Source organism: Oncorhynchus masou, chromosome 2 (assembly GCF_036934945.1).
Source record: "Oncorhynchus masou masou isolate Uvic2021 chromosome 2, UVic_Omas_1.1, whole genome shotgun sequence".
Taxonomy (NCBI): Eukaryota; Metazoa; Chordata; class Actinopteri; order Salmoniformes; family Salmonidae; genus Oncorhynchus; species Oncorhynchus masou.
Genome location: NC_088213.1, coordinates 24,433,735 through 24,577,913, shown reverse-complemented (window position 1 = coordinate 24,577,913; position 144,179 = coordinate 24,433,735).

Genomic DNA, 144,179 nt, shown 5'->3' with positions numbered 1-144,179 from the left:
TCTCAAGGCCATCAGACTGTTAAATAGCCATCACTAGCACATTAGAGGGTGCTGCCTACAGTGGGGCAAAAAAGTATTTAGTCAGCCACCAATTGTGCAAGTTCTCCCACATAATTTGCAAATAACTTCATAAAAAATCCTACAATGTGATTTTCTGGATTTTTTTTCTCATTTTGTCTGTCATAGTTGAAGTGTACCTGCGATGAAAATTACAAGCCTCTCTCATCTTTTTAAGTGGGAGAATTTGCTGACTAAATACTTTTTTGCCCCACTGTATATACATAGACTTGAAATCACTGGCCACTTTAATAAATGGAACACTAGTCACTTTAATAATGTTTACATATATTTTGCATTACTCATCTCATACGTATATACTGGATTCTATTCTATTCTACTGTATGTTAGTCTATGCAGCTCTGACATTGCTCGTTCATATATTTATATAGTTCAGTTCTCAGGTTAGACCCAGCGTTCTTTATTGTGGTACATTCTGATTGTTGAAAAATAAAATAACAAATAAAAGTGGGAGAATGAACGCAATGATTTGTCAACTCCAACACCTACCGTCTTACATGGAGTCCAAAAACAAAAGTTTCCAACTGTGGCGGGACTACATGAAATTAGTGGACCTAGTGCGGGAGATGCCCCCTACAGCAGCGTCCAGACCATCTCAGATCACTTGAGCGCAAGTTCTGCAGCTTCTGCAAAAACAACGGTGAGTCTGAGTCTGTGTTTGTGTCCCACAGCCTCAAGGACCAGGATGGGGACGTGATGTGCCCGTACCTGCAGCTGTATGCCTGCCCTCTCTGCAGGGCCACCGGGGCCCAAGCCCACACCAAGTGCCATTGTTCCTGGGTCGAAACCTCGACGGCCCTGAAAGAACTTCATTGGATTTATTGTAGCTGTGGATTTTAACAAGGCTAATCTGAAAACAAGCCTCCATAAATTTTATCAGCATATCGAATGAGCGACCCGGGCTGGCAAAATGCTGGATCATTGTTACTCTAATTTACGCGACGCATACAAAGCCCTCCCTCGCCCTCCTTTCGGCAAATCTGACCACGACTAAATTTTGTTGCTCCCAGCCTATAGACAGAAACTACAACAGGAAACGCCCGTGCTGAGGTCTGTTCAACGCTGGTCCGACCAATCTGATTCCACGCTTTAAGATTGCTTCGATCACGTGGACTGGGATATGTTCCAGATAGCGTTGAACAACAACATTGATGTATATGCTGATTCGATGAGCAAGTTTATTAGCAAGTGCATCGGTGATGTTGTACCCACTGCGAATATTAACACCTTCTCTAACCAGAAACCATGGATTGATTGCAGCATTCGCGCCAAACTGAAAGCATGAACCACTGGTTTTATTCAGGGCAAGGCGACCGGAAACATAACTGAATACAAACAGCTTAGCTAGTCCCTCTGCAAGGCAATCAAACAAGCTAAGCATCAGTATAGAGACAAAGTAGAGTCGCAATTCAACGGCTCAGACATGAGAGGTATGTGGCAGGGTCTACAGTCAATCACGGACTACAAAAAGAAAACCAGCCCCATCATGGACCCCGACGTCTTGCTCCCAGGCAAACTAAACAACTTCTTTGCTCGCTTTGAGGACAATAAAGTGCCACCGACACAGCCCGCTACCAAAACCTGCAGGCTCTCCTTCACCGCAGCCAACGTGAGTAAAACAGCTGGCTGGTGTGTTTACAGACATATTCAATCAATCCCTATCCCAGTCTGCTGTTCCCACATGCTACAAGAGGGCCACCATTGTTCCTGTTCCCAAGAAAGCTAAGGTAACTGAGCTAAATGACTATCGGCCCGTAGCACTTACTTCTGTCATCATGAAGTGCTTTGAGAGACTAGTCAAGGATCATATAACCTCCCTAGACCCTCTCCAATTTGCTTACCACTCCAATAGGTCCACAGACGACACAATTGCAATCACACTGCACACTGCCCCTACCCATCTGGACAAGAGGAATACCTATGTAAGAATGCTGTTCATCGACTACAGCTCAGCATTTAACACTATAGTACCCTCCAAACTCGTTATTAAGCTCGGGAGCCTGGGTCTCAACCCCACCCTGTGCAACTGGGTCCTGGACTTTCTGACGGGACACCCCCAGGTGGTCATGGTAGGAAACAACATCTCCACCCCGCTGATTCTCAACACTGGGGCCCCACATGGGTGCATTCTCAGCCCTCTCCTGTACCCCCTGTTCACCCATGACTACGTGGCCATGCACGCTTCCAACTCAATCATCAAGTTTGCAGACGACACTACAGTCGTAGGCTTGATTACCAACAACGATGAGACGGCCTACAGGGAGGAGGTGAGGGCCCTCGGAGTGTGGTGTCAGGAAAATAACCTCAACAAAATAAAGGAGACGATCATGGACTTCAGGAAACAGCAGAGGGAGCACCCTCCTATCCACATAGACGGGACAGTAATGGAGAAGGTGGATAGTTTTAAGTTCCTCAGGCAAACTACCTGCCCTCCAGGACACCTCCACCAAACCGATGTCACAGGAAGGCCAAAAGATCATCAAGGACAACAACCACTGCCTGTTCACCCCGCTATCATCCAGAAGGCGAGGTCAGTACAGGTGCATCAAAGCTGGGACAGAGAGACTGAAAAACAGCTTCTATCACAAGGCCATCAGACTGTTAAACAGCCATCACTAACATTGAGTGGCAGCTGCCAACATACTGACTCAAATCTCTAGCCACTTAATAATAAAAATGTGGATGTAATAAATGTATCACTAGTCACTTTAAACAATGCCACATTATATAATGTTTACATACCCTACATTGCTCATCTCATATGTATATACTGTTCTCTATACCATCTGCGTTCGGCCACCGCTCATCCATAAATGTATTTGTACATATTCTTATTCATTCCTTTGTTGTTGTGAAATTGTTAGATTACTAGTTAGATATTACTACATGGTCGGAACTAGAAGCACAAGCATTTCGCTACACTCACATTAACATCTGCTAACCATGTGTATGTGACCAATCAAATTTGATTTTATTTTATTTGACCTACAGCTTTGTCTATATCTTGTCCAGTGGTGTAAAGTACTTCAGTAAAATACTTGAAAGTAGTAAAGTACTACTTAAGTAGTTTTTGGGAGTATCTGTACATTACTTGGGCTCCCAAGTGGCACAGCGGTTTAAGGCACTGCATCTCAGTGCTTGTGGCGTCACTACAGACACCTTGGTTGGAATCCAGGCTGTATCACACAACTGGCCGTGATTGGGAGTCCCATAGGGCAGAATTGGCCCAGCGTCGTCCGGGTTTGGCCGGTGTAGGCCGTCATTGTAAATAAGAATTTGTTCTCATACAGGTTTTTACTTTTACTTTTTTACTTTATATATTTTTAATTCTATTCCTTTACTTAGATGTGTGTGTATTTTGTATATTTTGTGATATTGTTAGATATAACTGCACTATCAGAGCTAGAAACAAGCATTTTGCTACACTCGTAATAACATCTGCTAAACATGTGTATGTGACCAATACAATTTGATTTGATTTGTAGAACAACTATGAAAAAACTGTAATACAAGACTTTGTTTCTGTTGATAATAGGGTGTTGTTCTGGTTGCGTTTCGACCACCAGGCAGTGGATGATTTATCCTGCTGTGAAGCAGCAGCACAGCCACCTTTGAGAATAACGCTGGATTGTTTTTAATGGCCTGCAGTAATGTGTCGACACATTTTCTCCAGGTCAGCGAGTGACAGCCGTCTCACTAACCTGCTGACGGCCACCAGAACCCACACTCACTTTATGATTAATTTAATCTCCTCTGTGTGCGTGTGTGTGTGCGTGCGTGCGTGCGTGCGTGTGTGCATGCGTGTGCGTGTGTGCATGTGTGTGTGTGTGCGTGCGTGTGTGTGTGCGTGCGTGCATGCGTGCGTGTGTGTGTGTGCGTGTGTGTGTGTGTGTGTGTCCATGTCAGCCACTGTGTGTATGTGTTCTTGTTTGTGTCTGTGTTTCTGGCCGAGCGACAAATGCAGGTTATTTACAGGTGGCTGCTGCTGTTGTTGTTACTAATCCATTAGAACAACTCACAGGACCAGGTTCACCAGTAGCTGTTACTTAAACAAGCAGAAAGACAGAGCACACTACTGTTGCCAAAAGTCTTTGAACAAAATGACTTCCTCTCCTCTAGCACACCACAGGTTTAATTATGTGTTGCAGAACATATAACAGAACAGACAATTTGTAGTGGGAAATCATATTTTCATTGGAAGGGGATTAGGACCTAACCAGTGATTTATAAAGAGGAATGTCATAATTGTATTTTTCACAGAGCTTCGAGGATTGTGTTTCAGCTAATGGGTGTCGGGCTGAAAGCACTAATTAGTTTTTGTAGTCGACTGTCACCGGCAGAGAAAGAAAAGGTGCCACAATAAATATGTTCCCACCGTGGGCTCTAAAGCCTGTAATTTGAATCAATGCTTCTGTATTAGGTTGTGGGAATTCTAAACGTCTCAACCACATGCAGAGATGTAATTGCGTGGTTGTCTCACCCACACCTTGGCTTGAGTAGCATTGAGTGGCTGCTGCCAACACACTGACACAACTCCAGCCACTGTAATAATGGGAATGGATGGGAATTGATGGGAAATGATGTAAAATATATGTAAAATATATCACTAGCAAAATATATCACTAGCACTTTAAACAATGCTACCTAATATAATGTTTACATACCCTAGATTATTCATCTCATATGTATACGTATATACTGTACTCTATATCATCTACTGCATCTTTATGTAATACATGTATCACTAGCCACTTTAACTATGCCACTTTGTTTACATACTCATCTCATATGTATATACTGTACTCGATACCATCTACTGTATCTTGCCTATGCCGCTCTGTACCATCACTCATTCATATATCTTTATGTACATATTCTTTATCCCCTTACACTTGTGTATAAGACAGTAGTTTTGGAATTGTAAGTTAGATTACTTGTTGGTTATTACTGCATTGTCGGAACTAGAAGCACAAGCATTTCGCTACACTCGCATTAACATCTGCTAACCATGTGTGTGACAAATGCAATTTGATTTGATTTGTAGAGGGACTCTGTCAACAACGATTACTAGGATACCCCCCTCTATTACAAATCACATTGAAGAGGCTTTATGAAATTATAAACACCCATGACCTGAGAATACTATTGTTATTGTTGGAAAAAACTGCCACGAGGCAGGGGCAAAAGCAACTGAATCAACGTCATCATTTTTAAATGTGTATTTGTTTTGTGACAGAAGCCATATTATATCTGAAGAGGGAACTACATATGATATGCTAAAGCAGCACATTAAATCTTTGGTTGAGGCACATACTCCCCTCAGAGCAATAATACTGACATTTTCAAAGAGATTAAAAACGCTTGAGAAGCAAGATCTAACATACTTGTCCAAACACAAAATAAATCACTGACACACACACACACACACACACACACACACACACACACACACACACACACACACACACACACACACACACACACACACACACACACACACACACACACACACACACACACACACACACACACACACACACACACACACATACACACACACACACACACTTTTTTACTATCCTTGTGGGGACCAAACAGTTGATTCCCATTCAAAATCCTATTCCTACCCCTTCACCATAATCTTTACCCTAACCTTAACACCAACCTTAACCCCAAACCCTAAACAAAATCCTAACCCTAAACCTAACCCCGAAGCTTAAAATTGTATTTTTCCTTGTAAGGATAGTAAAACCAAACACACACACAACCAAGTGTTGTTTTTCCTTTTTGCTCTTGCCCCACATAAAAAAAGGAGAAAGAAATATGTTGTATTTGTTTACATAAAATTATGTAAACATATCCTGTTACCTTTTTCAGTTTTGCCTTGAGCAGATAAAGGGGTCTGGTGGCCTGAGCTGAAAAACCTTCTGTTTGAAGGGGCTTAAACATGACAATTAGGGAGGGTCACATGGTCCCTTTATTCATGGATTATTCAGCGGTGGTTGAAAACATAAAGATACAGAGGCTCTACCTTCTCTGAGAGAGCTGAGGTAGCTAGTCTGGCGGAGTGGGGCAGCGCCAGGTGTTCTTCTCTTCTAGTCTACACCCCACTCACATGTCGTCATGTGAGTCACACTCCACTGGCCCCTGGCCCTTAGCAACAGACACCTTCCTGTCAACAAACAACAGACAGCAGTAGAAGCCTCTCCACTCCTTGACACTGATAGCTCCTCCTCCTCTACTCTCCTCTCCCTGTCTCTGACCCAACTGGACCACACTGACTACTGCTGCCTGGAACACCTCCACTAACCCCCCAACTGGACCACACTGACTCCTGCTGCGTGGAACACCCCCACTAAATCCCCACTGGACCACTCTCTGACCATTGAGACCACCAGAGATCATCTCTGTGATAGACAAAAAACTGTGTTTGAGGGCTGACTTGTGATGTCTAATATGAATAAACCCGTTTTGGAAAAGCTACTGTGAATACAGAAATTACACTAAAAATAGGAAATGAATGAATCATAAAGAAACATTATTTACCCGCCTCACCATCTAAATCATTGGAATTTCATTACCGGTGTGTAAACAGGTTTTGATATTTACAAAAATGTTCTTCACATCACAAGCAATTGAATGTTCTGAACGAAAACACAGCATTATGTATAAATAAATACAACTCACAGACAACGAAGCATACCATAATAAAACCGACTAGAGGATGACCAATTATACAGTCACCATATTACCCTGCATTACAACACTCTACTCTCCATCCAGTTGTACATACACACTTCCACACTGTCAGTAATACACACACACACACACACACACACACACACACACACACACACACACACACACACACACACACACACACACACACACACACACACACACACACACACACACACACACACACACACACACACACACACACACACAGTCAGTCACACACACAGACACAGGCACACCCACAGGGGCCTGCCTCCGTCTGGTCAGATAGCAGCAGAGGCCCTGGTCCCTATCACTCACTAGTTTACAAAAGCCATCTGTGGCAGACATGAGGTCACTGCGGCTGTACAGTGTGGCTTTGAAGGCAGGAAACACAAGCAGTGTATTAGAAGGTAAAGCACATCTGACTGGGACCAAGACAGAATACTTATTAACCCAATGGGAGAGTTCTGCTATAGTGTCTGTCTCCACACCCCTCTGGTTAGGTGTTAGGACGAGACACAGATCAAGACGCTGGGTGTGTGTAACTAATGTTCAGGTCAGACAGTCTCCCACATACTGTTCCACTATGCCACCTCATCTCTCATCTGATTCTAGGGTCAGGGCAGATTATTTATTAATTCATTCTGGTATTGGGCTAATATGACCAGTGTTCTCAACCATTCTAGGAAAGCCTTTCAGAAATAACTAGAATGAACATTACATGTATTTCAGAATGTGCAAGCATGCACTGTTGGAGCGAGAAAACACAAGTATTTTGATACAACCGTAAAACACCAATAAAATTGCATTCGATTTGATTTGACACAATTTTGTGCTGAGTTTGTGTGTGAGGTTGTTGGTGTATGAAACGAAGGGAGATGTTTTAATTTCCTCCTCTCCCCTGGCTGGCCGGGTCGGGGGGTTCGGGGCACGGAATGTACTCCCCCTGGCCCTCTGGCCTCGTTCAGAGTGTCACAGGCAGTGACTCACAGCCAAGAGAGCAAACAGGAAGGATGTTAACCACTACCACCACCAGCGCAGCATTTCACCACCCTCCCCTCCGACCCCCAGCTCCACTCCACACAAAAGACCCTAACTTAATGAAGCCTGGATGAGTGCACGGCACGGCGATGACATCAGAGTTACACACAGCAGGAACAATGAGCAGCTCCAGAGGAGAGGATCAAAGTGGGCTGTTGAGGACTCTGAGCTCCTGTAGTGTCCAGACAGGAACACAGGACCTAGCCTGGACAAAAATCTGTTAGTGCCAACCAGGGTACACAGCACAAACAGGCCTGGGACCAGGTTACATAGAAGGCATACCTTCTGTCAAAGTCTGGGAAAAAAAGAGGAAGAGATGGCGGGGTAGTGGTTAAATCAAATCAAATTTTATTTGTCACACACATGGTTAGCAGATGTTAATGCGAGTGTAGCGAAATGCTTGTGCTTCAAGTTCCGACAATGCAGTAATAACCAACAAGTAATCTAACTTACAATTCCAAAACTACTGTCTTATACACACAAGTGTAGGGGGATAAAGACTATGTACATAAAGATATATGAATGAGTGATGGTACAGAGCAGCATAGGCAAGATACAGTAGATGGTATTGAGTACAGTATATACATATGAGATGAGTATGAAAACAAAGTGGCATAGTTAAAGTGGCTAGTGATACATGTATTACATAAAGATGCAGTAGATGATATAGAGTACAGTATATACGTATACATATGAGATGAATAATGTAGGGTATGTAAACATTATATAAGGTAGCATTGTTTAACGTGGCTAGTGATATATTTTACATCATTTCCCATCAATTCCCATTATTAAAGTGGCTGGAGTTGAGTCAGTGTCAGTGTGTTGGCAGCAGCCACTCAATGTTAGTGGTGGCTGTTTAACAGTCTGATGGCCTTGAGATAGAAGCTGTGTTTCAGTCTCTCGGTCCCAGCTTTGATGCACCTGTACTGATCTCGCCTTCTGGATGATAGCGGGGTGAACAGGCAGTGGCTCGGGTGGTTGTTGTCCTTGATGATCTTTATGGCCTTCCTGTAACATCGGGTGGTGTAGGTGTCTTGGAGGGCAGGTAGTTTGCCCCCGGTGATGCGTTGTGCAGACCTCACTACCCTCTGGAGAGCCTTACGGTTGTGGGCAGAGCAGTTGCCGTACTAGGCAGTGATACAGCCCGCTGGGATGCTCTCGATTGTGCATCTGTAGAATTTTGTGAGTGCATTTGGTGACAAGCCGAATTTCTTCAGCCTCCTGAGGTTGTCAGTTTGTCTGTGATGTGTATGCCGAGGAACTTACTACCCTATCCACTACTGTTCCATCGATGTGGATTGGGGGGTGTTCCCTCTGCTGTTTCCTGAAGTCCACAATCATCTAATTAGTTTTGTGGACGTTGAGTGTGAGGTTATTTTCCTGACACCACACTCCGAGGGCCCTCACCTCCTCCCTGTAGGCCGACTCGTCGTTGTTGGTAATCAAGCCTACCACTGCTGTGTCGTCCGCAAACTTGATGATTGAGTTGGAGGTGTATGTGGCCACGCAGTCGTGGGTGAACAGGGAGTACAGGAGAGGGCTCAGAACGCACCCTTGTGGGGCCCCAGTGTTGAGGATCAGCGGGGTGGAGATGTTGTTGCCTACACTCACCACCTGGGGGAGGCCCGTCAGGAAGTCCAGTACCCAGTTGCACAGGGCGGGGTCGAGACCCAGGGTCTCGAGCTTGATGACGAGCTTGGAGGGTACTATGGTGTTAAATGCCGAGCTGTAGTCGATGAACAGCATTCTCACATAGGTATTCCTCTTGTCCAGAAGGGTTAGGGCAGTGTGCAGTGTGGTTGCGATTGCGTCGTCTGTGGACCTATTGGGGCGGTAAGCAAATTGGAGTGGGTCTAGGGTGTCAGGTACTGACAGTGGCACTGTATTGTCCTCAAAGCGGGCAAAAAAGTTATTTAGTCTGCCTGGGAGCAAGACATCCTGGTCCGTGACGGGGCTGGTTTTCTTTTTGTAATCCGTGATTGACTGTAGACCCTGCCACATACCTGTTGTGTCTGAGCCGTTGAATTGAGATTCTACTTTGTCTCTATACTGATGCTTAGCTTGTTTGATTGCCTTGCGGAGGGAATAGCTGCACTGTTTGTATTCGGTCATGTTCCCGGTCACCTTGCAATGATTAAAAGCAGTGGTTCGCACTTTCAGTTTCACGCGAATGCTGCCATCAATCCACGGTTTCTGGTTTGGGAATGTTTTAATCGTTGCTATGGGAACGGCATCTTCAACGCACGTTCTAATGAACTCGCACACCGAATCAGCCTATTCGTCAATGTTGTTGTCTGATGCAATACGAAACAAATCCCAATCCACATGATGGAAGCAGTCTTGGAGTGTGAAATCAGATTGGTCGGACCAGCGTTGGACAGACCTCAGCGTGGGAGCTTCTTGTTTTAGTTTCTGTCTGTAGGCAGGGATCAACAAAATTGAGTCGTGGTCAGCTTTTCCAAAAGGAGGGCGGGGCAGGGCCTTATATGCGTCGCAGAAGTTAGAATAGCAATGATCCAAGGTTTTGCCAGCCCTGGTTGCGCAATCGATATGCTGATACAATTTAGGGAGTCTTGTTTTCAGATTAGCCTTGTTAAAATCCCCAGCTACAATGAATGCAGCCTCAGGATGTATGGATTCCAGTTTGCAAAGAGTCAAATAAAGTTCGTTCAGAGCCATCGATGTGTCTGCTTGGGGGGGGAATATATACGGCTGTGATTATAATCGAAGAGAATTCCCTTGGTAGATAATGCGGTCGACATTTGATTGTGAGGAATTCTAAATCAGGTGAACAGAAGGATTTGAGTTCCTGTATGTTTTTGTGATCACACCACGTCTCGTTAGCCATAAGGCATACGCCCCCGCCCCTCTTCTTACCAGAAAGATGTTTGTTTCTGTCAGCGCGATGCGTGGACAAACCATCTGGCTGCACCGACTCCGATAGCGTCTCTCCAGTGAGCCATGTTTCCGTGAAGCAAAGAATGTTACAGTCTCTGATGTCCCTCTGGAATGCTACCCTTGCTCGGATTTCATCAACCTTGTTCTCAAGAGACTGGACATTGGCGAGAAGTATACTAGGGAGTGGTGCACGATGTGCCTGTCTCCGGAGTCTGACCAGAAGAGGGTGAGAGAAGGAGATAGAGAGAATGAGATAGAGAGAATGACAGAAAAATGACAGAAAAAGAGACAGAGATAAAGAGAGAAGGTGAGAATTGGGTGTGTTGGTCAGTTGCCATCACTCCCCTATGTCCTCACCAGAGAGTTTCTCTGTCACCCCGTGCCAGCACCTTGTCACCCTGCATCCCCGCCACCCTGTCACTCTGTCCCCCTAGCTCGTGTCTCTGTCACCCCGTTGTCATGTTATCAGGCTCACCCCTGACCGTGTGTGTCCCAGGTTTAGAAAAATAAAGAAGGTAGAGAAAGAGAGAGGGGATGGGGGGTGTGCCTGGACATGTCTGTCTCCTTAGATCACAGGCCCCGGACATAAAGTGCTAATACTATGTGTCCATAGATTTATTAGGGTGTGTTGGGGGTTAGGGTGTGTGTGCCTGTATGTTTGTATGTGTGTGTGAGGTTGTGAGTGCATGTGTTTGTTGGGGGGTATGGGCAGAGGAGCACACACTGGGGCTACCACTGAGCCACACACACACTACCCTGGGGGTAGCGCCTCTGTTCTGGTCACACACATGATCTCACTGTCGTAGACTTTATGGATGACAGAGACTACAATTATGACTACATACATATGTGTATGTATCTGTATCTGTATGCTCATCACAAAAACAAAGAGAGTCAAACTCATTCTAAGAAGATCCTATTCTTCCAGATTCCATGAAGTGCTGTTGAGCAAATGGAAACAGGCTTCAAGACATGTCACACTCTCTGGGAGTGAATCATAAAAGATGTGCTTCTAAAGTTCAGCTTTTTGAGAAAGGAGCCGGGCTGGTGGCGTCACATAGCACATTATTATGCCGTGAGCCAAGGAATACGTCCCGAAAAGCACACATCGACCAATCTGACGCCTGGGATTCCATGGAACACTACCCATAATCCACTGAACAAATACATGTATCTAATACCATAACAACCCTCCACCAACACGCCAGAGACGCCAGAGTCAGGCCAAGAGGAGTGTGACGCATCCGTAGCAACACACCATAATTAACAGTGCCAGGATAGACTCTAAGTTTAGAAGACCCAGCAAGCTACCCCCCATCCTCCCCTTCAACCCTCCTCTCCTTCTTCACATGCCCCCACACTGATATTTAACAAAACATTCATCTTCTTGCCAGCTCTTCTAAAGAATCCTGTGATGTAGCTGTGAGCTCCAGACGAGACTGGCGAATAGTAATTCCATTATTCTGGTCGTTATTTATGCCTTGGCTGTACCAGGCATGATGAGGTAAGTTTTCTTTATGTTATTATTCACAACTGTTGATACATAAAGCCAGATTACACAAATGTCTCTCTGTTTCATAGCGCCGCTACCTCACACCCTCCTCCTCCATCCCTCCCTCCATCCCTCCCTCCATCCCTCCATCCCTCCCTCCATCCCTCCCTCCATCCCTCCCTCCATCCCTCCACTGCCTTTCAATAGCACATTTCCCCTTTTCTCCCCTCTTTCTAAATCACCCACAGCATTTGCATGTGAATCGCTTGTATATCTTCTTTTATATGATGCACCCCCCCAACTCAACCCAACCCCCCATCACCAAAAAATGTAATGTTACTCTCCCATTCCCAGCCTGGCATGGCAGACGTTTTAATAAAATAAGTTGTAATGTTACTCTCCCATTCCCAACCTGGCATGGCAGACGTTTTAATAAAAGAAGTTGTAATGTTACTCTCCCATTCCCAACCTGGCATGGCAGACGTTTTAATAAAATAAGTTGTAATGTTACTCTCCCATTCCCAGCCTGGCATGGCAGACGTTTTAATAAAATAAGTTGTAATGTTACTCTCCCATTCCCAGCCTGGCATGGCAGACGTTTTAATAAAAGAAGTTGTAATGTTACTCTCCCATTCCCAACCTGGCATGGCAGACGTTTTAATAAAATAAGTTGTAATGTTACTCTCCCATTCCCAGCCTGGCATGGCAGACGTTTTAATAAAATAAGTTGTAATGTTACTCTCCCATTCCCAGCCTGGCATGGCAGACGTTTTAATAAAAGAAGACAGGGTTTATGAAATCAAGACGAAACGTTGTTTTTCTGCCCTGAAAGATATTTCTCCAGAGCACTTTTATTGACATTTCCAATTATCACTCTGCCAGGTCTTAGTGATCGGCAGTGGAGCGGGAGAAACCCCACCTCTTCAAGGAATACCTAGGATAGGATAAAGCAATCCTTCTCACCCCCCCCCTTAAATGATTTAGATGCACTATTGTAAAGTGGCTGTTCCACTGATGTCAGAAGGTGAATTCACCAATTTGTAAGTCGCTCTGGATAAGAGCGTCTGCTAAATGACTTAAATGTAATGTAAATGAGTTGGGAGGCATATCACTACAATAGTGAACCATACTTGTGAATCAAACACAGGGGCCTGTTGGACTGCTCTGTTTGCGTGTGTGTGTGTTTGTGTGTGTGTGTGTGAGCCTGGTTCACAAGGAGACCAGTATGCCCCCATAACACACACATAGACACAGACACACACACAGGTCTCTCCTCTCTGGGTCAGGGTTATTTACAACACCAGTGTAGTCCAGACCATTTCAGAGAAAGCACATGGTAGGGACCCAGAAAGCCAAACACACAGGATGACCTCTTACATGCCCAGTGCTCAGGGTCATACTTGTTTTCCCTGCACTCTGATTGGATCCATTTACACAGACTCAAAAGCACTCCAGACCACTACCCCTGGCTAAGGTTACATACTTACATCCCTGTAATAATTCAGACATGTATTGGAAAGGGGCTTTTTTTCTCTTGCTTTTTCTTTCTCTTTTGGTGAGTTCTGCTGAGTTCTGCTTTGTTTCAAAAGCAGATCAACTTCAAAGCATTGAAACGGACAGATTAATAGATGAACAGAAATGTTATTTCATAAGCTATTGAGTTTCGGTGCTATCACTCAAGGCTTTTGTCTGACTGTGTGAGGAGGTGTGTGTGTGTGAGAGAGAGTGCATGCCTGTGTGTGCTTGTGCATATGTATGTATGTGTGTGTATGCCTATGTGTGTATGATTGTGTGTGTGTGTGTGTGTGTGTGTGTGTGTGTGTGTGTGTGTGTGTGTGTGTGTGTGTGTGTGTGTGTGTGTGTGTGTGTGTGTGTGTGTGTCTGTGTGTGTGTGTGTGTGTGTGAGAGAGAGAGTGCATGCCTGTGTGTGCTTGTGCATATGTATGTATGTGTGTGTATGCCTGTGTGTTTATGATTGTATGTGTGTGTGTGTGTGTGTGTGTGTGTGTGTGTGTGTGTGTGTGTGTGTGTGTGTGTGTGTGTGTGTGTGTGTGTGTGTGTGTGTGTGTGTGTGTGTGTGTGTGTGTGTGTGTGTGTGTGTGTGTGTGTGCGTGCGTGCGTGTGTGTGCTTGCGTGCGTGTGTGTATCTGTGCGTGCGCATGTGTGCGTGTGTGTGAGGAGGTGTAGTCAGGGCACAAAGGAAACCAGTTCAACCATAACAGCTGTTTACCCATGGCATGTATGAGTGCCCTCTTCCTCCCTCGCTCACCCTGTTGACATCATCCACTACATCTCTCCTTCCTGTCTCTCTCCCTCTCTTTTCTAGTGGATGGATACTGTTATGACAAGTTTAATTGAGGGTTGTCAACCTATAGCAGTTTTGTAAATATTAGACTTGTGAAGAGCGCCGAATAGAGGATGTGGCCATGCAGTATGGTGTTCTTCACTGAAGCACAATGTCTGTCTTTGTGAAGTGGATCGTGAGAAGCCATTTTGATACTTTTGTCTCAATGACCCTTCATGCACTATAGATTCTATATCATCCTGGCCTAGGAGTTGTATATCTATGCAATATACATCTTTAATTAGGAAACAATCTCATCCAACTACAAGGACAGCTTTTCTTTGCTCTTTGTTTATTAATCATTGACCTGAGAGAACATTGAGTAACCATGGGCATCAAGCCTACTCTTTTGAATATGAGCTGCTTATTATAGCCACCATTTTCTACCTTTTAATAAATGAGTCACAGCTTTATGTTTATGGAAGTACCCTTCTCATTAGTGTGGGTATTGAGGGGGAGCTGAACCAGGACTGACACATCCCCAATGATCTCTGATCTGTCCATGAAGCAGCTTCCTCTTTGATCAGTCTCAAAACAACGCTTTAGTTCTCCTGATGACTTTTAATGTGTGAGTTTAACTGTCTCTTTCACACTGTGCCAAACAGGTCAGGTCTTGCGTTATCCATTGGATGTTATTTTTAGCTAAAGGGGGAGGAGTGGGTGGTGTTTTGATTTTAGTCCACTTTTTGATGCATTAGTCAGAGCGCTGTGTGTGTGCTTGTGTGTGTGTTGTCTCCATTGTGTTATGGTGGTGTGTGTGTAGTCTCCATTGTGTTGTTGTGTGTGTGTGTAGTCTCCATTGTGTTGTGGTGTGTGTGTGTAGTCTCCATTGTATCGTGGTGGTGTGTGTGTAGTCTCCATTGTGTCGTGGTGGTGTGTGTGTGGTCTCCATTGTGTCGTGGTGGTGTGTGTGTATTCTCCATTGTGTTGTGGTGGTGTGTGTTCCAGTAAGTGACGCTGCTGTGCGTTATTCACCTGGGGGCGGGCTGAGGCCAGTGAGTCAGTGCCGTGTAATCAGCCATCACCAGGCAGTCTGGGCCAGAGCTTTCTTTCAGTAGCACACTGGGCCATCCTCTCCTCTCAGACCCTTCCTCCCCACCAGTGAAAACATGCAGCAGTAATGTGCCCTCCATAATTGCCCCTCATCTCCCACCATGTCGGCCTGAGAGACAGAGAGAGTGAGACAGAGAGAGTGCGTGAGAGAGAGAGAAAGAGAGAGAGAGAGAGAGAGAGAGAGAGAGAGAGAAAGAGAGACCAAAAGACAGACAGAGGGAGTGGGAGAGAGGGGGAGGGGTAAGAGGAAACGAGAGACAAGATTTTAAAAAATGATAATAATTATTAAACCCTAAAACTCAATTATTACACTATTACAAATCTAAACAGAGCCTTACATCTAGGCTTGGCATAGAACAACCAAATAAACAGATGATACTGTATATCTTGAGTGATGACATGAACTGAATTTCTAGTCTCTCTTTCTCTTTGTATCTTTCTCCCCTTCTCTCTCTCTCTCGCAGGGAGGTCTTAACAAGAATCTCCCAGAGACATAACTCAGCACTCTCCACTCCAATAACCGCTGAAAAATGAAAATTGACAGCGGTGTCACGGCAACTATGCCACATGTTTACAAGAGGCTGTCTTTACTGGCCTCAGCCTCAGTGATATAAGTCATACACAGTAACAGTCTGCTCATCATAGAGCTGGATTTATAGGCCCAGTGTAGCGCCACATGACCTGCCACCCGCCAGCCCAGCCCATAGACCAGGAATCATTATCTAGATCCACTAACTATAACCTTCATAGACTGTTCCTCTATTCAAATAGGCTCAGTCTGGATCAGACTGTCAACTCAACATATGCTGACAGACACAGGTCTAGTCTAGGAAGGTGTACAGTGCCTTGCAAAAGTATTCAACCCCCTTGGCGTTTTTCCTATTTTGTTGCATTGCAACCTGTAATTTAAATGGATTTTTATTTGGATTGCATGTAATGGACATACACAAAATAGTCCAAATTGGTGAAGTGAAATGGAAAAAAATAACTTAAAATTATAAAAAATAAAAAAACGTAAAAGTGATGCGTGCATATGCATTCACCACCCTTTGTTATGAAGCCCCTAAATAAGATCTAGTTCAACCAATAACCTTCATAATTAGTTAAATAAAGTCCACCTGTGTGCAATCTAAGTGTCAAATGATCTCAGTATATATACACCTGTTCTGAAAGGCCCCAGAATCTGCAACACCACTAAGCAAGGGGCACCACCAAGCAAGCGGCACCATGAAGATCAAGGAGCTCTCCAAACAGGTCAGTGACAAAGTTGTGGAGAAGTACAGATCAGGGTTGGGTTATAAAAATATCAGAAACTTTGAGCATCCCAAGGGCAAAGAGGGTATTAATCAGAGGCAACAAAGATAACAAAGATACCCCTGAAGGAGTTGCAAAGCTCCACAGCGGAGATTGGAGTATCTGTCCATAGGACCACTAAGCCGTATACTCTATAGAGCTGGGCTTTACGGAAGAGTGGCCAGAAAAAAAGCCATTGCTTATGAAAAAAAATAAGCAAACACATTTGGTGTTCGCCAACAGGCATGTGGGAGACTCCCCAAACACATGGAAGAAGGCACTCTGGTCAGATGAGACTAAAATTGAGCTTTTTGGCCATCAAGGAAAATGCAATGTATGGCGCAAACCCAAAACCTCTCATCACCCTGAGAACGGTGATGTTTTTCATTGGACTGGAAAATTGGTCAGAATTGAAGGAATGATGGATGGCGCTAAATACAGGGAAATTCAAGAGAAACCTGTTTCAGTCTTCCAGAGATTTGATACTGGGATGGAGGTTCACCTTCCAGCAGGACAATGACCCTAAGCATACTGCTAAAGCAACACTTGTGTGGTTTAAGGGGAAACATTTAAATGTCTTGGATTGGCCTAGTCAAATCCCAGACCTCAATTCTCTTGAGAATCTGTAGTATGACGTTAAAGATTGCTGTACACCAGCAGAACCCATCCAACTTGAAGGAGCTGGAGCAGTTTTGCCTTGAAGAATGGGCATAAATCCCAGTGGATATATGTGCCAAGCTTATAGAGACATATCCCTAGAGACTTGCAGCTGTAATTGTTGCAAAAGGTGGCTCTACAAAGTATTTACTTTGGGGGGTGAATAGTTAAGCATGCTCAAATATTCCTTTAAAAAAAAGTTTTTGTTTGTTTCACAATAAAACATATTTTGCATTTTCAAAGTGGTAGGCATGCTGTGTAAATCAAATGATACAACCCCCCCCCCCCAAAAAAAAAAAAATCAATTTTAATTCCATTGTAAGGCAACAAAATAGGAAAAATGCCAAGGGGAGGAATAATTTGGCAAGCCATTGTAGAAGCAGAGGAGTTTGAGTCAAAGTAGATTGTGGGGAAAGTATATTTTTCCTTTGATTTCAGTGATGCTTTTTTATTTAACCCTTATTTTGACTGAGAACACGTTCTCATTTACAGCAACGTCCTGAGGAATAGTTACAGTGGAGAGGACACGAATGAGACAATCAGAAGTTGGGAATGATTAGGTGGCCAGGACACCAAGGTTAACACCACTACTCTTACAATTTATATATTTTTATTTTCACCTTTATTTAACCAGGTAGGCTAGTTGAGAACAAGTTCTCATTTACAACTGCAACCTGGCCAAGATAAAGCATAGCAGTGTACACAATAAGTGCCATGGGGTCTTTAGTGACCACAGCGAGTCAGGAGACCCGTTTAATGTCCCAACCCAAAAGTCGCCACCCTACACAGGGCGATGTCTCCAATCCCTGCGATGTGGCAGCATTTTTTTTTAGACCAGAATGTAAGAGTACCTCCTACCAGCCCTTCAACACTACTTCCAGCAGCATCTGGTCTCCCATCCAGGGACTGACCAGGACCAACCCTACTGAGCTTCAGAGGCAAGCCAGCAGTGGGATGCAGGGTGCTATGCTGCTGGTTGCTGTTGTTCTATAGAGGTCATGATGTGAGTTACTTTATTGATTTGTATCTGTGTGGATGGTTATGGTTAGGTGAACAACGCTGGTACACAGTCTTCTCTCTCTGCCTCTCCAGGCAGAGAGGCCTGGGTCTGAGTTTCTCACTGGAGCACACAGAGTTCTGTTCTCTGGATGTTTGCATACTTGCTCTGGGAATGTGGCATCAGAGAAGCTGGGCAAGGGAATCACTTATAGCACACTGCCAGGGAGACAAGAGCTGTTATCACAGGGAGTTCCAATGTTTTCTACTGGTCGCCCTGGCCTGCCTTGAGCCTGGCTGGTAGGGCACCGTAACCTGGGGGAGAGATTTTCACAGCCTGGCTGGTTCATTCACCTGCTGCTGAGAGAGAGAGAGAGAGAGAGAGAGAGAGAGAGAGAGAGAGAGAGAGAGAGAGAGAGAGAGAGAGAGAGAGAGAGAGAGAGAGAGAGAGAGAGAGAGAGAGAGAGAGAGAGAGAGAGAGAGAGAGAGAGAGAGAGAGAGAGAGAGAGAGAGAACCCTGGTGAATCTAGATGGTCAGGATATAACGTTTTTAGTTGAGACTTACACAAGGAGACATCAAATTATGTGATTAAATAATAGTTGCTCCAGGTCTAAAGAAGGTAGACTGACTCCTGTCAATGGTCTGGTTTTGCAACAGCCTTCTGAACAAGCTGAGCCTGGTGCTGGTCTGGGACACAGGCAGGATGCTGCTAATGAATGGTGCTTTGAACACAAGCACAGTTAGAGCCTGTACCGCTGTCGGTCACTGAGATTGACACCCATGCAAATCATAGCAGAGATGACAGGCTGTGCAACACCAGCACCCCACCATTCAGCCACCTAGCCACCCCGCACTTCCTGCCAACCCCATGCCTGTGCACACAGAGCAGAGACAAATTGGCGGGTCTCCCCCCTCTCTCCTCCGCAGCTCTGCGCTCCAGTGGCCTCTGCTCAGGGGGCTAATTCCAAGTTCAGATCACCATTTGTACTTATTATGCTGACATAATTAATCCCCTGTTGTGATCAGCGGGGGTGGGAGGGCCTCAACGCTCCACTGCTCTGCCTGGCTGGACCTGTCGCTCTGCATTGAACTGCTCCTCTCCTCTCTTCTCCTCTTCCACTCCTCTACTCTTCCCTGCCTGCCTCTCCTCTCCCCCTGCACACAGTCCTGTCTGTCTGTCATTCTGTCTGCTGGTCAGTCATTCTGTCACTCTATCTGTGTGTGGCTGTCTGTCGTAACATATGTGTCATTAGACTGTCTTGGTCTGTCCCGTCCTTCTCTTCTCTAACCCAGCGGTGGATACACACTCTGACAAGACTGAAAAACACAGTCACACTAGTTCATGTTTGTGTTCTACCACCAAAGTGGGGCAAAAGGCTGCATAAGGAACGCAATGTAAAGCAGTGAGTTTAGAGAGTTGCCAATGCCATCCCCTGCATTACACAGAGGCCTGTACACATCACAGCCTATGGAACAGCAGAATACCTGCTGCCTCCCACTGCTCTCAGGTCAGCTGAGAGTCATGAATGATAAATCCCTCTGCTTATTGCAATCATGGACAAAGAGACTAGCTTTGGGGATGGAGTTGGAGGAGTAGGAAGAGGGAGGACAAGGAGGAGTAGGAGGAGGGTGAGTAGGAGGAGGGAGGAGTAGGAGGGAGGAGTAGGAGGAGGGAGGCCTGGGAGGAGTAGGAGGAGGAGTGGGTGAGAGGAGTAGGAGGAGGCCTGGGAGGAGTAGGAGGAGGGAGGAGTAGGAGGAGGGGGAGTAGGAGAAGGGAGGACTAGGAGGAGTAGGAGGAGGGAAGAGTAGGAGGAGGGGGCCTAGGAGGAGGGAAGAGTAGGAGGAGGGAGGCCAAGGTGGAGGGAAGAGTAGGATGAGGGAGTCCTAGGAGGAGTAGGGGGAGGAGGAGGGTAGTAGTAGGAGGAGGAGGGAGGAGGAGGGAGGAGGAGGGAGGAGTAGGAGGAGAGAGGCCTAGGATGAGTAGGAGGAGGGAGGCCTAGGTGGAGGAGGAGGAGGGAGGCCTAGGTGGAGGAGGAGGAGGGAGGCCTAGGTGGAGGAGGAGGAGGGAGGCCTAGGTGGAGGAGGAGGAGGGAGGCCTAGGTGGAGGAGGAGGAGGGAGGCCTAGGTGGAGGAGGAGGAGGGAGGCCTAGGTGGAGGAGGAGGAGGGAGGACTAGGAGGGGAGGGGAACAACATCTCATCAGAAACATCGGCGAGATTAATAAAGCTGAACGGTGACTGTGTCAACATCTTAAACAGTTCAAGAGATTAAAATAAAAACTATGTCCTGAAACATATGTCAGCAAGGCTGTGCAAACAAGGCCAGAATAATGACAGTCAGAGATGAACACCGCTGTCACCAAACACACTGACACTGTACCCTGTGATACTAATCTGAGTAGAGACAGTCAGAATCAATCGTTCCCAGAAATAAAACATCCCATATTGGACCTTGATTCTTCTGAGCATAGCGTGGGCATACTGTAATTGTATAAGCAGGTGCAAATTTCCCCCCCAAAATACTTTTGGGAATTGGAACTTTGATTGGTTTATCTGTGGCTGAGTTTATTTGGGTCAATTGAGGGCATTTTCTGACATCAAAGTAAGATGATTCAATATTTGCCATTCACTGAGGTTGTAAATAATTCAATGTCCCCATTACCTAAACTATAACTGTCTGGAGTGATGTGGAATCAGGAGGACTATAATGACCTGTGTCACTGGTTACAGCAGAAGGAAATGTAGGACAAGATATATTTATCCTTACCCAGGCATAATACATGGAATCTTCCTGTACAAGGGTATATTTATTCTGAATTTATTGCAAGGACACAATCTTCTTCAGATCTATGGAAAATCCCATAGGCTCCACATACTGTAAACATGCCATAGATGGAGACAGGAAGCGTTCATGTGGAAGACGTCAACTGTCAAAGCCAATCAGTGATCAACAAGATAATCACTTAATATCCTCATTGTGATTGCTTTACTCCAGATTTAAACCTGATTAAAACTGGGGACACACCTTCAGCTCAGACATGCTCTCAAATCTCATTTGAACATAACATGTGATGAAATAGGACACCGGAAATACTTCAATTCAAACTCCATTGTTAAGAAGCATAGAGCCAATGGACACCTCCAGATGTACCTGGAACACTGGAACACCTGTGTGTTCTGAGAACCCCTACCTTCTGTTCTGTTGTTCTGCACAGAGAAGACAATGTACAGTAAACAGTTAAGTTCTGCATGCAATAAGTGGTTATGCGGCAGAAGATTTCATCACAAATAACAAAAATGTAAAAAAATGTGTCCTCTGTGAAAAAGTATTAATCTGTACAGCATTGGTAGGAATGTGGCTGCTGAAGACTCACACCTAAACCACTTGTTATATCATGAGTGTGACAATACACTTTTGCAAAGATCATACTTAGATGGCCATGCTTGGTTATTTATTAAATGTTATTTTTCAAGTCCAATCAGTAGTAAATCACATTTCAGCATGGTGCTTGACAATGTTGACTTCAACTCATGAGAATGTTTGTTTCCTTCTCTTTCTCGCTCCGTCTGTCTCTCATCTTTACATAAAAGTTCAGACAGGCTGCATATTAAAACGAGCTAAAATATTCCCACTGTGTGTCAGAGGTGGTCAAAGACTTCTGCGTTCACACAGGACCTGACAAAGAGGAGGCGGCCAGCGCTTGGCCCACAGAGCCGTGTTGAAATAAATCCAAACCAGAGACAGAGACTGGGAGATGAGCTCCAGAAACACACATGACAGCACCACCACACCATGTTAGTAGCTCCACCCGTCAATGCATACCTGGGTTCAAATAGTATTTGAAATCTTTCAAATACTGTTAGCATTTGATTTAGCTTGCCTGGAGTGCCAGGTGAGTGGGGTTTGGCGTTTTGCCACTATACTATTGGTCCATTAAGCTAGGCATGCTCAATCAAGCACAGACAAAGTATTTAAAAATTATTTCAAATAGTATCTGAACCCAGGTCTGAGCTCCGCTCGTCCCGTCCCACTCCTCCCTCTCCTCTTCACTGCTGCTGGCTGCTGCTGGGAACAAAGTCTGCGCATAGATTAATATTTATTTTGCAGCACACATAGTTCAGGACATATTATCGGGAAAAACACCATAACTTCAGTCCACCTCGCCCCCGTTGACCTACAGTATATCCCACTTTTGTCTGAATCAGACAAATAAAGAAGTGGAATGTCCACAAATGGGTCCACATGGTTCACAGGAGAGATGGGTTCACATGAGAGGCTGGCTGGGACAGTGCATCTCAGAAACTTCCACCATTACCAGGCAGAGGGCTAAAGGACCATAGAAGGGTGTGATTTGGGAGTTTACCATAAAATGACTACCGGTGGCTGACACTTACACAGCGTATAAAACCATGATATTACAATGATAATAAACTCAGCGAAAAAAAGAAACGTCCTCTCACTGTCAACAGCGTTTATTTTCAGCAAACTTAACATGTGTAAATACTTGTATGAACATAACAAGATTCAACAACTGAGACACAAACTGAGCAAGTTCCACAGACATGTGACTAACGGAAATGGAATAATGTGTCCCTGAACAAAGGGTGGGTCAAAATCAAAAGTAACAGTCAGTATCTGGTGTGGCCACCAGCTGCATTAAGTACTGCAGTGCATCTCCTCCTCATGGACTGCACCATATTTGCCAGTTCTTGCTGTGATATGTTACCCCACTCTTCCACCAAGGCATCTGCAAGTTTCCGGACATTTCTGGGGGGAATGGCCCAAGCCCTCACGCTCCGATCCATTAGGTCCCAGACATGCTCAATGGGATTGAGATCTGGGCTGTTCGCTGGCCATGGCAGAACACTGACATTCCTATCTTCCTATCACGCACAGAAAGAGCAGTATGGCTGGTGCCATTGCCATGCTGGAGGGCCATGTCATGATGAGCCTGCAGGAAGGGTACAACATGAGGGAGGAGGATGTCTTCCCTGTAATGCACAGCGTTGAGATTACCTGCAATGACAACATGCTCAGTCCGATGATGCTGTGACACACCACCCCAGACCATGACGGATCCTCCACCTCCAAATCGATCCCGCTCCAGATTACAGGCCTCAGTGTAACGCACATTTTGCCAGTCCTGTCTGGTCCAGGGAGGGTGGGTTTGTGCCCATAGGCGACGTTGTTGTCGGTGATGCCTGGTGAGGACCTGCCTACAACAGGCCTACAAGCCACCAGTCTAGCCTCTCTCAGCCTATTGCGGACAGTCTGTGCACTGATGGAGGGATTGTGCGTTCCTGGTGTAACTCAGGCAGTTGTTGTTGCCATCCTGTACCTGTCCCGCAGGTGTGATGTTCAGTTGTACCGATCCTGTGCAGGTGTTGTTACATGTGGTCTGCCATTGCGAGGATGATCAACTGTCCGTCCTGTCTCCTTGTAGTACTGTCTTAAGCGTCTCACAGTACGGACATTGCAATTTATTGCCCTGGCCACATCTGCATCCTCATGCCTCCTTGCAGCATGCCTAAGGCTCGTTCACATAGATGAGCAGGGACCCTGGACATCTTTCTTTTGGTATTTTTCAGAGTCAGTAGAAAGGCCCCTTTAGTGTCCTAAGTTTTCATAACCGTGACCTTAATTGTCTACCGTCTGTAAGCTGTTAGTGTTGTAACGACCGTTCCACATGTGCATACTCATTCATTGTTTATGGTTCATTGAACAAGCATGGGAAACAGTGTTTAAACCCTTTACAATGAAGATCTGTGAAGTAATTTGAATTTTTACAAATTATCTTTGAAAGACAGTGTCCCGAAAAAGAGACTTTTTTTGCTGAGTTTAATATAAAGACAACTAACACCTGTCCTTGAAGAGCAGATGTATAATAAAAAAACTCTCAATTACATTTTGGGTATTTTTTAATTGTACCTTTTGGCAAAAATGTAAGTTTCTTGCATAAAATAAAAAGGTTTTCTGAATGCCTCACTTTCCCAGAGAGGGGACTGAATCCCAATACTAAATGGCCTGAACGGTGGCATCAAGAAAGTGCAGTAATTGAGTAGCTCGATCCACTTGATATGATGTGGATTTGTGTCAAAATTGCTTTTACTGGTCATAAGTGAACCTGTTGGCCATGTTATAGGGCAGAGGTACAGCGGCCTGGCTAGGCTTATGTGTCCCATGAACAGTCAGAGCCTTGTTGCATGCCACGCGATAGGACACACAGTTCCCAACGCTGGGATTAAGAACCAATATTTGTAAACCACAGGTGGCTTGCAGGCATGGTGCGAAAATGGAGCAGAGAAACATTGGAATCCTTGGCAAAGCTTAAGTGTAAAAACTATCAAATTGCTGGCCATGACAGGAACAGTTACACACACTGGCTTCTAGCTGACAGTAACTATAAGCTATTCAACTATGAAACACTGGCCTTGTTTGTATTAACATTGTGTGTACGAGAATTCACATTTTACAATATAAAACATTAGATGGGGGAAATTGGGAATTATTTCTTAACGCCACACCACCACAATTCCTTTTCACCCCCTTTAATTCCTACTGCATATTGACTGATGAACAACTACAGAAAGCAAGTACAGAAGACATGTTAGCACTTCTATATAACTGAAATAAGTTCAGAAGTGAACAGTTTTGGACAAGAGGACCAAGCCCTTTAACTTTCCGCATAGTAGGATAAGGATATTCTCCCAGAATTTCACATGATCAACCCCACACCAGGTCCATAAATAAACTAAAAGATCCCAGACACACAACAAGGACCCACTGACTTTAACCTTTGTTTAAAATTTTTCCTTTAGCCCCAGGCCTCGGCAGTAAATTCATACAGCTATGAGTCCACATCCCCATCCACTCTCTCATTAATCATACTGGGAGAGGGAAGAGATGGGGTAGGAAGTCAGGTTTTTTTTTTATAATGGGCCAGATTGTGTAATTATTGTTGCACTCAATATTAACTGTGTTCCGGCTATCAACATCCGCTCTGTTGTGAAATGGAGAGGTGGGGAGGAGAGGAGAGAGGGGAGAGGAGCGGTTAACATACATCTGTGCTCACGGTGATCCACAATGCCTGAAAGTTTTAACCTTCACCACCTATAAACACACATATACAGGCTTAAACACACACTCACACACACGCGCACACACACACACACACACACACACACACACACACACACACACACACACACACACACACACACACACACACACACACACACACACACACACACACACACACACACACACACACACACACACACACACACACACACACACACACACACACAGGCAAGGCAGGTACATACACATTTTCAAAAAGCTGATCAGAAGGGAACCCCTCTTAACCTTTGTAGTCAAATGAGCGGCAAGCAGGAGGGCAGAGCAGGAAATGACAGTCGTGGTGCTAGCTAGCTCACTTCAAACACAACAGCGTGGTAAAAGTCAATAAAAGCAGGCCTCAACTCCGAGCAGCTACAGATGTAATATCATCATTTATTCACTCTTTTGTTGCTGAGAATTTTCCTGCACTGCAGGAAATGCAGTTGAGCTTCGTGATCTACATAAATTCACTGAAAACCCGCACTAACACACGGTTATGTTAACAGTTGTCACGATCACTGTCTTTGAATTCCCTGTCATAGATGAGCCAAGGCGCAGTGTGCATGTAATTCCACATTTTTTAAATAAAGTGAAACCTTCACAGGGAACCGAATGTGACTCAACCGTGGTGCACACAAAAACACACAGAAAATTAATAATTACCCACAACATAGGTGGGAAAAAGGCTGCTTAAGTATGATTCCCAATCAGAGACAACGATAGACAGCTGCCTCTTATTGGGAACCCCATTCTACCAAAAACAAATAAATAGAAAACATAGAATGTCCACCCAAATCACACCCTGACCTAACCAAATAGAGAAATAAAACGGCTCTCTAAGGTCAGGGCGTGACAACAGTATTCATACACTTTTCATGTAGCCTAATTTTGCCAGTTTATAATCTACCACCAATCAAGCAACATTATCAAATCAAATGTATTGTCACATGCTTAAAAGCCCTTAACCAACAATGCAGTTTTATGAAAATACTCCCCAAAAATAAGAAATAAAAGTAACAAATAATTAAGCAGCAGTAAAATAACAATAGCGATGCCGCAGTATATACAGAGGGTACCGGTACAGAGTCAATGTGCGGGGGCACTTGTTAGTCGACGTAATTGAGGTAATATTTACATGTAGGCAGAGTTATTAAAGTGACTATGTACAGATAATAACAGAGAGTAGCAGCAGCGAAGAAGAGTGGTGGGGGGGGGGGGCAATGCAAATAGTCTGAGAAGCCATTTGATTAGATGTTCAGGTGTCTTATTGCTTGGGGGTGGAAGCTGTTTAGAAGCCTCCTGGACCTAGACTTGCCGCTCCGGTACCGCTTGCCGTGTGGTAGCAGAGAGAACAGTCTATGACTGGGGTGGCTGGAGTCATTGACCATTTTTAGGACCTTCCTCTGACACTGCCTGGTATAGAGGTCCTGGATGGCAGGAAGCTTGGCCCCGGTGATGTACTGGGCAGTACGCACTACCCTCTGTGCGGTCGGAGGCCGAGCTGTTGCCATACCAGGCGGTGATGCAACCCGTCAGGATGCTCTCGATGGTGCAGCTGTAGAACCTTTTGAGGATCTGAGGACCCATGCCAAATATGTTCAGTCTCCTGAGGGGGAATAGGTTTTGTCGTGCACTCTTCACGACTGTCTTGGTGTGCTTGGGCCATGTTACTTTGTTGGTGATGTGGACGCCAAGAAACCTGAAGCTCTTAACCTGCTCCACTACAGCCCCGTCGAGGAGAATGGGGGCTTCCCTGGTCCTCCTTTTCCTGTAGTCCACTAAACGTTCAAATCCTGTTGGTCAAATTAAGATCCTACATCTGTAGGTCCTAATGCCGAAGGTAATGGATCAGAACCACAGAGAGACGGTCGTCACTAGTTACCATAGCCACCAAGTCACAAACTCTGTCTATTTCTACAATTTCTCTAACCGTACCCACACAGTCAACCTTATTCCCAACCCTGACCTTAAATTAAGACCAAAAAATATATGTTTTATTTTGATAAACTTCACGATATAGCCAATTTTGACTTTGTGGCTGTGGTTACGAGTGACAACCCAGAGACACCTGCAGCTATAGGCTTCCGCAGCATGGGGAAACTTCAGGAGAAGAGAGGGGATAGAGAAGAGGAGGTTAAATAAACACACACAAAACATTCCTGTGGAAAAAGCTTTTGTCTGCCATATACTACCCTATTTTTATTCATTTATTTTATTTAACCTTTATTTAACGAGGCAAGTCAGCTAAGAACAAATTCTTATTTACGATGGCTGCCTAACCCGGCCAAACCCGGACGAAACTGGGCCAAATGTGAGCTGGCCTATGTGACTCCCAATCCCGGCCAAATGTGATATAGCCTGGAATTGAACCAGGGACTGTAGTGACGCCTCTTGCACTAAGATGCAGTGCCTTAGACCGCTGCACCACTCAGGAATATACACTCCAAAAAGTGTTTGGTTAAAACACTCTACATTCATGTGAGATTCTTCTTGATCCATAGCGGACAAAGAGTTTCACTATTGGGCATACTACAGAAAAAAAGGATCAAAGTAGTACAAGACCAACCACTAGGACATTCAGGGACAACAGAGGACAGAGTTAGTCTTGCTCTACTCTGGTGTTGTTGTGATCAGCAGAAAGGATCAAAGTAGTACAAGACCAACCACTAGGACATTCAGGGACAACAGAGGACAGAGTTAGTCTTGCTCTACTCTGGTGTTGTTGTGATCAGCAGAAAGGATCAAAGTAGTACAAGACCAACCACTAGGACATTCAGGGACACCAGAGGACAGAGTTAGTCTTGCTCTACTCTGGTGTTGTTGTGATCAGCAGAAAGGATCAAAGTAGTACAAGACCAACCACTAGGACATTCAGGGACAACAGAGGACAGAGTTAGTCTTGCTCTACTCTGGTTTTGTTGTGATCAGCAGAAAGGAGCAAAGTAGTACAAGACCAACCACTAGGACATTCAGGGACACCAGAGGACAGAGTTAGTCTTGCTCTACTCTGGTGTTGTTGTGATCAGCAGAAAGGATCAAAGTAGTACAAGACCAACCACTAGGACATTCAGGGACAACAGAGGACAGAGTTAGTCTTGCTCTACTCTGGTTTTGTTGTGATCAGCAGAAAGGAGCAAAGTAGTACAAGACCAACCACTAGGACATTCAGGGACACCAGAGGACAGAGTTAGTCTTGCTCTACTCTGGTGTTGTTGTGATCAGCAGTGCGATGAGTGTGCATCCCCTTCCCCAGCCAACCATGCATGGTCTTCCCTTCAGACACTCCACACACTCCTCCCAGCAACACAGCGGTATGGGGGACATTGTCCACCCTGGAACCCAGTGAAGTCCTTTCTCCTCCAGCTCAACATAAAGCTTCTGTCCCAGTGATGTGGTCTGGAGGTCTGGGAGGAGGGGCTCCCACTCAGACATGATGCAGAGGGTGGAGGGAGGAAGGGAGACAATGGATAGCAGTTTTATAAAGGAGGGTTATTTTAGTGTTGACTGGAGGTTAGACAGCTTTAGTGTCAAACAACGGAGTCAGTGACTTCTATTCAGTGTGTTCAGTGTGTATAAAGTAAAATATGTGTATTTTAGTAGTGATTTAGATGAGTTTTGTCAGTGTGTCAGTGTGATTGCATCATCTGTATTCTGTATTTATATAACATGTTAATGAAAGAATGATATATGTTTATGACAATGTAATTATGTTTATGACAATGTTTCTATATGTTTACAACAATGTCTATATGTTTATGACAATGTCTATATATTTATGAAAATGTATATACATTTATGATAATGTTTCTTCATGTTTATGAAAATGTCTATATATTTCTGACAATGTCTCAATATGTTCACGACAATCTCTCTATATGGTAATGACAATGTCGCTGTATGTTTATGACAATGTTAATATATTTATGAGAAATGATATATGTTTATGACAATGTCTCTATATGTTTATGACAATGTCTCTATAGATACGTTGTCATATGTTTATGACAATGTCTCTGTATGTTTATGACAGTGTATCTATATGCTTATGAGAAATGATATACGTTTATGCCAATGTCTATATGTTTATGAGAAATTATATATGTTTATGACAATGTCTATATGTTTACGACAATGTCTATATGTTTATGAGAAATTATATATGTTTATGACAATGTCTATATATTTTTATGACAATGTCTATATGTTTATGAGAAATTATATATGTTTATTACAATGTCTATATGTTTACGACAATGTCTATATGTTTATGAGAAATTATATACGTTTATGACAATGTCTCAATATGTTCATGACAATGTCTCTATACGTTTATGACAATGTCTCAATATGTTCATGACAATGTCTCTATATGTTTATGACAATGTCTCAATATGTTCATGACAATGTCGCTATATGGTTATGACAATGTCTAATAATGTTTATGACAATGTCTCTACATGTTTATGACAATGTCTCAATATGTTTATGACAATGTCTCTATATGGTTATGACAATGTCTCAATATGTTTATGACAATGTCTCAATATGTTCATGACAATGTCTCTAAATGTTTATGACAACATATCTATATGTTTATGACAATGTCTTTGTCTGTTTATGACAACATATCTATATGTTTATGACAACATATCTATATGTTTATGACAAAGTCTCTGTCTGTTTATGACAACATATCTATATGTTTACGACAATGTTTCTATATGTTTATGACAATGTTTCTATATGTTTATGACAATGTCTCTGTCTGTTTATGACAACATATCTATATGTTTATGACAATGTTTCTATATGTTTATGACAATGTCTCTGTCTGTTTATGACAACATATCTATATGTTTATGACAATGTTTCTATATGTTTATGACAATGTCTCTGTCTGTTTATGACAACATATCTATATGTTTACGACAATGTCTCTATATGTTTATGACAACATATCTATATGTTTATGACAATGTCTCTATATGTTTGTGACAATGTTTCCATATGTTTATGACAACATATCTATATGTTTATGACAATGTCTAATAATGTTTATGACAATGTCTAATAATGTTTATGACAATATCTAATAATGTTTATGACAATGTTTCTGTATGTTTTTGACAATGTCTCTATATGTTTATGACAATGTCTCTGTCTGTTTATGACAATGTCTCTGTCTGTTTATGACAACATATCTATATGTTTATGACAATGTCTCTGTCTGTTTATGACGACATATCTATATGTTTATGACAATGTTTCTATATGTTTCTGAAGTATTATATCTTTAAGACGATGTCTTAATATGTTTATGACAATGTCTAATAATGCTTATGACAATGTCTAATAATGTTTATGACAACATAAATATATATGTTTATGACAATGTCTCTAAACGTTTATGACAATGTCTCAATATGTTCATGACAATGTCTCTATATGTTTATGACAATGTCTCAATATGTTCATGACAATGTCGCTATATGGTTATGACAATGTCTAATAATGTTTATGACAATGTCTCTACATATTTATGACAATGTCTCAATATGTTTATGACAATGTCTCTATATGGTTATGACAATGTCTCAATATGTTTATGACAATGTCTCAATATGTTCATGACAATGTCTCTAAATGTTTATGACAACATATCTATATGTTTATGACAATGTTTGTCTGTTTATGACAACATATCTATATGTTTATGACAACATATCTATATGTTTATGACAAATGTCTCTGTCTGTTTATGACAACATATCTATATGTTTATGACAACAATGTTTCTATATGTTTATGACAATGTTTCTATATGTTTATGACAATGTCTCTGTCTGTTTATGACAACATATCTATATGTTTATGACAATGTTTCTATATGTTTATGACAATGTCTCTGTCTGTTTATGACAACATATCTATATGTTTATGACAACATATCTATATGTTTATGACAATGTCTCTGTTTCCATATCTATATGTTTATGACAACATATCTAATATGTTTATGACAACATATCTATATGTTTATGACAATGTCTAATAATGTTTATGACAATGTCTAATAATGTTTATGACAATGTCTAATAATGTTTATGACAACATATCTATATGTTTATGACAATGTCTCTGTATGTTTATGACAATGTCTATGTCTGTTTATGACAACATATCTATATGTTTATGACAATGTCTCTGTCTGTTTATGACAACATATCTATATGTTTTATGACAATGTTTCTATATGTTTCTGAAGTATTATATCTTTAAGACAATGTCTCAATATGTTTATGACAATGTCTAATATGTTTATGACAAATGTTAATATGACAATGTCTAATAATGTTTATGACAATGTCTCTGTCTGTTTATGACAACATATCTATATGTTTATGACAATGTTTCTATATGTTTCTGAAGTATTATATCTTTAAGACGATGTCTCAATATGTTTATGACAATGTCTAATAATGTTTATGACAATGTCTAATAATGTTTATGACAATATCTAATAATGTTTATGACAATGTCTAATAATGTTTATGACAATGTCTAATAATGTTTATGACAATGTCTCTGTCTGTTTATGACAACATATCTAAATGTTTATGACAATGTTTCTATATGTTTCTGAATTATTATGACTTTAAGACGATGTCTCCATATGTTTATGACAATGTCTAATAATGTTTATGACAACATAGCTATATGTTTATGACAATGTTTCTGTCTGTTTATGACAACATATCTATATGTTTATGACAATGTCTCTGTCTGTTTATGACAACATATCTATATGTTTATGACAATGTCTAATAATGTTTATGACAATGTCTAACAATGTTTATGACAATGTCTAATAATGTTTATGACAATATCTAATAATGTTTGTGACAATGTCTAATAATGTTTATGACAATGTCTCTGTCTGTTTATGACAACATATCTATATGTTTATGACAATGTCTCTGTCTGTTTATGACAATGTTTCTATATGTTTATGACAATGTCTCTGTCTGTTTATGACAACATATCTATATGTTTACGACAATGTTTCTATATGTTTATGACAATGTTTCTATATGTTTATGACAATGTCTCTGTCTGTTTATGACAACATATCTATATGTTTATGACAATGTTTCTATATGTTTATGACAATGTCTCTGTCTGTTTATGACAACATATCTATATGTTTATGACAATGTTTCTATATGTTTATGACAATGTCTCTGTCTGTTTATGACAACATATCTATATGTTTACGACAATGTCTCTATATGTTTATGACAACATATCTATATGTTTATGACAATGTCTCTATATGTTTGTGACAATGTTTCCATATGTTTATGACAACATATCTATATGTTTATGACAATGTCTAATAATGTTTATGACAATGTCTAATAATGTTTATGACAATATCTAATAATGTTTATGACAATGTCTAATAATGTTTATGACAATGTCTAATAATGTTTATGACAATGTCTCTAATGTTTATGACAATGTCTCTGTCTGTTTATGACAATGTCTCTGTCTGTTTATGACAATGTCTCTGTCTGTTTATGACAACATATCTATATGTTTATGACAATGTCTCTGTCTGTTTATGACAACATATCTATATGTTTATGACAATGTCTCTAAATGTTTATGACAATGTCTAATAATGTTTATGACAATGTCTAATAATGTTTATGACAATATCTAATAATGTTTGTGACAATGTCTAATAATGTTTATGACAACATATCTATATGTTTATGACAATGTTTCTGTCTGTTTATGACAACATTTCTATATGTTTATGACAATATCTCTGTCTGTTTATGACAACATATCTATATGTTTATATGTTTATGACAATGTTTCTGTCTGTTTATGACAACATATCTATATGTTTATGACAATGTTTCTATATGTTTCTGACAACATATCTATATGTTTAATGTATTATTTAATGACGATGTCTCAATATGTTTATGACAATGTCTAATAATGTTTATGACAATATCTAATAATGTTTATGACAATGTCTCTGTATGTTTATGACAATGTCTCTTGTCTGTTTATGACAATGTCTCTGTCTGTTTATGACAATGTCTCTATATGTTTATGACAATATATCTATATGTTTATGACAATGTCTCTGTCTGTTTATGACAACATATCTATATGTTTATGACAATGTCTCTGTCTGTTTATGACAACATATCTATATGTTTATGACAATGTTTCTATGTTTCTGAAGTATTATATCTTTAAGACGATGTCTCCATATGTTTATGACAATGTCTCTGTCTGTATATGACAACATATCTATATGTTTATGACAATGTCTCTGTCTATATGTTTATGACAACATATCTATATGTTTATGACAATGTTTCTGTCTGTTTATGACAACATTTCTATATGTTTATGACAATGTTTCTATATGTTTCTGAAGTATTATATCTTTAAGACGATGTCTCAATATGTTTATGACAATGTCTAATAATGTTTATGACAATGTCTAATAATGTTTATGACAATGTCTAATAATGTTTATGACAATATCTAATAATGTTTATGACAATGTCTATTAATGTTTGTGACAATGTCTAATAATGTTTATGACAACATATCTATATGTTTATGACAATGTTTCTGTCTGTTTATGACAACATTTCTATATGTTTATGACAATATCTCTGTCTGTTTATGACAACATATCTATATGTTTATGACAATGTTTCTGTCTGTTTAAGACAACATATCTATATGTTTATGACAATGTTTCTATATGTTTCTGAAGTATTATATCTTTAAGACGATGTCTCAATATGTTTATGACAATGTCTAATAATGTTTATGACAATATCTAATAATGTTTATGACAATGTCTCTGTATGTTTATGACAATGTCTCTTGTCTGTTTATGACAATGTCTAATAATGTTTATGACAACATGTCTAATATGTTTATGACAATGTCTCTATATGTTTATGACAATATATCTATATGTTTATGACAATGTCTCTGTCTGTTTATGACAACATATCTATATGTTTATGACAATGTCTCTGTCTGTTTATGACAACATATCTATATGTTTATGACAATGTTTCTATGTTTCTGAAGTATTATATCTTTAAGACGATGTCTCCATATGTTTATGACAATGTCTCTGTCTGTTTATGACAACATATCTATATGTTTATGACAATGTCTCTGTCTGTTTATGACAACATATCTATATGTTTATGACAATGTCTCTGTCTGTTTATGACGACATATCTATATGTTTATGACAATGTTTCTATATGTTTCTGAAGTATTATATCTTTAAGACGATGTCTCCATATGTTTATGACAATGTCTAATAATGTTTATGACAATGTCTAATAATGTTTATGACAATGTCTAATAATGTTTATGACAATATCTAATAATGTTTATGACAATGTCTAATAATGTTTATGACAATGTCTAATGTCTTTATGACAACATATCTATATGTTTTATGACAACATATCTATATGTTTATGACAATGTCTAATGTCTGTTTATGACAACATATCTATATGTTTATGACAATGTCTCTGTCTGTTTATGGCAACATATCTATATGTTTATGACAACATATCTATATGTTTATGACAATGTTTCTATATGTTTATGAAATATTATATGTTTATGACAATGTCTCCATATGTTTATGACAATGTCTAATAATGTTTATGACAATGTCTAATAATGTTTATGACAAATATCTAATAATGTTTATGACAATGTCTATTAATGTTTATGACAATATCTAATAATGTTTATGACTATATATATGTTTAACAATATCTATATGTTTATGACAATGTTTTCAATGTCTGTTTATGACAACATATCTATATGTTTATGACAATGTCTCTGTCTGTTTATGGCAACATATCTATATGTTTATGACAACATATCTATATGTTTATGACAATGTTTCTATATGTTTCTGAAGTATTATGTCTTTAAGACGATGTCTCAATATGTTTATGACGATGTCTAATAATGTTTATGACAATGTCTAATCATGTTTATGACAATGTCTAATAATGTTTATGACAATGTCTAATAATGTTTATGACAATGTAATGTTTATGACAATGTCTAATAATGTTTATGACAATGTCTAATAATGTTTAATAATGTTTATGACAATGTCTCTGTCTGTTTACATTTACATTACATTTAAGTCATTTAGCAGACGCTCTTATCCAGAGCGACTTACAAATTGGTGAATTCACCTTCTGACATCCAGTGGAACAGCCACTTTACAATAGTGCATCTAAATCATTAAGGGGGGTGAGAAGGATTACTTATCCTATCCTAGGTATTCCTTGAAGAGGTGGGGTTTCAGGTGTCTCCGGAAGGTGGTGATTGACTCCGCTGTCCTGGCGTCGTGAGGGAGTTTGTTCCACCATTGGGGGCCAGAGCAGCGAACAGTTTTGACTGGGCTGAGCGGGAACTGTACTTCCTCAATGGTAGGGAGGCGAGCAGGCCAGAGGTGGATGAACGCAGTGCCCTTGCTTGGGTGTAGGGCCTGATCAGAGCCTGGAGGTACTGCGGTGCCGTTCCCCTCACAGCTCCGTAGGCAAGCACCATGGTCTTGTAGCGGATGCGAGCTTCAACTGGAAGCCAGTGGAGAGAGCGGAGGAGCGGGGTGACGTGAGAGAACTTGGGAAGGTTGAACACCAGACGGGCTGCGGCGTTCTGGATGAGTTGTAGGGGTTTAATGGCACAGGCAGGGAGCCCAGCCAACAGCGAGTTGCAGTAATCCAGACGGGAGATGACAAGTGCCTGGATTAGGACCTGCGCCGCTTCCTGTGTGAGGCAGGGTCGTACTCTGCGGATGTTGTAGAGCATGAACCTACAGGAACGGGCCACCGCCATGATGTTGGTTGAGAACGACAGGGTGTTGTCCAGGATCACGCCAAGGTTCTTAGCGCTCTGGGAGGAGGACACAATGGAGTTGTCAACCGTGATGGCGAGATCATGGAACGGGCAGTCCTTCCCCGGGAGGAAGAGCAGCTCCGTCTTGCCGAGGTTCAGCTTGAGGTGGTGATCCGTCATCCACACTGATATGTCTGCCAGACATGCAGAGATGCGATTCGCCACCTGGTCATCAGAAGGGGGAAAGGAGAAGATTAATTGTGTGTCGTCTGCATAGCAATGATAGGAGAGACCATGTGAGGTTATGACAGAGCCAAGTGACTTGGTGTATAGCGAGAATAGGAGAGGGCCTAGAACAGAGCCCTGGGGGACACCAGTGGTGAGAGCGCGTGGCGAGGAGACAGATTCTCGCCACGCCACCTGGTAGGAGCGACCTGTCAGGTAGGACGCAATCCAAGCGTGGGCCGCGCCGGAGATGCCCAACTCGGAGAGGGTGGAGAGGAGGATCTGATGGTTCACAGTATCGAAGGCAGCCGATAGGTCTAGAAGGATGAGAGCAGAGGAGAGAGAGTTAGCTTTAGCAGTGCGGAGCACCTCCGTGATGCAGAGAAGAGCAGTCTCAGTTGAATGACTAGTCTTGAAACCTGACTGATTTGGAGGTCCCCGGAAATGGTCTGGAGAAGAGAGGAGGGGATAGGGTCGAGCGGGCAGGTTGTTGGGCGGCAGGCCGTCACAAGAAGCGAGATTTCATCTGGAGAGAGAGGGGAGAAAGAGGTCAGAGCACAGGGTAGGGCAGTGTGAGCAGAACCAGCGGTGTCGTTTGACTTATCAAACGAGGATCGGATGTCGTCGACCTTCTTTTCAAAATGGTTGACGAAGTCATCTGCAGAGAGGGAGGAGGGGGGAGGGGGAGGAGGATTCAGGAGGGAGGAGAAGGTGGCAAAGAGCTTCCTAGGGTTAGAGGCAGATGCTTGGAATTTAGAGTGGTAGAAAGTGGCTTTAGCAGCAGAGACAGAGGAGGAAAATGTAGAGAGGAGGGAGTGAAAGGATGCCAGGTCCGCAGGGAGGCGAGTTTTCCTCCATTTCCGCTCGGCTGCCCGGAGCTCTGTTCTGTGAGCTCGCAATGAGTCATCGAGCCACGGAGCGGGAGGGGAGGACCGAGCCGGCCTGGAGGATAGGGGACATAGAGAGTCAAAGGATGCAGAAAGGGAAGAGAGGAGGGTTGAGGAGGCAGAATCAGGAGAAAGGTTGGAGAAGGTATGAGCAGAGGGAAGAGATGATAGGATGGAAGAGGAAAGAGTAGCGGGGGAGAGAGAGCGAAGGTTGGGACGGCGCGATACCATCCGAGTAGGGGCAGTGTGGGAAGTGTTGGATGAGAGCGAGAGGGAAAAGGATACAAGGTAGTGGTCGGAGACTTGGAGGGGAGTTGCAGTGAGGTTAGTGGAAGAACAGCATCTAGTAAAGATGAGGTCGAGCGTATTGCCTGCCTTGTGAGTAGGGGGGAAGGTGAGAGGGTGAGGTCAAAAGAGGAGAGGAGTGGAAAGAAGGAGGCAGAGAGGAATGAGTCAAAGGTAGACGTGGGGAGGTTAAAGTCGCCCAGGACTGTGAGAGGTGAGCCGTCCTCAGGAAAGGAGCTTATCAAGGCATCAAGCTCATTGATGAACTCTCCGAGGGAACCTGGAGGGCGATAAATGATAAGGATGTTAAGCTTGAAAGGGCTGGTAACTGTGACAGCATGGAATTCAAAGGAGGCGATAGATAGATGGGTAAGGGGAGAGAGAGAGAATGACCACTTGGGAGAGATGAGGATCCCGGTGCCACCACCCCGCTGACCAGAAGCTCTCGGGGTGTGCGAGAACACGTGGGCGGACGAAGAGAGAGCAGTAGGAGTAGCAGTGTTATCTGTGGTGATCCATGTTTCCGTCAGTGCCAGGAAGTCGAGGGACTGGAGGGAGGCATAGGCTGAGATGAACTCTGCCTTGTTGGCCGCAGATCGGCAGTTCCAGAGGCTACCGGAGACCAGGAACTCCACGTGGGTCGTGCGCGCTGGGACCACCAGATTAGGGTGGCCGCGGCCACGCGGTGTGGAGCGTTTGTATGGTCTGTGCAGAGAGGAGAGAACAGGGATAGATAGACACATAGTTGACAGGGTACAGAAGAGGCTACGCTAATGCAAAGGAGATTGGAATGACAAGTGGACTACACGTCTCGAATGTTCAGAAAGTTAAGCTTACGTAACAAGAATCTTATTGACTAAAATGATTGAAATGATACAGTACTGCTGGAGTAGGCTAGCTGGTAGTGGCTGCGATGTTGACACTACACTAATCAAGTCGTTCCGTCGAGTGTAATAGTTTCTACAGTGCTGCTATTCGGGGGCTAGCTGGCTAGCTAGCAGGTTAATTGCGTTACGTTACTTTAAAAGAACGACAATAGCTGGCTAGCTAACCTAGAAAATCGCTCTAGGCTACACAATTGTCTTAGATACAAAGACGGCTATGTAGCTAGCTAGCTACGATCAAACAAAACAAACCGTTGTACTGTAATAGTTACTACAGTGCTGCTATTCGGGGGCTAGCTGGCTAGCTACGTTAAAAGAACGACAATAGCTGGCCAGCTAACCTAGAAAATCTAGAAAATCGCTCTAGGCTACACAATTGTCTTAGATACAAAGACGGCTATGTAGCTAGCTAGCTACGATCAAACAAAACAAACCGTTGTACTGTAATAGTTACTACAGTGCTGCTATTCGGGGGCTAGCTGGCTAGCTACGTTAGAAGAACGACAATAGCTGGCCAGCTAACCTAGAAAATCGCTCTAGACTACACAATTGTCTTAGATACAAAGACGGCTATGTAGCTGGCTAGCTACGATCAAACAAATCAAACCGTTGTACTGTAATGAAGCGAAATGAAAATGTGATACTACCTGTGGAGCGACGCGGAATGTTGACCGGGTAGTTGGAGTTCAATTCGGTAGAGGTTGGCTAGCTGTTGGCTAGTTAGCTAGCAGCATTTCCTACGTTAAGGACGACAAATAGCTGGCTAGCTAACCTCGGTAAATTAAGATAATCACTCTAAGTCTACACACTCTAAACTGCACAATTATGACAACATATCTAAATGTTTATGACAATATTTCTATATGTTTCTGAAGTATTATATCTTTAAGACGATGTCTCAATATGTTTATGACAATGTCTAATAATGTTTATGACAATGTCTAATAATGTTTATGACAATATCTAATAATGTTTATGACAATGTCTATTAATGTTTATGACAATATCTAATAATGTTTATGACAATGTCTAATAATGTTTATGACAATGTCTAATAATGTTTATGACAATGTCTCTGTCTGTTTATGACAACATATCTAAATGTTTATGACAATGTTTCTATATGTTTCTGAATTATTATAACTTTAAGACGATGTCTCCATATGTTTATGACAATGTCTAATAATTTTTATGACAACATAGCTATATGTTTATGACAATGTTTCTGTCTGTTTATGACAACATATCTATATGTTTATAACAATGTCTCTGTCTGTTTATGACAACATATCTATATGTTTATGACAATGTCTAATAATGTTTATGACAATGTCTCTGTATGTTTATGACAATGTCTCTGTTTGTTTATGACAACATATCTATATGTTTATGACAATGTTTCTATATGTTTCTGAAGTATTATATCTTTAAGACGATGTCTCAATATGTTTATGACAATGTCTAATAATGTTTATGACAATGTCTCTGTCTGTTTATGACAACATATCTATATGTTTATGACAATGTCTCTATATGTTTATGACAATGTCTCTGTCTGTTTATGACAACATATCTATATGTTTATGACAATGTTTCTATATATTTCTGAAGTATTATATCTTTAAGACGATGTCTCCATATGTTTATGACAATGTCTCCATATGTTTATGACAATGTCTCTGTTTGTTTATGACAACATATCTATATGTTTATGACAATGTCTCTGTCTGTTTATGACAACATATCTATATGTTTATGACAATGTTTCTATATGTTTCTGAAGTATTATATCTTTAAGACGATGTCTCCATATGTTTATGACAATGTCTAATAATGTTTATGACAATGTCTAATAATGTTTATGACAATGTCTAATAATGACAATGTCTAATATGACAATGTCTAATAATGTTTATGACAATGTCTCTATATGTTTATGACAATGTCTCTGTCTGTTATGACAATGATGAACATATCTAATAATGTTTATGACAATGTCTCTGTCTGTTTATGTTTATGACAATGTTTCTATATGTTTATATGTTTCTGAAGTATTATATCTTTAAGACGATGTCTCCATATGTTTATGACATTGTCTCCATATGTTTATGACAATGTCTCTGTTTGTTTATGACAACATATCTATATGTTTATGACAATGTCTCTGTCTGTTTATGACAACATATCTATATGTTTATGACAATGTCTCTGTCTGTTTATGACAACATATCTATATGTTTATGACAATGTTTCTATATATTTCTGAAGTATTATATCTTTAAGACGATGTCTACATATGTTTTTGACAATGTCTCCATATGTTTATGACAATGTCTCTGTTTGTTTATGACAACATATCTATATGTTTCTGAAATATTATATCTTTAAGACGATGTCTCAATATGTTTATGACAATGTCTAATAATGTTTATGACAATGTCTAATAATGTTTATGACAATGTCTAATAATGTTCATGACAATGTCTAATAATGTTTATGACAATGTCTCTCTCTGTTTATGACAACATATCTATATGTTTATGACAATGTTTCTGTCTGTTTATGACAACATATCTATATGTTTATGACAATGTTTCTATATGTTTCTGAAGTAGTATATCTTTAAGATGTTTATGACAATGTTTATGTCAATGTCTAATAATGTTTATGACATATCTAATAATGTTTATGACAATGTCTAATAATGTTTATGACAATGTCTAATAATGTTTATGACAATGTCTCTGTCTGTTTATGACAACATATCTATATGTTTATGACAATGTTTCTACATGTTTCTGAAGTATTATAATTTAAGACATGTCTCAATATGTTTATGACAATGTCTAATAATGTTTATGACAATGTCTAATAATATGTTTATGACAATGTCTCTGTCTGTTTATGACAACATATCTATGTCTAATAATGTTTATGTTTATGACAATGTCTAAAAATGTTTATGACAATGTCTAATAATGTTTATGACAATATCTAATAATGTTTATGACAATGTCTAATAATGTTTTATGACAATGTCTGTTTATGACAATGTCATATCTATATGTTTATGACAATGTCTCTGTCTGTTTATGACAACATATCTATATGTTTATGACAATGTCTCTGTCTGTTTATGACGACATATCTATATTTTTATGACAATGTCTCTGTCTGTTTATGACGACATATCTATATGTTTATGACAATGTCTCTGTCTGTTTATGACAACATATCTATATGTTTATGACAATGTCTCTGTCTGTTTATGACGACATATCTATATGTTTATGACAATGTTTCTATATGTTTCTGAAGTATTATATCTTTAAGACGATGTCTCAATATGTTTATGACAATGTCTAATAATGTTTATGACAATGTCTAATAATGTTTATGACAATGTCTAATAATGTTCATGACAATGTCTAATAATGTTTATGACAATGTCTAATAATGTTTATGACAATATCTACTAATGTTTATGACAATGTCGCTGTCTGTTTATGACAACATATCTATATGTTTATGACAATGTTTCTGTCTGTTTATGACAACATATCTATATGTTTATGACAATGTCTCTGTCTGTTTATGACAACATATCTATATGTTTATGACAATGTCTCTGTCTGTTTATGACGACATATCTATATGTTTATGACAATGTTTCTATATGTTTCTGAAGTATTATATCTTTAAGACGATGTCTCCATATGTTTATGACAATGTCTAATAATGTTTATGACAATGTCTAATAATGTTTATGACAATGTCTAATAATGTTTATGACAATGTCTAATAATGTTTATGACAATATCTAATAATGTTTATGACAATGTCTATTAATGTTTATGACAATATCTAATAATGTTTATGACAACATATCTATATGTTTATGACAATGTTTCTGTCTGTTTATGACAACATATCTATATGTTTATGACAATGTCTCTGTCTGTTTATGGCAACATATCTATATGTTTATGACAACATATCTATATGTTTAGGACAATGTTTCTATATGTTTCTGAAGTATTATGTCTTTAAGACGATGTCTCAATATGTTTATGACGATGTCTAATAATGTTTATGACAATGTCTAATCATGTTTATGACAATGTCTAATCATGTTTATGACAATGTCTAATAATGTTTATGACAATGTCTAATAATGTTTATGACAATGTCTCTGTCTGTTTATGACAACATATCTAAATGTTTATGACAATGTTTCTATATGTTTCTGAAGTATTATATCTTTAAGACGATGTCTCAATATGTTTATGACAATGTCTAATAATGTTTATGACAATGTCTAATAATGTTTATGACAATATCTAATAATGTTTATGACAATGTCTAATAATGTTTATGACAATGTCTAATAATGTTTATGACAACATATCTAAATGTTTATGACAATGTCTCTGTCTGTTTATCTAAATGTTTATGACAATGTTTCTATATGTTTCTGAATTATTATAACTTTAAGACGATGTCTCCATATGTTTATGACAATGTCTAATAATGTTTATGACAACATAGCTATATGTTTATGACAATGTTTCTGTCTGTTTATGACAACATATCTATATGTTTATGACAATGTCTCTGTCTGTTTATGACTACATATCTATATGTTTATGACAATGTCTAATAATGTTTATGACAATGTCTCTGTATGTTTATGACAATGTCTAATAATGTTTATGACAATGTCTAACAATGTTTATGACAATGTCTAATAATGTTTATGACAATATCTAATAATGTTTGTGACAATGTCTAATAATGTTTATGACAATGTCTAATAATGTTTATGACAACATATCTATATATTTATGACAATGTCTCTGTCTGTTTATGACAACATATCTATATGTTTATGACAATGTTTCTATATGTTTATGACAATGTCTCTGTCTGTTTATGACAACATATCTATATGTTTATGACAATGTTTCTATATGATTATGACAATGTCTCTGTCTGTTTATGACAACATATCTATATGTTTATGACAATGTCTCTGTCTGTTTATGACAACATATCTATATGTTTATGACAATGTCTAATAATGTTTATGACAATGTCTCTGTATGTTTATGACAATGTCTAATAATGTTTATGACAATGTCTAACAATGTTTATGACAATGTCTAATAATGTTTATGACAATATCTAATAATGTTTGTGACAATGTCTAATAATGTTTATGACAATGTCTAATAATGTTTATGACAACATATCTATATGTTTATGACAATGTCTCTGTCTGTTTATGACAACATATCTATATGTTTATGACAATGTTTCTATATGTTTATGACAATGTCTCTGTCTGTTTATGACAACATATCTATATGTTTATGACAATGTTTCTATATGATTATGACAATGTCTCTGTCTGTTTATGACAACATATCTATATGTTTATGACAATGTCTCTGTCTGTTTATGACAACATATCTATATGTTTATGACAATGTCTAATAATGTTTATGACAATGTCTCTGTATGTTTATGACAATGTCTAATAATGTTTATGACAATGTCTAACAATGTTTATGACAATGTCTAATAATGTTTATGACAATATCTAATAATGTTTGTGACAATGTCTAATAATGTTTATGACAATGTCTAATAATGTTTATGACAACATATCTATATGTTTATGACAATGTCTCTGTCTGTTTATGACAACATATCTATATGTTTATGACAATGTTTCTATATGTTTATGACAATGTCTCTGTCTGTTTATGACAACATATCTATATGTTTATGACAATGTTTCTATATGATTATGACAATGTCTCTGTCTGTTTATGACAACATATCTGTATGTTTATGACAACATATCTATATGTTTATGACAATGTTTCTATATGTTTCTGAAGTATTATATCTTTAAGACGATGTCTCAATATGTTTATGACAATGTCTAATAATGTTTATGACAATGTCTCTGTCTGTTTATGACAATGTCTAATAATGTTTATGACAATATCTAATAATGTTTCTGACAATGTCTAATAATGTTTATGACAATGTCTATAAATGTTTATCACAATGTCACTATATGTTTATGACAATGACTAATAATGTTTATGACAATATCTAATAATGTTTATGACAATGTCAAATAATGTTTATGACAACGTCTTTATGTTTATCACAATGTCTCTAAATGTTTATGGCAATGTCAATAAGTTTATGACAATGTCTATCCGTTTTTGACAAGGTCTATATTTTCATGACAATGTCTCTAAATGTTTATGACAATGTCTCTATAAGTTTATGACAATGTCTATATGTTTATGACAAGGTCTATATTTTCATGACAATGTCTCTATATGTTTATGGTAATGTCTCTACAAGTTTATGACAATGTCTATACATGTTTATGATAATGTCTCTACATGTTTATGACAATGTCTCTACAAGTTTATGACAATGTCTCTACATGTTTATGGCAATGTCTCTACAAGTTTATGACAATGTCTCTACATGTTTATCACAATGTCTCTACAAGTTTATGACAATGTCTCTTCATGTTTATCACAATGTCTCTACAAGTTTATGACAATGTCTTTGCATGTTTATGGCAATGTATTTACAAGTTTATGACATTGTGTCTTTATGTTTATGACAATGTCTCTATATGTTTATGACAATGTCTCTACAAGTTTATGACAATGTCTCTACATGTTTATGGCAATGTATTTACAAGTTTATGACAATGTCTCTACATGTTTATGGCAATGTATTCACAAGTTTATGACATTGTGTCTATATGTTTATCACAATGTCTCTACATGTTTATGACAATGTTTCTATATGTTTATGACAATGTTTCTATGTTTATGACGATGTCTCGACATGTTTATGAAAATGTCTCTCCATGTTTATGACAAGGTCTCTACATGTTTATGACAATGTCTCTATATGTTTATGACAATGTCTCTACATGTTTATGACAATGTCTCTATATGTTTATGACAAGGTCTCTACATGTTTATGACAATGTCTCTACATGTTTATGACAATGTCTCTACATGTTTATGACAATGTCTCTACATGTTTATGACAATGTCTCTACATGTTTATGACAATGTCTCTACATGTTTATGCCAATGTCGCTATGTGTTTATGACAATGTCTCTATATGTTTATGACAATGTCTCTGTATGTTTATGACAATGTCTCTACATGTTTATGACAATGTCTCTGTCTGTTTATGACAATGTCTCTACATGTTTATGACAATGTCTCTACATGTTTATGAAAATGTATCGACATGTTTATGACAATGTCTATATGTTTATGACAATGTCTCTACATGTTTATGACAATGTCCCTATATGTTTATGACAACGTCCCTATATGTTTATGACAATGTCTTTGTATATTTATGACAACGTCTCTATATAAAGTCCCTTCTTCACCATCTTAAATAGTTATGCCCCATTCAAAAAAATTTAGAACCAGGAATAGATATAGCCCTTGGTTCACTCCAGACCTGTCTGCCCTTGACCAGCACAAAAACATCCTGTGGCGTTCTGCATTAGCATCGAATAGCCCCCGTGATGTGCAACTTTTCAGGGAAGTTAGGAACCAATATGCACAGGCAGTTAGGAAAGCTAAGGCTAGCTTTTTCAAACAGATATTTGCATCCTGCAGTACAAACTCAAAAAAGTTCTGGGACACTGTAAAGTCCATGGAGAATATGAGCACCTCTTTCCAGCTACCCACTGCTCTGAGGCTAGGAAACACTGTTACAACCGACAAATCCACTATAATTGAGAATTTCAATAAGCATTTCTCTACGGCTGGCCATGCTTTCCACCTGGCTTCTCCTACCCCGGTCAACTTCCCGGCACCCTCCACAGCAACCCGCCAAAGCCCCCACCATTTCTCCTTCACCCATATCCAGATATCTGATGTTCTGAAAGAGCTGCAACATCTGGACCCCTACAAATCAGCCGGGCTAGACAATCTGGACCCTCTCTTTCTTAAATTATCTGTCGAAATCGTTGCAACCCCAATTACTAGACTGTTCAACCTCTCTTTTGTATCGTCTGAGATTCCCAAAGATTGGAAAGCTGCAGTGGTCATCCCACTCTTCAAAGGGAGAGACACTCTAGACCCAAACTGCTACAGACCTATATCTATCCTACCCTAAGGTCTTTGAAAGCCAAGTTAACAAACAGATTACTGACCATTTTGAATCACATCGTACCTTCTCCGCTATGCAATCTGGTTTTTGAGCTGGTCATGGGTGCACCTCAGCCACGCTCAAGGTCCTAAACGATATCATAACCGCCAATACTGTACAGACATTACTGTGCAGCTGTATTCATCGACCTGGCCAAGGCTTTCGACTCTGTCAATCACCACATTCTTATTAGCCCACTCAACAGCCTTGGTTTCTCAAATAACTGCCTCGCCTGGTTCACCAACTACTTCTCTGATAGAGCTCAGTGTGTCAAATTGGAGTGCCTGTTGTCCGGACCTCTGGCAATCTCAATTCTCGGGCCGACTCTCCCCTCTGTATACATCAATGATGTCGCTCTTGCTGCTGGTGATTCTCTAATCCACCTCTCCGCAGACGACACCATTCTGTATACTTCTGGCCCTTCTTTGGACACTGTGTTAACCTCCAACACTCTACTCAACAAACTGGATGTATTATATCACAGTGCCATCCGTTTTGTTGTTGGCTGGCCCTCATTTCATACTCGTCACAAACCCACTGGCTACAGGTTATCTACAAGTCTCTGCTAGGTAAAGCCCTGCCCTATCTCAGCTCGATGGTCACCATAGCAGCACCCACTCGTAGCACATCCTCCAGCAGGTATATCTCACTGGTCATCCCCAAAGCCAATTCCTTGTTTGGTCGCCTTTCCTTCCAGTTCTCTGCTGCCACTGACTGGAACGAAATGCAAAAATCACAGAAGCTGGAGATTCCCATCTCCCTCACTAGCTTTAAGAACCATCTGTCAGAGCAGCTCACAGATCACTGCACCTGTTCATAGCCCACCTGTATACAGCCCATCTATCTACCTCATTCCCATACTGTATTTATTTATTTTACTCCTTTTGCACCACAGTATCTCTACTTGCACATCCATCTTTTGCACATCTACCATTCCAGTGTTTAATTGCCATATTGCAATTACTTCGACACCATGGGCTATTTATCCCTTATTTGACCTTATTTGCACTCACTGTATATAGACTTTGTTTTCTTCTTATTCTACTGTATTATTGACTGTATGTTTTGTTCATTCCATGTGTAACTCTGTGTTGTTGTATGTGTCGAACTGCTATGCTTTATCTTGGCCAGGTCGCAGTTGCAAAACTTGTTCTCAACTAGCTTACCTGGTTAAATAAAGGTGAAATAAAAATAAATAAATATTTGTATAACAATGTTTAAATGTTTATGACAAACATTTATAACATTTATGACAATGTCTCTAAATGTTTAATGCAATGTCTACATGTTTTTGACAATGTCTATATGTTTATGACAATGTCTCTATATGTTTATGACAATGTCTATATGTTTATGATAATGTCTCTATATGTTTATACCAATGTCTATATGTTTATGACAATGTCTATATGTTTATGACAATGTCTCTATATGTTTATGACAATGTCTATATGTTTATACCAATGTCTATATGTTTATGACAATGTCTATATGTTTATGACAATGTCTCTATATGTTTATGACAATGTCTCTAAATGTTTAATGCAATTTCTATATGCTTATGAAAATATCTATTCATGTTAACAGAATAGTATGTATGTTTATGACAATGTCTCTTTATGTTTATGACAATGGCTCTATATGTTTATGTTAATGTCTATATGTTTAAGACAATGTCTCTATATATTTATGACAATCTCCAAATGTTTATGACAATGTCTCAATTTTTATGGCAATGTCTATATGTTTATGACGATTATATATGTTAATTACAATGTCTATATATGTATGACTATGATTATGACAATGTTTCTGTGATTATGACAATGTTTCTATGATTATGACAATGTTTCTATATGTTTATGACAATGTTTCTATGTTTATGACAATGTTTCTATATGTTTGTGACATTTTTTCTATGTGTATGACCATGTTTCTATGATTATGACAATGTTTCTGTGATTATGACAATGTTTCTATGATTATGACAATGTTTCTCTGATTATGACAATGTTTCTATGTTTATGACAATGTTTCTATATGTTTATGACAATGTTTCTATATGTTTATACAATGTTTCTATGATTATGACAATGTCTTTATATGTTTATTCAATGTTTCTATATGCTTATGACAATGTTTCTATATGTTTATAACAATGTTTCTATATGTTTATGACAATGTTTCTATATGTTTATGACAATGTTTCTATATGTTTATGCAATGTTTCTATGTGTATGACAATGTTTCTATGTTTATGACAATGTTTCTATATGTTTATGACAATGTTTCTATGTGTTTATGACAATGTTTCCTTGTGTATGACAATGTTTCTATGTGTTTATGACAATGTTTCCTTGTGTATGACAATGTTTCTATATGTTTATGACAATGTTTCTATGTGTTTATGACAATGTTTCTATATGTTTATGCAATGTTTCTATGTGTATGACAATGTTTCTATATGTTTATGACAATGTTTCTATATGTTTATGACAATGTTTCTATGTTTATGACATTGTTTCTATATGTTTATGACAATGTTTCTATGTTTATGACAATGTTTCAATGTGTTTATGAGAATGTTTCTACGATTATGACAAAGTTTCTACGATTATGACAATGTTTCTACGATTATGACAATGTTTCTATGATTATAACAATGTTTCTATGATTATGACAATGTTTCAATGATTATGACAATGTTTCTATGATTATGACAATGTTTCTATATGTTTATGACAGTGTTTCTATATGTTTATGACAATGTTTCTATATGTTTATGACAATGTTTATATGTGTATGACAATGTTTCTATGATTATAACAATGTTTCTATGTTTATGACAATGTTTCTATATGTTTATGACAATGTTTCTATGATTATGACAATGTTTCTATGATTATGACAATGTTTCTGTGATTATGACAATGTTTCTATATGTTTATGACAATGTTTCTATGTGTATGACAATGTTTCTATATGTTTATGACAATGTTTCTATATGATTATGACAATGTTTCTATGTTTATGACAATGTTTCTATGATTATGACAATGTTTCTATGATTATGACAATGTTTCTGTGATTATGACAATGTTTCTATGTTTATGACAATGTTTCTATATGTTTATGACAATGTTTCTATATGTTTATACAATGTTTCTACATGTTTATGACAATGTTAACTATATGTTTATGACAATGTTTCTATATGTTTATGACAATGTTTCTATGTGTATGACAATGTTTCCATTTGTTTCTGACAATGTTTCTATATGTTTATGACAATGTTTCTATGATTATGACAATGTTTCTATATGTTTGTGCAATGTTTCTATATGTTTATGACAATGTTTCTATATGTTTATGACAATGTTTCTATGTGTATGACAATGTTTCCATATGTTTATGACAATGTTTCTATGTGTTTATGACAATGTTTCTATATGTTTATGACAATGTTTCTATATGTTTATGACAATGTTTCTATATGTTTATGACAATGTTTCTATGATTATGACAATGTTTCTATATGTTTATGACAATGTTTCCATATGTTTATGAAAATGTTTCTATGATTATGACAATGTTTCTATATGTTTATGACAATGTTTCTATATGTTTATGAAAATGTTTCTATGATTATGACAATGTTTCTATGATTATGACAATGTTTCTATGTGTATGACAATGTTTCCATATGTTTATGACAATGTTTCTATATGTTTATGACAATGTTTCTATATGTTTATGACAATGTTTCTATGTGTTTATGACAATGTTTCTACATGTTTATGACAATGTTTCTATGCGTTTATGCAATGTCTCTATATGTTTATGACAATGTTTCTATATGTTTATGACAATGTCTCTATATGTTTATGCAATGTTTCTATGTGTTTATGACAATGTTTCTATGTGTTTATGACAATGTTTCTGTATGTTTATGACAATGTTTCTATATGTTTATGACAATGTTTCTATATGTTTATGACAATGTTTCTATATGTTTATGACAATGTTTCTAAATGTTTATGACAATGTTTCTAAATGTTTATGACAATGTTTATGACAATGTTTCTATATGTTTATGACAATGTTTCTATGTTTATGACAATGTTTCTATGTTTATGACAATGTTTCTACATGTTTATGACAATGTTTTTATGTTTATGACAATGTTTCTATGTGTTTATGACAATGTCTCTATATGTTTCTGACAATGTCTCTATATGTTTCTGACCATGTCTATATATTTATGGCAATGTCTATGTGTGTATGACAATGTTTTTACGTTCATGACAATGTCTGTATGTTAATGATAATGTTTGTGTGTTTATGATATTGTCTGTGTGTCTATGATAATGTTTCTATAGGTTTACGACAATGTCAATGTCTATGTGTGTTTCTATTTACTTTTCATGTCATTTTTATTTACCTTTAGTACATACATTTGTTTTATCAAGAGACAACAGGTTTGTTTGTATTTTTATTCTGGCACAAAAAGTGTATGTAACTGCGAATGGGTGTTAACATGTGAGCCGGAGTGTGTTTGCTATGCATGTGTGTATGTGTTTGCACACACTCTACAGGCTAGGCAGGGGGTGAGATCACTGTGTTTAGTGTTGTTGGGGAGATCTGAGGAACACTTGACCAGGCGAACTGGCACATTTAGCCTGTGTCACCCCTCCCACCACACACACACACACACACACACACACACACACACACACACACACACACACACACACACACACACACACACACACACACACACACACACACACACACACACACACACACACACACACACACACACACACACACACACACCACGTCCCTGCTCCATCTCTGACTGCCTCCGCAGACACAAAGGACCTGCTGTGCAGACAACTCAACTGGAAGAGAGCTTAACCCTTCACCCCCAGGGTCAAACTATTAACACAAACACTGCTCCCAAGTATGCAACTGAACCATCTTATGACTGATATGAAACATACACTTATGGATGACCAATATAATAACAGGCAATTCAAGTGTGACTTAGTTTCAAATGCATTTAACATAAAATCTGAGGTAAAATATGAAATTAAGAGCAGAAAATGATCTACAGTGTCACGTTATAAATGTTTTAAAAACTACCAGGTGACTTTATTTAAAAGCCTTAGATCAGCTAGATGTAATTGTCCATACCGTCTCTGTGTGTGTGTGTATTCCTTGCCGTATTGTACTTGTCACGTCTTATCGAGGTGGGTGGAATCAGGCGCAGAGAGCAGATAGCGAAATGAAAGTTTTTTTCTCCGGTGAACAAGAAACACGGTCAACCCAATACACACAGGGTGAACAATCCAACACAGGATAAAGACGAACCGGAGAATATGAACACAAGATACACCGACTGACATGAATGACAAATAAACAATCCCGCACAAAACAAGGGCGGGACAACCTACTACATATACAGACACTAATTAACTAAACAACACACAGGTGAAACCAATCAGACAAAACCAACAGATACACGAAAATGGATCGGTAGTGGCTAGTAGGACGGTGACGACGACCGCCGAGCACCGCCCGAACAGGCAGGAGAGCCAACCTCGGCAGGAGTCGTGACGGTACTGCATTTGTCTCTTCATAAAAGATTAACGCAATCATGTCCTGGGTTTTTACACCTCTAACTTCCACTCCCCATTGAGACAGAGAAAAGTTCTAGAACCTTGTAATTCCTAGTCATCTGAACTTCTGTGCTCCGACTGTAAATGCAGAAAGGAAAGGAGAGAGAGCTTCATCAGACGGCATGTTTAGCTGTGTGTAATTGGGACAGTGGTGCTTGTAGGAGGCAAGTGTGGAGGCATTGTTCTCTTTGATGGGATTATTTGCACTTTTCAATGCTGTAAAATCAGGTATCATCATAGGGAGTGGAGGAGAGGCAGCCAACTAAATTGACTGGATTTGGTGTGTAATTATACCTGCTCTCTGTGTAATTAGGAGCAGGAGGCTTCACGACCTGGATGACTACTGTCTTGTCTACTTTGAAAGTAGATTCACTTCAAACTCCTCAGGAGGAGAAAGTATAATGTTCTGTTCTGCTCTTCTTTTTGCTCTTTTCATCTGTCTTTCTTATCCTTTTTTCTTGTTCTAAGGGCTTGGCGATCTTGGGTGATTAAGTTATTATTACAAATGAATAAATGTGAATACATAATACTGTATCAAGCCAGGTGAATAAACGAGTTGAAGAGAGCAGTTTGATGTAAAGTTCAGAACAGAACACCTTATATAAAGTGAACAGTGATGTCCATTGGGAAAGGTCCTACACTCTTAGAAACCCAGAAAACCCCTTCAGCTTTTCCCATAGGATAACCCTTTTGGTTCCAGGCCGAACCCTTTTAGGTTCCATGTAGAACCCTTTCCACAGAGGGTTCTACATTGAACCCAAAAGGGTTCTTTGGGACCAAAATGGGTCCAAGAGTTTCTAAGAGTGTAGGGAACTGATAAAGCTTCCCCTTGGCATTTACTGCACTCACTTGTACCCTGATCTGACTTTGACCAGTCTAGAGACTAAGAGATGGCATTATCATTAAGACTGCACACCGGGGGGTAATGTGTCGTACATGGACGTAGACAGACTGAGTACAGGATTAAGGACAAATCACTTTGTGGTATCTGGCTGAACACAGAGCACAGAGCCATGGCGTGCATGTGTACGCGCCTGTGTAACAAAAGGGACTACTAGTAGTTAGTGCATGTACTGTACGCAAATGAATTGCTGACTTAACAGAAAATGCACTCACATGCATAAGTATCTTTGTGAGTGGTGACATGAGGCCAGATCTGACAGGCTACAGTGGAGGTGTGAGGGAGTGCAGGTCAGGAGTGCAGTGTGCACGGTTTAGGTTTTAGGGTGTATGGAGCAGTTTGCACAGTGTAGGTTTTAGGGTGTAGGGAGCAGTGTTCACATGTACAGTATACTCACTACTACCCATGTCAAACCTCTCAGCTGCCAGCAACAAATGGAGAGAAAAGGAAACACATGCTTAAGTCAGCCGCATTTACTCCTGACCTTCCTTACCAGGGTACGCTGCAGTTAAGCTGAGGGGATTTACACCAGCTCAACAGTTACACCATATGGATGCTTTATTACAGAGTAATGATGGCTTGCTCTCTCTCCTCTTCCTCCCCTTCTCTCGCACTTGTTCGCTCTACCTCCCTCCCTCTCTCTCATGCTCGCACTTCTTTCTCCCAATCTCTCTCTCTCTCACAAATCTCCATCTCTCTCTCATCTTCCGGGTACTCTCAGTCTTCTCTCACACATTCTCTCTCCTTTTTCTCTCTCTCTCTCTCCCTCTCCCCTCTCCCCCCTCTCTCTCTCTCTCTCTCTCTCTCTCTCTCTCTCTCTCTCTCTCTCTCTCTCTCTCTCTCTCACTAGAGATGATTTGAAAACCAAATAGCCTTGTGTAACCAGGTGATCAGAAGAACTTAGAGGATCTTATGAAACTCAAAAGGAATGCAATGCAGGGATTTTTTAAAACTCCATGCTTTATGTGGGTCACACTTAGACTCTTTTAATTTACCAAGTAAGACCAGCAGAATTGACCATATATATATTGATATAAGTTAGTATATATATATTTACATATTACATTGAGGCAAATTAATATTATTGAATTTATACCAATGATTATCCTGTGCAGATTTAAAAAACATTTATTTCTTACATTTTTGGGTGTGAGAATAATTGGATTTGTGCTGATATGAGAAAAGAGCTTGGTATTGATTTGGTTTATTCCATATTAGCAGGTAATAATCAATATGGAGATGGTGCTTATTAAAGCGTAAAGAGCAGGGATGGGCTCTCGGCCAATAGCTGCTCATCTCATAACTGACCATGCTGAGATAATACACTTAATGCATCACATATTGCTTTTGATTATGGGGGAAATAATGGTGGTCAATTATGCTAATCATGCAGGAAAATAACCTGGTAACAATAAGATATTCTAAAGATGAGATAAACAATAACATGGAAATGGACATATTCAGTCATTTATAAGAGGCAAACCATCCATCAAAGTATGGCTTACTGCTATGAACATACTTTTTCTTGGCATTTTGAAAACTTAATTTGTCTAAGGTACGCAATGGTATGACGGTGCATGAGAAAACAAATCACTCAGCACTAATGCTTCTGCAGATTTTGGGACACTGGGTTTATTCTATTCTGGTTAGCTGCTCAGTTTTCTCAACATTGTCAGGATCCATAGAATAAAGTTGGTAAAGTGCTCTTAAATACACCGAGATGGATCTACTTGGTACACATTAGCGAATGTGGGCACTGGGCCAAAGAAATCCTAACTAAAACAACAGAAAGTTGAATTTGGGGCAGATCTTAGAACTGAAGCCAAATGTTTGTTCCTCTGCTTTCTAAATTAGTCCTAGAAGGCATTTCAGAGTCTGGGAATTAAAAGTGAGGGGGTAATTTACAAATTAATGCAGTTGCAGTTAATGCAGTTGCAGAAAATATAACTGTGGGCTTAGTTTGGGACACTGGAACAAACACCAGTTTTGAGGGGAGAGGGAGAAAAAACAGGGGAAGCCCCATGTTCCCCCATTTATTACAGATCTGCAGCATTTATCACCTAGACACCAATGCAACTACTCTGTTGTGGCTTGAAATGAAATGAGTGGTCTTCTTCTGTAGCAGAAACAATGTTCCCAGCCAGTTACAGGTCAGCAGACAGAGGCCTATGGCCCATACAGAGGCCTATAGCCCAGACAGAGTCCTATAGCCCAGAAAGAGGCCTATAGCCCATACAGAGGCCTATAGCCCAGAAAGAGGCCTATAGCCCATACAGAGGCCTATAGCCCAGACAGAGGCCTATAGCCCATACAGAGGCCTATAGCCCAGACAGAGGCCTATAGCCCAGACAGAGGCCTATAGCCCAGACAGAGCCCAGAGTCTGAGTGTCTCAGCCCAACTGCAGTGTTGTGCTGTGTGCAAATGAACTGCTCTCCCTTTCTCCCAATTCATTTCTCATGCCACAGTATTTGTACTCCCCTTTTCATGAATGTTAGGTCCTATCTTGTGGCCCTCCCTCTCAAAAGCCTGCCTGGTGACAGAGGAGACCTGCCACGCTGAAAAAGGAGGACCTGCCATGAACTGAGTGTCAGCCATTAAATATGATTTCGCCCCTGAATGGCGATGCAAACACATTCAACTCAGTGAAACTCATCAAGACCCGCATAATCTCTCTTTTCTTAAGCATAACAATGATTTCAGCTGGGAAATGCAATGCTTTTGGTGGGACTGAACCATTGATTCAAGTTGCATTCAAAGTAATAAATCAAGTCCAGCTTCACATCCTGTGCCCATTTGCCTAATTCAGTGGCGCTCACCATACTAGTCAATTAGTTGAAAGAATATATTCAATACACTGAGCAATTCACTGACAACACAGAATAATAAACCCCCCTTGCTTTAAACCCAGAACATAAGGCCAATGTCCACAAAAAAGTATTATAGCACCCTACTCTAACGGCAAAGTACTTATTCTTGTGCAATGATAATTCAAATTGTGTTACTGTAATGTTATATGTTATATATTCGTAAACATTAAAAAGCAGCAAGAAATCATTGACTAAGCCAATGCAGGCTGTCCTGGGACAGGATAGACAGATACAGACAGAATGTATAGAGGTGTTAAGCCCTAGCCTGATGAAATAAGTAAGTGAACTGTCTGTTTGATTCTTCTCAGCCGCCATCATCCTAACCTCCACCTCCACCACCTCCACCACCTCCCCAATGCCCCTCAGAGGACAACTCCCAGGTCCAGTAGGATATGGCTTTCTGAATTATTATTTAGATTTCTGAACATTTCCTTCCTATTGACTTTGCTTAAAAGCTTCCAGGGGAAAGAAGCCAGGCCGCCATCTCCTTTAATTACAGCCCACCACACACGCACAAGCACACACACGCACACGCACACACACACACGCGCACACGCACGCGCACACGCGCACACACACACACACACACACACACACACACACACACACACACACACACACACACACACACACACACACACACACACACACACACACACACACACACACACACACACACACAGAGATGAACAGAGCGAAGGGACAGCTGTTTCAGAGCTCTCAGTAGTCAGACCATTGTAATCTGCATTAACCACATTGCAGGGGAGTGCAAAGGGTCAAAGTCTTTAAGTGCCTGTAGGGATCTGTGCTGCTTGTGGATTACAAGCTATCACTCTGGGTACATTGGGGTAATTGTACAGTGCCAACAGCACTGCCTCTCTGTTGTACACATGAAATGATTTACTATACGTGTTCATGTTTTGAGAGAGTATTCATTGTCATAAGGGTTTCAAGTGGAAGATTATGTGACGGGGCTAATGCATGCTAGGCTCTAACAATGAACAATTAATTAACCTAAAGACATGGTTGTAGTTAGAGGTATGATTCAACTCATACATATCCCATATCAAGTGGCCTGTCTATGCATTCCATTCAAAACATTATAAACTCATTTAAAAGTTTAAATACTTGCATATTTTCAACAGTCATTCTGCTCAAAAAAATAAAAGGAACACTTAAACAACACTGTAACGGCAACGGTAGTTCGGGACTGAGGGGAAGCTCGGGACTGAGGGGAAGCTCGGGACTGAGGGGAAGCTCGGAACTGAGGGGAAGCTCGGGACTGAGGGGAAGCTCGGGACTGAGGGGAAGCTCAGGACTGAGGGGAAGCTCAGCACTGCGAGGAAGCCCAGCACTGAGAGGAAGCTCAGCACTGAGAGGAAGCTCAGGCAGGTAGTTAGATCCGGCAGATCCTGGCTGGCTGGCGGTTCTGGCAGATCCTGGCTGACTGGCGGATCTGGAAGAGTCTGGTTGACTGGCGGATCTGGAAGAGTCTGGTTGACTGGCAGATCTGGAAGAGTCTGGCTGACTGGCGGATCTGGAAGAGTCTGGCTGACTGGCGGATCCTGGCAGACTGACGGATCTGGCTGCTCCATGCTGACTGGCGACTCTGGCTGCTCCATGTAGACTGACAGCTCTGGCGGCTTCTTGCAGACTGGCAGCTCCTTGCAGACTGGCAGCTCCTTGCAGACTGGCAGCTCCTTGCAGACTGGCAGCTCCTTGCAGACTGGCTGCTCCATGCAGACTGGCAGCTCTGGCTGCTCCATGCAGACTGGCAGCTCTGGCTGCTCCATGCAGACTGACAGCTCTGGCTGCTCCATGCAGACAAGCAGCTCTGGCTGCTCCAAGCAGACTGACAGCTCTGGCTGCTCCATGCAGGCTGGCAGCTCTGGCTGCTACATGCAGGCTGGCAGCTCTGGCAGCGCTAAACAGGCGAGGCGCACTGTAGGCCTGATGCGTGGTGCTGGCACTGGTGGTACTGGGCCGAGAACACGCACAGGAAGCCTGGTGCGGGGAGCTGCCACCGGAGGACTGGTGTGTTGAGGTGGCACTGGATAGACTGGACCGTGCAGGCGCACTGGAGCTCTTGAGCACCGAGCCTGCCCAACCTTACCTGGCTCGATGCCCACTCTAGCCCGGCCAATACGAGGAGCTGGTATGTACCGCACCGGGCTATGCACCCGCACTGGAGACACCGTGCACTCCACAGCATAACATGGTGCCTGCCCGGTCTCTTTAGCCCCCCGGTAAGCACAGGAAGTTTGCACAGGTCTCCTACCTGGCGTAGCCATACTCCCTGTGAGCCACCCCCCAAGAAATGTTTGGTGCTGACTCTCGGGCTTCCTTGCCAACCGTGTTCCCTCGTATCGCTGGCTCCTCTCTCCGGCTGCCTCTGCTCTCCTAAGTGCCTCCACCTGTTCCCATGGGAGGCGATCTCTTCCAGCCAGTATCTCCTCCCAAGTGTAACAACCCTTGCCATCCAAAACGTCTTCCCATCTCCATTCCTCCTTTCGCTGCTCCTGCTGCCGCTGCCTGTCACCACGCCGCTTGGTCCTGTTGTGGTGGGTGATTCTGTAACGGCTTTCGTGTGGTGAAGGAGAAGCGGACCAAAATGCAGCGTGGTATTTTTGAGACATGTTTAATGCCGACAAAAAAACGAACAATACAAAAACAACAAACGAAACGTGAAAACCTATACAGCTTATCTGGTGAACACAAACACAGAGACAGGAACAATCGCCCACGAAATACTCAAAGAATATGGCTGCCTAAATATGGTTCCCAATCAGAGACAACGATAATCACCTGACTGATTGAGAACTGCCTCAGGCAGCCATAGACTATGCTAGACACCCCCAAGACAAAACACACCACAAAAAACCCATGTCACACCCTGGCCTGACCAAATAAATGCAGACAAAGACAATATACTTCGACCAGGGCGTGACAAACAAAATGTAACTCCAAGTCAATCACACTTCTGTGAAATCAACCTGTCCACTTAGGAAGCAACACTGATTGACAATAAATTTCACATGCTGTTGTTCAAATGGAATAGACAACAGGTGGACATTATAGGCAATTAGCAAGACACCCCTAATAAAGAAGTGGTTCTGCAGGTGGTGACCACAGACCACTTCTCAGTTCCTATGCTTCCTGGCTGATGTTTTGGTCACTTTTGAATGCGGGCGGTGCTTTCACTCTCGTGGTAGCATGAGACGGAGACTACAATCCACACAAGTGGCTCAGGTAGCGCAGCTCATCCAGGATGGAACATCAATGCGAGCTGTGGCAAGAAGGTTTGCTGTGTCTTTCAGCATAGTGTCCAGAGCATGGAGGCGCTACCAGGAGACAGGCCAGGACATCAGGAGACGTGGAGGAGGCCGTCGGAGGGCAACAACCCAGCAGCAGGACCGCTACCTCCGACTTTGTGCAAGGAGGAGCAGGAGGAGCACTGCCAGAGCCCTGCAAAATGACCTCCAGCAGGCCACAAATGTGCATGTGTCTGCTCAAATGGTCAGAAACAGACTCCATGAGGGTGGTATGAGGGCCCGACGTCCACAGGTGGGGGTTGTGCTTACAGCCCAACACCGTGCAGGACGTTTGGCATTTGCCAGAGAACACCAAGATTTGGCAAATGCGCCACTCGAGCCCTGTGCTCTTCACAGATGAAAGCAGGTTCACACTGAGCACATGTGACAGACGTGACAGTCTGGAGACGCCGTGCAGAACGTTCTGCTGCCGGCAACATCCTCCAGTATGACCGGTTTGGCAGTGTGTCAGTCATGGTGTGGGGTGGCATTTCTTTGGGGGGCCGCACAGCCCTCCATGTGCTCGCCAGAGGTAGCCTGACTTCCATTAGGTACCGAGATGAGATCCTCAGACCCCTTGTGAGACCATATGCTGGTGCGGTTGGCTCTGGGTTCCTCCTAATGCAAGACAATGCTAGACCTCATGTGGCTGGAGTGTGTCAGCAGTTCCTCCAAGAGGAAGGCATTGATGCTATGGACTGGCCCCAGACCTGAATCCAATTTAGCACATCTGGGACATCATGTCTCGCTCCATCCACCAACTCCACGTTGCACCACAGATTGTCCAGGAGTTGGCAGATGCTTTAGTCCAGGACTGGGAGGAGATCCCTCAGGAGACCATCCGCCACCTCATCAGGAGCATGCCCAGGCGTTGTAGGGAGGTCATACAGGCACGTGGAGGCCACACACACACACAATACTGAGCCTCATTTTGACTTGTTTTAAGGACATTACATCATCATCATCACAAGTTGGATAAGCCTGTAATGTGGTTTTCCACTAAATTTGAGTGTGACTCCAAATCCAGACCTCTATGGGTTGATAAATTTGATTTCCATTGATAATTGTTCTGTGATTTTGTTGTCAGCACATTCAACTATGTAAAGAAAAAAGTATTTAATAAGAATATTTCATTCATTCAGATCTAGGATGTGTTATTTTAGTGTTCCCTTTATTTTTTTGAGCAGTGTATAAATCATAGAAAGTGTGTCAACTCAAAGCTAACAGCATATTGTGCCAGCCAACAGACCTCCAGTATTCAGGACGGTCAGTAGCAGCAGGCATTGAAGCCCTGAGCCCTGGAGACCTGATCATCCCTGGAGACCTGATCATCCCTGGAGACCTGATCAGCCCTGGAGACCTGATCAGCCCTAGAGACCTGATCAGCCCTAGAGACCTGATCAGCCCTAGAGACCTGATCAGCCCTAGAGACCCGATCAGCCCTAGAGACCCGATCAGCCCTAGAGACCCGATCAGCCCTAGAGACCCCAGCCCTAGAGACCCGATCAGCCCTAGAGACCCGATCAGCCCTAGAGACCCGATCAGCCCTAGAGACCCGATCAGCCCTAGAGACCCGATCAGCCCTGGAGACCCGATCAGCCCTAGAGACCTGATCAGCCCTAGAGACCTGATCAGCCCTAGAGACCTGATCAGCCCTAGAGACCCGATCAGCCCTAGAGACCCGATCAGCCCTAGAGACCCGATCAGCCCTAGAGACCCGATCAGCCCTAGAGACCCGATCAGCCCTAGAGACCCGATCAGCCCTAGAGACCCGATCAGCCCTAGAGACCTGATCAGCCCTGGATCTGAGGAGCTGAGCTGAGCCTCATTGTTTGTCTGATTTCTTGAGAGAGGGTTAGACAGTGAGATGGAAGGACCTTTAAAGCTCTTTCACAGGACTGATGATGACTACATAGAGGAACTTGGTCTCAGAGCATTTCTTATCATTCTGTACATAAAGTTGAGACACTCCTTTTAGATATGTTATGTTTGTTATGAGTTACTTCAGGCAAAAATGAAAGGAGGTGGGGGTGGATGGGTGGGCGTATAAAGTTGCGAGTTCGAATGTCATCACGGATGTCATCAACTTTAGCATTTTAGCTACTAAACTTTTCAACTACTATTTTTTAGCTGTTTTGCAACAAAGTAGCATTTTCGCTAACCCTAACTCTTACCCTAAACTTAACCCTTTTAGCTAACCCTACCCCTAAACCTAATCTTAACCCTTTAACCTAACTCCTCAACTTAACTCTAACCTTAACCCTAAACCCTAGCCTAGCTAACATTATCGAGCTTGCTAACTTTAGCCAACTACCTAGAATTCGTAACATATTTTACGTTTTGCAAATTCGTAACATATAGTGCGAACTGCAATTAGTAACATATCATACGAAATGGGTGATGGACCTCCACAAATGAATACATGCCATATGAAACGTAACATATCACACTAAATGGGTGATGGACCTCCACAAATGAATACATGCCATATGAAACGTAACATATCACACTAAATGGGTGATGGACCTCCACAAATGAATACATGCCATATGAAACGTAACATATCACACTAAATGGGTGATGGACCTCCACAAATGAATACATGCCATATGAAACGTAACATATCACACTAAATGGGTGATGGACCTCCACAAATGAATACATGCCATATGAAACGTAACATATCACACTAAATGGGTGATGGACCTCCACAAATGAATACATGCCATATGAAACGTAACATATCACACTAAATGGGTGATGGACCTCCACAAATTAATACATGCCATATGAAACGTAACATATCACACTAAATGGGTGATGGACCTCCACAAATGAATACATGCCATATGAAACGTAACATATCACACTAAATGGAGTGTCTATGATTTAGGTACAAATAATATGAAATGCTCTGAGACCAGGTTGCTTAGGGACCACCTATAATGATCTGAATAATTTGAATTTATCAACTAAAAATATGGTAATTGACTAGAGTATCTTGCAGTCATTAGATACAAGTATTCCAAAAATGTTTTTGACAAAAATGATGAAATCAAAATAATCCATTATCAATTATCAACAACAACAAAAAAATCCTTTCTGTTCATGTTTCTCGCTAATAGAAATGTCTCATTAATCCCATTAACTTCTCAGAGCCTTTTAAAAAGGATAAGCACATATGTCTTGATGAATATCGTCAGGGCATAAATTTAGTGTCATTGAGAACAGCTTTCCCAGAGCCAGGCAGCAGACAGCTTGTGTGATGCCTGGCCTGCCTGCGCTGCGTCGCACGGAGCTTATATTTATCCCAGCCGTCTGTGTCTGTCTGTGGAGGAATGACAGAGAGCTCAATGGAGGCGTCCGTCTCCACGTCTCCCCTCCCGCCGCCCCGACACTCCCTTCCCCCATCCCGTCCCCTATACCTCCAGACACTGGTGATGAATGCAGGGATAGTGTGTGTGTGTATGTCTCAACCACACACAGATGACATTATTAACCCAGTATAACACGTGATGGAATGTCTGTACCACACTGGCGGGTCCCAGGCACAGCACAGAGGCACCCCAGCTGTGATTTATTCCTGTACCCATGAAAAAGTAAGCGTGCCGCTAAAAACACAGGCGTTTGGAGGCTGCCCCGCTCGCAGGGTGTGTGATCGATAATGTCACTCTTTATCAATGCTCATTTTGAGGCAGCCACACCATCATACACCATTAAATGCCCCCTGATACAGGGAGCTGGCCACACACACACACCGCACACCACTGTATTTACAGTGCAGTTATCTGCACTCACACATAAATCAGCAGAGCTAATGTGGGAGATAATGGACAATAAATGGCAAAGTCCCTGATTGATATCTCCACTTAGAGCAATTATTGGTTTTTAAAACTTGAGAAAAGACAAAAGTTTGCCAACTTACCTTTAGGTCTGGCTACTGTGTCTCAGCATCTCATTTGTTAGTGTTTGTTGAGTGGGTTCCCAAGGCAGAAAAACAGGACACCTCAGACAAATAACAACTAATGTTGTGGCTCGGAATGAATACTTAGCAGAACTTCTACTCCATGTACTGGGCTTTGTCCTACTGAAACAGAATAGGTTATGAAGAGATATTCACATTCATAGTGTTTATTGCTTAACATATTATAATTTCTTATTATGATTTCAAATTAATTTACCTACTTTACCTATTTATTTGACCTTTATTTCTGTCATATTATTTGATGTAAAAAATAAGGGCCATCTAGAGTGGATAAATCTGATACAAGCAAAACATGGTTCAATGTCCATGCTAATTCCAACCTATTCAAGTGAGTTCTGCAAAAAATGATTCAAAAAAAGGAAAGCTTTTTTCTTGGCAGTGAAGACAAACAATTCTGCTAAACTTCCTCATAGCTGAGACTGTATTCTGGATGACATTTTCGTCAAGTTACAAAAACTAAACCATTGGGAAATACACTCTCAGTCTTTATCCAAAGTGCAAAGCTATTTGCATTCGGATAATGTATAGATGCAGAGGACATTGCAAGGCATATTTATATGTGGGAAATTTAAGAAAATTAAGCTGACAAAAGGTACATTTCAGACAAACACTTTAATTTATTTGATTTTTTTTTGTCTCTCAGTGTTCTCGACTGCCATGAAAATGAACTATTAATCTGATTTCCAAAGGAATTCCTCATGCCAGAGACGGCCCTGACAGCTGCAATACAGAAGTTGTTGTGTGGTCAACAAACAATTTTCCCGGGCTTCAGTGCCTTTCAAAGGGGATTTATTTCTTTCAGCCAGATCATGTGAAAAATGTCACTGTCAAAGGATCTCTCCCTTTCTTCTCTCACAAAGATGTCAGATGGAGAGAGTTAGAATTTCCAAACATGTTAATCCGTAAGAGCGTAAACTCTAAACTCAGAGCCTTCCTCCACACACAGCACTTGAGAAAAAATGCTTTTCACTGTGAGACTAACATCCGTTCTCTGTAACTTTGAGCAATACGGATGTTTTAGGATGTGGTCAACACAGGACACTGACTTATGAAGTTTTTAAAAATTAATTCAATACTACCCAATTCAAGCAAATGATTCATACATGTATTTCTATTCCCTGTTTGTTGCATAATGTTGCTCTTTATTATTATCTTTATAAAATAATAGGACACCGTTTGGGTAAAAAAATAAAAATGAAACTTGTGTGAAATATCAAAGTTCAGGATGTGACTATACATGACCATTTTGGTTAGATGGGAAGTTATGTTTTCCTCCTTCCATTAAAACATGAAATCCAGCATCTTGAGAGTTGAGTAACTTCCTTATAAGTCATACACTGTAAGTCATATAAGTATTTACATATTTCTGGCCTTCATTAGTCTTGTGAAATAAGAAATATAAGAATCATTTGTTCCAGATTAAAGTCAATTGTGCAATGAAGTGAAGGGAGGGGAGGTGTGTGTGTGCGAGTGTGTGAGTGAGTGAATGAGCAGAGCATGAGAAGAACTGACAAGTGGGATGTTCCGCTGCTCTCCCCGCTCTCACCGTCCCCAGACACCCACCCCTAACCCCTCCCTAGAGCCCCAGCCACTTCCTCCATCCCTCCCTCCCTCTACTCCATCCCTCCATCCCACCTGCCTCCTCTGCAGCCTCTCATCACAGCTACATCCTGTCATCACACACACATACATCCCTGTCACACTGCGCCTGATTGACGAGGGCACTTTCGATAATGGCATCAGGAACAGGGGTGTCTGCCTTGTCATTAGAGCCTATCAGAGCTGCCTTATTACAGCTGAGGAACCGACCGGAAGACAGTCACAGCCCCGGTGGTGTGGGCATATGGCCAGAGATGATCAAGCTCTGGTACGTACTAATATAGCACCAGGCTTAATGCATCTATCACACGCATCAAAGTTAAATACCCTCTGAGAAGCTCAGATGAACTACCCACTGCTCGTCTGATGAATGGGAATACAAGGAATAGCTAACCAGAATTATCATTGACAGCTGTACATGTTCATACTTGATATAACACATTTTTGACAAAAAGAAAACATGTTGGTAAAACCCACAGCGCCATGACAACAGAGAAAATGTAAACACCAACCAAATATGCTTGAAGTCAGTTGAACTGAGCCCTCTGAGCACAGCACACACAGCTCCACATTAAACCTGACAAGCTACCACAAACTCTGGAGAGAGAGGTGGTGACCAGTTAGGAGTTAGAGGGAGAGGTCATGTTTATGTCTGCTGATTTGGGTTCGGGTGCCAAGATGGCCTTTCCAAACCGGATGATTTCACTTGGAATCTGACACTGTGCAGTAACATAGTTAGCACATAGGGGGCTACAGGCACATGTGGGGTAAAGCTACAGGCAGGCACCCTATGTTGTCTTTCCCCAGACTGCAACATTGATCAATTGAGGCGGCTGGTAGCCTAGTAGTTATTGTCTTGGGCCAGTAACCAAAAGGTTGCTAGATCGAATCCCTGAGCTGACAAGGTAACCATCTGTCGTTCTGCCCCTGAACAAGGCAGTTAACCCACTGTTTCCTGGTAGGCCGTCAATGTAAATAAGACATCTGAATCCTTATGTGCATGTGTAAAGTGGAAATGATTTCAAATTCAGTACTGCTGTAGGACAAACTGGTCACTGAAAAAGGAAACAAAAGACAGGAGAAATGAAAAGCGTGTGGCTGGCAGGATAATAACAGAACCATAGCATAATACACAGTGCAACTCAAAAGACCTGGGCTTTCTAACGGAAGAATAACTGGTTTGAATTATGGATAGATCTGAATAGTGTCTCTTATCTACAGATGGCTGAACACACGACAATCCTAAGGCTGGCCTGTATAATTGTATCACTAATAAGCAGTAAGGCCAATTAGGTCTATAAGTGTGCTGTAATCACTTGGACAGGAGAGATACAGCGAGAGAGAGGAGAGAAAAGGGGGGAGGATGAGGCAGGGATAGAATGAACGAATGAATGCATCCCTCTTTCAACCCACACTGACAGGTATAATTAGACATACTGTAAATGTACCATTGAAAAGTCCACAGTGAGAGTGAGGCTGGGGGGTGAGTAAACCTTCATGTATTTTCATTGTGCCCACTCATTTTCATTCATTCTTTGTGATAAAATTAGTGTATAACAAGTAACAAGGAGAAGGGGGTTAGGACATGGTGCTACGTTACAACTATCTGACTACAAGGATATTCATTAGAGTCTGAGATCACTGGTGTGAGACTAATCTCTAAATGCCAAGTTGAGCCCAACACAACATGGTAACTTTCAGAACGCATTTGTTTTTGTTTTGTTTTGCCTGTTTCAATCCACAGTTTACATTATAGCTTGACATTTTTATACTCCAGTTCCTCTCTGAATTGTTCCTCTCTTAAACATGCCCAAGACTGCCAGGCATGTGGTATGGACGGTTTGGGGGTGACAGTGTAACCATGTACCAGTCACAATGCAGACGGGCTATAAACCTCTCCAGACAAGCTGTCTGACTGTCACAACATTTGTTTGCCACAATACATTCCTCTCTGCCACTGAGGGTGGCTGTGAAACATCTGACATTCTGCACGCTGCCTCGTCATAATCCCAAATCACTTTATTTTCTTCCTTCCTGCGAACTGCAATATGTCTCAAGTTAAATATGTTGGGCACCAATGGAATATCAGCACAATGGTGTAGGAGTTCTATGCAAAGTTTTGTCCCTTCAGTGTTCTGGAACTTTTTAGAATTCAGCTAGTTGTGAGGACAAAAGCCTGGGTGGACTGTGAGGACTATCAATACATTTAAACAGGGGCATGCATTTCTCATAAAGTGGCTCCCAAAGGCAGCCAGAGCAAATGGGGAGGGGGCTGTCTGATCAACACATAAAAAGGACCTCAGTTATGAAGCAGACACAAAATGAAGAGAAAGAGAAAAGAGGAAGAAAAAAGTAACGAAAGAAATAGGGGAAACGGGGAGAGAGAAAAAACATCTGAATGAAAAGGTCACGACTGGCAGTTGATTTGAAGAGTTTCTGCGACCTCACAAAGGGCCATGACATCATCAGGTATTGAAGTAGGAGACCGGAGGAGAAGGGATTCTTTAAAAAGCAGTGCGCTTACCGAGGACGTAATTACATTTGTGCTAAACACGCCCAAGTGCTCCTGTGCTGAGGTTGGGAGAGAGGGGGAATCATGTTCAGAGCTGGGGGGTGGAGGGCTGAATTAATCAACTCTGTTCTGTTTGCTGTGTGTGGGGGGAAACTCTTTTAATAGAAAAATCTTTCTCACCGCGAGCTGTATTCTTAACAACACGATGTGTTCTTGCGTTGCCTTATGTTTTGGAAATTTACCCCTAAAGGTTTTTTCCCATTTCCCTTTTGTGCTCGCTGTTCCGGTCTGTTTTGGCTATAAAAACCAACCGAAATTGCAAACTATGTTAAAAGTCTGAAAAAGGTCCCCCCTCTCTCTAAACCCACCCCTCCTCTCCTAACTCTGAGACCTTCCATCCTTAGCACCAGGAGCATATAAAGCCTTTGCAGTGCATGGTGGGTAGGCATGGCGTGAAGTGCACAAGGAAGGAATGCTATTAAGTAAGTTATGCACATAATGAATCTGAGAAATGCTTGGGAAAACTGCAGCAACGTTTATTCCTCTTTCTGTTCAGCCTGTCTCTCAGTGAAAGGTCCAGGACCACAGTAAATCACTCTTTAGTTCTGGAAAGACAGAGAGAGGGAGAGAAAGAGAAATAGAGAGAGGGAGAGAGGGGAGAGAGGGAGAGATAGAAAGGGGGAGCGAGAGGGGAAAAAACGAGAGCGAGATCTCCATGCCCCCCCCATAGTCATATTTTTCTAAAACATTATTCCATCTTCAACAAGTTGTATAGAGCATGACAAAACCTACACAAAATGTCTCCCCAAAAATATACATAGAAAACGACAAACAGGCACATTGGCTCACAGTGATAAAAAAGATTTCTCTAAGTGCTTAGAATAAACGTCACTCACAAAATACTAACCAAGTACTCAACAAGTGCTAGCGTGGTGACTGTGATGTGAGGTGACAAATTCACCAGGCGTATGATATCTCTGAGAGAGAGCGGGTTTCTTCCCTGTTCCTGTCACGCTAGGATACAGCAGCATGACATGCCAGCACGATACTGACAGGCCCACAGCAGCAACACACACTGCACAGTTAGCATATTAAATCCAATTATACATTTGACAAGATTATGTTGAAATTACGTTGTTGATTTAATCTCTTTGGCCACAATGTGATGACACTGCCAAACAACTCCAAGCCCAGTGGCCAAGGGCCAATACCATAGACGCATACCATACCCTTACACAAAAACCACATGAATTCACATGTGGAAAATCACATTATTTCACATGCAATTTAACATGTGAAATCATGTGAAAATATGTGTTTTTGGAACACTTCACATGTGGTAACATGTTTTCACATGTGTAGTTTCATGTTATCACATTACTTTAAGTGTTGTCAGGTTATCACATAAACTTCACATAAGATCACATGTGATTACATGAAAACATGTGTTTTTGGAACACTTCATATGTGATCAGGTGAAATTAACATGTTTTTTCTGCTAACTACCAGGCCTCAAAACTGAGACCTCTACAGATACAACACCCTCCCTCCTCGCTCCACAGACACTTCTCACATTTTCCCACAACTTCAGAGGACGGACTTCAGCTTAGCATCCAGCCTGGTAAAAGATGTCTTTCCTATGGATTGAATCTGTTTTTCTATGGCCTAGAGCCTTCATCTGTTTTCTCCTTGCCATGATCTATTTTATGGATGTTGGTCCATGACGGCTTCATGTTGCCATCGATGCCTCCTTTTCTATATTTCTCTCAGGACCCAGAACACCTGTCTGCTCTAATCACTAAGTCCTTCCCAGCAGGACTGCCATCGCTGAATAGACACTGGCTCCTCTCTGACATTGATAGGAACAAGACAGTATAGATCCAGTTTGGCAATGAATAACAAAGAAGCTGCAAAGACACACACAACAAGAGGATCTGTTCAAGCTCAGTTCAGCATCTTTATGTTTCTGTGCTTGCTACTACGGAATGACTCACAAGCATCATAAAGCAGTGCTGGAATTGTGACGTGTCATTATGCAAAAAAATAGCATGATGTGAGGGGATACTGGAATCACATTTGAATTTCTGTTATGAAGAATGAGTCACCCAACAGCCCAAAATGTACACAAGATTTTCTGGAAGTGCAATAAAATCACTTATTATGGATTACTGAAGAGAGATGAAAGAACATGAGCTAATAACTTACACATGCTTCACTAACTAGTCAGAAATGACTCTTGTGGTTTCTATAGGTGCGTTTTAGAATTCCATCAACATGTATCATGGTCTGGAATCACAGCCATGATCAAGAGAATGACCACAGACATTCTGGGAATTTCCTCCCAGGTCAGTGTTCCATAATGCCCAGGCTGTGAAGTTTGCTCCTGTGAGCCATAACCTTGGTCACTGTCTGACTACTATGAAATAATCTACCAGTCAGGTTAATAAACTGCCACAGCCAATGGGACAAAGGGATCTGCTCAAAAACATTTTTTTCTTTTTTACCCCACATTAGTCAGAAGAACTGCCAAATATCCGACATGGCCCCATACAAGGACAGGGCTGTGATAGGCTGGTTTCCCCTAAAATGGAATCTTTTGTCAAGGCAAATAATGACTAAGGTTTACTTAGTGATGAAAACCTCAGTTTTTATCAGTTTTTCATGGAAAACATTTTGACCTTGAAAGCAGCACTGTTTGTTTCCCCAGGAGCTTTATGAAAGGGCTCCATTTAAGGTCCCACATGAATCTGTAACCCCCTCCACCCCCTTTTACTGAAAGAGATAAGAGACTAGGCATTAATCGATACCTAACCCTTCAAAACAAAACAGAAGTAGGACATTATTACACTGACTTGTTATAACTGCTGATTTGACAATATAACTGATGTAAAAGGATACAAGCAAGCTCAACAAAAGAAAAGTACTTCTTATACTTTATTTAGATGTATGACAATACAATCTAAATGTCACATTTACTACAACCATCAAAATTAAGACGAAGTCTCTCTGAAGGTAACTGCTGAATGTTTGTTTGAGACTATACAGTCATCACTCTAGCTAGCCAAAGGGGGCAGTGGGTGATAGGATAGGCCTATAAGGGAAAGGAGGATACCAAGTCAGTTGTACAACTGAACCCATTCAACTGAAATGTCTTCCGCATTTAACTCAACCCCTCTGAATCAGAGAGATGCGGGGGACTGCCTTAATTGACATCCACCATCCACGGCGCCCGGGTAACAGTGGGCTAACTGCCTTGCTCAGGGGCAGAATGACAGATTTTTACCTTGTCAGCTCGGGGATTCAATCCAGCAACCTTTTGGTTATTGGCCCAATGCTCCTACCCCCCAGCCTCATTCACTTCCCAGTTAGTATGTACAGTCCCACTCCTCAAGGCAGCCTGTTAATGCAGTCCGGCCGTGCCACAAACACAGACACCAGACACATGACCCTACCGTATTACTTACAAACATACTATTCATTGGGTTGGTTGAGACTATGCACATTAATACACATTGAAAAATATTATATTATATACACATACATGGGTGTTGGAATACATATCAGCATGGGGGTTTATTTCATCAGAAAGCAGCGTTACCTTTTCTTAGTGGCTATAAAAGGTGGGATTATCGCCCAGCTTGTAAAGACTGCCAGCCTATTTGAGTGAGACATAAAAAAACAACAGACAGGACTCACAGCTGATAGTTAAGTCAAGGCAGGTGTTTGGGCAAAATACAGCTCCTGCTCCCTCTCAGAATGGCTGATCGGTCAGGGATGTCTGCATTGTTACACACACACAGTCTGTCAATGCAGCCCGGCCGTGCCACAATCACAGACACAATACACATGATCCAACTGTATTACTTACAAACATACTATTCATTGGGATGGTCAAGACTATGCACATTAATACACATTGAAAAAGATTATATACGCATAAATGGGTGTTGGAATACATAGGCTAAAACACATGGATCATGTATGTTTCAGACAGATTTAGCAGAGATGTAAATGAGACCAGACATGTAGAACACTGTAAAATCCAGTCTATATGCTCCCCTCGGCTGAAAGGCCTGATCAGGCTGGTCATGTTGAACATATGAACATTTGAACATCTTGGCCATGTTCTGTTATAATCTCTACCCGGCACAGCCAGAAGAGGACTGGCCACCCCACATAGCCTGGTTCCTCTCTAGGTTTCTTCCTAGGTTTTGGCCTTTTTAGGGAGTTTTTCCTAACCACCGTGCTTCTACACCTGCATTGCTTGCTGTTTGGGGTTTTAGGCTGGGTTTCTGTACAGCACTTTGAGATATCAGCTGATGTACGAAGGGCTATATAAATACATTTGATTTGATTTGATCAGCAGGAGCAGGAGAAACAGTCCATGCTTTCAGCCAGTTGGTTGCTGAGGTGCAGGAGTCTCCGGACCCCCCAGAGTTCAAAGATAACTGGTTTCCCACAGAGCAACACCAACAGACTCCATACAACACCTCTTTTTCTGCCTCTTTGGAACTAAATCCAGCTTGTTGTGAAATAAGATTGTGCTTCATTAGGTTTTAAAAAGATTAGCATATTTACTACAGCCCTAGCTCTCTGTATTGCATGGCCCGGATATTCAAGGGAGTTAGAATGGGATTAATTCCCAGCTGTGGATCTGGTGTGACTGAGCATGTTTGTCCAGCAAACAGTCTCCTTCCTTAGCTCCTACTGACCAGCTCCAATGGTCAACCCCACTGGTCACTCCTGTCCGGCCTCCAAACCTGCTTATAGATTTCCTTTTCTGTGTGGCCTGAGACAGGTCAGGGGGTCATCCCGTTGCAGGGCACTCTGATAGTGATCGTTCTCTAAGGTCCTGGGTTGGGTGTGGAATCTATCATCATTAATGCACCAGTCCACTCTTGTTAGTCCGCTGGCCAAACACGACGAGGAGAGAATAGAGGCCCTGTGTAAGGTGGCTTTTGAAAAGAGATCAAATTCATCACTTCAGCTAATAATTGGGCCAAATAGAGCCAAGCCAGAAAGGGCAAGAGGTCACGGCCTTAACGTGGTGGTGTGGTGATGGAAAATCACCCATTATATAACAGTGATTTTTAGAATGGTCACTGTTTGATTATTATTATGACATTATGACAAACATTGTCATAAAACAGGTAATTATCAGTATAGTCACTTCAAAGTAAGAGGAAATGTATAGTATCTTTATATTAGATTTTCTTTTACGTGGCCATTTTCACTGGAGCTGGAAATTAGAAAGTAATATGACACTAGGTATTTGGTTGGATGACAAGTTGTCCTTTAAAGTTCATGTGGATCTTGTGACAAAGCTTAAATAGAAATTGGGTTTTTATTTTCGTAAAAAGGCTTGCTTCCCGCTTATGGCTAGAAAGAAGCTTGTTCAGGCCACTTTTCTCTCTGTAATTGATTATGGTGACTTGTTGTATATAAATACAACCTCCTCCGTCTTACAGAGACCGAACTCTGTTTATCATGCATCCTCCTCCGTCTTACAGAGACTGGACTCTGTTTATCATGCATCCTCCTCCGTCTTACAGAGACTGGACTCTGTTTATCATGCATCCTCCTCCGTCTTACAGAGGCTGGTCTCTGTTTATCATGCATCCTCCTCCGTCTTACAGAGACTGGACTCTGTTTATCATGCATCCTCCTCCGTCTTACAGAGACTGGACTCTGTTTATCATGCATCCTCCTTCGTCTTACAGAGACTGGACTCTGTTTATCATGCATCCTCCTCCGTCTTACAGAGACTGGACTCTGTTTATCATGCATCCTCCTCCGTCTTACAGAGACTGGACTGCATCCTCCTCCGTCTTACAGAGACTGTTTATCATGCATCCTCCTCCGTCTTACAGAGACTGGACTCTGTTTATCATGCATCCTCCTCCGTCTTACAGAGACTGGACTCTGTTTATCATGCATCCTCCTCCGTCTTACAGAGACTGGACTCTGTTTATCATGCATCCTCCTCCGTCTTACAGAGACTGGACTCTGTTTATCATGCATCCTCCTCCGTCTTACAGAGACTGGACTCTGTTTATCATGCATCCTCCTCCGTCTTACAGAGACTGGACTCTGTTTATCATGCATCCTCCTCCGTCTTACAGAGACTGGACTCTGTTTATCATGCATCCTCCTCCGTCTTACAGTTTATCATGCATCCTCCTCCGTCTTACAGAGACTGGACTCTGTTTATCATGCATCCTCCTCCGTCTTACAGAGACTGGACTCTGTTTATCATGCATCCTCCTCCGTCTTACAGAGACTGGACTCTGTTTATCATGCATCCTCCTCCGTCTTACAGAGACTGGACTCTGTTTATCATGCATCCTCCTCCGTCTTACAGAGACTGGACTCTGTTTATCATGCATCCTCCTCCGTCTTACAGAGACTGGACTCTGTTTATCATGCATCCTCCTCCGTCTTACAGAGACTGGACTCTGTTTATCATGCATCCTCCTTCGTCTTACAGAGGACTCTGTTTATCATGCATCCTCCTCCGTCTTACAGAGACTGGACTCTGTTTATCATGCATCCTCCTCCGTCTTACAGAGACTGGACTCTGTTTATCATGCATCCTCCTCCGTCTTACAGAGACTGGACTCTGTTTATCATGCATCCTCCTCCGTCTTACAGAGACTGGACTCTGTTTATCATGCATCCTCCTCCGTCTTACAGAGACTGGTTTATCACATCCTCCTGTTTATCATGCATCCTCCTCCGTCTTACAGAGACTGGACTCTGTTTATCATGCATCATGCATGCATCCTCCTCCGTCTTACAGAGACTGGACTCTGTTTATCATGCATCCTCCTCCGTCTTACAGAGACTGGACTCTGTTTATCATGCATCCTCCTCCGTCTTACAGAGACTGGACTCTGTTTATCATGCATCCTCCTCCGTCTTACAGAGACTGGACTCTGTTTATCATGCATCCTCCTCCGTCTTACAGAGACTGGACTCTGTTTATCATGCATCCTCCTTCGTCTTACAGAGACTGGACTCTGTTTATCATGCATCCTCCTCCGTCTTACAGAGACTGGACTCTGTTTATCATGCATCCTCCTCCGTCTTACAGAGACTGGACTCTGTTTATCATGCATCCTCCTCCGTCTTACAGAGACTGGACTCTGTTTATCATGCATCCTCCTCCGTCTTACAGAGACTGGACTCTGTCTTTATCATGCATCCTCCTCCGTCTTACAGAGACTGGACTCTGTTTATCATGCATCCTCCTCCGTCTTACAGAGACTGGACTCTGTTTATCATGCATCCTCCTCCGTCTTACAGAGACTGGACTCTGTTTATCATGCATCCTCCTCCGTCTTACAGAGAGACTCTGTTTATCATGCATCCTCCTCCGTCTTACAGAGATGGACTCTGTTTATCATGCATCCTCCTCCGTCTTACAGAGACCGAACTCTGTTTATCATGCATCCTCCTCATCTTACAGAGACTGGACTCTGTTTATCATGCATCCTCCTCCGTCTTACAGAGACTGGACTCTGTTTATCATGCATCCTCCTCCGTCTTACAGAGACTGGACTCTGTTTATCATGCATCCTCCTCCGTCTTACAGAGACTGGACTCTGTTTATCATGCATCCTCCTCCGTCTTACAGAGACTGGACTCTGTTTATCATGCATCCTCCTCCGTCTTACAGAGACTGGACTCTGTTTATCATGCATCCTCCTCCGTCTTACAGAGACTGGACTCTGTTTATCATGCATCCTCCTCCGTCTTACAGAGACTGGACTCTGTTTATCATGCATCCTCCTCCTTCGTCTTACAGAGACTGGACTCTGTTTATCATGCATCCTCCTCCGTCTTACAGAGACTGGACTCTGTTTATCATGCATCCTCCTTCGTCTTACAGAGACTGGACTCTGTTTATCATGCATCCTCCTCCGTCCGTCTTACAGAGACTGGACTCTGTTTATCATGCATCCTCCTCCGTCTTACAGAGACTGGACTCTGTTTATCATGCATCCTCCTCCGTCTTACAGAGACTGGACTCTGTTTATCATGCATCCTCCTCCGTCTTACAGAGAGACTCTGTTTATCATGCTTCCTCCTCCGTCTTACAGAGACTGGACTCTGTTTATCATGCATCCTCCTCCGTCTTACAGAGACTGGACTCTGTTTATCATGCATCCTCCTTCGTCTTACAGAGACTGGACTCTGTTTATCATGCATCCTCCTCCGTCTTACAGAGATTGGACTCTGTTTATCATGCATCCTCCTCCGTCTTACAGAGACCGAACCTTGTTTATCATGCATCCTCCTTCATCTTACAGAGACTGGACTCTGTTTATCATGCAGCCTCCTTCGTCTTACAGAGACTGGACTCTGTTTATCATGCATCCTCCTCCGTCTTACAGAGACTGGACTCTGTTTATCATGCATCCTCCTCCGTCTTACAGAGAGACTGGATCCTCCTCCGTCTTACAGAGACTGGACTTTATCATGCATCCTCCTCCGTCTTACAGAGACTGGACTCTGTTTATCATGCATCCTCCTCCGTCTTACAGAGACTGGACTCTGTTTATCATGCATCCTCCTCCGTCTTACAGAGACTGGACTCTGTTTATCATGCATCCTCCTCCGTCTTACAGAGATTGGACTCTGTTTATCATGCATCCTCCTCCGTCTTACAGAGACCGAACCTTGTTTATCATGCATCCTCCTCCGTCTTACAGAGACTGGACTCTGTTTATCATGCATCCTCCTTCGTCTTACAGAGACTGGACTCTGTTTATCATGCATCCTCCTTCGTCTTACAGAGACCAAACTCTGTTTATCATGCATCCTCCTCCGTCTTACAGAGACTGGACTCTGTTTATCATGCATCCTCCTCCGTCTTACAGAGACTGGACTCTGTTTATCATGCAGCCTCCTCCATCTTACAGAGACTGGACTCTGTTTATCATGCATCCTCCTCCGTCTTACAGAGACTGGACTCTGTTTATCATGCATCCTCCTCCGTCTTACAGAGACCAAACTCTGTTTATCATGCAGCCTCCTCCGTCTTACAGAGACTGGACTCTGTTTATCATGCAGCCTCCTCCGTCTTACAGAGACTGGACTCTGTTTATCATGCAGCCTCCTCCGTCTTACAGAGACTGGACTCTGTTTATCATGCAGCCTCCTCCGTCTTACAGAGACTGGACTCTGTTTATCATGCATCCTCCTCCGTCTTACAGAGACTGGACTCTGTTTATCATGCAGCCTCCTTCGTCTTACAGAGACTGGACTCTGTTTATCATGCATCCTCCTTCGTCTTACAGAGACTGGACTCTGTTTATCATGCATCCTCCTCCGTCTTACAGAGACCAAACTCTGTTTATCATGCAGCCTCCTTCGTCTTACAGAGACTGGACTCTGTTTATCATGCAGCCTCCTTCGTCTTACAGAGACTGGACTCTGTTTATCATGCATCCTCCTTCGTCTTACAGAGACTGGACTCTGTTTATCATGCATCCTCCTCCGTCTTACAGAGACTGGTCTCTGTTTATCATGCAGTCTCCACCGTCTTACAGAGACTGGACTCTGTTTATCATGCATCCTTGCGCTTTATTACAAATGCCAAGTCACTCACCCACCATTGCACATTGTATCAAATGGTAGGTTGGACCTCACTTTATATGCGCAGAAAGATACATTTGTATGTGCTCATTTACAAATCCCTTTTGGGTAAACACCCTCTTTACCTCTGTCGTCTGGTCTCCATCACCACCAGCAGTTACCATAACCAGTCTGCTAGGTGGTTGCTACTTAAAGTCCCCAGGACATTTATTATTATTAGTTTTTCTTTATTTAACCTTTATTTACCATTTACAGTATTAGGCAAGAGAGCCTTCTCTTCTTGTGCACCAGAAGCATGGAATAGTCGACAATCCATGGTTCATCTAGATATGTTAGTGCCACTGAATGAATTTAAAATATTGATGGGAGACTGTTACAGAGGAGTGTAAAAGCATTTTTTAGGCTGGATCATGTTGTTGTATGGTATTGTTGTATGTTTTAATTCTGTAATGTATTGATTGTTGCTGCCTTCTTGGCCAGGTCTCCCTTGAAAAAGAGACTCTGGGTCTCAATGGACTTTTCCTGGTTAAATAAAGAATTGTAATGTCAAAGCCCATAAAAATCTCCTGACCACATGGCAGAAGGACCACCTGCTAATCCTGACAGGGTTTGTTAAAGCCTGCCTCACACCAGCAGCTGGGAGTCCTTACACTGATCAATATAGGAAATGTATTTATGCCCGTTTCTCAATGCTTTTCTTCAAATTTCTGAACCTGGGTTACGGTACCATGACCCTGTTGTAATATCACAGTTTCTCCATCACCCAAACGTGCACTCTCACACTCGCTGCCTGTCTGCTGTAAACCTGGTGAGAGAACACAGCTGCTAACATTAATGTAGGCCTACACCTTTCTCCTCCCCTGAGCTATAGGGCTGTTCCTTTATCCCAAATCCTGCCCCAAAGCAAACGATGCATCTGTTTTATCATACCTTTGACCCCCCAGGGGAGACAGATAATAATGAATTCCATATTTCCCAGAGTTGGTGAGCAAGGTTAACCGTTAGTCACCATCAATCACACAGAGCATGACAGTCACAGCACTGACCACACGCTGACCACAGAGTCACCACACCATTCTACTCTGGACAATGGAATGGACTGTGGAGACCAGGAGGACAGTGAAAACCATAAACTCACACACACACACAGACAGACGAAGGGAAACAACAGTGCAAACATTGCTGAACTGCACTGCACTGCAGTTAAACATATGCTTGGGAGATGTAGCCATGGAAACTGTCAGGGAGACTTCAAAGCACAGTAAAGAGTGGGAACAGTAAGGTCTCTGGATTACATATGAAACCACACTGCTTTTCACTTTCAGAAAAAGTTTTTTTTTGTAACTATAGCCACAGATAAGACCCGTGTGAAAAATCGATAAGGGAGCTCAGCTGTCAGAGTGACTGTGCTGACTGACTAGCCTAACTCTTAGTGGAGGGAGCCAGTCAGAGGGAGACGGGTGGGAAGAAGGGTTTAGGGACGCCCACAGGAGATAAGAGCACAGAGACACAGCCACATGGGAACATTTCTCTTTTTTTCTCTCCCAAAGTCCCCAAATCTTTAGAGGAACAGAGTGAGTGTTTGCCTTCCTCCTTAGGTAGATGTCTGTGACAGGCCTGCCCCCGCTGGGACTGGGGAGCAGAGCTCGCTCTACGCTGGGCTGGCAGTGGGAACGGGGAACGGAACTGACTGGGTAATCTCCCATTAAACCAGGCCTATTTATCACGGAGGTAATGATAAGAATCCGATTTAAAGGTGAACCCTGAGATGGGTCAGGGCCTTGCACAGGCGGTAACGCGTCTGCAGGAGGAGTGTCTGATAACCCAGGACAATGGGAGGACCGGCCTGTCAGATAAATAAAATGAATGGGCGCTGTCCTATAAAGACAGACCACGTGGTGGTGGCCAGGCCGCTACGCAGAACAAACGCAGCACAGTGGAGGTGGAAAAGAAGAGGAGTGATGGTTAAAGAAAGAGAGAACACGTCTTTAAGGCAGGAGAAAGGCAGGGTCTGAGTGGGCAGCAGATAGAGCAGAAGCAGCTGTACAGCCAGTGACACACAACTGGTCCAAGATTCATTAATAAACAATAATAATAAAAAACGGAACCAAAGAGAGCCACAAGATGTGATGCATCATTGGTCCAGAGCTCATTGATCCAGCACTCATTGGTCCAGAGGTCATTGGTCGAGAGCTCATTGGTCCAGAGCTCATTGGTCCCCACCTTGTGGGCGTCTGAGCCTGAGTGGATTGTCCTCTGCTCGTTGTGTCGCTCTGTGAGGTTATCAATGGCCACTGATCCTCAGGCACTTCCCCTCTGAGGAACAACAGAGCACTGAAGTACTGACCTCTGGGAATCTTTCGGTTCAGGAACCTGTGAGGTCATGTTTTCCGTCCTCTCTCCAGGCACACGTTGTCCTGTCCCTGACCAGCCCAGCTAACTGAATCAACTCACACAGCTACTACTCTACTGATAATATACTAGCTGGAGACAAACAATAGAGAGTATCCACTCGGCAAATACTGGATAAATCAACATTGTTTCCACGACAATTCAACAAAGAAATTCAATGTGATGACATTGAATCAAAATGGAAAACTCATTGGATTTGCAAAAAGTCATCAACGTCACCCAACGTTTAACCTAAATCCAATGTCATGATGACATATTTTGTTGAATTCAAAATATGAATTGTTAGTTGACAACTCAACAAATGTAAATCAAAACTAGATGTTGAACTGAAGTCTGTGCTCAGTGGGTACTGGCACTAGAATAATATCATTAAATAATACATCCTGAAGCCATGAGTGACAGAAGGATATCCTGTGTTACTTCATAAACAGAAGAGGAATACAGCATCTGCAGTACTGTACAGGTGTGTCACCTGTAACTGATGTCTTAACAGCCTCTTCATAAATCACCCATTAAAGACCTTCAAGCTCAATGGATGTGGATAGAAATTCTCATCTTACAGGCTGAATTAATGGATGACCCTCATCTCCTCAGAAGACTGATGGGATCAGCAGAGAGCTCAGGAGACCAATCACCAGTGTCACCTCAGTGTCTGCAGCGAGGTACTGTCTGTCACTGGGTCACGTCAAACAGCTCCCTGACACTAGGCGTCAGTCCCTTCCTCCCTTTACTCTGCATTACTGGAGATAAACACAACACTATTGAACCTCACTGGCTGCAATTAACTGGCCCCTAATGCATCTAGAAGTACTTGGATGGATGCAAATATAATATAATGCCATTTCTTTGCTGTTTTTGAGAACATATAATTTTTTTACACCCAGACTAGAAATGTTGTGAAAATGTGAGTAAGGAAAGCATTAAAAACAAAATAAATACATTATTTATGTAGGTACTTGTCAGGTATGCGTAAATGGCTGCAAGGGAGTCATGCGCTAGAGAGCAGATAGTGGGTAGCAAACAGAGCCTTTTATTTAGGCGAACCAAAAGCACACGGCACAACGAACACAAAATACAATATGGGTTGACATAACCCAGCGCAACCAGACATACGTGCGCATACATGAAACAGATAAACAATACCACACAAAGACATCGGGGAAACAGAGGGTTAAATACACAACACATAATGAAGGAAATGAGAACCAGGTGTGTGGAAAAATGAGACAAAACAAATGGAAAATGAAAAAATGGATCGTGATGGCTAGAAGACCGGCGACGTCGACTGCCGAACACCGCCCGAACAAGGAGAGGCATCGACTTCGGCAGAAGTCATGACAGTACTAAATAGACTAAACTAAGCCTAACATAAATATAATACTGTTCTGGTTCATAATTTAGATGTTGGTCCATTTTCAGACTTGAAAACAACAACAAAAACATCAGAGAACCAGTTGAAATTTGGAGGTAGTGTTCTTTTTTTTTTTTTTTTAAAGGGGAATAGATTTGGTGTGGAAATTTCAGTACAGGGAGAAAAGACAATTTCCTGATTTTAACAATTTAACAAACAAACATATTTCTTGATTGGGCAGAGGTGGCAGTTGGTTTGCTTCTTTGGGGTGGCAGGTAGCCTAGTGGTTAGAGCATTGGGCCAGTAACTGAAACGTTCCTAGATCAAATCCCTGAGCTGACAAGGTAAAAAATATGTCGTTCTACCCCTGAACAAGGCAGTTAACCCACCGTTCCTCGGCTGTCCTTGTAAATAAGTATTGTTCTTAACTGACTTGCCTATGTCACGACTTTCGTCGAAGTCGGTTGCCTCTCCTTGTTTGAGTGGTGGTCGACGTCACCGTCCTTCGAGCCAATCGCCTTTCCATTTTTTTTGTCTTTGTTTTACACACCTGATTTCAATCCCACAATTACTTGTTCATTATTTTACCCTCTGTTCCCCCATGGTTTGTTGTGAGTGATTGTTTATTGTATTTTCGGTCTGTCATGGTGTGTGTGTATTTGTTACTTTGTATATTTTACATTTTGAGTAAAAGTATGTTGATTACTCATATCTGCGGTCTTGCGCCTGACTCTCTACACCAGCTACACATAGGACCCATTACAACCTTGTTAAATTTAAAAAAATTCGACTGCCTTCCTAATAACACCACATTAGTCCAGAAACATGCAAAAGCTTTGAATTTACAGGAAGTCAAAGGCAAACTAAACTGTGTGACTATAACAACTAATTTAGATCCCATATTTTGAGGCTCTACTATTTACATGTCCCATGAAGTGATTGTTGTTACTCCGATTATGCAGATACATACTCATCATACTGTATCAACGATGTCCAAACATGATGTCAGAATACACTGTTGCATGACACTCACTGAGTCAGATGGTACTAAAGTTGATATCCAGAAAATAGTATGCTTTTCTGAAATGACACAAGAACCAAACTGCCATAAGAACTAAAGCACTGTGTTCTGAAGATTTGTTATTGACTAGTTGTATACAGTATTTACATAGCATATCTGCTGAAATCCTCCTCTAAAGCCTATAACACAGTGTTCTGGTCTAGAGCACTGCCTGTCTGGCAGAGACATGGTGACCAAATCCCAGTCCTGTTCTACCACAACAACATAAAAGTGTGGGACAATATTCCTACAGGTAAGTGTCTAACACATTTTCCACTGCAACATAAATATTGTTTTATAAAAGTTGTTTTGTTGCTTTGTTTATCCATATGGACCTTGTGCTGCTGGTAACATTTTGACGACAACAACAACAAAAATAGATTAACACCAACCCCCTCTTCCCATTCCACAGGTTTTGGTTCCCATGTGTGTTGGGAATTCAATTACATCCTATTTGACGCAGAACACACACACACATACACATATCATTGTTTTGATTTTCATCTCACTGTGAACAAGTTTCTTTTTTCTAAGAAGTCAGAGTTCCCCCTCCCCCCTTCCCCCCTTCCCCCCTTCTTTCTCTCCTTTACGCTAGTGTCTGCAGCTGTATTTTTAATCAAGGGAAGGATCCATAGAGAAATGGCCATTTCTTCTTTTCTTTCCCAGCATTACATTCTTACCCCTCCTGTCTCTGCTCATGGATCACTGGTTAGCTTAGAAATACAGCCGGCACAAAAGCAGCAGCTGACATGTGGGGCTTAATGGCAATAATGGCCATTTTTAAGCCCAATCAATCACATTTAGTGGACATCTCCATTTTTTGTCCCTGAAAAGGTGTAAATAATAATAATGATAGAAAGAAGTCTGGAGAAGAAATGCTACAGGGAGAGAGAAAAGCACCTCCTCTGTAAATATTTTAACTGCTTATTACGATTTGGAGCCTGGTACAAAAGAAGCATCTGTGCTCCACAGAGCAGGCTGAATGGACAGACCCAGATGGTTCTTAGAACCAAACAGTGAAAACTGATCCATGAGCTGGGCAAAGTAAAGCCCATTTACTTAACTATTTATTTATAGTGTGTGTGTACTTGTGAGAGTCAGTGTGTGTGTGTGTGTGTGTGTGTGTGTGTGTGTGTGTGTGTGTGTGTGTGTGTGTGTGTGTGTGTGTGTGTGTGTGTGTGTGTGTGTGTGTGTGTGTGTGTGTGTGTGTGTGTGTGTGTGTGTGTTTATGTGGGTGTCTGTGCTGGTGTGTGTATTGAGTGTGTGTGAGTGTGTGTGCAGTTGCTTTTATGTGTGGGTGTAAGTGTGTTTTTGATTGCACAAATTGATCTGCAGTCCAAAAGCCCTGGTCCTACACCAAAAGCCCTGACAGGGGACAGAATTCTTTGGACAGCCCATAAAATGTGCAATGAATAGCTCTATTTGTTATCTTTGCAAGGTTCATATATTTCAATGTCTCTTCGCCTTTCTTTTATGATTCTCCCTGACTTGCGGTGTGATTCGTAGACACGCAACACAGAGAGCCGAGGGAAAGGGGGGCTGATGAGTCGGATTGTCTCAGTACAACAATGCACTTAATTTATTACTGTCAATAGCCTTTTTCTGGCTATTAGAAAAAAATATATTTCAAAGATCCCTCCCTGGAAAGAGGAGCCTGAATGAACAATGAGGCTGATGTGTGAAAGAGGTGAGGAAAGGAGCGTAAAGGAGACTTGCTGCTGAAAGTTCACATTGCTCCCACTCTGTCCCTCAGAATAATGAAGGTACATGTAATAAAGGAGTAAAGGAGCAGAGCTTTTCACAAGATAATATGGAAAATGTTACAGCTTTCATCCCTTCCTAATCCTCCGTGCTCTTTTATCTTGTTGGGTTTTTATTGGCCGAGCTGCTCCTGGGAACTTTACCCTAATAAAAAACAATCCTGCGGAATTTTCCAGAGAATTTATGCACTATGCAAAAAGATAGGCATGCCATGCCACTTCCTCAGTGGACACTTCTTTACGTAATGACACAAAAGGAATGTATGCTTATAATTGTTATAGTGTTTAAGCAGGATAAATAAGACTGTGTCCTAACAGTGATCGTACATAGGGAGAATCTGTATTGCTCATTAGACCACAACACAGTAGGGTTTCAGCCTCTGTCAATGTGGCTGATGAATCTGAACACCAGAGAGGCTTTACGTGTGCTGGGGGTTGAAGCAGTCAGATACACATAAACAAGATAGGTCTGTGTGTTACGGCTGTCATCGGAACGATGAGCCCAAGGTTCCTTGAGTTCCACATAATATTTATTGTTGAAGTGAAACTTTTAGACAAAACAATAACGAAAACAACGACCAAACAGCTTCGTAGAGCAAACTACCTGGTCACAAACGAAGAACAAGATCCCACACAGAAGGAGGGGAAAAAGTATGATTCCCAATCAGAGACAACGATAGACAGCTGTCCCTGATTGAGAACCATACCTGGCCAAACACAAAGAAATAGAAAACATAGAAACATGAACATAGAATGCCCACCCAAATCACACCCTGACCAAACCAAAAATAGAGACATAAAAAGCTCTCTACGGTCAGGGTGTGACACTGTGGCAGAGTAGGTAGGTACAGTATAATGGATACATTTGCAAAAATAATTTATTCTGGTCCCTGTCCATCACCAGTGTTGTGACGTTGTATTAGTTAATATGATGACGGTTGCTCATCAATTGATGAAACATTTCTGATTGCGTGATTAACTGAATCAAGCAATTATTAACTCATTAACCTGGGGCACCATGGGAAAACTAGTTTTTATTGAGTTTCTATTTCCCAAATTAACTCAAAGAATATCAGAATATGGATTTTACAACAGCCGCTAATTAACCAGTTACCTCTACAATCTCGTTCTGAATGTCCTATAGTCCGTGAATCTGCACGGACCCGGGTCTCACCAATGAGTTCGTACCACACCAATCTTAGTTGAGTATTTATTTACTAAAAAGCTAAAATGATGATAAAAGATACACATAGACAAAACACAATATAGGCTATTGATTAGAACTTAGTATAATGGGCCAACACACTATGGCGCATGTTATCCAAAATGGGGATTTCAAAGAGAGAGAGAAAAAAGAAAGTACACGAAAGAAATATACATTTGGGTGACTTTGTCAGCTATGCTATTCTAACCCTAGCCTTGCCCCAAACTGCCGCTCTTATGGGTCAGAATCTAATGATGTAATTACGTGGGGAAGGTCTCAGAGGATTCTCTGTGTGGACCGTTCAAGGGACCGTTCAGCTGCTCAATGACACACTTCTCCGGCGCACCTCTCTGATCGTCCTCCCGATGTCAGTGTCCTTTTGGCTTAGTAGTCTGTTCCCTAACCCTTTGCTCTTGAAGGGGTCTTCTGAGGACAGACAGCTCTGTAGCTCAGAGCTCACAGCATTGGAATGAAACAGTGTAGATACCACGATTCGATTGGAGATGGAGGCTAGGTGGTTCGACTTGAATTCACCCGCTTAGACACAGCTACTCATCCGTAGCTTGGGTAGAAAATATTCTTTGTCTTCAAACTTGCGTTGTGTTTTGGGTTCGTTGACTTTTTAGACCTTGGCTGCAGCTTGGATCACATAGTCTTCGCTGTAAATTCTTTACTCACAGGTTTTATACCCTTGGGTCAGAAGTGGGCGTAACTACTTTTAGTGCAATTCTCTGGGCGTACCTAGTTAAGAGCAAGTTTTTTCTCAAATCCAATTTTAGACAACTAACTTTTCATCTTTACCAAAACATTCCCTTTGATTTGGACATTTTCTACACAATGTACGATGTATAAACATCAAACATATACTAGGAAGACTCTTCACGTTACAATGTTTTCGTAATAATGTCATCCATTAACCTTTAATAACAAAACAAAAATGGCATACATTTTCATATTCCATCTATCGTCATGACCACCATTGTGGCTGACGGAAACCATTGTTCCAAAGTCCCTTTATTTCATGTTTAATGTTCTGAGGCTGGTTCTCCATAGTAACAGGACAAAGGAATCTGTCTGTGGCCTGAGATTTACCAGGGGTGTGAGGGGTCATAAAACCCCCCACACCTTCAGACCCCTAGATCTCTCCTCCTCTGTTGGGGTTGAGAGATAATCTGTAGGGTTGTGGTCTCCTGTAACCTGACCTGATCAGGACAGTCATGACACCAGTCTAAGCCCTCCCAGGTAGTAACGTACTACTGATATACATGCCTCATTCAAGTGAATCATATCAATAGGGAAATAACAATGTACTTGATACTCTGAATATTATATATATTTTTTTTAAATGAACAAACATTTAAATGTAATATTCAGCATAATATTCAGAAAGTACACTCTGTCAGTTTAAAATACCACGTGAATTACATACAAAACGGTGACAGAAAATATTGTCAAGGGCACAATGAATCATGTGATTTGTAATTTGTTTGATTCAGCTCTTTTGGAGGGCACATTTGAATCTTTGTCCAGGTAATGCATTACATTTCATTCCCAAAGAAGCTCTGTTCATTTTCAAAATCAAACTCATAAAAGCATCATATGAGCAATAACAAAACAGAGGGGCCTAGTGGAAATTTACATATTAATCCAATGTTAAAATTCCCCCTGCATTAAAACTTTTACAGGGTAAAATAAAACAGAAATGCTTCATGACAAAATGAATGTGGCCAGTGCCAAGACTTTGTTCTGGGTGCTCTGCATTTCTGAGAGCGTAGATTCACTGTCGCCACAGTAACGCAGCAGCTCTGAGCCATAAACCAGGCGCTGGTGCGATGGAAGGATTGAGGAGACGTGGAGAATACATCGTTCCATCACTCAACTCTCTGACTCTGCTCTGGTCATTCTCACCGAAGGCCTTTGCAGCTACTGAGTTTATATCATACTTATGCAGTAAGGAGAAAGCAAATCAAAGATTTATACAAATCCTTTAATATAATTCCATCAGGAAAATCAAATAAGTGATAGACAGTATGTAATAAAATATATCTGGTTTCCATGCTACATGGTCAGACACGGTACAGTTTATATACCAGGGGTCAGAGTGTGAGGCCTAGGAGCTGCAGCCCTGCGACCACCAGGGGTTAGTTAGCTGACCAGTGGACCAGGCCTCTCAATGCTTTTCTAGTGTGTTAAATAATCACATTCTAGATGTACAGCATCAGATTGATGTAAAGGTGATCCATACATCATCCATACATCATGTTAGCTGACATGCTGGACGCCTCACACACACAGGGGTAGATGGGGGGAGATCAGAGGGGAGATGAGACCAGCTGTTGCTGACAGGGCCTGTATTGGGGCCTGCTAAATAGAATGCACTAAACTATACATGTTGTTGGCATGACAAAGTTAGGTTGAGCGCAGATAATTTCTGAACAGTGCTCAAAACAGCCGACTGACTGTCGGGCAAAGTCTCGTAGCCAAAATTACCAGTGAAGAGGATTCTAGTTTGCATGTCAGTTTACAAACAAAATCTGCCAGACTTGTGTGACAGAGAAAGGATTTACATGTGAATCCCTCCCTGCAAAGCTTGTCTTCTCATAGAGACCATAAGCAGAGCCTGTCAGGAGCACTTACTTGGTGGTGATAGAAGCAGGAGAGGCTGTCTCTGAGAGGGGTCAGAGGTCGAGGGTGTGTGGTTTGTGGGTAGAGGTTAGCGGTAAAACGTGTAATCATTAGTCCAAAATGTTTTGCAACAGAAATCGTTTTGTCCAAACAGGAAATGTTTTGCAACAAAAACAGGAGTTCCTATTGGACAAATGAAGGTACAGTAGGTCCCACACTGTTTCATTCAGTTTTGCTTACATTTGGTTCTGTTTGGTTGCTAGTGAATACACCCCAGGTTTGTGGTTCTCCCCTGTGTGGATGGCCAGGGCACTCTGATTATTGGTCAAATAATTCCACCGCATGGAAAGATGAGTGTGCAACTTTCTTTTTTGTACAGTTTATCCTATGTTAGTAAGCATTTTACCTAAAGGTGAATTCTTTCTTTCTTAACTTCACTGACTGTCAGAGGAACAGATGATGGAGAGGGAGAGGAGCTAACTCCCAGAGGATGACCTGTCAGTCAGAACAACACACTCCTTAACACATTTAGCAACACAAGCTGCAACCCCAGATCTACATATTTATTCAATAAGTGACCACCTGGGCCCAAGCCAACTGAAGCTGACAACTTTCTGTTCATAAGTCCATGCTTTTTTGGGGGACTTTTGTTTGTCTCAGAAAGGAAGGAAAGACAACTAAGTCAAAGAGATGAAAGGGAATAAGCAGAGTAACTTCAACTCTTTACTCCTGGGCCTTAGTTTCAATATTTGAATTCATAATTGAATGTCAAGAGTTGCTTGATTAATAAGAGGGTTTTAATTCAACGTCACCTTCTCTTTGATTCCTCTGCAGTCAGGGAGGAAAATAAACACTGGTGCACAGATGCAAGGCCTTATCCGGACTCTCTTCCTGCCTCTCCACTGAACTACACAGAGCCGAGCTGCGCCACTAAAACAATTCGTCCTCCTCGTCATTCGTTCTCAGACCAGCTGAGTTTTTATTGGCCATCTCCAAACAGACGCCTGTAGCCTCTCAAACAGCTGTGTCCACTGTTCCACCGTATAGCACTAATCTGATTAATGCACTCAGCAACAACAGCAACAATAAGGCCTGCTGATATACATAACTGTAATCACGTTTGACAACGATATCAAATAAAAAACTTGCATAAATCAGGAGGACTTTGTGCTCCATGTGCTCTGTATCCACTGGGGTTTCTTGGACGGAGAGTGAGACAACCAGGCAGGCAGCTAGTGGAGGAGGGGGCACTACAGGATCTCTCTCCCTGGCCTCTGTGGATTCCTATGGAGCAGCAGACTGTAAAGAAAAGTTTGGGTGGTGAAGCGGTGGTGTCTGGCCTGGTCTGGCTGGGAGTCTGAGGGCCATTTGTGCTACATTTAGGCCCCTCAACTCATACATGGGCACATAACTAGATCTGTTGCTGTGAGATTTGAACGTGTAAAGAGAGCCAAAACAGCGAGGCTATTTAAGTGTGGCCCCCTAACCACAAAGGCCTCCTCAGTGTGGCGGATAATAGAGCCTGACCATGCACACTCTGTCACCACACACACACACCACACACACACACACACACACACACACACACACACACACACACACACACACACACACACACACACACACACACACACACACACACACACACACACACACACACACACACACACACACACACACACACACACACACACACACACACACGCACACACACACCTTACCCTAACATTAGTGTTATTAATGTACCAGTGTCATGCATGGCCTGTGACTACTGCCTCTCGCTTCCAAACACATATTTTAGCCTCACTCCTTCCTCCTCAACAAATAAGCTGTTTAGAGAATGATTTCCAGGGCGCTGTCCGTTTCCATAGAGATGACATTAACTGAAAAGGACACAAAAATCATAGTGGGTGATAAATGCTGTTGGTCGTGGATGACACTCCGCAGCTTCTCACCCAGGCTTGTGTTGTATTCAAAACCCTGGAGCCAGAAGCCACCTTTTTTTCCCTTCTCTCTTTGTTGTACAAAAGAGCAAATTAAAATGTATCTCTACCGCGCCATGACTGACAAGCCATTGTTCAGCTGCTGTTAGCACATTGTTCCCCTGTATTTATTGTTTGTCATGGCACTGTAAATCATGTCACTAAAAGTGCCATCAACGACATGGGAGACAGGGGCTAGTCTCAGGGAGAGGATTGGTGTAACAGGGGGAAGGAGAGTGGGAGGTGAGTGGAGAGACCTGTGGAATCTCAGAGATATCCCATCCTCATGCCTCCCGGGCCATTAACTGCCTGTCAAACCACCAACAGGCTCTCTCCATGTCTGATTGTCTATCTCTGTCTGGAACGGAGGAGAGGTATTCAGCTCTCATATTCACAATCAATGGGGAAAGATATTGTACATTTTCTTATTAGCAAATAAAATCGAAACCTAAATAAAAGTATTCCAATATCTATTTGAGCTGTAGAAAATGTGATGTATGTTGATTAGTACTGATTAGTTATCTGTCTGCAAAGCTATGTAAAACCACAACATTACTCTCTGGGCATATATTAACTTACTTCTCCTTGTCATAGTGTCTGAGATGTTGGACAATATCAACCGCATGGAGAGAGAACAGCGGTTATTTGTTCTGCATTCTTCCTATATTTGATGCACTAATTATATAGTTAGGGAGGTGGCAGAGAGGCTAGGGGGTGTGTATGGGACAAAACCTCCTAAGTGGCGGTATTTGTCATTCTCAGGGCCAACTCAAGAGACCAAAAGCAGCACCTTTGCGTAGCCTGTCAACTATGTCCCGCATTTAATATAATTACCATTTTTATTCGATTTTTATTTTGCGGCAACAAAAGGGTCATCTGCTGCGGAGCAACACTCCAGTAGACCTCTAATATCAGCTGTGAGACAGTACTGGAGACTGGATCAAAGAGCTACTTCACTCCCCAGCCAAGCCTCTCCCTCCCTGTCTCCCCCTTTTACTCTCTCTCTACTCTCTCTCCTTTATCTCTCCCCCTTTCACTCTCACTCCCACCTTTACTCCCGGTTCCAGACTCTCCCTCGATCCCCCCTAACCACCAGATCAAACAGCTTCCCACATTGTTTTCTCTCCTCTCCCCTCTACAACAAAAGCTTTACATATTTCAGAGAATCACTTCATTTGTCCATTTTATACACATGCTGGTTAAGTGCAGGGTGGAAAATTATCTCCTAGTTGTTCTGTTTTTTTTTCATTATAGAGATGAAGGGAACAATGCAATTATTTTCCCACACTCATTTTATCTCTTGATGATGCCCTTCAAACTCATCCGACAGAGGTAGAGAGAGAATATCTCTAGCCAGTGGTTAAGGAGAGGTTGATTGAAGATGTTTAGCGTTGGAGATTGCCTGGACTACAGAATCTCATAAAGGGCATGTTATTATTGTCTCTGCATAGCAGTGAGTGAGTCAGGAATGATCATAGTATTCTCATGGCACATTGTCTATTCTCTAGACTCTTGTCAATTGTTCCACTACCTCACATGTAATGATCTTGATAATACATTTGAACACTGATCTCAGCTCTGTCTCTGTCTGGGTGGAGGCTCAGAATCCATGATAAGAACACTTCAAAGTTGACTTGCCAGCTAACAGGGATTTGGCCTATGGGCTCTGATGATTCAAGTTGTACTAAAGTCAGTAGAACAAGTCTAGGTGTGAAGTAAAGAGTAATTCAATATCCCTCCTGCTACTCATGTTATTACTACTTTACTACTGCTTCACCTGACAAATGACTACTATTACATTGTATTTAAGGAACCTGACTGCCCCTCCTAATCCTCCCTCGCCTGTCCCAGTCCCAGCGGCCCCTGACACAGAGAGGAAAGGGGCTGTTAAATGGTTCTCCTCTGGGGCTGGAGCCTGGTGGCAGCAGTTGGGGGACCTCCACCCTCTCTCTCCTTCTCCCTCTCTCCCCTTTCTTCCTCCCCCTCTCTCTTTCTACTATTTCACTGGCTGCACCTCTCTCCCTTCTCACTATCTCTCACTCTCTCCCTCCCCCCTACCCCACTTTCTCTCCCTCTCTCTCTATCTTCCCCTTGCTCTCACTCCCTACCCCCTCTCCTCTCACCCTCTCCATCCTCTCCTTCACTCTCTTCCTTCCCTTTTCTCTCTGTGGGATCATATTTCTGAGGGTTATCAAGCGGCTCATTTAAATGAGGACTGGTCACAGCAGGAACCAGCTGAACAAAGTTACTATTACCAGGGCCTCTCCTGTGCTGTTCTCACTCCCAGCTAATTGGCTTTGACTGCATTTGTTTAAATCCACAGAGGAAGAAAGAGAAAAGGGAAAATGCAGTGAAACTGAAGTGTGTCAGTTTGACCAGACAGGGTGGCACTTTAGAAAAAAGACAACCTGGGCTTATTAAAGAGAGACAGGGTGGAGGGGGAGAAGGGGTAGCAGGCCTTGTCACTTTGGCCTCTCCAGTCAGTCAGTCGGGTTGGTCACAGCCCGCCCACCCCACACCACACACACACACACACACACACACACACACACACACACACACACACACACACACACACACACACACACACACACACACACACACACACACACACACACACACACACACCTTTGGTGGTCTCAGCTCATTACCCCAATCAGCAGGAGTATTCAAACACCACACATATGAACACGCATACACATGGTGCGCACACAAGCAGGCACACATGCAGGCAGGCACACACACGCAAACACAAACACTAATTTCCCCAAACACACACAGCACACACACCTAAAATATATAAATATATATACTGTTTATATTTATAAATACAGTACCAGTCAAAAGTTTGGACACACCTACTCATTCTAGGGTTTTTCTTTATTTATTTTTACTATATTCTAGATTGTAGAATAATAGTGAAGACATCAAAACTATGAAATACCACATATGGAATCATGTAGTAACCAAAAAAGTGCTAAATAAATCTAATAAATGCTTCACAAAGTACAAGTAACAGACACATCTCAACATCAACTGTTCAGAGGAGACTGCATGAATCAGGCCTTCATGGTCGAATTGCTGCAAAGAACCCACTACTAAAGGACGCCATTAAGAAGAAGAGAGTTGCTTGGGCCAAGAAACATGAGCAATGGACATTAGACTGGTGGAAATCTTTCCTTTGGTCTGATGAATCCAAATTTGAGATTTTTGGTTCCAACCACCTTGTCTTTGTGAGACGCAGAGTAGGTAAACGGATGATCTCCACATGCGTGGTTCCCACCGTGAAGCATGGAGGAGGAGGTGTGATGGTGTGGGTGCTTTGCTGGTGACACTGTCAGTGATTTATTTAGAATTCAAGGCACACTTAACCAACATGGCTACCACAGCCTTCTGCAGCGATATGCCATCCCATCTGGTTTCCGCTTATCATTTTTTTAAATTGTAATTTAACTAGGCAAGTCACTTAAGAACAAATTCTTATTTATAATGACAGCCTAGGAACGGTGGGTTAACTGCCTTGTTCAGGGGCAGAACAACAGATTTTTACCTTGTCAGCTCGGGGATTCAATCGAGAAACCTTTAGGTTTTCCAGGAGCATACCACCTTGCATACCACTAATGGCTTGCTTCTGAAGGTAAGCAGGGTTGTTCCTGGTCAGTTCCTGGATGGGAGACCAGATGCTGCTGGAAGTGGTGTTGGAGGGCCAGTAGGAGGCACTCTTTCCTCTGGTCTAAAAAAAATATTCCAATGCCCCAGGGCAGTGCCCTGTGTAGGGTACTGTCTTTTGGATGGGATGTTAAATGGGTGTCCTGACTCTCTGAGGTCATTAATTAACTATCCTAAGGCACTTATTGTACGAGTAGGGGTGTTAACCCCGGTGTCCTGGCTAAATTCTCAATCTGGCCCTCAAACCATCACGGTCACCTAATAATCCCCAGTTTACAATTGGCTCATTCATCCCCCTCCTCTCCCCTGTAACTATTCCCCAGATTGTTGCTGCAAATGAGAATGTGTTCTCAATCAACTTACCTGGTAAAATAACGGATAAATAAAATAAATACATTTACTGGCCCAACGCTCTAACCACTAAGCTACCTGTCGCCCTGCTTAGTGGGATTATCATTTGTTTTTCAATAGGACAATGACCCAAAACACACCTCCAGGCTGTGTAAGGGCTATTTGACCAAGAGAGTAATGGAGTGCTGCATCAGATGACCTGGCCTCCACAATAACCCAACCTTAACCCCATTGAGATGGTTTGGAATGAGTTGGACTGCAGGGTGAAGGAAAAGCATATTTGGGAATTCCTGTTGGAAAAGCATTCCTCATGAAGCTGGTTGAGAGAATGCCAAGTGTGCAAAGCTTTCATCAAGGCACAGGGTGGCTACTTTGAAGAATCTCAAATCTCAAATATATTTGGATTTTTTAAAACACTTTTTTGGTTACTACATGATTCAATATGTGCTATTTCATGGTTTTGATGTCTTCACTGTTATTCTACAATGTAAAAAATTTACTTTTGAATGGTACGGTGTATTTGTATGTTTTATTGGCACATACAGTACATCGGATAGGTGCATTGAAATGTGTTGTTTTACAGGCACATTTGTACATGGTAGCTCCTATGGTATGACTATGAAAAAGCTTTGATCTCCAGTACAACAACAGTTGACACCAGTTAGGAGATCCTTAAAGGGCATCAATACTCCAGTATGTTTGCCTCGGCAGCTCTATAAAGGACATCATTGGGAAAGGGGGATACCTAGTCAGTTGTCTAACTGAATGTATCTTCCGTATTTAAACCTCTCTGAACTACCCATCCCGGATACGGGTTTGAATTCGACAACATACGGTGTTCGCCACAAATAGTCATATTAAACATTCCTGAAAATGCAAGTGTCTCACATGCTTCAAAAGCCTAGAATCTTGCTAATCCAACTGCGTTCTCATATTTTAAAAGATGATTTATTGCGAAAGAATACGCTGCGATTATCTGAGCACAGACCCCCTTATTCAACCAGCACTTGCGTAACAAAATCACAGATTGCATTGAAATAAATCATGTACCTTTGAAGATCTTGCTCTGGTTGCAATCCCAACCACACAAAACATTTTGTGAGCTTATCTCGTTGAATTTCGTGTCATTCAATTTTCGATGTAACATCCAACGTAAATAGACAGACTTTCCCTGACTTTATCCAGTCAGGCTTGGTTTCCTTGCAATCAACTGTTTGTTTGTAACACAACCAAACTTGATGGGTAATTGAGTGGGACGTATTGACCCGGAAAAACCGATTGTGCACCAATTATATGACCACTGTCTCGTTGATTGACTGTATTTTAACCCAATGACCACTGATCGTCTTGAAATCTAGCTGGGTAGATAGCCAATGAGCAGAGGTAAACGGCAATATACCATGGTTCTTTGTTGTAAGACAAACCTTTCCATTGAACGCTGGCTAAGGATCGTTCTTTCGCAATTGCCAAATCAATCGTGAAGGAGCGATGCTTATTACGCACAGCAGTATTTCGGTGACTTGCATCTTCAGCTGTCTATTTATCATCATGGCGAATAAGTCAAGGACAGCTAATTCTAAGACTAGATATATGAATGTAGAAACAATTTTAGAGGAAATTGATCGTGAAAGTGAGACAGATCTGCTTTGATTCTGAAACTGAGGCATGTTTTTTGAACGGAGAGGACATTGTTTTGGACTGGTAAGTTGCTCTCATGCTAATGCCTTTGTTTGAAATTAATATAAAATATTATTTGAGATTATTTTTACATTTTATTTGCAATATATAAAGATGTAATGAAATCGGTAAAGTACACGTTAACTAGTCATTGTGAGTGAGGGTCAGTTTGTTTGTATGAGAACAACCATAGCCTATGTCTGTGTGTGTGTGTGTGTGTGTGTGTGTGTGTGTGTGTGTGTGTGTGTGTGTGTGTGTGTGTGTGTGTGTGTGTGTGTATATATATATATATATATATATATATATATATATATATATATATATATATACCACCACATGCTCAGTGACCCTCTGCTTTACATCACAAAGAGACTGCTATGGAACCTTAAACTGTTCATTTTTACTCGAGGTGCTGTCCTGTTGCAACCTCTACAACCACTGTGATCTCCACCCGGCACAGCCAGAAGATGACTGGCCACCCCTCATAGCCTGGTTCCTCTCTAGGTTTCTGCCTTTCTAGGGAGTTTTTCCAAGCCACCGTGCTTCTACACCTGCATTGCTTGCTGTTTGGGGTTTTAAGCTGGGGCTATATGAATAGATTTGATTTGATAGAGGACTGAGGGTCTTCCAAATATTGAAAATGTGTATATAGTTACCCATGTTATTTTGCAAATGTGTATACTGTATATATATATTTTTTCATATATTTTTTTATCAATAATTATTTATTTTCCCATTTTTGTAGTTATTTTTTTTCTCCATTTTTTCCATCCATCACCTGGGTGACTTCATGATAAATGTCATGTAGCACATTCATTTTAGAAGTTATCATTCTGAAACTTTGCACAAGTACTGTTGCCCTCTTACATTTTTGACTGAAGTTGTCCCCATCATCCTATCTGAATGTTTGTTTTTTCTTGTTCATTTTAAAGATGATGAAACAAAAAGAAAAAGAAAAAACATGTTTTTTTTTATTGTTTTATATAAACCAGATCTATTGTGTTATATTCTCCTACATTCAAATCACATTTACACAAACTTCAGAGTGTTTACTTTCAAATGGTACCAAGAATATGCATATTCTTGATTCTGTGCAAGAGCTACAGGCTGTTAGATTTGGGTATGTCTTCTGGCGGAAAATGCACAAAGTAGGGGGTAGCTCTAAGAGGTTTTAACCTAAGCCCTCGGAATCAGAGAGGTGTGGGGGGCTGCCTTAATCAACATCCATGTATTCAGCTCCCGGGGAACAGTGGGTTAACTGCCTTGCTCAGGGGCAAAACAACAGGTTTTTACCTTGTCAGCTCTGGGATTCGATCCAGCAAACTTCCGGTTACTGGCCCAATGCTCTAACCACTATGCTACCTGCCGCCCCATTTGACCCTTTCACATATATTAAAATGAAGCCTGTCCAATTCTGCACAATTTCTACTCCTACCTCTGCATGGTGAATTACAGCAGAGTCAGACAAATTAATCTTGCCATCAACCTATGGCGTTCTGAGGTGATTGAATGGGTGGCAAAGCTAATGAAAAACCCTGGTAGCAGCAGTCCTCTGTTCTGTCAGTCCTCTGTTCTGCTCCAGCCTTTTAATCCACATAAATAAAAGCAAACCAAAACAGTAACGGTCAACAGTATTATTCATCCTCCGTCCATGTTTTTTTCTTCTTTAACTTCTTGACCACACTTTGCCTTGTATCAGGCTAAAAGAGGTTCCTTGTAAACTTTATTGCAGCGGCGTCAAAAAGACTCCCATCGAAGAAGCAGTAAATATTCTAACGGGGTCTGGATGCAAGGCCATTCCTGCTGGCTCCAGGCACTGAATTAGGCCAGCCTGTTTCTAGTTAGAGAGTCATTAAAGAGATCTTACAGCCACAGCAAATGGTTTCCTGTCCTGAGTGCTTAACTCCTGTACTAGGAAATGTCCTAGGCCGTAAAGGGTGAACCAAACTTCCTGAAACATTTTTAAAGTTACCACTGGGTCTGTGGGGCCAAACGAAGCAGCCGACCGGTGTGTTCCAACCCTTTCGATGTGGCCAATCAAACGAGACCCCGCTTGAACCTAACATGACATTGACCGTTTAAACAGGTGGTGTCCATTTATTGGCCGAGCGTCGGGGTTAAATGTGGGAAGGATCGGCACATTCAACCGAGAGGAGGGAAATGTTTGGAAAATGCTCGACATGCATAAAAAAAAGAACGACAGGACAAATAAATAATGACTATGTCGTAGCCATGGCAAACACAATTGGTCAACGTGAACAATGATGGACATTGACTACATAGTGTCTACCTCAGATAGAGACTATATTAAGCTGCATTCATGCTTAACAATACGCTCAACAATCAGTAGTAGTGCTCTAGACATCACTACCAACTGTATGGGTGAAAGCTTTGTTTTCAATTCCACCCAGTGTTTTATTACACTTCCAGTGCCAGGTGTTAGTCTATGAATTAGTCATGTTTATAGTATGGACTTATGTCCCATTGTGTTGGATGAAATTAATAAACAAAGATCATTGAATGACACATGAAACCAGGGCATATGTCCACGTATTATAAAATAACATAATACCTCAATCATCTAGCTACTAAGTCCTATATGCCAACTGTTCCTAGGAGGAACAAACAAACTATATCCTCTACCCACATTGTTCAAGGCAGTGAGTGAGCAAATGTGTGTGTGTGTGTCCATATCTCTGTGTGTGTCTTCTTCTGCGTTCACACATCCACACATCCCAAGTGAAAGAATTGTCCATTCCTCTGAGATGCTCTCCCATGTTCCCTCTGCTCTGCCAGCCCAGCAGCAGGCTGTGTATGGTAGACCTGAGACCTGAGAGGGAGAACACCTGTTCTTACCTGCCCCCAACTCCCCTAACACACTCTAAAGGTGACTCTGCCTTTGTCTGTCTCTACAACAGGCCCACCATGACTCACTGTTCCCAGAGCACACTGTCTGTCTGTCTCTACAACAGGCCCACCACGACTCACTGTTCCCAGAGCACACTGTCTGTCTGTCTGACTGTCTGTCTGTCTGTCTGTCTGTCTGTCTGTCTGTCTGTCTGTCTGTCTGTCACTGTCCCAGAGCACACTGTCTGTCTGTCTGTCTGTCTGTCTGTCTGTCTGTCTGTCTGTCTGTCTGTCTGTCTGTCTGTCTGTCTCTACAACATGCCCACCACGACTCACTGTTCCCAGAGCACACTGTCTGTCTGTCTGTCTGTCTGTCTGTCTGTCTGTCTGTCTGTCTGTCTGTCTGTCTCTACAACAGGCCCACCACGACTCACTGTTCCCAGAGCACACTGTCTGTCTGTCTGTCTGTCTGTCTGTCTGTCTGTCTGTCTGTCTGTCTGTCTGTCTGTCTGTCTGTCTGTCTGTCTGTCTGTCTGTCTGTCTGTCTGTCTGTCTGTCTGTCTGTCTCTACAACAGGCCCACCACGGTTCACTGTTCTCAGAGCACTGTCTGTCTGTCTGTCTTCCCTGCAGAACAGGCAGGCAGGCCAGGTCATGCATTAGTCATGCAGACACATTCATGTTAGCGGATGTATAATGCAGAGCAAAGGTGTGTTTATGACTGTTGAGGTTTGCTGGGCTTAAATATGTCTGTCTGCATGTACGCCTGGGGCACTGGGCTGACACAAAGAGCTAAAATATGATATCACAGGCAGCGGTAGGATAGGGTGAGTAATATCCTTTAAAGATGACTACTTAGATGACTGATATGAATCAATGCACTCAAAGATAATTAAAGTACAGTAAACATTTAGTTAATGGTGGGCTACTATGGGGATATGACCTCTAAAAGCAAAAGATGAACAATGCTTACATTGTAAAGATGTAGGGTCGCCAGCAGGTCAGAGTGACTGAACATCATTCCAGAGAATGCATTAGCAAACATTACCCTGCATGGTTTGGCTGATATTTATCCTCTCAAACTATGCTTCTACAGTAGTTACTTTTCTACATTTAGATTTATACTGTTGTAATAAAGTATTAAACTCAAAGTTAACACAAACATGCACATGCATGCAAATTCATAAAGGTGTATTTACTCTGTTATGACAACCCTCGTGGTCAAGGAAGTCTTTGGTACATTTCTTTGAAAACATCTAATCACAACAACATGCCGTCAATAGCAGCATCACTAGATATGAACAACATCCCGTCAATAGCAGCATCACTAGATATGAACAACATCCCGTCAATAGCAGCATCACTAGATATGAACAACATCCCGTCAATAGCAGCATCCCTAGATATGAACAACATCCTGTCAATAGCAGCATCACTAGATATGAACAACATCCTGTCAATAGCAGCAATAGCAGCATCACTAGATATGAACAACATCACGTCAATAGCAGCATCACTAGATATGAACAACATCCCAGTCAATAGCAGCATCACTAGATATGAACAACATCCTGTCAATAGCAGCATCACTAGATATGAACAACATCCCGTCAATAGCAGCATCACTAGATAGATATGAACAACATCCCCGTCAATAGCAGCATCACTAGATATGAACAACATCCCGTCAATAGCAGCATCACTAGATATGAACAACATCCCGTCAATAGCAGCATCACTAGATATGAACAACATCCCGTCAATAGCAGCATCACTAGATATGAACAACATCCCGTCAATAGCAGCATCACTAGATATGAACAACACTAGATATGAACAACATCCCGTCAATAGCAGCATCCCTAGATATGAACATCCCGTCAATAGCAGCATCACTAGATATGAACAACATCCCGTCAATAGCAGCATCACTAGATATGAACAACATCCCGTCAATAGCAGCACTAACTCCAGATATGAAAATAGTGTGATTTAGTGGGTTGGTGTAATGGTGCTGTCCAGTCATTAATCACACTGTTCCAGAGAAAACAGAGGGTTGACTCATGACAGCCACGGCCAGGTTCTGGGATGGAGATTAGGCCCCTAATGAAAGCAAAACAAAGCTAGACATGCTAAATTTATTGGCACATTTAGAGAAAGTGGCCCCAGAAGGACACTGCCACCAATAATCATTTCATAAGTGCTGTTTCCTTCGGCTCTCAGACACAATCTGGAGAGGGGATATTTGTGGAGTGACTGAACAAACACAGATTTGCCGGTATCTCCGTCTTTCCCAGCTGAGGGGCTGAGAGAAGGCAGTACGGAGCAGAGCACAGCACTGGACTGGTGTGTCAGCTGCTGCGCCCCCCTGCCTCCCGTTCCTGTCACCCCGCCTCCGTGCAGTCCGCTCCTGGGAACGGACGGGACTCGTCCTCCTGGCCGATTGGCCCCTCCTCTGGCTCTGGGTGCTGTGGAGTAACACTCTCCATTTTTCTTCCTCTCGTTGTTTCTTCCTCTCGCTGTTTCTCTCTCTCTTTCTGCCTCTTTCCCTCTCTGTCACTTGCTCTCTGTACACAGCAAGCCACAGGAAAGCAGGGACAGGCTTCAAAACTGAAAGTAGAGTCCAACCTGCCATGGTTACAGTGTTTTTCTCGCTCCCTAACCTTACTTCAGACTTTGGACTTAGGGGGATTCTACAGGTCTGGGTGCTGATATCTGTCACACAGGACATAGATAGACCACAGTGCTGATAACTGGGCAGCATAGAGCTCTCATAGGCTCTTTCCTTAACTAACAAATTAAGTGGTGACACTTTACAGATTTGGACTAGATGTTTAAAATTTGTGAATAAATCCACAAGGTATCATTATAAACACGATCCATCTATTTGTTCATGTTCAGTGCCACTTCACAAAACTTACAATACAATACTGGAAATACAAATCAGAGGATCATGCCAAATGCAAAAGACTAACCAAGAGTGGACATGATATGAGACAGACATGAAGCTTTGGCCTAATGACAACTGCCTAAGTTAATGTGTACCACATGCAGTGGAGATGGAGGAAGAGGAAATAGTACTTAAAATGGCCATTGTTCTAATTCATAGGCAATCGGGAGATAATGACACTGGCTTCAATAGCAGACAAGTCGATTCATGGATAGGATAGCTTCTATTTTTTCTTCCTTTTTCCCTGGAGCCATTATAGTGAGCTGAAGAGGGATTAAGAATTTTCACATGGGGGTTACGTCCTTGGTTTTGTGAGTGTTTATGATTTTAATCTTTAAAGACAGGTCTAGATGATCAATATGTCTAATTAATGCATGATCATAATGTAAAAGACAGTTGGCTGAAAAAAAAGTGTGGGGGGGGGGCAATATGTGTTCTATTATGGTCTGTTATAACACGATACCGTGAGAGAAATGTATTGATATGAAATGTGTGTGTGTGTGTGTGTTTGAGCTGTAGCCTATTATCTGTGCTCTATTCACTGCGTCTATCCTCAGTGTCTCCCTCCAACAAACGGTAATTAGCGATGATTTACACCTGTGCTCTTTGCCCCTGGTCAGTCTCCTCTGTCCCTTCCTCCTCACCTTGTAACACAACACTGCCCTACTGACCACCCTCTAAATGATCCACCACTCCAAAGAGGCTTTAGGGTCTGTAATGACGGGCCTTCAGATTATAAATGAAGAGTTTTTTTCCAAAATGCTACATCCATCAATATTTTTACATTTACATTTTTTCATCAGAAATTAATGTGGGTATCCTGTATACTGTATACTGTGTGCTTGTCTCACCTAGCTATCACCTAGCTATCTTAAAATGAATGTCGCTCTGGATAAGAGCATCTGCTAAAAGACTAAAATGGCAAAAGTAAATGTTTGACGTACAGATATCATGCAGATGTCAATTTACTGCACTGAATTATATCATATTTTCATCATATATATGTCACAAATGTATCACCAATTGCTTGAATAATTTCTTTAAAAGCTAATTTATTCACATTTCTAGAAATGTTTAGATGTTGTTTTAGAATTATACTCAAATATATTCCATCCCAATCTATGGAATTCCAGACATTCAGGAGAACATGAACGAAAAGTGAATGTGAAGAACAGGATCTGGTGATTGTCCTGGAGATGGAGGAAGAGACCCCCATGCTGCCTCTCCAAGCCCTGTCCTCTATGGATGAACACCCTGTCAGAAGGCTGTGGCTATCAAAGAAAATCATTCAACCAAATAGAAACACTCATAACGGTGTGCAGAACATAATGTGAGCATCCAGTACACTGGTGTCTATTTTTGTGCGTGTCTATGCTGCATCACTCCAGCCTTTAGCGGGAAGAGAGATGATAACATTTTGCCAGGAAGCCTCTCAGCCTTATGCCAATCGGATTAGTCATCAAGTCATTAGCAAACAGTGAGATGAGGGATCTTAAAAACCCTCCTTCACACTCTTAGCAGGACAATCAGCCCCCCCTCCCGGGTAAGAAGACCAAGAGATAGAGAGAGAAGTAAATTACATAAAACAGACATATGCCATTCTGATCCCACTCAAATAGTGGATTACCTCTTTGATTAATCACACAGAATTTAATCTGACGACTGAAATTATAGTTCCTCTTTCAGTGGGGAAATAAGCTTATTTGATAAGAGGCAACGGAATGATTATTTTTTTCTTCTCTCCCCCGGCTATTCTTCATTGCTAGCGGATTGTAACTCAATTATCTTTCTGTCAGACGATTATCCCCAGGCTTAATTTAATCTTCATTACTCCCAAGTCATATTTCAATTAAACATGCTATCATAGTGTTAACGCATACTTAAACCTGTTATTCCTTCCGTTAATTTCCCACTCAAAGGGTAACAGATGTCATAATTATGCACTTATTAAACATATTTCACACAGTGGAGTGCCGGGCGGCGGCCATAGAACATTCATCTAATGACAATATGCTTTAGTTGTGATCTATAATACACCCCCTGCTTAGTAACCTGCTTGGGCCCCTAGCTGCATAACTGTGACACACTGATATCAGCAGCCAAGGTAAGGAAGGTAATGCATTGGTAGATTACTCAGCACACTCATTTCACCTTGTGGAGAGGCAAGGTGAAGCCCCTCTAGATCAATGTCTCTACATCGAGAGGGATACCAACACAGAGCCAGGTGGTTCCCCCAGGGGGTTAGAGAGGGGTACAACACCCCCTTGGCACTGACAGGAGGGGTAATGTGCCAGTCACTCTGACAGTGTGAATGCTACCAGTTAGATACAGACAGTGTGATTACAGTCTGAGTATTCAGTTAGAACATGGACCCCCCTCTGAAACAGTATTTGGATAGATCCCTGCTTCACCTGGAAACATCTGGACAGGGGAAAAGGAACATATCAGTCATAGATAATATGTCACACCCTGACCATAGTTTGCTTTGTATGTTTCTATGTTTTGTTTGGTCAGGGTGTGATCTGAGTGGGCATTCTATGTTGGGTGTCTAGTTTGTCTGTTTCTGTGGTTGGCCTGATATGGTTCTCAATCAGAGGCAGGTGTTAGTCATTGTCTCTGATTGGGAACCATATTTAGGTAGCCTGTTTGGTGTTGGGGTTTGTGGGTGATTGTTCCTGTCTTTGTGTTTGTTGCACCAGATAGGGCTGTTTTCGGTTTTTCACGTTTCTTGTTTTGTATATTGTTCATTTATCATCTTCATTAAAGATGTATCAAAATAACCATGCTGCGTTTTGGTCTGCCTCTCCTTCCCAGGAAGAACCACGTGACATAATAAGACATCGCAAGATAATCAGAGATCTGCTAGTGTTGTTCTCAAATCTCTTATTCAAAGATGGCTTATTGACAGCATCTGCTATTAAACCCTGGATCTCCATTCAGATTATCTATTTACATCTATTATTTTCCCCAGGATAAGAAACTGTAATCTTTCCGTAATCTTAGTAGATTGAAAAAAACATGTTAAGCATTAAGTTAAAAGACTGAGTATGTAAACATATTGCTTTTGACAACAACAAAATCTTCATCTTTTGAAGGATCTCGACTGGAATCAAACTACAACCCTCCTACATTTCTTTTGCTACAATCCATGAAACACACACACCTAGGGATCCTCCTCTGCATCTCACCCAGCATGATGACCCACCAGCACTGTTGCCAGTTTATTGAGCCTCTGACTAAGAGGAGACAATAGATTACCAATACCTCTGTCTGAGACACAAACAAACGCAAATAAATTAATAAATAAGCAGCAACGGTGCTCAAAAAGCAGAATGCTTTACAAATTAAGGAAATGTCTGTGAAGCCCACAGATAGGAAATGTGTGGGACAGGAAGGAAATGTGCTGCACAGACCTCAGCGCCAACAGACCCACAAACAGCTGAACAGCTCCAAGGGAAGCCTCTCAGACATTATAAGTGGAAAAACATGAAATGTATAATCGTTAAAATATTATACAAATCTTGTGAAATTACAGTAACAAATCAAATTGCAATATTAAATGTTAATATATCATCAGATAGATATGTGGATAACGCATCACTAGAGTACAGTATAAGTTGAGATATAAACGTGGAAGAATTCACAAGGCATCACAGTCACAGTTCCAGGTTTTCTCTTGGCCCTCACACACTCTGCCTGAAACTCTAACAACAGTATTAACCAGGTTATGGATGCTGTGCGCCGTTTAACCAAATCTGGGAAGTATTTGAAGTTGAGCTTTGTAATCTTTACAATCTCTAAGGGATATCCTGGCGACTAATTTTTAGAATCAACAGTAATATGAATAATGTGTGAGAGAGGCCCGGGGGGGGGGGGGGGGGGGGCATTGGGTGCTCTGGAGGAGATTGTATACAGGCAGAGAGTTAAAAGAGTAGGACAAGATGACACACACACACGCGCAAACACACACACTCTCACACACACACGCACGCACGCACGCACACACACACACACACACACACACACACACACACACACACACACACACACACACACACACACACACACACACACACACACACACACACACACACACACACACACACAGAAGAAGCAAAGACAACCAGGCCCAAAAGCATACTAATGAGATCCATGATAATTTAGATGGAAATAGAGAGAGAGAGAGAGAGAGAGAGGCAGAGAGAGTGAGAGATTCTCAACCAATCCGTCTCATTTCAGCGCATTGATTATGTGTTTTACGTTGAAGCAGTAAGATGGACATATGAAACCTGACTCTGGGAGGACCTATAGCAGGGCTACTGGTCAGAGAGGCGGATGGAGGGAGGGCAGGAGGCAGCCCCTGATTAGGGGTCGGTGTGGTGGACAGAGGGAAGAGGGGGAGGGAGTGGCAATCAGGGGTTATTGTCAGTGACAGGGCAGCACCTTGATGGGCCAGGCGTTGCTTTGTTTGTCACCCCACCAACCTCAATCCATCAATCATCTCCTCTAGACCCACACGACCAATCAATCAGCTGCATGCTGCACCCAGTGGAGGGACATCTGTCACAGTGTCACGGCAACGGCCTGGTTCAGGTTTCACCAGCCAATCACAACAACTATCACATCTCATATCAAAATAATTAGTGGTAAATATTTGACTGGAAACTCATATTTGCTTCCAAGAAATGCATTTTTTTTGGTTATTGTTGATTTTGGTAATTTTCAGAAGTCTTATGAAGTAATTGATATTAGTAAAATAGCAGTAGTTGAACTAGAGGTAGTAATATTAATAGTGGTAATATTTGAAAAAATAGTCTTCAACTGAAGTCTAGTTTGAAAAGGCTACATCAAACACTGTCTTTCTTACCTCTTCCGTTGCATCTTACATTACATATTTGGTGCGTATTTGCTTGTTAACTCTTAACATATGTACCTAGCTCCCAGGAATTTTTCACACACGTCTGGAAATTCTTAGGAAATGGCAATAAGTCACAGAAATGTGTAAAGAACTCTGGCAATTTTCACTTCAATGTTGTCAGTGAGGTACACTGTCCCAGAAGAAATGATCTCATTTTCACCACCTACTGTGATTGTACATTTTATTTGTAGCATGTAGCAGCTACAAAAGTTACACGTTTAATGAACAACACCTCCTGGAGGTATTTTTTGATTCCCAGACTAAGAGACTTTTTTTCTGGCGAACATGTTGTTATACATTTATTTACATGGGGAATTTGGAACGCTTCTAATTTGGACTGCATGTATAATTATCAAAAGCAAGGCGTGCAGAAAAAAAAGAACTATTAGGAAAAAAAAAGAAATTATAATAATAAGTATGACCTCTTTATGCCTCATTTCATAAAAAAGTACAACACATTGAAAAAATGTAACCCAAAATGATCTTTATATTTAATTCTGAATTGTTTTCATACGCCTGCTTGTATAATTGTAGAAGGTCTATTGAAGGTGAGTTACATTAGAAGAGGCTCGTCTCTCCCTTAGAGCCTCAACTGTTGCAGCTAGTTCTTTTTTCAGAACATTAGGTTGCAGCCTTAGGGATGCTTTGACCAGCGGATCAATGGATCTGCTTCTCTTGTCACCATTCATTTGGACTGAGCGAGGGGTACAGGCTCCAGCCCCAGCCCTTGTCTGCCGCTGGCCTGCCTGGTCGGCCCTGCCTTCACCTGGGCTCCTCTCTCTCTGAGCTCCCCTGACAGCTGGCTGCCACCAGCCACAGACACCAGCAGACAGACGACAAGTCCTTGGGCTCCACACACACACACATGCACCAACGCACTCTAGAGTAGCCGTCGTGGTGCAGTTGAACACTGACGCCAAACACTCTCTCTCTCTCTCTGTCACATACTCCCACTGTCTGTCTCCCCTCCCTCCCTCCCTCCCTCCCTCCCTCCCTCCCTCCCTCCCTCCCTCCCTCCCTCCCTCCCTCCCTCCCTCCCTCCCTCCCTCCCTCCCTCCCCTCCCCTCCGTCTCTCCCTCTCTTGCTCCCTTCCTCTGTCCCTCCCTCCCTCCCTCCCTCCCTTCCCCTCCCTCCCTCCCCCTCCCTCCCTCCCCCCTCCCTCCCTCCCTCCCTCTCCATCTCTGTCTCCCTTTGGATAAGTCTCCCTCCCTCCCTCTCTTTATTCCTTCCCCTCCCTCTCTGTCTCTCTCTCTCCTTCTCTCTAATCCTTCCCTCCCTCTCCTTCTCTCTACTCCTTCCCCTCCCTCTCAGTCTCTCTCTCCTTCTCTCTACTCCTTCCCCTCCCTCTTGTCTTTCTCCCTCACAATCTCTACTCCTCCCCCTCCCTCCCTTTCCGTCTCTCTCTCCTTCCCCTCCCTCTCAGTCTCTCCACTTCCTTCTCTCTACTCGTTCGCCTCCCTCTCGTCTGTCTCTCTCCTTCTCCCTACTTCTTCCCCTCCCGCACTGTCTCTCTCTCTCTCCTTCTCTGTACTCCTTCCCCTCCCTCCCTCCCTCCCTCTCTGTCTGTCCATCCATCTCTCCATCCCTTGATCTTGGTGAGTCCCTCTACTCTTCTCTCTAGTCAGTGGAGTCAGAGAGCAGTAGTTCAGACAGTTGGAGGGGGACCAGTCCCTCTACTCTTCTCTCTAGTCAGTGGAGTCAGAGAGCTGGAGTTCAGACAGTTGAAGGGGGACCAGCTCTGGGCCGGTCTCTCCTGCTACACCTACTACTGCTGCAGTCTGGAGTGATTCTGTTTGAAACTGACACTTGCACGCGATCCGCACAAACACAAACACAAACACATTTGCATGTCATACACAAACTCAAAAAATGTAGTACAATTTTGTTAACATGAGTTTCATGATCAGTCATTAAATTACTATTTTGTTTTGATGAAAAACACAAAACTCAGAATATAATCTTAATTCTGATGCCAGATATGAAACTGAGTTAAACAAAGATATAATTTTACAGCTACATTAAAAATGTTTACTATTCAGGAACAAGAGCTCCTAAATATTCCCTTGAGTTATTGTCCCCACGTGTTACAGAACATATTGAACTGTATGTAAGAAATGAACAAACATGGTCTTTGTGTCAGCCATAGGAGGAGACGGTTTTGTGTTATCGTCTGTGCTTTATTACAGCTTGCCATCTGCACAGAGGTATGTTAATAGCTAGCTGTGACTATTTACACATATGAAAAAGCCCATCCAGCTGCTGCGTTGTTGTCGTCGGTCCCACGTGGATCCATCCCACCTTTTATACCAGACAACTGCTGTTCATGTCACAGGGTGACAGAGAGAGCGAGAGACTAGATGACACCTGCAACTTACATCCTAGTTAGTGTTGTATTGTACTGTGCATATGCACCTTACATCCTGGTTAGTGTTGTATTGTACCATACATATGCACCTTACATCCTGGTTAGTGTTGTATTGTACCGTATATATGCACCTTACATCCTGGTTAGTGTTGTATTGTACTGTACATATGCACCTTACATCCAAGTTAGGGTTGTATTGTGCCGAAAATATGCACCTTACATCCTGGTTAGTGTTGTATTGTACTGTACATATGCACCTTACATCCTAGTTAGTGTTGTATTGTGCCGAAAATATGCACCTTACATCCTGGTTAGTGTTGTATTGTGCCGTACATATGCACCTTACATCCTGGTTAGTGTTTTATTGTGCCGTACATATGCACCTTACATCCTGGTTAGTGTTGTATTGAACCATACATATGCACCTTACATCCGAGTTAGTGTTGTATTGCGCCTTACATATGCACCTTACATCCTGGTTAGTGTTGTATTGAGCCGTACATATGCACCTTACATCCTGGTTAGTGTTGTATTGTACTGTACATATGCACCTTACATCCTGGTTAGTGTTGTATTGTACCGTACATATTCACCTTACAACCGAGTTAGTGTTGTATTGCGCCTTACATATGCACATTACATCCTGGTTAGTGTTGTATTGTACTGTACATATGCACCTTACATCCTGGTTAGTGTTGTATTGTACTGTACATATGCACCTTACATCCTGGTTAGTGTTGTATTGTATCGAAAATATGCACCTTACATCCAGGTTAGTGTTGTATTGTACTGTACATATGCACCTTACATCCTAGTTAATGTTGTATTGTGCCATACATATGCACCTTACATCCTGGTGAGTGTTGTATTGTACTGTACATATGCACCTTACATCCTGGTTAGTGTTGTATTGTACCGTATATATGCACCTTACATGCTGGTTAGTGTTGTATTGTACTGTACATATGCACCTTACATCCTAGTTAGGGTTGAATTTTGCCGAAAATATGCACCTTACATCCTGGTTAGTGTTGTATTGTACTGTACATATGCACCTTACATCCTAGTTAGTGTTGTATTGTGCCGAAAATATGCACCTTACATCCTGGTTAGTGTTGTATTGTACTGTACATATGCACCTTACATCCTAGTTAGTGTTGTATTGTGCCGAAAATATGCACCTTACATCCTGGTTAGTGTTGTATTGTGCCGTACATATGCACCTTACATCCTGGTTAGTGTTATATTGTACTGCACATATGCACCTTACATCCTAGTTAGTGTTGTAATGTGCCGAAAATATGCTCCTTACATCCTGGTTAGTGTTGTATTGTACTGTACATATGCACCTTACATCCTGGTTAGTGTTGTATTGTGCCATACATATGCACCTTACATCCTAGTTAGTGTTGTATTGTGCCGAAAAAATGCACCTTACATCCAGGTTAGTGTTGTATTGTACTGTACATCTGCACCTTACATCCTGGTTAGTGTTGTATTGTGCCGTACATATGCACCTTACATCCTGGTTAGTGTTGTATTGTACTGTACATATGCACCTTACATCCTAGTTAGTGTTGTATTGTGCCGAAAATATGCACCTTACATCCTGGTTAGTATTGTATTGTACTGTACATATGCACCTTACATCCTGGTTAGTGTTTTATTGTGCCGTACATATGCACCTTAAATCCTGGTTAGTGTTGTATTGAACCATACATGTGCACCTTACATCCTGGTTAGTGTTGTATTGTACTGTACATATGCACCTTACATTCTGGTTAGTGTTGTATTGTACCGTACATATGCACCTTACATCCTAGTTAATGTTGTATTGTGCCATACATATGCACCTTACATCCTGGTGAGTGTTGTATTGTACTGTACATATGCACCTTACATCCTGGTTAGTGTTGTATTGTACCGTATATATGCACCTTACATGCTGGTTAGTATTGTATTGTACTGTACATATGCACCTTACATCCTAGTTAGGGTTGAATTTTGCCGAAAATATGCACCTTACATCCTGGTTTGTGCTGTATTGTACTGTACATATGCACCTTACATCCTAGTTAGTGTTGTATTGTGCCGAAAATATGCACCTTACATCCTGGTTAGTGTTGTATTGTGCTGTACATATGCACCTTACATCCTAGTTAATGTTGTATTGTGCCATACATATGCACCTTACGTCCTGGTGAGTGTTGAATTGCGCGGTACATATGCACCTTACATCCTGGTTAGTGTTTTATTTTGCCGCACATATGCACCTTACATCCTGGTTAGTGTTGTATTGAACCATACATATGCACCTTACATCCTGGTTAGTGTTGTATTGTACTGTACATATGCACCTTACATCCAAGTTAGTGTTGTATTGTGCCATACATATGCACAATACAAATTGGTTAGTGTTGTATAGTAATGTACATATGCACCTTACATCCTGGTTAGTGTTGTATTGTATCGAAAATATGCACCTTACATTCAGGTTACTGTTGTATTGTACTGTACATATGCACCTTACATCCTAGTTAGTGTTGTATTGTGCCGAATATATGCACCTTACATCCAGGTTAGTGTTGTATTGTACTGTACATATGCACCTTACATCCTGGTTAGTGTTGTATTGTACTTGACATATGCACCTTACATCCTGGTTAGTGTTGTATTGTGCCGTACATATGCACCTTACATCCTAGTTAGTGTTGTATTGTGCCGGAAATATGCACCTTACATCCTGGTTAGTGTTGTATTGTACTGTACATATGCACCTTACATCCTAGTTAGTGTTGTATTGTACTGTACATATGCACCTTACATCCTGGTTAGTGTTGATTGTGCCGTACATATGCACCTTACATCCTAGTTAGTGTTGTATTGTGCCGAAAATATGCACCTTACATCCTGGTTAGTGTTGTATTGTACTGTATATATGCACCTTACATCCTGGTTAGTGTTGTATTGTACTGTACATATGCACCTTACATCCGAGTTAGTGTTGTATTGTGCCGAAAATATGCACCTTACATCCTGGTTAGTGTGTTGTACTGTACATATGCACCTTACATCCTGGTTAGTGTTTTATTGTGCCGTACATATGCACCTTACATCCTGGTTAGTGTTGTATTGAACCATACATATGCACCTTACATCCTGGTTAGTGTTGTATTGTACTGTACATATGCACCTTACATCTTGGTTAGTGTTGTATTGTACCGTACATATGCACCTTACATCCTGGTTAGTGTTGTATTGTGCCGTACATATGCACCTTACATCCTAGTTAGTGTTGTATTGTGCCGAAAATATGCACCTTACATCCTGGTTAGTGTTGTATTGTACTGTACATATACACCTTACATCCTGGTTAGTGTTGTATTGTACTGTACATATGCACCTTACATCCTGGTTAGTGTTGTATTGTATCGAAAATATGAACCTTACATCCTGGTTAGTGTTGTATTGTACTGTACATATGCACCTTACATCCGAGTTAGTGTTGTATTGTGCCGAAAATATGCACATTACATCCTGGTTAGTGTTGTATTGTACTGTACATATGCACCTTACATCCTGGTTAGTGTTTTATTGTGCCGTACATATGCACCTTACATCCTGGTTAGTGTTGTATTGTACTGTACATATGCACCTTACATCTTGGTTAGTGTTGTATTGTACTGTACATATGCACCTTACATCCTGGTTAGTGTTGTATTGTATCTGGTTAGTGTTGTAAAATATGCACCTTACATCCTGGTTAGTGTTGTATTGTACTGTACATATGCACCTTACATCCTAGTTATTGTGTTGTATCCTAGTTAGTGTTGCATTGTGCCATACATATGCACCTTACATCCTGGTTAGTGTTGTATTGTACTGTACATATGCACCTTACATCCTGGTTAGTGTTGTATTGTTCCGTATATATGCACCTTACATGCTGGTTAGTGTTGTATTGTACTGTACATATGCACCTTACATCCTAGTTAGTGTTGTATTGTGCCGAAAATATGCACCTTACATCCTGGTTAGTGTTGTATTGTACTGTACATATGCACCTTACATCCTAGTTAGTGTTGTATTGTGCCGAAAATATGCACCTTACATCCTGGTTAGTGTGTTGTATTGTGCTTGTACATATGCACCTTACATCCTAGTTAGTGTTGTATTGTGCCGAAAATATGCACCTTACATCCTGGTTAGTGTTGTATTGTACTGTACATATGCACCTTACATCCTGGTTAGTGTTTTATTTTGCCGCACATATGCACCTTACATCCTGGTTAGTGTTGTATTGTACTGTACATATGCACCTTACATCCTGGTTAGTGTTGTATTGTACCGTACATATGCACCTTACATCCGAGTTAGTGTTGCATTGCGCCTTACATATGCACCTTACATCCTGGTTAGTGTTGTATTGTTAACCAAACATATGCACCTTACATCCTGGTTAGTGTTGTATTGTACTGTACATATGCACCTTACATCCTGGTTAGTGTTGTATTGTACTGTACATATGCACCTTACATCCTGGTTAGTGTTGTATTGTAATGTACATATGCACCTTACATCCTGGTTAGTGTTGTATTGTACTGTACATATGCACCTTACATCATAAATATGGTTACTGTTGTATTGTACTGTACATATGCACCTTACATCCTAGTTAGTGTTGTATTGTACGTACATATGCACCTTACATCCTGGTTAGTGTTGTATACTGTACATATGCACCTTACATCCTAGTTAGTGTTGTATTGTGCCGAATATATGCACCTTACATCCAGGTTAGTGTTGTATTGTACTGTACATCTGCACCTTACATCCTGGTTAGTGTTGTGTATTGTACTGTGACATATGCACCTTACATCCTGGTTAGTACATACATATGCACCTTACATCCTGGTTAGTGTTGTATTGTACTGTAAATATGCACCTTACATCCTGGTTAGTGTTGTATTGTACTGTACATATGCACCTTACATCCTAGTTAGTGTTGTATTGTACTGTACATATGCACCTTACATCCTGGTTAGTGTTGTATTATGCCGAAAATATGCACCTTACATCCTGGTTAGTGTTGTATTGTACTGTATATATGCACCTTACATCCTGGTTAGTGTTGTATTGTATCATAAATATGCACCTTACATCCTGGTTAGTGTTGTATTGTACTGTACATATGCACCTTACATCCGAGTTAGTGTTGTATTGTGCCGAAAATATGCACCTTACATCCTGGTTAGTGTGTTGTACTGTACATATGCACCTTACATCCTGGTTAGTGTTTTATTGTGCCGTACATATGCACCTTACATCCTGGTTAGTGTTGTATTGAACCATACATATGCACCTTACATCCTGGTTAGTGTTGTATTGTACTGTACATATGCACCTTACATCTTGGTTAGTGTTGTATTGTACCGTACATATGCACCTTACATCCTGGTTAGTGTTGTATTGTACTGTACATATGCACCTTACATCCGAGTTAGTGTTGTATTGTGCCGAAAATATGCACCTTACATCCTGGTTAGTGTTGTATTGTACTGTACATATACACCTTACATCCTGGTTAGTGTTGTATTGTACTGTACATATGCACCTTACATCCTGGTTAGTGTTGTATTGTATCGAAAATATGAACCTTACATCCTGGTTAGTGTTGTATTGTACTGTACATATGCACCTTACATCCGAGTTAGTGTTGTATTGTGCCGAAAATATGCACATTACATCCTGGTTAGTGTTGTATTGTACTGTACATATGCACCTTACATCCTGGTTAGTGTTTTATTGTGCCGTACATATGCACCTTACATCCTGGTTAGTGTTGTATTGTACTGTACATATGCACCTTACATCTTGGTTAGTGTTGTATTGTACCGTACATATGCACCTTACATCCTGGTTAGTGTTGTATTGTATCGAAAATATGCACCTTACATCCAGGTTAGTGTTGTATTGTACTGTACATATGCACCTTACATCCTAGTTAATGTTGTATTGTGCCATACATATGCACCTTAGGTCCTGGTGAGTGTTGTATTGTACTGTACATATGCACCTTACATCCTGGTTAATGTTGTATTGTTCCGTATATATGCACCTTACATGCTGGTTAGTGTTGTATTGTACTGTACATATGCACCTTACATCCTAGTTAGGGTTGAATTTTGCCGAAAATATGCACCTTACATCCTGGTTAGTGTTGTATTGTACTGTACATATGCACCTTACATCCTAGTTAGTGTTGTATTGTGCCGAAAATATGCACCTTACATCCTGGTTAGTGTTGAATTGTGCGTTACATATGCACCTTACATCCTGGTTCGTGTTGTATTGTGCCGAAAATATGCACCTTACATCCTGGTTAGTGTTGAATTGTGCGTTACATATGCACCTTACATCCTGGTTCGTGTTTTATTTTGCCGCACATATGCACCTTACATCCTGGTTAGTGTTGTATTGTACTGTACATATGCACCTTACATCCTGGTTAGTGTTGTATTGTACCGTATATATGCACCTTACATCCGAGTTAGTGTTGCATTGCGCCTTACATATGCACCTTACATCCTGGTTAGTGTTGTATTGTACTGTACATATGCACCTTACATCCTGGTTAGTGTTGTATTGTACTGTACATATGCACCTTACATCCTAGTTAGGGTTGAATATTGCCGAAAATATGCACCTTACATCCTGGTTAGTGCTGTATTGTACTGTACATATGCACCTTACATCCTGGTTAGTGTTGTATTGTACCTTACATATGCACCTTACATCCTGGTTAGTGTTGTATTGTATCGAAAATATGCACCTTACATCCTGGTTAGTGTTGTATTGTACTGTACATATGCACCTTACATCCTGGTTAGTGTTGTATTGTACCGTACATATGCAACTTACAACCGAGTTAGTGTTGCATTGCGCCTTACATATGCACCTTACATCCTGGTTAGTGTTGTATTGTACCGTACATATGCACCTTACATCCTGGTTAGTGTTGTATTGTATCGAAAATATGCACCTTACATCCAGGTTAGTGTTTATTGTGCCATATGTAGTTATATGCAACTTACATCCTGGTTAGTGTTGTATTGTACTGTACATATGCACCTTACATCCTGGTTAGTGTTGTATTGTACTGTACATATGCACCTTACATCCTGGTTACTGTGCACCTTACATTGTTAGTGTTGTATTGTATTGAAAATATGCACCTTACATCCAGGTTAAATGTTGTATTGTACTGTACATATGCACCTTACATCCTAGTTAATGTTGTATTGTGCCATACATATGCACCTTACATCCTGGTGAGTGTTGTATTGTACTGTACATATGCACCTTACATCCTGGTTAGTGTTGTATTGTACTGTACATATGCACCTTACATCCTAGTTAGGGTACATATGCACCTTACATCCTGGTTAGTGTTGTATTGTGCCGAAAATATGCACCTTACATCCTGGTTAGTGTTGTATTGTACTGTACATATGCACCTTACATCCTAGTTAGTGTTGTATTGTGCCGAAAATATGCACCTTACATCCTGGTTAGTGTTGTATTGTGCTTTACATATGCACCTTACATCCTAGTTAGTGTTGTATTGTGCCGAAAATATGCACCTTACATCCTGGTTAGTGTTGTATTGTGCTGTATATGCACCTTACATCCTGGTTAGTGTGTTTTATTTTGCACCTTACATCCCGTACATATGCACCTTACATCCTGGTTAGTGTTGTATTGAACCATACATATGCACCTTACATCCTGGTTAGTGTTGTATTGTACTGTACATATGCACCTCACATCCTGGTTAGTGTTGTATTGTACCGTACATATGCACCTTACATCCGAGTTAGTGTTGTATTGTATCGAAAATATGCACCTTACATCCAGGTTAGTGTTGTATTGTACAGTACATATGCACCTTACATCCTAGTTATGTTGTATTGTGCTGTACATATGCACCTTACATCCTGGTTAGTGTTGTATTGTACTGTACATATGCACCTTACATCCTGGTTAGTGTTGTATTGTTCCGTATATATGCACCTTACATCCTGGTTAGTGTTTATTGTACTGTACATATGCACCTTACATCCTGGTTAGTGTTGTATTGAACCATACATATGCACCTTACATCCTGGTTAGTGTTGTATTGTACTGTACATATGCACCTTACATCCTGGTTAGTGTTGTATTGTACTGTACATATGCACCTTACATCCTGAGTTAGTGTTGTATTGCGCCTGTACATATGCACCTTACATATGCACCTTACATCCTGGTTAGTGTTGTATTGTACTGTACATATGCACCTTACATCCTGGTTAGTGTTGTATTGTATCGAAAATATGCACCTTACATCCAGGTTAGTGTTGTATTGTACTGTACATATGCACCTTACATCCTAGTTAATGTTGTATTGTGCCATACATATGCACCTTACATCCTGGTGAGTGTTGTATTGTACTGTACATATGCACCTTACATCCTGGTTAGTGTTGTATTGTACCGTATATATGCACCTTACATGCTGGTTAGTGTTGTATTGTACTGTACATATGCACCTTACATCCTAGTTAGGATTGAATTTTGCCAAAAATATGCACCCTACATCCTGGTTATTGCTGTATTGTACTGTACATATGCACCTTACATCCTAGTTAGTGTTGTATTGTGCCGAAAATATGCACCTTACATCCTGGTTAGTGTTGTATTGTGCTTACATATGCACCTTACATCCTAGTTAGTGTTGTATTGTGCCGAAAATATGCACCTTACATCCTGGTTAGTGTTGTATTGTGCTGTACATATGCACCTTACATCCTGGTTAGTGTTTTATTTTGCCGCACATATGCACCTTACATCCTGGTTAGTGTTGTATTGAACCATACATATGCACCTTACATCCTGGTTAGTGTTGTATTGTACTGTACATATGCACCTTACATCCGAGTTAGTGTTGTATTGTGCCATACATATGCACAATACAACTTGGTTAGTGTTGTATCTTAATGTACATATGCACCTTACATCCTGGTTAGTGTTGTATTGTATCGTATATATGCACCTTACATGCTGGTTAGTGTTGTATTGTACTGTACATATGCACCTTACATCCTAGTTGTATTGATTGAATTTTGCCAAAAATATGCACCTTACATCCTGGTTAGTGTTGTATTGTACTGTACATATGCACCTTACATCCTAGTTAGTGTTGTATTGTGCCGAAAATATGCACCTTACATCCTGGTTAGTGTTGTATTGTGCTTTACATATGCACCTTACATCCTAGTTAGTGTTGTATTGTACCGAAAATATGCACCTTACATCCTGGTTAGTGTTGTGTGCGTTACATATGCACCTTACATCCTGGTTCGTGTTTTATTTTGCCGCACATATGCACCTTACATCCTAGGTAGTGTTGTATTGTGCCGAAAATATGCACGAAAATATGCACCTTACATCCTGGTTAGTGTTGTATTGTACTGTACATATGCACCTTACATCCTGGTTAGTGGTGTATTGTACTTTACATATGCACCTTACATCCTGGTTAGTGTTGTATTGTGCCGTACATATGCACCTTACATCCTAGTTAGTGTTGTATTGTGCCGAAAATATGCACCTTACATCCTGGTTAGTGTTTTATTGTACTGTACATATGCACCTTACATCCTGGTTAGTGTTGTATTGAACCATACATATGCACCTTACATCCTGGTTAGTGTTGTATTGTACTGTACATATGCACCTTACATCCTGGTTAGTGTTGTATTGTACCGTATATATGCACCTTACATCCTGGTTAGTGTTTTATTGTGCCGTACATATGCACCTTACATCCTGGTTAGTGTTGTATTGTACTGTACATATGCACCTTACATCCTGGTTAGTGTTGTATTGTACTGTACATATGCACCTTACATCCTGGTTAGTGTTGCATTGTACCGTACATATGCACATTACATCCTGAGTTAGTGTTGTATTGCGCCGTACATATGCACCTTACATCCTGGTTAGTGTTGTATTGTACTGTACATATGCACCTTACATCCTGGTTAGTGTTGTATTGTATTGAAAATATGCACCTTACATCCTGGTTAGTGTTGTATTGTACCGTACATATGCACCTTACATCCTAGTTAATGTTGTATTGTGCCATACATATGCACCTTACATCCTGGTGAGTGTTGTATTGTACTGTACATATGCACCTTACATCCTGGTTAGTGTTGTATTGTACCGTATATATGCACCTTACATGCTGGTTAGTGTTGTATTGTACTGTACATATGCACCTTACATCCTAGTTAGTGTTGAATTTTGCCGAAAATATGCACCTTACATCCTGGTTTGTGCTGTATTGTACTGTACATATGCACCTTACATCCTAGTTAGTGTTGTATTGTGCCGAAAATATGCACCTTACATCCTGGTTAGTGTTGTATTGTACTTTACATATGCACCTTACATCCTAGTTAGTGTTGTATTGTGCCGAAAATATGCACCTTACACATCCTTACATCCTAGTTAGTGTTGTATTGTGCCGAAAATATGCACCTTACATCCTGGTTAGTGTTGAATTGTACTGTACATATGCACCTTACATCCTGGTTAGTGTTGTTTTATTTTGCCGCACATATGCACCTTACATCTGGTTAGTGTTGTATTGCACCTTACATCCAGTTACATATGCACCTTACATCCTGGTTAGTGTTGTATTGTACTGTACATATGCACCTTACATCCGAGTTAGTGTTGTATTGTGCCATACATATGCACCTTACATCTTGGTTAGTGTTGTATCTTAATGTACATATGCACCTTACATCCTGGTTAGTGTTGTATTGTATCAAAAATATGCACCTTACATCCTGGTTACTGTTGTATTGTACTGTACATATGCACCTTACATCCTAGTTAGTGTTGTATTGTGCCGAAAAATATGCACCTTACATCCTGGTTAGTGTTGTATTGTACTGTACATATGCACCTTACATCCTGGTTAGTGTTGTATGGTACTGTACATATGCACCTTACATCCTAGTTAGTGTTGTATTGTGCCGTACATATGCACCTTACATCCTAGTTAGTGTTGTATTGTGCCGGAAATATGCACCTTACATCCTGGTTAGTGTTGTATTGTACTGTACATGCACCTTACATCCTGGTTAGTGTTGTATTGTACCGTACATATGCAACTTACAACCGAGTTAGTGTTGCATTGCGCCTTACATATGCACCTTACATCCTGGTTAGTGTTGTATTGTACTGTACATATGCACCTTACATCCTGGTTAGTGTTGTATTGTATCGAAAATATGCACCTTACATCCAGGTTAGTGTTTTATTGTGCCGTACATATGCAACTTACATCCTGGTTAGTGTTGTATTGAACCATACATATGCACCTTACATCCTGGTTAGTGTTGTATTGTACTGTACATATGCACCTTACATCCTGGTTATTGTTGTATTGTATCGAAAATATGCACCTTACATCCAGGTTAAATGTTGTATTGTACTGTACATATGCACCTTACATCCTAGTTAATGTTGTATTGTGCCATACATATGCACCTTACATCCTGGTGAGTGTTGTATTGTACTGTACATATGCACCTTACATGCTGGTTAGTGTTGTATTGTACTGTACATATGCACTTTACATCCTAGTTAGGGTTGAATTTTGCCGAAAATATGCACCTTACATCCTGGTTAGTGCTGTATTGTACTGTACATATGCACCTTACATCCTAGTTAGTGTTGTATTGTGCCGAAAATATGCACCTTACATCCTGGTTAGTGTTGTATTGTGCTTTACATATGCACCTTACATCCTAGTTAGTGTTGTATTGTGCCGAAAATATGCACCTTACATCCTGGTTAGTGTTGTATTGTGCTGTACATATGCACCTTACATCCTGGTTAGTGTTTTATTTTGCCGCACATATGCACCTTACATCCTGGTTAGTGTTGTATTGAACCATACATATGCACCTTACATCCTGGTTAGTGTTGTATTGTACTGTACATATGCACCTTACATCCTGGTTAGTGTTGTATTGTACTGTACATATGCACCTTACATCCTGGTTAGTGTTGTATTGTATCGAAAATATGCACCTTACATCCTGGTTAGTGTTGTATTGTACTGTACATATGCACCTTACATCCTAGTTAGTGTTGTATTGTGCCATACATATGCACCTTACATCCTGGTTAGTGTTGAATTGTACTGTACATATGCACCTTACATGCACCTTACCTGGTTAGTGTTGTATTGTACGTACATATGCACCTTACATCCTGGTTAGTGTTTATTGTGCCGTACATATGCACCTTACATCCTGGTTAGTGTTGTATTGAACCATACATATGCACCTTACATCCTGGTTAGTGTTGTATTGTACTGTACATATGCACCTTACATCCTGGTTATGCACCTTACATCCTGGTTAGTGTTGTATTGTACCGTACATATGCAACTTACAACCGAGTTAGTGTTGCATTGCGCCTTACATATGCACCTTACATCCTGGTTAGTGTTGTATTGTACCGTACATATGCACCTTACATCCTAGTTAATGTTGTATTGTATCGAAAATATGCACCTTACATCCTGGTTAGTGTTGTATTGTACCGTACATATGCACCTTACATCCTAGTTAATGTTGTATTGTGCCATACATATGCACCTTACATCCTGGTTAGTGTTGTATTGTACTGTACATATGCACCTTACATCCTGGTTAGTGTTGTATTGTACCGTACATATGCACCTTACATCCTGGTTAGTGTTGTATTGTACTGTACATATGCACCTTACATCCTAGTTAGTGTTGAATTGTACCAAAAATATGCACCTTACATCCTGGTTAGTGTTGTATTGTACTGTACATATGCACCTTACATCCTAGTTAGTGTTGTATTGTGCCGAAAATATGCACCTTACATCCTGGTTAGTGTTGTATTGTGCTTTACATATGCACCTTACATCCTGGTTAGTGTTGTATTGTGCTGAAAATATGCACCTTACATCCTGGTTAGTGTTGAATTGTGCGTTACATATGCACCTTACATCCTGGTTAGTGTTTTATTTTGCCGCACATATGCACCTTACATCATGGTTAGTGTTGTATTGAACCATACATATGCACCTTACATCCTGGTTAGTGTTGTATTGTACTGTACATATGCACCTTACATCCGAGTTATGTTGTATTGTACATCCATACATATACATATACTTACATCCTGGTTAGTGTTGTATTGTAATGTACATATGCACCTTACATCCTGGTTAGTGTTGTATTGTATCGTATATATGCACCTTACATGCTGGTTAGTGTTGTATTGTACTGTACATATGCACCTTACATCCTAGTTAGGATTGCACCAAAATATGCACCTTACATCCTGGTTAGTGTTGTATTGTACTGTACATATGCACCTTACATCCTAGTTAGTGTTGTATTGTGCCGAAAATATGCACCTTACATCCTGGTTAGTGTTGTATTGTGCTTTACATATGCACCTTACATCCTAGTTAGTGTTGTATTGAAAATATGCACCTTACATCCTGGTTAGTGTTGTATTGAAATACATATGCACCTTACATCCTGGTTAGTGTTGTATTGTACTGTACATATGCACCTTACATCCTGGTTCGTGTTTTATTTTGCCGCACATATGCACCTTACATCCTAGGTAGTGTTGTATTGTGCCGAAAATATGCACCTTACATCCAGGTTAGTGTTGTATTGTACTGTACATATGCACCTTACATCCTGGTTAGTGGTGTATTGTACTTTACATATGCACCTTACATCCTGGTTAGTGTTGTATTGTGCCGTACATATGCACCTTACATCCTAGTTAGTGTTGTATTGTGCCGAAAATATGCACCTTACATCCTGGTTAGTGTTTTATTGTGCCGTACATATGCACCTTACATCCTGGTTAGTGTTGTATTGAACCATACATATGCACCTTACATCCTGGTGAGTGTTGAATTGTACTGTACATATGCACCTTACATCCTGGTTAGTGTTGTATTGTACCGTATATATGCACCTTACATCCTGGTTAGTGTTTTATTGTGCCGTACATATGCACCTTACATCCTGGTTAGTGTTGTATTGAACCATACATATGCACCAAACATCCTGGTTAGTGTTGTATTGTACTGTACATATGCACCTTACTTCCTGGTTAGTGTTGCATTGTACCGTACATATGCACATTACATCCGAGTTAGTGTTGCATTGCGCCTTACATATGCACCTTACATCCTGGTTAGTGTTGTATTGTACTGTACATATGCACCTTACATCCTGGTTAGTGTTGTATTGTATCGAAAATATGCACCTTACATCCAGGTTAGTGTTGTATTGTACTGTACATATGCACCTTACATCCATAGTTAATGTTGTATTGTGCCATACATATGCACCTTACATCCTGGTGAGTGTTGTATTGTACTGTACATATGCACCTTACATCCTGGTTAGTGTTGTATTGTACCGTATATATGCACCTTACATGCTGGTTAGTGTTGTATTGTACTGTACATATGCACCTTACATCCTAGTTAGGATTGAATTTTGCCAAAAATATGCACCCTACATCCTGGTTAGTGCTGTATTGTACTGTACATATGCACCTTACATCCTAGTTAGTGTTGTATTGTGCCGAAAATATGCACCTCACATCCTGTTTAGTGTTGTATTGTGCTTTACATATGCACCTTACATCCTAGTTAGTGTTGTATTGTGCCGAAAATATGCACCTTACATCCTGGTTAGTGTTGTATTGTGCCGAAAATATGCACCTTACATCCTGGTTAGTGTTGAATTGTGCGTTACATATGCACCTTACATCCTGGTTCGTGTTTTATTTTGCCGCACATATGCACCTTACATCATGGTTAGTGTTGTATTGAACCATACATATGCACCTTACATCCTGGTTAGTGTTGTATTGTACTGTACATATGCACCTTACATCTGAGTTAGTGTTGTATTGTGCCATGCACCTTACACATATGCACAATACAACTTGGTTAGTGTTGTATCTTAGTTATGTACATATGCACCTTACATCCTGGTTAGTGTTGTATTGTATCAAAAATATGCACCTTACATCCAGGTTACTGTTGTATTGTACTGTACATATGCACATTACATCCTAGTTAGTGTTGTATTGTGCCGAAAATATGCACCTTACATCCTGGTTAGTGTTGTATTGTACTGTACATATGCACCTTACATCCTGGTTAGTGTTGTATTGTACATATGCACCTTACATCCTGGTTAGTGTTGTATTGTGTACATATGCACCTTACATCCTAGTTAGTGTTGTATTGTGCCGAAAATATGCACCTTACATCCTGGTTAGTGTTGTATTGTACTGTACATATGCACCTTACATCCTAGTTAGTGTTGTATTGTACTGTACATATGCACCTTACATCTCTGGTTAGTGTTGTATTGTGCCGTACATATGCACCTTACATCCTGGTTAGTGGTGTATTGTGCCATACATATGCACCTTACATCCTAGTTAGTGTTGTATTGTGCCGGAAAAATGCACCTTACATCCTGGTTAGTGTTGTATTGTGCTGTACATATGCACCTTACATCCTGGTTAGTGTTGTATTGTCCCGTACATATGCACCTTACATCCTGGTTAGTGTTGTATTGTACTGTACATATGCACCTTACATCCTGGTTAGTGTTGTATTGTGCCGAAAAAATGCACCTTACATCCAGGTTAGTGTTGTATTGTACTGTACATATGCACCTTCCATCCTTGTTAGTGTTGTATTGTGCCGAAAATATGCACCTTACATCCTGGTTCGTGTTGTATTGTGCCATAAATATGCACCTTACATCCTAGTTAGTGTTCTATTGTACTGTACATATGCACCTTACATCCTTGTTAGTGTTGTATTGTACCGTACATATGCACCTTACATCCTGGTTGGTGTTGTATTGTGCCGTACATATGCACCTTACATCCTGGTTAGTGTTCTATTGTGCCATACATATGCACCTTACATCCTGGTGAGTGTTGTATTGTACTGTACATATGCACCTTACATCCTGGTTAGTGTTGTATTGTACCGTATATATGCACCTTACATCCAGGTTAGTGTTGTATTGTACTGTACATATGCACCTTACATCCTAGTTAATGTTGTATTGTGCCATACATATGCACCTTACATCCTGGTGAGTGTTGTATTGTACTGTACATATGCACCTTACATCCTGGTTAGTGTTGTATTGTACCGTATATATGCACCTTACATGCTGGTTAGTGTTGTATTGTACTGTACATATGCACCTTACATCCTAGTTAGGGTTGAATTTTGCCGAAAATATGCACCCTACATCCTGGTTAGTGCTGTATTGTACTGTACATATGCACCTTACATCCTAGTTAGTGTTGTATTGTGCCGAAAATATGCACCTTACATCCTGGTTAGTGTTGTATTGTGCTTTACATATGCACCTTACATCCTAGTTAGTGTTGTATTGTGCCGAAAATATGCACCTTACATCCTGGTTAGTGTTGAATTGTGCGTTACATATGCACCTTACATCCTTGTTCGTGTTTTATTTTGCCGCACATATGCACCTTACATCCTGGTTAGTGTTGTATTGAACCATACATATGCACCTTACATCCTGGTGAGTGTTGTATTGTACTGTACATATGCACCTTACATCCTGGTTAGTGTTGTATTGTACCGTATATATGCACCTTACATGCTGGTTAGTGTTGTATTGTACTGTACATATGCACCTTACATCCTAGTTAGGATTGAATTTTGCCGAAAATATGCACCCTACATCCTGGTTAGTGCTGTATTGTACTGTACATATGCACCTTACATCCTAGTTAGTGTTGTATTGTGCCGAAAATATGCACCTTACATCCTGGTTAGTGTTGTATTGTGCTTTACATATGCACCTTACATCCTAGTTAGTGTTGTATTGTGCCGAAAATATGCACCTTACATCCTGGTTAGTGTTGAATTGTGCGTTACATATGCACCTTACATCCTGGTTCGTGTTTTATTTTGCCGCACATATGCACCTTACATCATGGTTAGTGTTGTATTGAACCATACATATGCACCTTACATCCTGGTTAGTGTTGTATTGTACTGTACATATGCACCTTACATCCGAGTTAGTGTTGTATTGTGCCATACATATGCACAATACAACTTGGTTAGTGTTGTATCTTAATGTACATATGCACCTTACATCCTGGTTAGTGTTGTATTGTATCGAAAATATGCACCTTACATCCAGGTTACTGTTGTATTGTACTGTACATATGCACCTTACATCCTAGTTAGTGTTGTATTGTGCCGAAAATATGCACCTTACATCCAGGTTAGTGTTGTATTGTACTGTACATATGCACCTTACATCCTGGTTAGTGTTGTATTGTACTTTACATATGCACCTTACATCCTGGTTAGTGTTGTATTGTGCCGTACATATGCACCTTACATCCTAGTTAGTGTTGTATTGTGCGGAAAATATGCACCTTACATCCTGGTTAGTGTTGTATTGTACTGTACATATGCACCTTACATCCTAGTTAGTGTTGTATTGTACTGTACATATGCACCTTACATCTCTGGTTAGTGTTGTATTGTGCCGTACATATGCACCTTACATCCTGGTTAGTGGTGTATTGTGCCATACATATGCACCTTACATCCTAGTTAGTGTTGTATTGTGCCGGAAAAATGCACCTTACATCCTGGTTAGTGTTGTATTGTGCTGTACATATGCACCTTACATCCTGGTTAGTGTTGTATTGTCCCGTACATATGCACCTTACATCCTGGTTAGTGTTGTATTGTACTGTACATATGCACCTTACATCCTGGTTAGTGTTGTATTGTGCCGAAAAAATGCACCTTACATCCAGGTTAGTGTTGTATTGTACTGTACATATGCACCTTCCATCCTTGTTAGTGTTGTATTGTGCCGAAAATATGCACCTTACATCCTGGTTCGTGTTGTATTGTGCCATAAATATGCACCTTACATCCTAGTTAGTGTTCTATTGTACTGTACATATGCACCTTACATCCTTGTTAGTGTTGTATTGTACCGTACATATGCACCTTACATCCTGGTTGGTGTTGTATTGTGCCGTACATATGCACCTTACATCCTGGTTAGTGTTCTATTGTGCCATACATATGCACCTTATATCCTGGTTAGTGTTGTATTGTACTGTACATATGCACCTTACATCCAGGTTAGTGTTGTATTGTACTGTACATATGCACCTTACATCCTAGTTAATATTGTATTGTGCCATACATATGCACCTTACATCCTGGTGAGTGTTGTATTGTACTGTACATATGCACCTTACATCCTGGTTAGTGTTGTATTGTACCGTATATATGCACCTTACATGCTGGTTAGTGTTGTATTGTACTGTACATATGCACCTTACATCCTAGTTAGGGTTGAATTTTGCCGAAAATATGCACCCTACATCCTGGTTAGTGCTGTATTGTACTGTACATATGCACCTTACATCCTAGTTAGTGTTGTATTGTGCCGAAAATATGCACCTTACATCCTGGTTAGTGTTGTATTGTGCTTTACATATGCACCTTACATCCTAGTTAGTGTTGTATTGTGCCGAAAATATGCACCTTACATCCTGGTTAGTGTTGAATTGTGCGTTACATATGCACCTTACATCCTTGTTCGTGTTTTATTTTGCCGCACATATGCACCTTACATCCTGGTTAGTGTTGTATTGAACCATACATATGCACCTTACATCCTGGTTAGTGTTGTATTGTACTGTACATATGCACCTTACATCCGAGTTAGTGTTGTATTGTGCCATACATATGCACAATACAACTTGGTTAGTGTTGTATCGTATCGAAAATATGCACCTTACATCCAGGTTTCTGTTGTATTGTACTGTACATATGCACCTTACATCCTAGTTAGTGTTGTATTGTGCCGAAAATATGCACCTTACATCCTGGTTAGTGTTGTATTGTACTGTACATATGCACCTTACATCCTAGTTAGTGTTGTATTGTACTGTACATATGCACCTTACATCCTGGTTAGTGTTGTATTGTGCCGTACATATGCACCTTACATCCTAGTTAGTGTTGTATTGTGCCGAAAATATGCACCTTACATCCTGGTTAGTGTTGTATTGTACTGTACATATACACCTTACATCCTGGTTAGTGTTGTATTGTACTGTACATATGCACCTTACATCTCTGGTTAGTGTTGTATTGTGCCGTACATATGCACCTTACATCCTGGTTAGTGGTGTATTGTGCCATACATATGCACCTTACATCCTAGTTAGTGTTGTATTGTGCCGAAAAAATGCACCTTACATCCTGGTTAGTGTTGTATTGTGCTGTACATATGCACCTTCCATCCTTGTTAGTGTTGTATTGTGCCGAAAATATGCACCTTACATCCTGGTTCGTGTTGTATTGTGCCATAAATATGCACCTTACATCCTAGTTAGTGTTCTATTGTACTGTACATATGCACCTTACATCCTTGTTAGTGTTGTATTGTACCGTACATATGCACCTTACATCCTGGTTGGTGTTGTATTGTGCCGTACATATGCACCTTACATCCTGGTTAGTGTTGTATTGTGCCATACATATACACCTTATATCCTGGTTAGTGTTGTATTGTACTGTACATATGCACCTTACATCCTGGTTAGTGTTGTATTGTACTGTACATATGCACCTTACATCCTGGTTAGTGTTGTATTGTACCGTACATATTCACCTTACATCCTGGTTAGTGTTGTATTGTGCCGTACATATGCACCTTACATCCTGGTTAGTGTTGTATTGTGCCGTACATATGCACCTTACATCCTAGTTAGTGTTGTATTGTGCCGAAAATATGCACCAAACATCCTGGTTAGTGTTGAATTGTACTGTACATATGCACCTTACATCCTGGTTAGTGTTGTATTGTGCCGTACATATGCACCTTACATCAAAAAAAATATACGGCATAGATCTGTGAGTCAAAACCTTGGACTCAGAACAAAAACAGCATTTACTCGAACTCTGCAAGCAACTTTTCATTTAAACATTGATGTATGACTACACATTCCTCCACACCATGGTCTAAGTGCATTACCATTCAGATACAAGACATTCAGAGAGTATTTTCAGAGTTGGGCCAATGCAGTTTCTGCATTATGATGCCTTTTCATGATGCTACAATTTTTTTGAACCTTTATTTAACTAGGCAAGTCAGTTAAGAACAAATTCTTATTTTCAATGACAGCCTAGGAACAGTGGGTTACCTGCCTGTTCAGGGGCAGAACAACAGATGTGTACCTTGTCAGCTCGGGGATTTGAACATGAAACCTTTCAGTTACTAGTCCAACGCTCTAACCACTAGGCTCCCCTGCCGCCCCATTCTATTGCAGCCATGTTCCCTCCCCATTACATTACATGGGGAATATTTCAACAATGCTTTGTAACTCAATGTCTAGAATTAGAACAATATACAACATTGTAAAAGTTGATCCAACTCTCTAAATATATGGCTCTGAGTACAGTACAATGCCCATAGTGTGGCAGAAGGAAACATTATCCTCTGAGGGAGAATAAAATGCTTAAACTCCAACAATAATAGGATGAAATGTGGTTATGCCTTGCTGTTATTCTCTACATAAAACTATTGCTGCTCAGGCATATTCATATCTATACATTACTGGAGTATACAAGTACATATCTATGAATTACTAATAAATGTAAAACAAGGCGCTACATATCAGAGGTGAAACTAGAGTAAATGTTGATTACAGACATAGGATAATACATCAGACAGCAGTGTACTATAAGCCCTGTGTTTAGCTGCTGTAAGTGAAGTCTAAATCAACCAGAGAGAGAATGTATGGGTCAGTCAACCAAGGTAATAACCCTGCCAGACAGCAACAACAGCATTAACAACAACACAAACAACAAACAGGAAGACTTAACCATGGTGTCAGCCTGGTAAACAGTAAACAGCCAGGCCAGAGACACATCATAGCTGCATGTTCTACTCTGAGCTCTGCAGTGATTGGTCCAGGTCTAGCTCCAGACCAGGAAGGAATGCCCTGGTGCAGTGGAGGGCGGGTGGAAGGCAGTGTGCCAAATCCCCAGCCCAGGTACTGTAAAGGTACAGCCATGTTGTGTCTGAGGTGAAGGAACAGTGAATCATTAATCCCCACCTGACACTAATACCTGATGTATGATTGACCTTAAAGCAGCAGAACACTAGACTAGCTACAGGACATGACAGTTAGAGCTAGTCTCAGTCAGCCTGGCCATATGGCCAGGACATTAGCCCTTTAACCTCTACAGGGATAATCTCTCCACTCTGGCATTGCTTTTTCTTCACAGATTTCTTCTGGCAATAATTACAAGACAGCATTACCGTATTGAGACAGATTTAGAAGGAGCCTTCGTCACAGGGATGCATGGGGGAGGGGCTTTGCTGCAGGAAGTAAGGAAACATAATCTACTGTAATCTAGGAAAAGTCGTGCCAGGCTAAGGAGGGAGTGCCCTGATGGTCTGATGGTATGAAAACCTTATGGTATTTCATTTGATTCACACATGAAAACATATGCCTGACCTAAATACAAGCTTAATGCTGCTGTAATACTAATATTAATATTACCATAAACACATTAAGAAATGAACATTGATAGCAGGCATATGGTAGTTTTAATTAAACTATTTAACTGTCTCTGTCCTGTAAACTGTATGCATGTATTGTAGATCATGTAACATAATTGTCAAGATAAGATTCTTGACCACTTGTAGCAAGGTTATTCGTTAGAATGTTGTCTGTGAAGGTGTCTGGAAAAGCAGAATCTCACATGGGATACTCAGTGGGTCCATTGTCTGCCTGCTGTATATCTTTTAACAAGACCAAGAAACACCAAACAAAGACTGGGAGAGTGTGTACAATCTCAGCCAGTGTGAACAGACTAGACTGAGAAATGACTAGTTCAGAGAGCATAGACGAAATAATCCAATCTGCCTGAGCCTCTCATGAGTTTGCAACCGACCCCCAACACACACACTAAACTAAACCCTCTTCTCCAACAGCAGTGATAGTGGTGAAACCAACCCCACACCTCTCCTCTCCTCTGCTTGGCTGGGCCCGGCTTGGTCACATAATGAACAAATTCACTGCACATTACTCTGGACTTGATCTCTGGCAAAATAGTACTGGAACAAACAATTTGGTTTGTCAACACCTTTCTCTGGACTCCTCCATCAATGTCAGGGGTCCAAATCTAAACAGCAAAGTGCATTTGACTGCAGGACCCCGGGCTGATTAGACATCCCAGCTCAGCAGATTGTCTCAGACAGGACAGGCAGCTCTGATTGCTAACCCGGCCTGAAAATAGTCTGCGCTGCCCCGGGATTAGCATGAATATTTTGATATAAATCGATAAGCAATCTCCACTCCATAAGAAATGCCAGCAGCCTTCATTTGGCTGATCAAAGGTACATCAGCAGGCGGGCGACAGCTGGCTATTGTTTTCAGGCAGGGGCTGTGGGAAGGTGTGTGAGGGTGGATTCCATAGGAGGGATGGAGATAGATCCATGGCTCCACGGCTCTGGTTCTCTCCACTCCACCTAATCGTGGAAACAATCACTGCTTCACGGGATCCCATCTCACAGGGGTGGACTGACTCAAATGAGGGTGGCAGAGGGCCGAACCACAGGGGGAACGAGTTCATTTGTTAACCATTACTGCTGTGGCCGGACTGGCTTTGTAGCTGGCTGCTGCTGCGGCGGCCGCCACTGACCCGGAAGTAAAGGGCCAGGTCAGTGTATCTAGCCTATCTGGTTATACCTTCTTAGGACTTAAACAGATTTGATTGGACTTGACACGGCTTTCCCAGTGGGTCTGATCTGATCACATTCTGAAAGGTAATAAGGCAAGGAGTCACACAAACCATTATAAATCCTTTTCATTTTCAATGTCAGGGGCTTAAAGATATACTTTTTGTTGTGCATATACTCTGACTACTAAATGTTTCCTCCTCAAGAGCAAAGACTTGGGAAGTCTGGGAAAAGAAGAAAAGCAGACACTGTAGTTCTGATACATTACATGAAATCACTTAGACAAGCTGTCTTCATCAGGGTTTCACAATATCTAGCAAACAGCATATTACTATTTCACATTTGACACCTTCATTTCCACCTTTATAGTTCATTCATCTAACTGCAGGACTGACCACTCCCCTTCCTGCACACCCCTACCACCATCATGTCCCAGTCCCCATAAAAGGGTGCAGGTGTCATCCAAACGCTGAGCAGTTAACTAGCACGGAGTGAAGTGAGACCACATCATACACCACTGAACTAAACTAACTGTCTAACTGACTGACTGGGGGGGCTGCTACTATTAACGTTGGCCACATGGGACCAACGTTAACACACAGGGCTGTGGGAACCAGTGGAGGGAATAGCGGAGCAATTGTAAATTGCAGGTTTAATTCATTAGCAAGTGTCACTTTATTTCAGGGCAGGCCGAGCAGGGCGATTAAAAAGTGGTAATCAGGATTAATTAGGAGAATATATATGTGAGGATTAGCAGGCCTAACCGTTGCACTGCCTTGGCTGCCTGCAGCTAACACCCTCCCTCCCTCTCTCCTTCCCTCTCTCCCCACTTCCTTCTTCCTCTCTCCCTCTCTCCCTCCCTCCTTACCTCCTTCTTCCTCCCTCCCTCCCTCCCTCCATCTCTCCCCACCTCCTCTCTCTTTCTCCCTCTCTCCCTCCATACATCCTTCTCCCTCTCTCCCTCCCTACCTCCTTCTCCCTCTCTCCCTCCCTCTCTTCCTCCCTCTCTCCTTCCATACATCCTTCTCTCATCACATGTGCGACAGCTCTCCCATCCATATCTCCCTCTCTCTCTGGCCCTCCCTCCCTCTTTTCCTGCTACAACTTGGCTCCTGAACTAGACTTTTGGCAATAGGCAATAGCCCTAGACATGCCTCTGGGCTCTGGCCCTAAACTGACACGACTGGGACACATTGGGACTGCCTACACAGAATGGGCTCTGGCCCTAAACTGACACGACTGGGACACATTGGGACTGCCTACACAGAATGGGCTCTGGCCCTAAACTGACACGACTGGGACACATTGGGACTGCCTACACAGAATGGGCTCTGGCCCTAAACTGACACGACTGGGACACATTGGGACTGCCCACACAGAATAGAGCCAAGCTGACAATGCTGCTTAGTAGATGAACAGTTATACACAGACTTGAGGGAGACATAAGAGACACATGAGTATGCGGTTTAAGTTTTGGAGACATTACAAATTAGGTTACGATGATCTATTTACAGTGGTGGAGAGGGGGTCTTCATAAATGAGGAATTCCATGTGCAGCACTGTTTATAAGCAGAGAGTAATTGTTTTGCCCAATCCTATGTCATCACACATTTCAGTCAGGCCTTCTATGGTCTCTGATTTATTATTGAAATCTTCCAAACTGCCGGTTATCACTGTGTTTATATTATTACTTCAGCATGTTTCAGTTAACATAACCTTGAAACACTCCAGTTCAAGTGCAGGGATGGAGCTGTTTTGCTTGCAGTGCAGAGCACAGCATTGAAGTTAGCAGATGACGCATTGCCTCGTTCCCTGGCAAAGACTCAGACCAAATCTTTCATCCTGCCCGTCTCTCCAGTGCGGTCGGGATGGCCTCTTAATGTTGGAGCTCAAATATAAATTCAACAGCTGGGCTTTATTTTCATTTTGCTTCAATGAGAAAATAATACAGCACTGGCAGCCTTCAATGTTTTTGGAAAATCTATAAACAAAAGATAAGATTATATCATTTTTGTGGGCAGAATTTCTCTGCTGACTTTCAGGTGGGCTCCTCTCAAAGCACAAAAGGTGAAATATAGACAAGGCCACAGCATAAAAATAGCCTTATGATGGTATACTTAAGATTGACAGACGCTTCGAGATGGAACAGCATTTCTACCAGTTATGAGTAAAAAGACGATGCAATGCGTAGAAAATATTTCTGTTTTATAAATGGTATATGAGAAACGTCTTCAAACACAGCAAGCAAAGACTATGCATTACTCTGCCGAGTGGTTGAATAAAATGTGACTCAATAGTGTTTTCATATGCATTTCACATTACCCGGTTGGTCCATTAGGCAGATATTATGTGGTCCGTTTTTGTCAAGGAAATTACAAACAAGAAAATGTAGATAATAATGAGAACACGGGCAATATTTTTACCCAAATGGCCAAGGTATAAAAAGAAAAGAGAGGAATATCCAGAGACCAGGAAGTATCCAGTAGATGCATACATCAGGGATACATTATAACCTGTTAAAATACTTCCTCCTCTCATCAGATACTTACAAACACAGTTCACTCCATCACCGCTATCTAACGATTTCTGTGGATCTGAAAACAGGTTTGGGTGAAGCTGAGGACTTAAATAATAGCAGGAGTGGTATTGAACCTCTTCGGAGAAGATCAAATGCGGCTTTCATTAGTTTAGTACAGCGCCAGGGCTCATTGATGACTTGTCAGACAGTCTTTCCTTCAATATGCAGCGAGAGGCTCTAAAAATCCTCCTTTTACTGAGCCCTCTCGGCTGTAAATTCAACACAGTTCGATACTCCCTCTCCCTCTCCGATAGCTCCATTATTTCTTCCCATGGATTAACCCCATGCTGCTGATCAAAAGGAGAGCTTCCCTGTATGTCTAGTCAGGCCGAGTCCACTAGCTCCATTAGACACTCATAATGAACACTTCAACATTATTATTATGGAAAAATCTATTGTTTGTCCACAGGTACCATATTTAGTGGGACAGCATGGTTTTCTGGAGGATTAAGGAAATGCTTTAGGGGTTTTCACTGCACTTCCGCGAGAAAGAAGAAGAGAGGGAGGGAAGGGGGAAGGGAAGGAGGGAGGAGGGGTGAGATTGTCTTACAAAAATCAAGGGCCTTGTGCACCTTTTGTGGGTAGAGACTGTTACCAATTAAGACAGCACGAGGAGCACAATATCACATTGTCACGCGATAAATAGATCTCTACTGCTTCCCACAGCAATACAAATTGCATCACTCCTTAAAGGGCTAATCAGTATCATTGTCCCAGTGCTCTACACTGGCCTGTGCAGCAGAATACAAACACGTGGATTTGTATCTAGGACTAGCAAGATAACAATCATATTTATTTCTATGCACTTTATTGAAAAAGATGACCTGTTCGTGACTACAATCCTTACTAATTCATGCTGCATTAACTTGTCTTTGTACTTGAAGTGTACTTACAGTAAATATGATACACACTCCTTGCCTAAAAGCCTTTACATAAAACTGTCATCAAAGAACATATTAACCCATCTTTGTTTACACGAGGCGAGTCACAGAGAAAAAGACAATTTGGCCGCAGCGGTCGTAAAGAACCCAGCTCGATCGTCTCCGTGGCATGCATACACACTGACACTGGGCAGACAGAATGCAGGCCCTGGGCTAAATCACTGGGGAAACGAGCATTTAAGAAGGAGTGTCACATTTCTATGCAATAAATAGCAGAGATTGATTTGACCTCCCAGCCAGGTCCTATACCAGGCAGTTTACTTATATACAAGTTAAGAAAAATGGAAACTGCCTCTCTCTCTGGGGATCCATTTCAGGGAAATCAGATAGCCCCCATAGTGGTTTTAAAGGCATACAGTGGTCCACCAGCAGTGTCAATATGGGCCTACTCTGCTCTCAGCCCAGCCCAGCCCACACTCCTTCCACACCACAGTCAGAGGAACGGCGGGGGAATCAGAAAGAGAAGAGCCCAGCCACAAACATTTCCAGCTGTTACTATCTCAGGGATGGATTCGGGGATAGGTCTGAGAGGGGAGGAGGGAAGGCTAGAGGGTTTCTGTTACTATCTCAGGGTTGGATTCGGAGATGGGTCTGAGAGGGGAGGAGGGAAGGCTAGAGGGTTTCTGTTACTATCTCAGGGTTGGATTCAGAGATGGGTCTGAGAGGGGAGGAGGGAAGGCTAGAGGGTTTCTGTTACTATCTCAGGGTTGGATTCGGAGATGGGTCTGAGAGGGGAGGAGGGGAGGCTAGAGGGTTTCTGTTACTATCTCAGGGTTGGATTCAGAGATGGGTCTGAGAGGGGAGGAGGGAAGGCTAGAGGGTTTCTGTTCCGGGTTGGAGCGAGCGGTCGCATCTACACTTCGGTCCGCAGGTAGTATAACTTTTATAACTTTTCATTACATTTCATTATAGTACAACGGTTTGATTTGTCTAATCTTAGCAATTTCTTCTTAGCTAGCTACATAGCCGTCTTTGTATCAAAGATAATTGCATAATTATCGTATTTCGTCGTCCTAACGTATCTGCCCAGCAGCTAGCTAAGCAGCTAGCTAACATCCACTGTCCACCAGCACTGTAGAAACTATTACACTCAACTGAACGACTCGATTAGCGTAGTGTCAGCTAGCTACATAGTTGTCTTCGCTGTCTTCGTATCCAAGATAATTGTGTAGTTTAGAGTGTGTAGACTTAGAGTGATTATCTTAATTTACCGAGGTTAGCTAGCCAGCTATTTGTCGTCCTTAACGTAGGAGATGCTGCTAGATAGCTAGCCAACAGCTAGCCAACCTCTACCGAATTGAACTTCAACTACCCGGTCAACATTCCGTCGCTCCACAGGTAGTATCACATTTTCATTTCACTTCATTACAGTACAACGGTTTGATTTGTTTGATCGTAGCTAGCCAGCTACATAGCCGTCTTTGTATCTAAGACAATTGTGTAGTCTAGAGCGATTTTCTAGGTTAGCTGGCCAGCTATTGTCATTCTTTTAACGTAGCTAGCCAGCTAGCCCCCGAATAGCAGCACTGTAGAAACTATTACAGTACAACGGTTTGATTTGTTTGATCGTAGCTAGCTAGCTACATAGCCGTCTTTGTATCTAAGACAATTGTGTAGCCTAGAGCGATTTTCTAGGTTAGCTAGCCAGCTATTGTCGTTCTTTTAAGGTAACGTAACGCAATCAACCTGCTAGCTAGCCAGCTAGCCCCCGAATAGCAGCACTGTAGAAACTATTACACTCGACGGAACGACTTGATTAGTGTAGTGTCAACATCGCAGCCACTACCAGCTAGCCTACTCCAGCAGAACTGTATCATTTCAATCATTTTAGTCAATAAGATTCTTGCTACGTAAGCTTAACTTTCTGAACATTCGAGACGTGTAGTCCACTTGTCATTCCAATCTCCTTTGCATTAGCGTAGCCTCTTCTGTAGCCTGTCAACTATGTGTCTATCTATCCCTGTTCTCTCCTCTCTGCACAGACCATACAAACGCTCCACACCGCGTGGCCGCGGCCACCCTAATCTGGTGGTCCCAGCGCGCACGACCCACGTGGAGTTCCAGGTCTCCGGTAGCCTCTGGAACTGCCGATCTGCGGCCAACAAGGCAGAGTTCATCTCAGCCTATGCCTCCCTCCAGTCCCTCGACTTCTTGGCACTGACGGAAACATGGATCACCACAGATAACACTGCTACTCCTACTGCTCTCTCTTCGTCCGCCCACGTGTTCTCGCACACCCCGAGAGCTTCTGGTCAGCGGGGTGGTGGAACCGGGATCCTCATCTCTCCCAAGTGGTCATTCTCTCTCTCTCCCCTTACCCATCTGTCTATCGCCTCCTTTGAATTCCATGCTGTCACAGTTACCAGCCCTTTCAAGCTTAACATCCTTATCATTTATCGCCCTCCAGGTTCCCTCGGAGAGTTCATCAATGAGCTTGATGCCTTGATAAGCTCCTTTCCTGAGGACGGCTCACCTCTCACAGTCCTGGGCGACTTTAACCTCCCCACGTCTACCTTTGACTCATTCTTCTCTGCCTCCTTCTTTCCACTCCTCTCCTCTTTTGACCTCACCCTCTCACCTTCCCCCCTACTCACAAGGCAGGCAATACGCTCGACCTCATCTTTACTAGATGCTGTTCTTCCACTAACCTCATTGCAACTCCCCTCCAAGTCTCCGACCACCACCTTGTATCCTTTTCCCTCTCGCTCTCATCCAACACTTCCCACACTGCCCCTACTCGGATGGTATCGCGCCGTCCCAACCTTCGCTCTCTCTCCCCCGCTACTCTCTCCTCTTCCATCCTATCATCTCTTCCCTCTGCTCATACCTTCTCCAACCTATCTCCTGATTCTGCCTCCTCAACCCTCCTCTCTTCCCTTTCTGCATCCTTTGACTCTCTATGTCCCCTATCCTCCAGGCCGGCTCGGTCCTCCCCTCCCGCTCCGTGGCTCGATGACTCATTGCGAGCTCACAGAACAGAGCTCCGGGCAGCCGAGCGGAAATGGAGGAAAACTCGCCTCCCTGCGGACCTGGCATCCTTTCACTCCCTCCTCTCTACATTTTCCTCCTCTGTCTCTGCTGCTAAAGCCACTTTCTATCACTCTAAATTCCAAGCATCTGCCTCTAACCCTAGGAAGCTCTTTGCCACCTTCTCCTCCCTCCTGAATCCTCCTCCCCCTCCCCCTCCTCCCTCTCTGCAGATGACTTCGTCAACCATTTTGAAAAGAAGGTCGACGACATCCGATCCTCGTTTGCTAAGTCAAACGACACCGCTGGTTCTGCTCACACTGCCCTACCCTGTGCTCTGACCTCTTTCTCCCCTCTCTCTCCAGATGAAATCTCGCTTCTTGTGACGGCCGGCCGCCCAACAACCTGCCCGCTTGACCCTATCCCCTCCTCTCTTCTCCAGACCATTTCCGGAGACCTTCTCCCTTACCTCACCTCGCTCATCAACTCATCCCTGACCGCTGGCTACGTCCCTTCCGTCTTCAAGAGAGCGAGAGTTGCACCCCTTCTGAAAAAACCTACACTCGATCCCTCCGATGTCAACAACTACAGACCAGTATCCCTTCTTTCTTTTCTCTCCAAAACTCTTGAACGTGCCGTCCTTGGCCAGCTATCCCGCTATCTCTCTCAGAATGACCTTCTTGATCCAAATCAGTCAGGTTTCAAGACTAGTCATTCAACTGAGACTGCTCTTCTCTGTATCACGGAGGCGCTCCGCACTGCTAAAGCTAACTCTCTCTCCTCTGCTCTCATCCTTCTAGACCTATCGGCTGCCTTCGATACTGTGAACCATCAGATCCTCCTCTCCACCCTCTCCAAGTTGGGCATCTCCGGCGCGGCCCACGCTTGGATTGCGTCCTACCTGACAGGTCGCTCCTACCAGGTGGCGTGGCGAGAATCTGTCTCCTCGCCACGCGCTCTCACCACTGGTGTCCCCCAGGGCTCTGTTCTAGGCCCTCTCCTATTCTCGCTATACACCAAGTCACTTGGCTCTGTCATAACCTCACATGGTCTCTCCTATCATTGCTATGCAGACGACACACAATTAATCTTCTCCTTTCCCCCTTCTGATGACCAGGTGGCGAATCGCATCTCTGCATGTCTGGCAGACATATCAGTGTGGATGACGGATCACCACCTCAAGCTGAACCTCGGCAAGACGGAGCTGCTCTTCCTCCCGGGGAAGGACTGCCCGTTCCATGATCTCGCCATCACGGTTGACAACTCCATTGTGTCCTCCTCCCGGAGCGCTAAGAACCTTGGCGTGATCCTGGACAACACCCTGTCGTTCTCAACCAACATCATGGCGGTGGCCCGTTCCTGTAGGTTCATGCTCTACAACATCCGCAGAGTACGACCCTGCCTCACACAGGAAGCGGCGCAGGTCCTAATCCAGGCACTTGTCATCTCCCGTCTGGATTACTGCAACTCGCTGTTGGCTGGGCTCCCTGCCTGTGCCATTAAACCGCTACAACTCATCCAGAACGCCGCAGCCCGTCTGGTGTTCAACCTTCCCAAGTTCTCTCACGTCACCCCGCTCCTCCGCTCTCTCCACTGGCTTCCAGTTGAAGCTCGCATCCGCTACAAGACCATGGTGCTTGCCTACGGAGCTGTGAGGGGAACGGCACCGCAGTACCTCCAGGCTCTGATCAGGCCCTACACCCAAGCAAGGGCACTGCGTTCATCCACCTCTGGCCTGCTCGCCTCCCTACCATTGAGGAAGTACAGTTCCCGCTCAGCCCAGTCAAAACTGTTCGCTGCTCTGGCCCCCAATGGTGGAACAAACTCCCTCACGACGCCAGGACAGCGGAGTCAATCACCACCTTCCGGAGACACCTGAAACCCCACCTCTTCAAGGAATACCTAGGATAGGATAAGTAATCCTTCTCACCCCCCCCCTTAATGATTTAGATGCACTATTGTAAAGTGGCTGTTCCACTGGATGTCAGAAGGTGAATTCACCAATTTGTAAGTCGCTCTGGATAAGAGCGTCTGCTAAATGACTTAAATGTAATGTAAATGTTACTATCTCAGGGTTGGATTCAGAGATGGGTCTGAGAGGGGAGGAGGGAAGGCTAGAGGGTTTCTGTTACTATCTCAGGGTTGGATTCAGAGATGGGTCTGAGAGGGGAGGAGGGAAGGCTAGAGGGTTTCTGTTACTATCTCAGGGTTGGATTCAGAGATGGGTCTGAGATGGGGGAGGAGGGAAGGCTAGAGGGTTTCTGTTACTATCTCAGGGTTGGATTCAGAGATGGGTCTGAGAGGGGAGGAGGGAAGGCTAGAGGGTTTCTGTTACTATCTCAGGGTTGGATTCAGAGATGGGTCTGAGAGGGGAGGAGGGAAGGCTAGAGGGTTTCTGTTACTACCTCAGGGTTGGATTCAGAGATGGGTCTGAGAGGGGAGGAGGGAAGGTTAGGTTTTTTTGTTACTTATGGGCAAACATATCTGTTTCTGCATTATTCAAGAACAGACACTCGCTCGCCTTACATTCCAAATGTTGCATTTTTTTGCCACTAACTTTACCATTTGAAAACGTAAATCTCTTTCATCTCTGTGAAAAGTAAAACTAAATCCCTGTACAAAGAAAACAAATCATAAATATTTTTGCATTGGTTTGACAAAATATCAATAATCCTAATCATTTATACCATGGACAGACAACTACGTAAGTATAGGACGATAGTATAGTATAGTAAGAGAACAGGAAACTAGCAGGTGTACAAGAGACTGAGAATCTGAGTGGCTCACTATACGGCACAGAGCCCTTGCCTCTCCTACCGCACAGCCCTGCAACCTGAAACAGGGGGTGGTGTTTCTGTGAGCATTAACAGTGACAGAGGGAGAGGAAATTGCCTGAGACACAGGGCAAAAATGTATATAAAAGTCTGGCTTCCAGCTGCAAAAAGGGCTTAGAAACCCCTAGCCTGACATCTCAAACTAAATGAATCAGCTGCTCTGTCGTTTGCTACATACTTTAGTCTGAGACTGCCATTATTGAAGTTGATTGTGGTGACGAGGCCACACAAGTGGCATTGTACAAAAAAAAGTAATCAGCAATTGGATTGTCTCTAACCAATCGGAGTATCAAAGCCAATGACACATTTTCAAACTGCTGATTTACCCACGTGTGTTCTAGCTCTGCCTCAACCCATCAGTTTATGGACCAATCAGACGTCCCCGTACGTGTTCACATTCGGTGAAGGGTCGGGGAGGTACTCAGATCCAGACTAATTAAACTAACGTCCATGGGCGTGGCGCAGTGTTTGGCCAGAGCAAGTAGTGTGGGAAACCAGGCAAAGAAACCCCAATGGGCCGGCAAACTGTCTAATACATAAAAGGACTCACTTCCAAACTGCATATCCTTTCCTAACCTTCTCCAGTCCCTGTCATACAATGAAGCAGGGTGACAATGACAAGGTTGGGTATCTAAGGTATAGAAGAGGCTCATCTCTCCATGAGAGAGGAAAAGATACTCCTTCACACTAAACCCAGGGAATAAACAGAAGCTGGTCTCAGTAGACTACATGTGGTGCCCATAAACACACTACCTATTTACTGTAATTCTGTTTTCAAGCCACATGAATGATCACTGACTCAACACGCCATGGCAGTGCCTTCAAATATGTCACTACACCAAACAACACAACAAAAAATATGTAATTACACCAAATAGGAGCTACTCTTTGAAGATGATTCCATCTTTATGATGAAATGGTTCATAAGAATATTGTGAGGCTGTCGTGGCTGAGGCCTGGGCAGGCAGAACAGAAGTAAGCTGCAGTATGTGGAGAGGAAGTGCAGTTTAAGCATGAGGTTATTTTGGAGGACCATAATGGGGCCCGGTAATTCTTTATCAATAAACACATAATCAATTCAAGAAGGGGGGATGGAACCTTTTTAACCCCCCCATTTAGGGAAATGAGTAGTGTAGAGCAGCACTGTCATTTATCCTCCTTCAGGTTGTCAAGGTAGCACCTTCTGGACATAGAGTAGGTTGGCGGGGACAGTGAAACACAAGCATTGGGTCAACAGAACTAGATACTGTCATTCTGAATGTGGATCTGTCCTCTGTGGGTCAATCTACATGCCATCTCTGTAATTCAATGATGACCTCACAATAATACATGTATTTTGACACCTCTGGGACTTTCTAGTTGCTTCCGCGCACTGTTACTGAATAAAACATGTATTTTTGAAGATAGTATACATAGTGGTTGTACTGCAGAAAGAAACTGTGAATGCAGTGAAAACAGTGGGGATGAATATTGACTACCTAGCCTGGTTCCTCTCTCCTCAGTCAGATAGTCGTAGTGGAGAGTGGAGAGAAACAGGCCGGTGATGAACGATGGCAGCAGAGTCAATGAAAAATCAGCTGGGAAGCACAAAGCTCTTAATGCTTCAGCCATATTGGTTGCTGACTGGAGCAAATAACATCAGCATAGCACTTATAGAGACCAATCATACATTTCAACCAACCAACAACACACACTCCCAGGCTACGGAGGAACCGCAATAAATTCTTTAGCCTGATTAAACAGTAAATTCTGCATGCCTATCAGCCTCCCATTAAGCGTGGGGGCTGCTTTCAAAAACAACATTAATCAACGTGGAGATATGGCGCGAAATATCAGTCATCGATTGTAACTGCTTATGACAGTTTACACAGCTTCATATCTGCGGGGAACGAGCGCTGATCTATCAATTACGAGCAGACCTTGCAGCATGCTAATTGTGCATTTCCCCTCTAATACATTTCCAGTGTTATCACATAGGCTAATGAAACCAAACAGATCAATAAATATAAATTATACATGCAGAGATTTACTGCTGTGAACATAAAGCCTCTAATTAATTGCACTTGATTAATTTATATTCTTTAATTATCTCTCCGAGCTGCAGATGGCATAAATATCTGTACAATCTGCTTATTGCTATGTCAGTCATAAAACGGCAGACACAGTGAAACTATTAGCGCTGGGCTAGATTTGTCACTGAAAAACACACAGTATGCTGAATAAGAAGACTTACCTCTGAATCATTTAAGGTGAGAAAATGCAGGCAGGGGAAAGAATTGATCACTATTTCTACTTTCTCTTTTGTTGTAATATGGTGAGTGGTCTGTCTGATGACCTTCCACGCACAAAGCAAAATTACCACTGCACTTACAATGCCCATTTTTAGGACCTTTCTGTAAACATTTGGAGTAAAACATTCAAACATCACTCTGTCTGTACATTCCTGCAAACCATATACAGCTCTGTAGGGGCAGAGCAAAAATAAAATGAACAAAAAATATGATATCGATATCTCATTTCTTGAACAATGCATTTACAAAGTCATTTCTGGCTGCAAGTACTTGTTTTTGCATCGTTACATCGAACATATTTTAAGAACACAACTTGCTTTAGTTAGGTTGAACTCTACTAACCTCTGGCAACTTAATGTATTTTATTGTACACCTCAGTACACTGCAAGGTAAGGTTGAAATGGCGGTGAGGAAAGAGATGAGATGAGGAAAGAGGTGAGGCAAGAGGTGAGGTGAGGAAAGAGGTGAGGTAAGAGGTGAGGTGAGGAAAGAGATGAGACGAGGAAAGAGGTGAGGTAAAAGGTAGGGTGAGGAAAGAGGTGAGGTAAGAGGTGAGGTGAGGAAAGAGATGAGACGAGGGAAGAGGTGAGGTAAGAGGTGAGGTGAGGAAAGAGGTGAGGAAAGAGGTGAGGTGAGGAAAGAGGTGAGACGAGGAAAGAGGTGAGGTAAAAGGTGAGGAAAGAGGTGAGACGAGGAAAGAGGTGAGGTAAGAGGTGAGGTGAGGAAAGAGGTGAGACGAGGAAAGAGGTGAGGTGAGGAAAAAGGTGAGGTGAGGTGAGGAAAGAGGTGAGGTAAGAGGTGAGGTGAGGAAAGAAGTGAGGTAAGCGGTGAGGAAAGAGGTGAGGTAAGAGGTGAGGTGAGGAA